This window comes from Triticum aestivum, chromosome 1B, assembly GCF_018294505.1.
Source record: "Triticum aestivum cultivar Chinese Spring chromosome 1B, IWGSC CS RefSeq v2.1, whole genome shotgun sequence".
Classification (NCBI taxonomy): Eukaryota; Viridiplantae; Streptophyta; class Magnoliopsida; order Poales; family Poaceae; genus Triticum; species Triticum aestivum.
This window is the reverse complement of record NC_057795.1, coordinates 222,448,946-222,593,124: the sequence shown is the minus strand read 5'-3', so window position 1 is coordinate 222,593,124 and position 144,179 is coordinate 222,448,946.

The following is a 144,179-nucleotide window of genomic DNA, read 5'->3' as shown; positions in this document are numbered from 1 at the left end:
ACCACTCCTCAGTCCAGGTTTGATGGAATATTCGTCACCTCTTCTCTTCTTGTACGTACTCCATTTGTATCTCACTTCCTGGGGCTTCACACTCGCACGATTTTCCTATTCTATGAACCTGTGTGTGTGTGCATGTGTGTGTGTCTGTTTAACGGCACGTGTGTGTTAGAGAGAGCGACACATCGACCTACTCCTACAGAGAGATGGTGTGTAGTGTACGATTTAGCCGCGAGAGTCGGTGCATCCTCTTGTTTCCTGGCGTTCGGTCGGGACAGGCGGACAGCTGCCATGCTCGCTCCTGACCACCCTGGCCCACCCAAAGCCCCTCCATCGCCCGCGCGCGCTTCCCGCCCGAAACGGTCAGCGCCGCTCCAAAGAATCGATGCCGCATTCATGCCTGGGCAAAGCTGACACGACCTCTCACTGGCGCCTGCTTTGAAGGGAGAAGCGGATTCAAGAGTGATGGTTGCTTCGTCCGTCCAACTTACTGTTGGGTCTATGTGATTTGGCGGCTCATTGGTCATTATTACTGAGGTGGTAGGACTGCTAGATGTCCTACGCTTTCGGCGAAAGGAGGTACTACTAGATTACATTTTTCTCCATTCTTACAGCGAAGGAGTGCGAGAGCAGTGAAAGCACACAAGGTCAGTGATTACATGGCCCACCTCACACTATCACCATATTTTCTGGACATCGTGTGACACCTAACTCTTTACATAGTACTAGTATAGTACGTACTGTAATTTATCAGCGAGATAAATTTGTGCAATGCTATGAAGCTTCCAGCTTCTGTTTCATGTATCTTGCGTCCAAGGTTGCCCGTTGCAACATTTCATCAAATACAAAGGAGAATAGCATGCATGCTATTGCATCTCAATGATTGATAGATCATAGCCAATATGTACTCCCTCCGTTCCAAAATAAGTGTCTCAACTTTATGCAAACTTTAGTACAAAGTTGTACTACTACTCAAGTTGACACTTATTTTGGAACAGAGATAGCTAAAGAAAAAAACGATCCATGCAGTTCCTAGCCCTTGAACCATAAACCCTAATCAGGCTTTAATTTGCTGGCAACGTTGGAGCTTCCCAAGAAATGAAGTTTGCATCCCTTTGACCATCGGGTCATTTTGTGCAGTTTCACCAAAATCGAGATGAGCATCCCTGTGGCAAAGAAGTTGAAGAAGCGTGATTAGAATAAGATTACTGGGACTAGTTGATGAGGCATAAACTCATCACAAATACAGTACTTAGAAGCCGGTAGAGGTATGTGCGAGGCAAAGAAGTAGAGAAATATCCACATGGAGTGATGTGGGTAGCTGGAGTAGTGGTGCAAGCCAGCTGTAAAGGGATTTGTACCTAAGGGATGTCAGGACGTAGCTCAACCTAGAGGAGGGCGGCAGGAGGCGGCAACTGCCCACGTCGCGGCAGTGAGCATGGGACGAAGGCTACCTCACCAGCTTTGTGAGAGAGAACGGAGGGGATCCCTGATCGGGACGTGCCGACAGTGGGTTTTCACCGTCGGCGATGGAGACCGCATCTACACTAAGCATCCACCCCTTCCCCCTGCGGACGTGATCCACCAGGATGTTAGAGATGTGGCCATAGTCATTTTTTGCGAGAGAGTGTGAAGAGAGGAACCCTAGCAATCAACCGTGTAGGCTGGCCCGTCCTGACTATGTATATAGTGGAGCCGTTTCCTTTTCTCTCCATATGAACCTATTATATTGCGTACGTGCCAAGGAAAAAAATACTTTATTTATAAATGATGTGGCACCTACTACTCATTCTCCTATAAACCTTTCACTTGGCATCTCCAAAATATTAACCTTGCGATTGGCTCTTCGCCACTTCGGGATGTCAAGCAATAATGGTACTGCAGTATATATCGTTCTGGCTATATGAGACTGAATGAATTGCTGCACGTCCACCACGTGGGCGAGGGTCGAGGGGCAAGGGAGAGTGCGTACAATTACATCCATTTCAATATGGACTACGTACGGAGCAAAATGAGTGAATCTACACTCTAAAATACGTCTATATACATCAGTGTTTGGAGTATGTACTAGTAGTTCATATTGAAATCTACTAAAGGACATATATATTCCAAACAATATGATAATCTCTCTAACCAAGGTAGTGACAAGGAGTAGACGGAGGTAGTAGTAAAATTTTCTCCTCGTCCTGCGAGCCACCGCGCGCGTGGGCGAGGGAGCGGGCGTAAGGCGTACAGTACTAGTAAGCAAGATTCACCTCATCCTGCGAGCCACCGCGCCTGTGGGCGGGCGAACATCTGGGAAAGTATCCCCGGTGTTTTGCATTTTTGGAAAGGTGAACCGGAGGGGGAAAGTTGCGTGTTCGCTATGCTAGGGATGTGTGGCGGACGAATGGGCTACTTATCCGGATTCGTATCGTTGTTCTGAGCATGTGCATGCATTACGGGGACAAGGGAGAGAAGAGGAGGGGCGGAGGCTCACAGGGGGCCGTAGGGTTCGGGGCAATGGGGCGTGGGGAGGGCGACGGGGACGAGGACGACGAGTCGGCGATGAAGCAAGGCCGATTGGCTCCGGCGAGCACGCACATGCGCTGACATGCGCCGGCCACGGTCATGCGCGGCCAAGGAAGGCGCGCAGCAAGGACGGCGCCGGCGGCATCGACGGCTAGCAACGGTGGGGGTGTGCGGAGGACGAGCCGACCGACAAGGGAGAGGCGGGGACGGGGCGGTCCGAGGGGAGGGCGGCGGCAGCGGGGACGCGGGTGCCCGGATCGGGGGGGGGAGGAATGGGGAATCGTGGGAAGTGGGGAGGGAGTTAGGTTAGGGTTCCTGGGGGTGGGGGCCATATAGGCCAGGCGCCGGGTGGGTCGGCTAGCTGTAGGCCAGATGGGCCAAAGGCCCTAGGGGAGGGGGGTTCGACCTTTCTTTTATTTTTATATTTTGCTCTGTTTTTTCTCTTTTCTTTTATTTTGTTTTATCTTTTTTTAGTTTTTGTAAAATATATACCTGGCACCTAATTTAGTATTTCAATTTAGTCCACTGTCACAAAAAGTCTAGTCCCCAAATAATTTAGTTTGATATATTATTAATTAGTAAAGGCACTTAAATAATTAGGTTTGCTACTACTTCAATCATTTTATTGCAGTTAAGCATTTCATAAAAGTTTGGTTTCACCACCATAATCACCTATGGCTTATCTGGCATGACCTGAACATTTTAGTTTCATTGTTAGAAAAGTTTCTTGTTTGTCTGGTTTTTAATTTGATCCGAATCGGTTTCGAACTAATGCGAGATTAGCAACAATAATCGAGGTGATGTGGCATCATTAGCAGAGGTTCACTGTAGCTTAAGTATCCGGGCGTCACACCTCCACAGCAGCCCGCTAGCCCATCAAACACCCCTTCATACTCTCCGTCGTTGGATCACGATCGTGTCAGCGAAAACCGCACCTCAATAGCCCTCTGCTAGCTCCCAGAATCTATATAAATGCCCTCTCTGTCCAAATCTCAGTCCAAACCCTAGCCTTCTTCCTCCTCCTGCCGTGGGACCTGTCCCCCCGCTGATGGACATGTCCGCCGCCCGCAGCCAATCTAGGCGTGCCACCTAGCCTCCGCCCGCCTCCCGCCGCCGCGGCCCGTGGAAACCCACGCGGGGCCTGCCCGGGCCCGAGTCTCCGCCGCCGTGAGCCGCTCGCCTGAGCCCCGCGCCCCGCCGCCGCACCTCCTCGCCTCTGGCCTCGCTCCACCGTCCCGCGTCGCGCCGCCTCGCCGCTGCCCGGGCCAGGCGCCGTCGCCGCCAACCTGCGCCGCACCGCGTCGCCTCCTCCCGTCGCCCGTGCCCACGCCTCCACGTCACCGTCCCTGCCGCCTAGCGCCGCTACCGCGCCAGAGCCACGCCATCTGCGGCCGGATCCGGCCGAAGCGCCCCGTTCCCGACCCCGGCGGCGCCCTATCCTCGATATCCCCGGCCTCCTCCGCCCGTCCTCGACCCTCCTACGTCGCGCCGCCATGCCGTTGACCGTCGCCGCCATGGCTCCGCTCGGGATCGACCTGGGGTGCTCGTCCCGCTCGGCCTCGCCCGCGTGGGCCATGAGCTTGCCCAGGCCCAGCTCCGCTGAGGCCCAGCCGCCGACCCGACCTCCTCCGCAAATTGGGCCGAAGCCCATGGTGAGCGCCCCTATAACACGCACGTGCGTAGTTTTAGCTATCACCCGCTCACTTTGTTTTTTTGGTTATGAAAATCTGCCAAGTCCCTAAGATTCAGCAGCATGTGTGCATCTTCATCATGGTGTAACTTTGTGCTCGTTTCTCCGTTTGGAGTGCATGGTATGTCAAAGTGTTCATCCCTTGATTCTCTACATGATGGGGTAATTTGCATTCATGGTACTGTTCATATTGATGTCTTAATCTTCGTTTCAAAACTACTAAGTGAGATAACTGCTGAAATCTGCTGCCTGTTAACATCATGTATGCATCTTGTGAGTGGTGTAACTTTCTCCCTGTTGATCCTATGGTGATGATTCTAATAAAAAAATGTTCATCTCAGAGTGCTTTTCACGTTGGTATGCTTTGCATTCATGTTAGGATGCATCTTGACATGTTTATCTATGTTGTAAAAGTGCTTGCTAATGCTAGATGCTGAAAACTGCTATAACTTGCCTATTTATCTTTTTATATCTTTTTGTGTGATTTTCTTTTGAGAATCATGTCAACATGTTTTAGGAGCATAATTGTGCCATATTTACAGTGGTTCAGTCTATTTATTTTTATATTCCATGTTGTGAGTGCATCAAGCTTGTGAAGTGGGCTACTTGTTGTTAATGTTCTATCAAGCCTGAATCTGTTATATCATGTTGCTATGTTTACTTGAAGCTACCATCAAATCCATGCATAATTTGGAGATGCTTAGTTGACATGTTTTGATGTCCATGTTATGTTCTATCATTCCAAGCCTTTGGATGCCTTATATATTTCACGTAGCATAAGTTTTCAATGCTATGAACTTGCCTATATGATGTTCCAGTTTTCTGTTAACTTCATGTGCCATGTTGTGAGCTTGATATTACTTAGTCTATGCCTCCTTTGGATATGATCCAATTACATGAATTCATATGCTATGAGTAATTTTTACACATTCCATGTTTGAAAATTGTGGACTTCATATGAACTTTGTTACATGCTTGCAAACGTGCTATCATAATGTTCCTGTTCTACACTTGATGAAACTGTTACATTATTCAAACTTGTCTTCTTGGTTCCCACTAGCAATGAGTCACATGCATATTATGCCTTGATGTTATTTTCTCTTTGTTATGTGCAATTTGATGCCATGCCCTTGCTTGCTATGTATAGTTGCTTTAGCATCTTTGTTTCTTGCCTCCAACATGTCATCATATCAACTCTGCTCATGTATATGCCCCTGTGTTATGAAGTTGTTGTTTGCATTGATCATCTTGGATTAATATTGATTCCTATGAACCCAAACCTTACTGCTATTTTAAGCATGTTATATGTACTTTGAGTGCATATCAAGTTTGTGTTCATATGGTTCTTGTAGCATGTTGTTTCGATAGTTGTAAAGTGCCTAGTTGCTATTTTTGGGTAGATTGTTGTTCTAACTTGTTTGGAGTGCATGTGTTGCACCTTTGCTCCGTTTTGAGCATGCTCTATGTGAAACTTTCTTAGAATTGCATGTAGTTTCATATTATCTTGTTGGATCCTTGTTTTGAGCATGTGTGGTTGATGTTTGTATGCTTTTTGTATCAATGCCGTGTTTAACTTGTTTTGCTCATATCTTCTAGGCCATAGCTTCAAATTAAGTGAATTTTATATGTAACTTGACTAGAATTTCGTGTAGATCATTATGGTGCATCTTAACGTCCTGTTTAACAACTTGAACCTAATGTGTTATTCAGTTCTGGACCAATTTCGAAATTTGCATATGAGGACTTACCAGAATTGTTATATGTTGTTTCCGGCCTCAGTTAAACTTGCCTTGGTGTGTGTTCTTGTATGCATCATCTCTTGCCATGAGTAGCATCATGTAGCCTTGTCATGCATCATCCTTGGTTGAGTGTCATGTCATGTTTATGTGTTGTGTGTTTACCATGTTGTTTGCTTCTTTTCGGTTGTGCTTCTTCTCGATAGTTCCTGTTTCGTTGTGATTGTGAGGATTCGTTCGGCTACGCTTGGTTCGTCTACGCCCGTTCATCTTCTGCATGGACTTGATCTTCTTCCTAGCAGGATTTCAGGCAAGATGACCGTTACCCTGGATCTCACTACTATCATTGCTATGCTAGTTGTCTCGATGCTATCGCTACGTCGCGCTTCCTACCATTTGTTTATCGAGCCTCCCAAATGCCATGAAACGGCCTCTAACATTTTCCACCATCCTAGCAAACCGTTGTTTGACTATGTTACTGCTTTGCTCAGCCCCTCTTATAGCGTTGCTAGTTGCAGGTGCAGATGCAGGTTGTTCCATGTTGGGACATGGATATCATGGGATATCACAATATCCCTTATTTAATTAATGCTCATATATATTTGATAAAGGGTGGAAGGCTCGGCCTTATGCCTGGTGTTTTGTTCCACTCTTGCCGCCCTAGTTTCCGTCATACCAGTGTTATGTTCCTTGATTTTGCGTCCCTAACAGGATGAGGGTTTATAGGCCCCTCTTCACAGTTCGCTTTGAATAAAACTCTTCCAGCAAGGCCCAACATTGGTTTTACCATTTGCCAAACATAATAACTAAACTTGATATTAAATTCGACGAATAGGGAGTTAGCGCTACCCGAGGAGTAATTCTACATAATACAGGGGGCCAGTGCTGATGGTGTTGGTCCCAAACAGAGCCACTTGCGGTGCCACCACTTCACCAGGGGTTTTCGGTTGTCGTATGTAGTGTTTATCCGGTCATGGCCTGAGACAAGATATACACGGCTACTATTAGGGTGTTGGCACGCCGGGAGGTCTTGCTGGACTTGTTTTACCATGGTCGAAATGTCTTGTGCACCGGGATCCCGAGTCTGATCAGATGTCCCGCGATGGAGGATTTTCTCCGCGGATCGTGAGCTTGTCATGGGCTAAGTTGGGCAATTGATAGAAAAGCGCATAGTTATGACTATATCCAAGGCAATGATCATGTATATAGGCATCACGTCCTAGACAAGTAGACCGACTACTACCTGCATCTACCACTATTACTCCACCAATCAACTGGTATTAAGTTCACGAAAATGGACTAATGCCTTAAACAAGATGACATGATGTAGACAAAGTAAACCCCATCATTTTACCCTTAATGGAAACAATGCAAATATGTTTCTTGTCCCCTTCTGTCACTGGGATATAAGCACCGCAAGATTGAGCCCATCACAAAGCACCACTCCCACTGAAAATAAATCAATCTAGTTGGCAAAACCAAACAGATAGATCAGAGAGAAATAAAAAGCTATAACAATCATGCATAATAAAGTTTACAAAAGATTCAATTACTTCTCATGAATATTTAGATCGTAAACCAACAATTCAACGGATCCCAAGAAACACACTGCAAAAGAAGATTACATCGGATAGAACTCCAAGAACATTGAGGAGAACATGGTACTGAAGATCAAAGCGAGAGAAGAAGCTATCTAGCTACTAGCTATGGACCCATAGGTCTGTGGTGAACTACTCACGCATCATCGGAAGGCAGCAAGGATGATGTAGAATCCCTCCGTGATCAATTCCCCTTCCGACAGAGTACCGGAAAAGGCCTCCAGATGGGATCGCGGAAGAACAGAAGCTTGCAGCGGCAGCAAAAGTGTTTCGGGTGGTTTTGTGTTAATTTGGGAATTTATAGAAGCAGAATTAGGTCAGAGGGAGCTGTGTGGGGCCCACAAACTCAGGGGGCGCGCCTACCCCCTAGAGCGCGCCCCTAGAGCTTGTGATTCTCTCGTATCTCTTGTAACATCCCAAATTTTTAATTTGGAATGTTATACATTAATTCATCATTGCATATCATATTTTATTGCATTTTGGTTTGATCCTAGAAATCCCACGCAACTCAAGGACCCACGGAGTGAGTTGGGAATTTCGTTATTTTCATATTTGAGTTTTCTCAAATGCTGAAAATAGGATCGTTTGATTTTAATTATTTTATCTTTGAATATTTCAATTATAAAAATAAGAGAGAGGGAATAAAATGACTTTCGCAAAATAAAGAAATATTAAGGATTTAATAATAAAATCAAATAAGATTTTATTTCGGAGTTTTATCGCTATTTTATTTGAATTAGGAAAAATACGCGTTTTTCAAAATTGCATTTTAGGCCCAAATAAATGTTCATCTTGTCCGGCTTATTTTTAGAGGACGGGGAAAATTTATTTCGGGATTTCTGGAGTCTGTTTATTATTTCTTTTCTTTCTCTTTCTGCATGTTTGATTTATTTAAAAAAAAAACGAAACCGACCTCGGGCGGTATTCCACCAGGACTCGCCTGGCCGGCCCCTTTAAATAGTGCGCCCCCGAGCCGCACCAGCATAGCCCACCCCGCCACCAAACCCTAGCCGACAGCCCCGCCGCCGCCGCCAGCCGCCACCGCTATCCGCTGCCGCCGCCGTCCGTTGACCCGCCGCCGCCGCCGTTGACCCGCCGGAGGTAGTCGCCGCCGCCGCCGCCGCGGTTTTCGAGAGAAAACCGTCGGTTTTTTAGGTATCCAGTTTATTTTTTTATTAATAGATCGGTTTTATTTTTTTTCTCGGTTTAGTTATTTAGCGGACGTTCGTTCGTACGTTTCGTTTTAACGAACGGTTTTTGCTGTTTAGCCGCAGAAAGCGAATGTTCGTTCGTTAGCCTGTTCATCTGTTTTTCTTTTTCTCGGATTTTCCACGATTATTTTTTATCGCGATTTTTGATCCGATTTTCGTTCTAGTATAACTTTTCGCTCATTTATCGGAATCAGGCGATTCAAGCGCCTGGAGTTTTGTCTCGAAACCATCTTTCCATTTAACCAACTCAAACAAGTTTTTGCTACTGTTAAATTTGACTTAGGTCCAGATTAGTAAACGAAGCTTGTTTCTTTCGCCGTTTGACTTTCGTTGCTTCGTTTTATTTGATTCTTTTTGCAAAGCGGAGTTCTTAAGTTGAACTTTCTGGTTAGATCTCTTATTTGAGTTTTACCCGTGCATTAGTTGAGTGCTTCTTGTATGCTTGTTTGTTTGCGATAGAGTACCCGGAGTGCGTCGCGTGCTACTACGAGTCTCTAGGTTTCACGGATCATCCGCAAGCCAAGTAACATTTTGATCATACCTCTTTACTACCCAGTTTTATTGCATTCGATCAACCCTCAAACAATTGCATGATTAGCATCTGATTAAAATGTGGGTTTTGGGAAGTAGATGAGGTAGGACCTATTACCAGTTTATTATCAACCCCTTTGGGAGTTACTTCTACATTTGCTTATATTGGTATGCTATGCTAGTAGACGTGGATTGGGTGAGTGTATCCGTGACAGATGTGAGATTGTTAATTAATGGTTTACTTAAGGTGGCAACTTTAATACACATCTGGGTGGATTAAGGCACCTAGGGAACCCAGTGTTGGCTGTATTTTTTGAAATCCCGGGGTACCGTGTGATTCTCCTATGACCGCCACCCAGGATCAAAGGGATCATGAGATTATTCATGCTAGAAACTTCTGTGTGCAGCTGCAAGCTACTATGGGCTCTAGCATAGTTGTATGTTGTGTGACCTCTTTCAGTGGTAGACTAGCAGATGTAGGGGATGTAGGTTGGTACTGTCTACCCAGAGTAAAGAGTTAATGCTTCTGAAAGACTGTGTCTCGGTCATCCATTTCTCAAACACCATGTAGTGCGAGAAATCCAACGGAGCAGATCGAGTCTTGCAGGGAAAAGTGCGCAAACCTCTGTAGAGTGTATAAACTAATCATGGTTAGCTGTGTCCCCGGTTATGGACGTTTTGAGTATCTAGTACTTGGATTATCATGTGAATCTCATCATGTTACTTAATTAATTCTATTTGGGTTTAATGATGATGTTTAATTGGGATTGAGTTGGGTGAACCTTCTCAATGTTTAACAACCACCATGATAGTTAAATGAAATCTATTCCTTTGTTGTAGGGAAAAATTGGCTTTATGCAAAACTGTAACCATAGAGCTTTCCACCAGCCATATATGCATGTAGTGATAGCATTATTCTGTTCATTACTCTCTATGTGTTACATTGCCAGCATATTCCATGTGCTGACCCATTTTCGGGCTGCAACATTCATGTTGCGGACTTTTCAGACGACGAGTAAGGTGCCTTAGGTCGTGGTCTTATACTAAGTGATGACGTTGGAGTTGATGGACTCGCTTTATCTTCCAAGCCTTCCGCTGTTATCGTTATTAGATGGCCTTAAGCCATATTTTATTGTAATAAGTTCTCTTTTGAGACATTCAATGTAATAAGTGTGTGATTGCTACTCTGTTATAAATCCTTCAAGTACTATGTGTGTCAGCATTACCGATCCAGGGATGACACTGATGCACAGAGATCAGACTGTTTGAGGTTCGGTCGCTACATCTCTAGTCCCCTCCTGAAGCTTCGAGGGTCCCTTCTGGTCCAGAAAAAATGAATCTGAAGATACTTTTTTGTTTTGACTTTGTTTGATATTGATTTTCAGAAAAGTCAAAAACAAGTAAAAAAACAACAACTGGCACTGGGCACTAGGTTAATAGGTTAGTCCCAAAAAACTATATAAATAGCATATAAATGCATATAAAACATCCAAAATTGATAGTATAATAGCATGGAACAATGAAAAAGTATACATAAGTTGGAGACGTATCAGTTGTTTAGGTGGACAAGGCACCTCAGAATTCACGCCATATGACCGCTCATATGGGTGCTTGCGGTCGTATGGAACACCGTCTTTTGTGTTGTTTTTGCTGGTGCACCTCCTCATGATTTCTGCTATCTCCATGTCCACTCCTTTCCCTGTTCGCATGCGATTTCTTCCCTTTTTGGTCCATTTCCTATGGAAACACGTCAAAGAGAGGATTTGTGGAATCCTTTGCATTCATTAGTCATTAGTGGCAATATCAAAGCGAATATGTCGGTATTACTGAAATATATCGGTTTAAACAAAGGGTGAATGAGTGTAAATATATTACTCATCATTCATAGGCAAAATATATTATCGGTCTTGTACGTGATCAGCTACTAGCAATCCACATCAAAGATCCCTTCTCAACATTTTTAGTAATATAACTCGAGTGGGGTTGGTCGTACAATGGTTGACGCAATGCAACTGCAGTGCATGTGTCAATCAAACAATGTGGTCTGAGCTGGAGCATCTACATCATGGAAGATTGATAAACTCCCGAGCTCCTAAAACACAATGAGACATTCCTCTATAAGAAATACCGCTAGCGAGTTAACTAATAAGATATTCAACCCCACAAATGACGTGCATTTCATAATCATACACACCTTATGCACATCACATTTTGATAACACAAACACTAGGACTTAAAGCGTGTATTCAAAGGGTCTGTTGAGCAAAATATAGAAAAGCTATTACAGAAAGAGGTCACATAACCCAACACTCGGCTACAAGCAATAACGAAAGAGAATTATGTCATAGTAAAGAACAAGTTCAACAAACGGCTTAAGAAGCCTTGAAATAAACAAACGACCCTGCCTAGGCACCGAATTGCCATCTGGCACCCCCAAGCTACTCGGTGATGTCAACGTCAAAGTAGAAACCTCCAAGGGGATCATCGTTCTCTTCTATGACGGGTGCATACAAGTGTACTGATGAAGACTTGCATCAGAACTATCTACACATGCTCAAGTATCAAAGAAGATGATTGTGGACTTAATTGCAGAAATGTCAGCTTTGACCTTTGGCTGACCTGAACTATGACTAACTAGTAGTTTTATTAAGGTAAGAGAGCACACACGATTCAAGTATCTAGCTAGTCTCTGCATCAAACACTACCATGGATCCTTCCTCGACTTCCCTAGAGACAGCAACCCAAGGCATTCACACTTATCTGGATGGTTTAGTGTAACCATTAAAGTTGTCTGTGAACAGTATAAGTTCCCTGGTAGTCCATAACCATAGGCATGGCTATTCGAATAGATTATTGACCCTGCAGGGGAGTATTTCTTTACACATGCATTCACCACTTACCACAATGTACTCGGCAAACCTCAAGCGAAAGCCAGCGAGGGTGTTAACCACAATCGTTGACTTACAACGACTCTAGCCCAAGGAAGTTGCCTATCTAAATTGGAACCCACGATTGGAAGTCTGGACAAATTTTCTAATATGGAGTCAAACGTTCTGTATAGGGCCCCAAGCCGATTCCGATTGGGTCATTCACACACTTCGCAGGCTCGAACACATCTTACTAATGGTTTATCTCGGAAAAAAGACACATTACTCAGTTCCTAAGTGTGGTGTTAATGCGGCAACCCACCATGTGCTCCCGCATAGCCTCTCATGTCTACCTTCACTGATCCAATTCACACTCTTAAAGCTAAAATACAAGAACAAGATCACTACTGCTTCCAATTCATCACCCATGATGTATCAAACATTGCACAACTCTAAGAATCTTAAGCAAGCATGGAGAAGGCCACATTATGGTATCAAGAAACTCCTAATCATGCTAGGATCATGGTAAGCTTTTTAACATGATAAGGTTAGGTCATGCAAAGGAATGGGTTACATATAACGAAAGAAGTGATAGTTGAACCTATAACATCCTAGATGCATTGAATAAGCGTAAGAATAAGACAATATGCTTTATCGACATGGTCAAGGGATTTTGCTTGCCTTGCAGATTAGTAGCGGGGTATTTCTCTTCAGGAGCATATTCGTACTCGGCTTCGGGATCAGCTCCTAACATGAAGAAGCAAACACCAAAACGGAAAGGACTACGCAATACATAGCAATGCTTAATCAAATGAATGTCATGACATGTTAATGAACGTGTTTGAGCTAATGCAACTAACCACATATTAACTGAAGTTTACTTGAAATATATATAGTAACTCCAAACTTCAATATAAACATGTAAATACCTTTAAAAGATTTAACCTAAACATCAGGGTTAAGTTGTATAAACAATCATGAAGGTGGCAGCAAAAGATAAAATGCATGTTTATGATTATTTTGCATATATAACTTATTTCATTTGGAGCTATGGTTTGAAATTTACAAATTTCTAAGTTTGCAAGTACTTTATGAATTTTTTAAAATTCAAAAATTCTAGAACTCCTTTTGTTACTCAGAACTTAGTTAGCCACACTCACTGGTTGGCCGGGTTAGGTCAAAGCTGACTCAACTAGTCAAACCCAACATGTGGGGCCTACATGTCATGTACACATGAGCTAAACATGATTTAAACTAAGGGATTTCTATTTTGTGCCCCTACTTCCTTTGTTCTACTCAGTTTCTCACTGCCCATCTAACCGTGCTCACTTTTGCCCTCCTCCACTTGCCCGCGCCTCACAAAAGGCCAAATGGTGCCAGGACGTCTGGTCAAAGCTTTTGACCGATACTTCACCAGTGCTGGCACGTGGAGCCGTCCAGAGATGCTGACATGTGGGATCGGTTCGTGGCTAGGTCATTTGTCTAAAAAGGGGGACGAAATATCTCTCTCTCTCTCATTTCGCATCCCGAGCAGTCCACCTCCACCTTCCTCACCCCCAATCTTGCGGTCGCCGTTGATGATGATGACACCGTTGAAGGTGTTCTGTGCTTGTGACAATGTCTTACTAGAGAAGTGCAAGGAAATCATCTCTTGGTTTCCTAGCATGCAAGCTCTGACGGGGCATGCGTTGCAATTGTTAGATGCGAGGCTGGATGAGATCGAGCGGATAATTTCAGATCGAGTCAATGGGGTGACTTGTATGGGGGTTTTCGTCTAGGCAATGCGTGAGGCAATGGAGTCGTCAGATCCTCGTCAGCCAGCTCGCTGGTATTCATATGGGCCTCGACATGACCAGCCAGATCTAAAGGTCAAATAAGAGCTCGCAGCTATTCCAGGGGTGAGATACATGTAACCTCCTCCTGGTATGTCTCTACGCATAATTATGCCTGATAATTTGGAGGTGTTTATGAGTACCATCGAAAGGCATGTTCCTAGAGATGAGCAAATGGTAGTTGAGGATGAGGAGGAAGAGGATTCGTTGTCAAAGCCTGCTCCGGCCACTGTCGAGGAGGATGAATATGCAAAGGAGGATAGGTATTCATACATCACAAATCGTATGAGCGAAGTCGACGATATTTTAGGGGTTGTCATGTACAAAGCAAAGCTGGAGGATGAGTGGTCGCTCGTAGTTGTGTAATTGGGGTTGTGATGTACTTCTATTTTGTTTGTCGCTATGTACTGGAGTTTGCTATATTCATCGTTGATGTTCCAATGTTGTTGATCCAATATGTTTATGCTACCTTATCTACTCAAGTTGGTTTATGTATCTTTGATTTTTTTCCAATGTTGTGGATCTGAAATATGTATGCAACCTTATGTACTGAAATGTCTCATCCTTCCTTCACAAGAAATTCATCATCGGCGCAAGGAAATGGAAGAAAGATCTTTTTTACCCAACTCATGGTCCCATGCCAAAGAATTTCAATTGTTCAGCCTTTTTTTCATTTTCTGTATTTCTTTCAGAATATTGTCAAAACTGCATGGATGAGTCATTAATCTATTGCACATAAGAGGTCAGTTTGTGAAGGGTTTTTTCGAGTTTGCGGTATTGTCAGTTTATCATTTTTTCCATAAGCCATTACACATGAGAGGCCTACATGCAAAAGGATTTCAAATTTTTAGCATTTTTTTCATTTTCCATCATTTATTTCAATGTGTTGTCAAAACTGCCTGGATGACTAATCATATAAACTGGTTGGGAATTTGATTTTTCTTTGTGGATACTGCCTGCATTCCTAATGTGGTAGGTGAAAATTATTTATAAGAGTTTATTGGACCTAACTAGAGCACACTTGCGGTTCACATTTGAATTACTTGATGTAAATCGCAGGAAATTCAATAAATCGATGAAAAATGGAAATATCACTCAGAAATTCATGAAAAATTGGCAGTTGGAATCCCATGTCGTATACTTTAGGCGAAAATTGTAAGGGCACAATTTACAATATTATTTATGGCACTTGCTTCACAAAAAAGTCGTGTATGGAACTAGAAAATGGAAAATAAATTTTGATTAATCAAATCTTCAATCTTTTTGTGGAATTATTGCTCACAATGGTAACACCATTGTTAGTTCCAAAAATGGTCATGTTATCATCTACTATGCCATGAAAATATTAATTATGGCACCTTCTTCACAAAAAAAGTCATGTATGGCAGTAATAAAATGGAAAATTAACTTTTATTTGTGGGATTGTCAGTTTACCGTTTTTCCCACAAGTCGTTGCACATAAGAGGCCCCCATGCAAAAGGATTTCAATTTTTGATCCCTTTTTCATTTCCTATAATTTTTCTCAGATATTTGCCGAAATTGCATGGATGGCTAATCATATAAAATGGTTGAGAATTTAAGTTTTCTTTGTGGATACTGCCTACAGTCGTAATGTGGAAGGTGAAAATGATTTTTTAGAATTTATTGGGCCAAACTAGAGCACAATTCTAGTTCAAATTTGAATTAATTAATGTAAATCGCAGTAAATTCAATAAATCAATCAAAAATGGCAATATCACTCAAAAATTCATGAAAAATTCGTAGTCGGAATACTATGTTGTATACTTTAGGTGAAAATTGTAAGGGCTTAAAATATTATTTATGACACTTGCTTCACACAAAAGTCATGTATGGCACTAGAAAAATAGAAAAATAACTTTTTACTTGTGGTATTGTCACTTTACCTTTTTTCCACTAGCCATTGCACATAAGAGGCCTCCATGCAAAAGGATTTCAATAATTTTCTCAGAAACCACAAGTCATTCCAAGTGCATGCAAACAACTCGAAATGCAATCATTCCAAATGATTTGCGCACATAAATCACGAGTCATTACAAGTTCATGTAAACAACTTGGAATACAATCATTCCAAATGATTTGTGCACATAATTAATACGAATTCATACATATTTTATTCAAATAACATGACAACATCAGCGTGGCCCTACACCCAAATCTGAAACTAATCTTCTTCGTAAACCTGCAAGTGCCACGCGACAATGACCTCGTCGAAGCTAAGGCCATCCCAGAAGGCACGTCGCCCAAAAATGTTTAAGTGCGGCATCGAGTTGGGGTTGTTGAAGTGTTGGATCTAAGCACGCCATCCTGGCAGGGATCTATGGCTAGAATGGGTCGTTAGGCTCAAAGGCTGTCTCGAATTCAGGGCTCCGCAGACCCAAGGAAGGTTCAAACTCTGGGGTGTGTGCAAAGAAATCAACCTCTCTAGCCAGACAACTCGCTGCTCTCATGGCCTAGCTCAATGTACAGGAAAGGAAATGGACACGGCAGTTTACCCGGGTTCGGGCCACCTTGCGGTGTAAAACCCTACTCCTACTTTGTGGTCGATTAGCCTCGCGGGGGGCTGAGGATGAACTAGTACAAGGAAGAACAGCCTCATGAGGTATGCTCTAGGGGTGGAGATGAGCTCAAGGGATTCGACCGTCCAGGGACTCGATCGACCCCTTCCTATGGTGGTGGCTTGGCTATACTTATAGAGGCATCGGTCCTCTTCCCCAATACTTAGGCAGGAAGGGATCCCAAAGTGGCCAATTTTGAAGGGGGACAAGTAGCACATCTTATCCTGATGAAAGATGGTCTTCGCCTGCAAAGCATCTGGTCGTGATGTCGTGGTGGGCTCGGTGATGACATCCATCCTGCCGTCCTGGCGGTCTTGGTCTTGTTGCACGCAAACAGTAACCTTTGCTTGATTCCTCGAGACTCTGCGCCTGCGCTTGCCTCCTTAGCACCAAAGAGTAAACCTGCCACTCCGCGCCTGCTGGCGCGTGCCTGGCTGTGGTCGTCATGGCTGGCGTCACCTCCACCTCATGAGGTGAATGCTTGCATAGGAATCTCCGCTCCTCAAAAGGCCGCCTGGGGAAGCCGCTCCTTACAGAGGTCTCGGTGTCATCCGCCTCACGAGGCTTGGCCCCTCGCGAGGGTCTTGTCTTGCCGATGCTGAAGATGAGTTGTACCAGGCCGCTGATGGAGTCACACCATGGGCCGCAGGCAGGCAAGTCTGGGTACCTTGGTTCCCAGAACGCCGACAGTAGCCCTGAGCCCAAGGCGTGCTCATACTTGGCTTCGAGGCGAAGCCAAAGGGCAAGTGCGAAGCACCACGGACCCCAATCGCCTGCGGACCGTGGCGACGCGTGGCTCTTGATGGGACATGGGCGTCTCCACTTCCCCATGCTGCCTCAGCAACCATCGCAGGCTGACAACAAGGCTTGCGCCTGCAGCCGAACCTTCATTGCCTTCCCTTCATGTAACACCCACGATGCGGCTATATCTCCCACGTGTCGAAGCACGACTTAGAGGCATAACCGCATTGTGGTTTTGTCGCAAGAAGGGTCATCTTCACACAATCCCATGTAATGAATAAGAATGGGATAAAGAGTTGGCTTACAATCGCCACTTCACACAATGAACAAATAATAAATCATACATCATTCAGAGTACACACATAGTCTGACTACGGACGAAGCCAAAAGAAAAGAAGATAACCCAACTACTAGATCCCTGATTGTCCCAACTGGGCTCCACTACTGATCAACATGAAATGAAACATAGCAACACTAAGATCTTCGTTGAGCTCCCATCTGAGCTCGGTTGCATCACCTGCACTGGTATCATCGGGACCTGCAACTGATGGTAGTATCTGGTGAGTCACGAGGACTCAGCAATCTCAAAACCCGCGAGATCAAGACTATTTAAGCTTATGGGAAAGGAAGGGGTAAAGTGGGGAGGTTGCAGCAGCGAGTAAGCATATATGGTGGCTGACATATGCAAATAAGAGCGAGAAGAGAGCAAACTGAACGGTCGTGAAGCTAGCAATGATCAAGAAGTGATCCTGAACTCCTACTTACGTCAAACATAACCCAAAACCGTGTTCACTTCTCGGACTCCACCGAAAAGAGACCATCATGGCTACACACGCGGTTGATGTGTTTTAATGAGGTCAAGTGTCAAGTTATCTACAACCGAACATTAACAAATTCCCATCCGCCTATAACCGCAAGCACGGCTTTCGAAAGATTATACCCTGCAGGGGTGTCCCAACTTAGCCCATGACAAGCTCTCGCGATCAATGAAGGAATAGACCTTCTCCCAGGAAGACCCGATCAGACTCGGAATCCCGGTTTACAAGACATTTTGACAATGGTAAAACAAGACCAGCAAAGCCGCCCGATGCGCCGACAAATCCCGATAGGAGCTGCACATATCTCGTTCTCAGGGCAACACCGGATGAGACTAGCTATGAGTAAAACCAGCCCTCAAGTTTCCCCGAGGTGGCCCCGCAGGCAGCTCAGTTCGGACCATCACTCGAAGGAGCACTGGCCCGGGGGGGGGGGGGGTTAAAATAAAGATGACCCTTGAGTCTGCAGAACCCAAGGGAAAAAGGCTTAGGTGGCAAATGGTAAAACCAAGGTTGGGCCTTGCTGGAGGAGTTTTATTCAAAGCAAACTGTCAAGGGGGTCCCATAAATCACCCAACCGCGTAAGGAACGCAAAATCCGGGAACATAATACCGATATGACGGAAACTAAGGCGGCAAGAGTGGAACAAAACACCAGGCATAAGGCCGAGTCTTCCACCCTTTACCAAGTATATAGATGCATTAATAATATAAGAGATATTGTGATATTCCAATCATAATCCTGTCCATCATGGAGCAATCTTCAACTTCACCTGCAACTAACAATGCTATAAGAGGGGCTGAGCAAAAGCGGTAACATAGCCAAACAACGGTTTGCATAGGAAAGGTCTCAAAGGTTAGAGGCTGACATGGCAATATGGGAGGCATGGTAAACAAGTGATAGGTAACGCAGCACAGCGATAGAACGAAGCAACTAGCAAGCAAAGATAGAAGTGATATCAAGGGTAATGGTCATCTTGCCTGAAATCCCGCAAGGAAGAAGAACGAGTCCATGAAGAAGACAAACGAACGTAGACGAACGAATCCTCTCAACTCCGGAACAGAACCGAAGCTAACGAGAGAAGCAATCCGGAAAGAAAGAAACAACATGGTAAGCACACAAGCATAGTCATGGCATGCTGCACAATCAATACTACAAGTTAAGTGGAGCTCAATATGCAACGAGTTGCATATTGACAGAACACCACATTCAAATATTTAGTTCTCTCTTGTTTAGGCTAACCAACAATATTAAATGTTATTAAACATGGCAAAAGGGGTGAAGCATAACTGAACTAACTATTTAGGCAAGTTTAAGTGAGGCCGGAAACAACAAACAACAATTCTGGAAAATCCCCATATCATTTAGCAATTTTTAAGCAAACAACAATTTTAACCATTTAAATGTTGTTAACATGATGCGGATGACATATACAAGTTTTATGCAATTTTAAGAAAATGTTAACAGGAGCATGTTACAAGGCATTAGTCGCCATGGCAGAAGGAAAAAGGTGCCACGGCGGCGAAACAGAAATGGTGCCACGGCAACATTCCGAAAATGATGCCACGGCAGCATATCCGAAAATGGTGCCACGGCAACATATCGGTTCCGGTAACTCGATTGAGATACCGATGCAAGAGAGAAGTGTGCGGATGAGTGTGTCATGCAAAAGGTGGTGGGGTGCTCCCGACTTCCGGGTTCCCACGGGACGGTGGCATGGCAAACGAGTGATAATCGGACACGGTGCAAACATATGGTACATCTCATACAACACACAAACATTCGTTCATGGGCGGTCGTCTCAGGTTATACCTTTGAAGCGTGCGTTTCGGAGCAGTTCAAAAACGTCGAGGGAAGTAGTCGTTCACAATTCGTAGGGGAAGTAGTCGTTCTCGCGGCGGCGGTAGTGGAAGTAGTTGTACACGTTTTAAGACGATCGAGTCATCTGTAGAGGAACTTGGCGGTCCATGGGGTCAATGGTAGTGGAACTTGACGCATCGCCGTGTGTAGTCGTACTCGGTGTCCTCGGGGCATTGGCTGTAGTCGAAGAACTTGGCGTGCATCAACTGTTGACCAATAGTGTATAGGAGGCAGCAAGGCATGGCCGACTTGGTGTGCAACCAAAGATGGACTCCGGGCGTCTGGGTTGACTTGTCCACGACAAAGGCAGCAAGGCCAACGCAAAAGGGGCTGGCGCAAGCAAGGCAAGGCAGCAGCATGGGCGTGGCTGCTACCTGAGTCCAAGGCAGAGGGCGGCCGGGGCTGGGAACGGGCGCCGGAGCGACGACGAGTCAAAGGACGGCGAGGAAGAGGGAGCTCCTCTCCCTGGCACGAGGAGGGAGACATGAGGCAGGGGCGCCGGAGTTGAGCAACGCCAGCAGGGGTGGATGGGCGCGAGGAGGCCAGGAGGAGGAGCGCCACTCCCTGGCTCGATGCGGAGGAGGCGACGGCGCGGACCTGCGGGACTCTGGTGGCTGGCTTGACCAGGAGTCGAGGCGGCGCAGCTCCTGCTCGGTGTGGAGGACGACGACTGCGGGCGCCATGGTGGGCTCATGGTGGAGGAAGGGAAGGAGCCGCGCGAGGGAGGAGGTTGGGCGCGCGGCGCTCGCGCGCAGAGGCGACGGGCTAGGGTTAGAGGGGGGCGCGGCTGGGCCTGCTTAGATTGTGGGCTGCGGCTGGCTGCGGCTGGAGAGGAAGCAGGCCGGCCCGGCCTGGTTTGCTGGTTAGGCTGGGCGCTCTCTCACTGCTAAAAGAAAAGAAAAAAACAGAGATGAGAAAGAAAAGAAAAAGAGGTTAGAGGTGGAGCTTGAGCAGGAGGGTATTTTCCCCGGACTCATAAAAATGAGCTTGATCCAAGAAAATTAGAAAAGAGGCATGAATGCAAGATTTAAATTCAAACTCATTTGAAATTCAAATGGGTTTGAACTAGGACTTGATGAAAGGAAGGTCCAAAAATGTTCGGATTTTTGGTGGAGCTCCGGAAAATGGAAAAAGAATTATTGGCAAGGTTAGAGAGACCAAACTTGAAGCAGAAAAGGAACGAAATTATTTTGCAAGTGTGTTTTGGTGATTTCCGGAATAAAGAAATATTTAATATAGCTCCCTAATATTGGAGGATATGTTATAAAGAGAAGTCACCATGTGAGTTCCCTCAGTTTAAATAGATCAAAAGATCTATGCAATTTATTTAGTTGAGTTTTAAAAATTAAATGGCATGATGGCATGATGACATGATGCAATGCAAAAATAAAAGAGCAAGCACAAAAGAAACACACGGCGAAACTCAGAATAGCTGGAAGTCTTCTGAACGTCGGTCTCGGGGCGTTACACTTCACCTTGCTCCGGATCTCATCCCCTTCTCACCAAGAGCGCTTCCAGATCCGCCGAACCCATTCCCCCGGGATCTTCATCGATGACGATCAAGAAAGCGAAGCCTACCGTCCCAGTCGCACACTCCACCTCTTCGCGCACACCGGCCCTCAGACCGTCCTCCATCACCGAGGCGGGGCACCTCGCCACCGTGCTCCCGCTGACGGCGAGCAATGACAACGACGGGAGGGAGACCGAGCTTCGGGTCGGCTCCGCCAAGCGGGAAACCTTAGCAGGTACATTATACCCCTTCTTCCTCCATAGTGTCTTCGCGGGCGTCGTTCGCCCTTCTCCAAGTTCTTCCTCACCGTCCTTGATCATTATCAGATCCATGCTCTTCACCTCCATCCCAACTCCATCCTCCTTTTGTCAATCTTCAGCTTCTACTACCAGGCCTTCGTGGGGGTGACGCCCTCCGTTGTGCTGCCCCGCCACTTCTTCTCCCTCCAGATGCATGGTTCAAACCAGTGCTCCAGATGTGTCTCCTTTGTCGTGCTACTCGGAAACGCACTCCCGGGGGCCGGGAAGAAGGTGGACGACTTCCGGCGCAAGTGGATTTACCTGGACGCCCGGAGCCCCCACGCTCGGCTAGAGATGCCAACCCGGCCGCCAGAGAAGCTGGACAAGTGGGCTCACGAGAAGCTCACTGACCCCTGGGCGGTGCCCGTCCTGAGGACGATGCAGGCAGACATGGATTCTGAGGCACTGTCGGGGGCCATGATTATCAGGGAGTTCCTGACGCAGCACCTAGCCCCTCTCCAAGCTCATCCGTGCCCCATGTGGGACCTCAAGGGCGCAGATGACGACCTCCGGCTGCATAGAGGGAGCCTGACCAGAGAGGAGCTGGGCAAGGTCGTGCGTACCTTGCTTGAGAAGGATCCAGGTGGCCTCCCAGCGGCCTACCTTCGCTGTATCGCCGCGGCGACGGGGCGGTTCTAGCCGCCGCTATACCATCCTTCAACGAGTAAGGGCTCATGCCGTCCAAGCTCCCCCAGCTCCCCAGTGCTAGTGTCCTTTGGCGAGGGCTCCGAAGAGGAGGGGGAGGAGGACTCGGAGGCAACCCTGGAAGGGGTGGGGGAGACTTCTCCTCCATTGTAGATCGAGCCAGTGATGCCAGTGAGGACTTGGTCGAGGGATCCCCGCGCTCCTCCGTGGTCGCCATGATGTCTGGGGGCACCCCCTTGCAGAGGCTGAGCCGCCGAACCCCAAAGATGGGCAAGGTGGCGGCGCTCCCTCGGGGCGACACCCTCGCCTTGCCGCCCGTCGCTGCCACTCTGGAGCTATCTTATAGAGCTTGCGTTAGTTTTTCCCTTGAAGAGGAAAGGGTGATGCAAAAAAGTGGAGATAAGTATTTCCCACAGTTTGAGGACCAAGGTATCAATCCAGTAATAGAAAATGCACAAATCACTGAATATCTGCACAAACAATCAAACAAACTTGCACCCAACGCGATAAAGGGGTTGTCAATCCCTTCACGGTTACTTGCATAAGTGAGATCTGATAGAGATAGATAAACGATAAAGTAAATATCTTGGTGTTTTTGGTTTATAGATCGGAAAGTAAAAGATTGCAAGAATAGTAGATCAGAAACTAAAATTGTAGATCGGAAACTTGTATGATTGAAAGGAGACCCGAGGGCCATAGGTTTCACTAGAGGCTTCTCTCAAGATAGAAAATAATTTGGTGGGTGAACAAATTACTGCCAAGCAATTGATAGAAAAGCGCAAAGTTATGACGATATCTAAGGCAATGATCATGAATATAGGCATGATGTCCATGTCAAGTAGACCGAAACGATTCTGCAGCTACTACTATTACTCCACTAATCGACCGCTATCCAGCATGCATCTAGAGTATTAAGTTCATATAGAATGGAGTAACGCATTAAGTAAGATGACATGATGTGGAGGAATTAACTCAAGCAATATGATAAAAACCCCATCTTTTTATCCTCGATGGCAACAATACAATATGTGCCTTGCTGTCCCTACTGTCACTGGGAAAGGACACCGCAAGGTTGAACCCAAAGCTAAGCACTTCCCCCATTGCAAGAAAAACCAATCTAGTTGGCCAAACCAAACTGATAATTCAAAGAGACTTGCAAAGACATCAAATCATGCATATAAGAATTCAGAGAACATTCAAATAATATTCATAGATAAACTAATCATAAATCCACAATTCATCGGATGTAGCAACCACGATCCTGATGGATGGAAGTCTCTGTGTTTGAGTGTCATCCCTGGATCAGTAATGCTGACACACACAGTACTCGAGGAATTATAACAGAGTTCAATCACACCCTTATTACATCATGTCCTCATAAAGAGTATGATTACAAAAATATCATGGTTGAAGGCTATTTAAACTAAATAACCGTGGAAGCTTCGAAGGTAAATGAGTCCATCAACTCCAACGGCATAGCTGAGTGCAAAACAACGACCTATCGCACCTTATTCGTCGGCTGAGTAGTCTGCAACATGAGACGTTGCAGCCGTGTAGGTCAGCACATTGAATATGCTGGCGGAGTTACAATATAAAGCAATGAATGCAAGAACTATATATACATGCAATATTTAGCTGGTGGAGGCTCTAAGTTTAAGATTTTGCATAAAGCTAGATTTTCCCTACAACAAAGGAATAAATTTATTTAACTACTCCCAAGTTGTTCCAATATTTGAGAAGGTTCCCCCAACTCAAATCCCAATTAAACATGTATCATCATTAAACACAATTCAGTTAATTAAAGAGTGATGAGATCAACAATAATATCCAATTACAGATACTCAAGATGTCCATAACAGGGGACACGGCTAACCATGATTAGTTTATACACTCTGCAAAGGTTGCGCACTTTTCCCCACAAGACTCGACCGCATCCATGATCGGAAGATCAAGACATAGTCTTTCTAAAGCATTAACTCTCTACTCCGGGCAGACCGGTACACCTACTTTCCCTCTACATCTGCTAGTCCGCCTCTTCGAGAGCTCATACAACTTACTCAACTATGCCAGAGCCCATAATGGCTTGTGGCTGCACACAGAAGTTTCTAGTCATGAAATATCATATGATCCCTTTGAGCCTGGTGGTGAACCGAGGAAAAATCACACGGATACCCCAGGATTTCCCTTAATGGACAACACTTGGTTCCCCAGGTGCCCCAACCAATCCACCCAGATGTGTATTAAAGTTGCCACCTTAATGTTATCCAAGATTAATAACTCTGATAACTTCCATGTGAATCATGATCCAATCCCCATCTATGAGCATGGCTAAGCAATAATGAAGCATAACGTATATTCCTGGGGTGATCAAAAGGTATTAGGTTCCTACCTCAAGTACTAGAACCAAACCACATGTTCCGAGTCCTACTCATGCAAATGTTTGAGGGGCAATACTAATGCATAGTAAAAACTGGGTATAGAAGAGTATGATCAGAGTGTAACTTGCCTTGCTGATGAACTGCAAACTCTAGAGATTCGTAGTAACAAGCTTCGCACTCCGGGTAATCTAGCGTAGACAAACAGTACCATACATAATCAATCACTTAAACAAAAACAACGAGAAAACGAGAAAAGATCCAAACCAAACACGAAACAATAAAATGGCTAAACTAAACAGAAAACAAAACCTAACAGCATTATTATGATGTGGATTAGATCTTAACAGTAGGTACAAGTGATTAGCTATGATTTCGAAAAAGGAACAATTCAAACGGAGAAACGAAACTCGAGATACGAACAAAACAAGATCGTTTACTAATCTAAACTAAAGTCAAATTTTAAAGTGTCAAAATCATGTTCAAGTTGGTTAACTAGAAAGAAGAGATTGTTACGAAGATTTAGGCGCTAGTTTCATCTAACTTGGAAAAACAAGCAAAACGTTACGCTAGTTTTAAGATGAGGGGCTAAATCGCGATAAAACTTATTCGTGGATAAGTCCCTAGCCGAAAATAAAACTAAAAAGAAAAATCCACCGCGCGAACATTCGTTAACAGAACTAAATGAACAAAAATCATTTGTTAAACAATCTAAATGAACGAACGTTCATTAAATAACTAAACCGGTCTAAAAAAATAAACAAAGAAAACCTAAAAAAAACGGGATGGGTTTCGGTGGTTATACCGGTTCTTGAAAAAACTGGCGGCGGCGTATCTGACGGAGGCGACAGTGAGGCGGCGACGTCGGGCGAGGCGGCGGCAGCTCCGAGCGGCGTGGGTGGCAGCGGCGCAGCGCGAGGCGGCAGCGGTGGCTAACAGCAGCGGCGGCGCGATACCAGGCGGCATGGGCGGCGGCGTGCTACGGCGGCGGCAACTCGGGCGGCGGTGGCGGCGGGTGCTGTGGTGGCGGGATTGGCGACAAGGGGAAGAGGCGGGCTGGGGGTCGTCTTATAAGGAGGCCCCCGGGCTCTCCGACTTGGAGAAGGGGTTGATGATGATATATACCTAGGGTATGGTCATAGGCCTGACCTATACGCCCTACCCAAGGTCACTACACTAGAAGCAAAGACACCCAAGAGACAACAGGGAGTACCTATTGAAGGCGTCGAGTGCAATCTACTCGACCAGTCATATCACTCGGGTACCCCTCCCTCCTGATATCACTCGACCATACAAGAAACCACTCGACCTACTGAAGACGAGGAGTCGCTCAGGACAGCAAAGGTCAGGCATTCACTCCATAGTCTTTAGGATCATTAATAGCACTTTATAGCTGGCGTTATCAGTAATGCCCTATCTTTATGTACATTGAACTCCTTGTAACGGGGGATGGCTGGGGTCCTGGCGCACTCTATATAAGCCACCCCCCTCCTCTGGCACAATGGTTCGCACCCCCTATAACACACACTCCCATATTCCAGTCGACCGCCTCAGGGCACCGAGACATAGGGCTTTTACCTCCTTTGAGAGGGGCCTGAACTCGTAAACACTTGCGTACAATCTCACCATAGCTAGGACCTTGCCTCCTTATATGTACCCCCTATACTTACTGTCAGATTTAGTACCACGACAGTTGGCGCCCACCATGGGGCAAAGCATCTTAGCGACTTGCGGCGAGGCTGCATTTTATTCAATCTTCATTAGCATGGTTTCCGGCCACGAGTTTCGACTCGGCGCATTCACTTTCATCGCTGATGACTCAGCCTGGCTCTAAGAGGCCCTCCTCGACCTCGAGGCTCTCCCGATTCATGGCTCGTCACACTTCCGCGCGAGTTCCTACGGCGTCCTTCTTCGGCAGCTGTCGACCCCATACCAGTCGGTCCTCGCGTCGTCGTCTCACTCTATTGGACGCCGCTGCAAGTGGTCTGGTCGTTCGTGGCTCCAGTGGTGGGTGAGACACGCGGTGGCTCGTCAGGCGTTCACCCCCCAAGTCATGGCGATCGAGCCCAACGTATTTCCATGTGGATCAGTCGACCTGTCGATTGATTTCGCAAACACCTTTTTCGAGAGCGGGAGTTGTGACCCCGCGGCGGAAGTCCTCATGGTCGACTCCCATCGTGGCCCACCTAGTTTTCATCACAATGGCGGCGGCGGTGGCAGCGACAGCTCGTCATTCTTCCATGAGGAATATCAGCCCCAGCCTCTCAGCTCGCATCAGAGGGAGGAGCTGCATCACCGCAACATGGAGGCTCTGCAGGCCCCCATCATAGGGGAAACCACCGAGGCCCGGGCCTTGGAGGTAGTGCGCCTTGCCACGCTAGCTGAGCGCACTCGTCTGTAGAATCTCCAACATTCCCTCAACGAGCGTGCCCATCGACTGATCCCTGAGTCTAGTCGACGTCCACGGCAATTGTTTCCCCTAGAAACTCGGGTATTCCGCACACCGATTCAGAATCTTGCAGCTGCTGCGTGTATCATAGTGTCCATTCAGCCGTCCCGTTCAGAGGCTGGAAGAGGCTTGGAGCAGATCAGGGCGCTACTCCGAGCGGCAGGAGACCAGAACTCAGTTGTGTCCCAGTCGCGGAACAGAATCCACAGCAGATTAGTAAAGGCCGAAACTATTTAGTTGGCACATAGTCCTAGGTCGCCTTTGCAGCGGGGAGATCGTGACCACCGCCAGGATCGGCACCTGGGAAGAGCTCATGGAGAGTATGATCGTGAGTACGCCCGCGACAACCACCGTCGAGCGCCTTCGCCCCTTCCAAGGGACAGGTCATATGCGCCCCGGCGATATGATGACAGGCGTCCGTATGGAAATGACCACAGAGTTCCAGTCGACCCCAGAGAGCCCAGCTTCGATGCAAGGTCTATCCTTGTGTAGGGTTTGGTCGACCAGAACAGAGCGTACAGAGAAGGGCTGGATGGAGACAGGCCTAGTGGAAGCAGGGTCCACGTTTCCGGCCCAGAGTGTTTTAGAAGAGCCATCAGAGCCACTGAGATCCCTCATAACTTCAGATTGGCAACTGGCGCCAGTAAGTTCACGGGAGAGTCGAAGCCCGACACTTGGCTTGAAGACTACTGAGTGGCTGTGCACATTGGTGGCGGCAGCGATGAGGTGGCCATGAAGCACCTCCCTCCGATGCTTGAAGGTTCTGCCAGGGCTTGGCTGAATCAGTTGGCCCTTGGGAGCATTTTGAGTTGGGATGAGTTAGCCTGAGTGTTTACCAGAACATTTGAGGGCACCTGCAAGAGACCTGCTAGTGTACCATAGTTGTAGCATTGCATGCAGAAACCAAATGAAACATTGAGAGCTATATCCAGAGATGGATCACTCTACACCACACAGTGGAGAATGTGTCAGATCAGCAAGCAGTCTGTGCCTTTAAAGAAGGCGTTTGCTACAGAGAGCTCAATCTAAAGTTCGGTCGGACCGGAGATATGTCCCTGACTCAGATGACGGAGATTGCCACCAAGTATGCTAATGTCAAAGAGGAGGATCGACTCCGGAGTGGTAAGCACTAAACAGTCGCCCAGGACATCGGAGGAGGAAATTCCAGTCGGAAGCAGAAGCGAAAGGCTGAGGCAGCAGGTCCTGCCGAGGCAGCAGTGTTGAATCAAGGAAAGTTCAAAGGGAAGCCCAAAGGGCCTTGGATCCCTAAGAAAGTGAAGGACCAAGAAGTAAACGAGGTGATGGATTTACCGTGTCATATTCACACCAAGAAGGATGAGGAGGGGAACCTAATTCTCCCCAAGCATACAACTCGACAATGTCGACTCCTAATCCAGAGCTTCTGAGAAAGCAAACCCAGTGAAAAGGACAAAGAGTCCGATAAGGAAGAAGAAGATAAGGATGATGATGGAGGTTACCCCAATGTCAATGCCACCTTGGTGATTTTTGCCAATCTCGAGAGCAAAAGTCGACTGAAGGTCATTAACAGAGAGGTGAACATGGTTGCTCCGGCAACACCAAAGTATATGAAGTGGTCAAAAAAACCAATTACATTCGACCAGTCCGACCACCCTCCACGCGTAGCTACCCCTGGGCGGCAAGCGCTGGTGGTCAACCCAGTCGTGGGAGGCACCCGACTGACCAAGGTTTTGATGGATGGTGGCAGTGGTCTGAATATCCTGTATGATGAGGCCCTCAAAGGAATGGGCATCTCGATGTCCAAACTCAGCGAGAGCAACATGCGATTCCATGGAGTCATCCCAGGAAAGAAAGCCGACTCACTCAGCCAGATCACTCTTGACGTGGTTTTCGGCGATGAGAAGAATTACCGCAAGGAGAAGTTGACGTTTGAAGTTGTGGATTTCCAGAGTGCCTATCATGCCATTCTGGGCAGACCTGCGTATGCTAGCTTTATGGCTCGACCGTGTTACGTATACCTCAAGATGAAGATGCCTAGCCCTAGAGGCGTGATAACGGTTTCTGGTAACCGTCAAAGGGGAGAAGACTGTCTTTAGGACAGTGCAAAGATAGCAGATGAGCAGATGGCAGCAGTAGAGTTTCAAGAGTACCAGAAAACTGCAGATCCGAGTGATTTGCTGCATGCTAAGAGGCCTGCCTCGAAGTCTGCATTTTAGTTAGCCAGCGAGACCAAGCCACTCCATGTTCACCCGATCGACCCCAATGCTCCTCTGACCCATATCTCAACGACACTCGACAGCAAATAGGAAGAAACGCTCATCCAGGTCCTCCGTGAGAACTGGGACATCTTTGCATGGAAGCCATCTGACATGCCAGGTGTACCCAGCGGACTGGCTGAGCAGCGTTTGCGAGTCGATCCAAAGGTAAAACCCATTAAGGAGCATCTCCGTCGGTCCGCCACGGAGAAGAGAAAGGCTATTGGTGAAGAGGTGGCTCGGCTCCTGGCTGCTGAGTTCATCCGCGAGATATACCACTTCGAGTGGCTCACCAATGTTGTTATGGTTCTCAAGAAAGATAAATCACTTTGAATGTGTATTGACTTGAAGCACATCAATCGGGCCTTCCTGAAAGATCATTTTCCTCTACCTCGCATCGACCAGATAGTCGATTCAACTGCAGGATGTGAGCAACTGTCCTTCCTGAACGCTTATTCCAGGTACCATCAGATCCAATTGTATGGACCCTAAGAGATAAAGACGACTTTCATCACCCCGTTTGGGTGTTTTTGCTATGTTACAATGCCCTTTGGCCTCAAGAATGCTGGTGCCACATTCATGCACATGATTCAGAAGTGCCTGCTCACTCAAATCAGTCGGAATGTGGAAGCATACATGGATGACATAGTGGTTAAGTCACACAAAGGTTCGGACCTATTGACTAATCTTGCTGAAACCTTTGCCAACCTAAGAAGGTATGATATCAAGCTCAATCCATCAAAATGCACATACGGAGTCCCCGACAGAAAGTTGCTCCGTTTTCTCGTTTCCGAACGAGGAATTGACGTGAATCCAGAGAAGATTGGCACAATCCTCCGAATGAAATGCTCAGTGCGTGTGCATGATGTTCAGAAGCTTACTGGTTGTTTGGCTGCATTGAGCCGATTCATCTCACGCCTCTGTGAAAAGGCACTGCCTCTTTACCGACTGATGAAGAAGTCTAACAAGTTCGAGTCAAATGACGAAGCTGAAGCAGCGTTTGAAGAGCGCAAAGCCCTGCTTTCCACCCAGCCGGTGCTTGCTGCTCCGGTTAGCAAGGAGCCTTTACTGCTTTACATCGCTGCCATGAGACAAGTTGTTAGCACAGTGCTCACAGTCGAGCAGGAAGAAGAAGGCAAGGCCTTCAAAGTTCAGTGCCCCGTGTATTACATTTCATAAGTCGTAACCCCGTCCAAGCAGAGATACCCTCATTATCAAAAGCTTGTTTGTGGGATTTACATGACCATGAGGAAGGTTGCACACTATTTCTCTGATCACTCAGTTTCAGTCGTCAGCGATGCTCCATTGTCAGAAATTCTGAATAACAGAGATGCAACTGGTCGAGTGGCAAAGTGGGCGATTGAACTTCTTCCTTTAGATATCAAGTTTGAGGCAAAGAAGGCCATTAAGTCTCAAGCAATTTCAGATTTCCTCGCAGAGTGGACAGAACAACAACAGCCGACTCAAATTCAGTCGGAACATTGGACCATGTTCTTTGATGGATCCAAGATGTTGAATGGCTCTGGTCCAGGAGTGGTTTTAGTGTCCCCACGAGGAGACAAGCTCAGTTATGTCCTCCAGATTCACTTTGATTCTTCGAACAATGAAGCTGAGTGTGAGGCACTATTGTATGGGTTGCGTATGGCCATTTCACTCGGCATCTGGCGCTTGATGATATATGGCAACTCAGACTCAGTGGTTAACCAAGTAATGAAGGAATAGGACATCAGGAGTCCCGCAATGACCGGTTATTGCAATGTAGTGAGAAAGCTAGAGAAGAAGTTTGAGGGGTTAGAGCTCCACCAGATACCACGAATCAAGAATCAAGCTGCTGATGATCTGGCAAAGATAGGTTCCACTCGGAAGCCTATTCCCTGTAATGTGTTCTTGGAGCATCTCCATACCCCGACAGTGCAAGAAGATGCCTTCAAGGAAGAGCCCCCGCAACCATAACTTCAACCGACCCGACTTAGATCGAGGTTCCAGCTATGGTCGACTTGATCATGGAAGTCTTGCTGGTCACGCAGTGCCGTACATCGCATACATTCTCGGGAAGGAGCTCCTAGAGGATGAAGATGAAGCTCGCCACATAGTCCGTCGATCCAAAGCCTTCACAGTGATGAAAGGATAGTTATACAGAGAAAGTGTCACAGGAGTGGCTTGATACGTCTCCAACGTATCTATAATTTTTTATTGTTCCATGCTATTATATTATCTATTTTGAATGTTTAATGGGATTTATTATACACTTTTATATTATTTTTTGGACTAACCTATTAACCGGAGGCCCAGTCCAAATTGCTGTTTTTTTGCCTATTTCAGTGTTCCGCAGAAAAGGAATATCAAACAGAGTCCAAAAGGAATGAATCCTTTGGGAGAGTTATTTTTGGAACAAACGCAATCCAGGAGACTTGGAGTGGACATCAAGAAAGAAACAAGGAGGCCACGAGGCAGGAGGGCGCGCCCAGGGGGGTAGGCGCGCCCCCCACCCTCGTGGCTCCCCTGACCGATTTCTTTCGCCTATATATACTCATATACCCTGAAAACATCCGAGAGCACCACTAAACCCTATTTACACTACCGCAACCTTCTGTACCCGTGAGATCCCATCTTGGGGCCTTTTTCGGTGCTCCGTCGGAGGGGGAATCGATAATGGAGGGCTTCTACATCAACACCATAGCCTCTCTGATGAAGTGTGAGTAGTTTACCTCAGACCTTCGGGTCCATAGTTATTAGCTAGATGGCTTCTTCTATCTCTTTGGATCTCAATACAAAGTTCTCCTCGATCTTCTTGGACATCTATTCGATGTTATTCTTTTTGCGGTGTGTTTGTCGAGATCCGATGAATTGTGGGTTTATGATCAAGATTATCTATGAACAATATTTGAATCTCCTCTGAATTCTTTTATGTATGATTTGTTATCTTTGCAAATCTCTTCGAATTATCAGTTTGGTTTGCCCTACTAGATTGACCTTTCTTGCAATGGGAGAAGTGCTTAGCTTTGGGTTCAATCTTGCAGTGTCCTTTCCCAGTGACAGAAGGGGCAGCAAGGCACGTATTGTATTGTTGCCATCGAGGATAAAAAGATGGGGTTTATATCATATTGCTTGAGTTTATCCCTCTACATCATGTCATCTTGCCTAATGCGCTACTTTGTTCTTATGAACTTAATACTCTAGATGCATGCTGGATAGCGGTCGATGTGTGGAGTAATAGTAGTAGATGCAGAATCGTTTCGATCTACTTGTCGTGGACGTGATGCCTATATAAATGATCATGCCTAGATATTATCATAACTATGCACTTTTCTATCAATTGCTCGACAGTAATTTGTTTACCCACCGCAATACTTATGCTATCTTGAGAGAAGCCACTAGTGAAACCTATGGCCCCCGGGTCTATTATCCATCATATAAGTTTCCGATCTATTTTATTTTGCAATCTTTACTTTCCAATCTATATAATAAAAATACTAAAAATATTTATCTTATTATCTCTATCAGATCTCACTTTTGCAAGTGGCCGTGAAGGGATTGACAACCCCTTTATCGCATTGGTTGCAAGGTTCTTATTTGTTTGTGCAGGTATGAGGGATTTGAGTGTAGCCTCCTACTGGATTGATACCTTGGATCTCAAAAACTAAGGGAAATACTTATGCTACTTTGCTGCATCACCCTTTCCTCTTCAAGGGAAAACCAACGCATGCTCAAGAGGTAGCAAGAAGGATTTCCGGCGCCGTTGCCGGGGAGTCTACGCACAAGTCAAGACATACCAAGTACCCATCACAAACTCTTATCCCTCGCATTACATTATTTGCCTTTTGCCTCTCATTTTCCTCTCCCCCACTTTATTCGCCCTCTTTTTTCCCGTTCGCTTTTTTTGCTTGCCTCTTGTGTGCTTGTGTGCTGGATTGTTTGTCACGATGGCTCAGGATAATACAAAGTTGTGTGTTTTTTCCAATACCAACAACAATGATTTTCTTAGCACTCCGATTGCCCCTCTTATCGTTGCTGAATCTTGTGAAATTAATGCTGCTTTGTTGAATCTTGTCATGAAAGATCAATTCTCTGGCCTTCCTAGTGAAGATGCCGCTACACATCTAAACAACTTTGTTGATTTGTGTGATATGCAAAAGAAGAAAGACATGGATAATGATATTGTTAAATTGAAGCTATTTCCGTTTTCACTAGAGATCGTGCTAAAACTTGGTTTTCGTCTTTGCCTAAAAATAGTATTGATTCATGGAATAAGTGCAAAGATGCTTTTATCTCTAAGTATTTTCCTCCCGCTAAGATCATCTCTCTTAGAAACGATATTTGAATTTTAAGCAACTTCATCATGAACATGTTGCACAATCTTGGGAGAGGATGAAATTGATGATTCACAATTGCCCTACACATGGATTGAATTTATGGATGATCATACAAAAAATTTATGTCGGATTGAATTTTGCTTCTAGAAACCTTTTAGATTCGGCCGCGGGAGGCACTTTTATGGAAATCACTTTAGGCGAAGCTACTAAACTCCTAGATAATATTATGGTTAATTATTCTCAATGGCACACCGAAAGATCTACTAGTAAAAAGGTTCATGCGATAGAAGAGATTAATGTTTTGAGAGGAAAGATGGATCAACTTATGAAATTGTTTGCTAATAAGAGTGCTCCTATTGATCCTAATGATATGCCTTTGTCTACTTTGATTGATAATAATAATGAATTTATGGATGTGAATTTTGTTGGTAGGAATAATTTTGCTAACAACGCGTATAGAGGAAACTTTAGTCCTAGTGTAGGACCTTGAAGTATGTCTAGAAGGGGGGGGTGATTAGACTACTTGACCAATAAAAACTTAACCTTTTCCCAATTTTAGAGTTTGGCAGATTTTAGCTACTTTAGGACAAGTCAAGCAATCATCACACAATTCAAGCAAGCATGCAAAGAGTATATAGGCATCGGAAATTAAAGCATGCAACTTGCAAGAAAGTAAAGGGAAGGGTTTGGAGGATTCAAACGCAATTGGAGACACAGATGTTTTTGGCGTGGTTCTGATAGGTGGTGCTATCGTACATCCACGTTGATGGAGACTTCAACCCACGAAGGGTAACGGCTGCACGAGTCCACGGAGGGCTCCACCCATGAAGGGTCCACGATGTAGCAACCTTGTCTATCCCACCATGGCCATCGCCCACAAAGGACTTGCCTCACTAGAGGTAGATCTTCACGAAGTAGGCGATCTCCTTTCCCTTACAAACTCCTTGGTTCAACTCCACAATCTTGTCGGAGGCTCCCAAGTGACACCTAGCCAATCTAGGAGACACCACCCTCCAAGAAGTAACAAATGGTGCGTTGATGATGAACTCCTTGCTCTTGTGCTTCAAATGATAGTCTACCCAACACTCAACTCTCTCTTATAGGTTTTGGATCTGGTGGAAAGAATATTTGAGTGGAAAGCAACTTGGGGAAGGCTAGAGATCAAGATTCATATGGTAGGAATAGAATATCTTGGTCTCAACACATGAGTAGGTGGTTCTCTCTCGGAAATGGCAAGTTGGAAGTGTAGGTTCATTCTGATGGCTCTCTCCACGAATGAAGAGGAGGTGGAGGGGTATATATAGCCTCCACACAAAATCTAACCATTACACACAATTTACCAAACTCGGTGGGACCGAATCGTTAAACTCGGTCGGACCGATTTAGTAAACCTAGTGACCGTTAGTGATTTTCGGTGGGACTGACATGCATCTCGGTGAGACCGATTCAGTTAGGGTTAGGGCATAACGTAACCTCGGTAAGACTGATTACACAAACTCGGTGAGACCGATTTGGTAATAAGCTTTCCAGAGAGTTGGTCAGGTAAACTCGGTGGGACCGATTTGCTCTTTTCGGTGAGATCGAAATGTTACAAAAAGGAATTAGAGAGTTTACATTGCAATCTCGGTGGGACCGATCGCTCATTTCGGTTAGACCGAAACGTTACGAAGGGAAACAGAGAGATTACAACCGCATCTCGGTCAGACCGAGATCCCTATCGGTAAGACCGATTTGCTTAGGGTTTGTGGCAGTGGCTATGACTTTTGGAATCGCCGGCGCAGAATAGGAAGAATCGGTGTGACCGATTTTGGCTTTGGGTTTAGGTCATTTGTGGATGTGGGAAAGTAGTTGAGGGTTTTGGAGCATATCACAAAGCACATGAAGCAAGAGGCTCATTAAGCAACAGCTCATCCCTCCTTGATAGTATTGGCTTTTCCTATAGACTCAATGTGATCTTGGATCACTAAAATATAAAATGAAGAGTCTTGAGCTTTTGAGCTTGAGCCAATCCTTTGTCCTTAGTATTTTGAGGGATCCACTTTCATCATCCATGCCATGCCATTCATTGAGCTTCCCTGAAATAATAGTCTTGGAATAGCATTACCTCAGTGAGCTATATGTTGTTATGAATTACCAAAACCACCTAGGGATAGTTGCACTTTCACCTAGGCCGTTTCCTAGTAATTCCTCTAATAATTATGGTAATTCTACAACAACTCTTATGGAAATTTTAATAAGATGGCCTCTGATTTTGAGATTAGTGTTAAATAATTTATGATTTCCCAAAAGAATTTCAACGCTTTGCTTGAAGAAAAATTGCCTAAGATTAATTTGTTGGCTAGGAACATGGATAGAATTTCTCTTGATGTTGATTCTTTGAAACATAGTTCTATTCCACCTAATCATGAGATCAATGAGTCTCTCAAATCTATGAGAATTTCCATTGATGAGTGCCAAGAAAGTACCGCTAGGATGCGTGCTAAAAAGGATTGCTTTGTAAAAGCGAGTTCTTCTAGTTTTCATGATAATAGGGATGAAGATCTAAAAGTGATTGATGTCTCTCCTATTAAATCTTTGTTTTGCAATATGAATCTTTATAATGATGTGACTAGAGATGAGTCAACTTTAGTTAAAAGGCATCCCAATGATTCAGAGTTTTTAGATCTTGATGCAAAAATTGGTAAAAGTGGGATTGAAGAGGTCAAAACTTTACATAGCAATGAACCCACTGTGACGCCCCCGTTTCAATCGTACACTAATCATACACGCAAATGTGTACGATCAAGATCAGGGACTCACGGGAAGATATCACAACACAACTCTAGACACAAATAAAATAATACAAGCGTTATATTACAAGCCAGGGTCCTCGAGGGCTCGAATAAAAGCTCGATACACAAGAGTCAGCGGAAGCAACAACATCTGAGTACAGACACCAGTTAAACAAGGATGCCTTAAGAAGACTAGCACAAAAGCAACAATGATCGAAGAGGCAAGGCCTCCTGCCTGGGACTTCCTAACTACTCCTGGTCATCGGCGATCTTCACGTAGCAGAATCCATTGGGGGTGGCATCTGGCTCCAAAGATCCACCATCTAGTTACATCAACGGGAAAGAAGAAAGAAGGGAGGAAGGGGTAGCAAAGCAACCGTGAGTACTCATCCAAAGTACTCGCAAGCATCAGATCTATACTAAGTATGCATTGGTATCAAATGGAAGGGTTGTATCTGTGAACTGAACTGCAGAATGCCAGAATAGAGGGGGAAGGACTAGCCTAATGAAGACTAGCATCTTCAAGCAGCTCCGAGCATCTTGCAGCATGTATAAGAGTAAAGAAACAAGCATGTTGTAACATCAACGCCCAGAGATCCTTCCCCGACTCCCTGCGGGAAAGCAATCTCGGAGCCACATATCCATCACATGTCTCAAGTATCCATTTCTAGTTATATAAGATCAGGATACAAGTCTGAACGTCCATTACTGCGGACATGGTATTTGAATATATATCTTCCCTATAGGGGTGCACCACGTTACCCAACACGCTCGATCACTCTGGCCGGACACACCTTTCTAGGGTCAATGCCCGGCCTCGGAAGATCAACACGTCACAGCCCTACCTAGGCTCAGCAGAGAGGTCCCCGCCGGTCTACATCCTAAGCGCTCCGGGTTCTTGGGCCCATCGCCCGCAGCACTCCGGGTCATTGCGCGCAGGGTGAATAATAGCACCGCCTCGGATGGCCAGCACGATCCGACCGTGCCGCACTGCTGAACTGGACGTCTGACAAAGCTTCGGCTGATACTGCGACATCGAGGCCCATATCTATTCTCGCATGGTGGTTAGTGCGTAAAGGCCAGAGGCCAACTTGGAACAAATACCCAAACCATAGTGTATTATTAGCTTGCGGAGACGAGCAGAGACTCACGATCGAAAGTGACCCCATCGCCACGTAACCATCTTGCGGGTGCTCTCCGGGCCCGCCCGACTTCCACCAAGGTCTCAAGTAAAGTCAAGGAAACTGTGTGTCCATACATCAAGGGGAAAACCTGAGGAATCACCCCTAGTGGATTCCACTCAATGTAATCATCAAGGTGAACATAAGAGGGACCACCCTCGAGGTTCACACTTGAGGTGTTGAATGACAGGGCTGTATCGGGAATGGTGAAAGAGGAAATCACCCTCGATGACCACGACTGAATAGCTACACTACAGAATTATCATCAGGAGTGCGTTATGAGGGATCACCCTCGACACTCGATAGTAGCTCTACAGAGTCGAGCAACTAAAGGGGCGTGATGTGATGTGAGGTGTCGGGCTCTAGTCGTTGATCACGTCGATCGAGGCGTCGATGATGAAGCAGGGGCAACAAGGATAAGTGGGGGTCACTGATGGATCATTAGCCAACCTATACTAAGCAGTTTAGGATAACCAGGTAGGTAACAATAAGCAGGTACAAAAGCAGGCTATGCATCAGAATAGGAGCAAACAATAACAGTAGCAAAATCTAATGCATGCATGAGATTATAGAATGGGCGATATCGGGATGATCAAAGGGGGCTTGCCTGGTTGCTCAGACAAGAAGAAGGGGTCATCGTCGACGTAGTCAACCACAGCGGCATCGGTAGCTGTCACGGGGTCTACCGGAGAGAAGAGGGGGAAGAAACGGTAAATACATGCAAACATATGCATAACATGACAAAAAGCGAAGCTAGATGTGTTCTAACGCAGCGCTAGGCGATACTGACGAACGGGGAGACATCCGGGAAAGTTTTCCTAGTTCCGGACGTTTGTCAGACAAATGAACCGGAGGGGAAAAGTTCATCGTTTGATATGTTAGGGATGTGTGGCGGGCGAACGGACCGCGCGTTCGGATTTGTCTTGTCGTTCTGAGGAACTTAGTTGTAGAAAACTTTTTCATCCGAGTTACGGTTTATTTTATATGATTTTTCAAAGTTTTAATAATATTCTGAAATTAATTTTAAATAAATGCTAAAAAGCTAGGCGCACCCAGCACAATGTACACAAATGTGTACCCAATGGCTGACGGGTGGACCAGGGGGTCCCAGTTGACCAGTCAACATTTGACTGGTCAACAAGGGGTGGGCCCCCCCTGTCATAGACTCATCTGACTAATTGCAAATTAGGTACTTTAATTAGAAGTTTAAGTTAACTAAACAAACTTTAAGTAAGTTAATTAATTGATTAATTAATTAATTGGTCATAATTATGTTTAATATACTTTTTGTGTATCTTTTTTTAGAAAAAGGGTCGTGGAGCCCCTTGATTAGTGGCCCTGGTCGGCCTAGCGGGCACTGGGCGAGAGGGTTAGTGGGCGGGCGCCCGTGGAGGCTGGACTTGGGCACGTACGGCACTAGGGGCTCGGGCTCCGCTGCTGGGCGCGGCCTCCGGCGAGGCCACCGGCCAGCGCAGAGTGGAGGGGGGACCGCGGCCAGCGGCAGGAGCCCCGGACACCATGGAGCGACAAGGGCGGCGTCAGGGCGTGGCCAGGACGAAGTGGGGTAGCGGCACCACCAGCAGCACGCAGCTGCGGGGCGAGCGAAGAGGCGCAGTGAGGTGCCGCCGGCAGGGGCTTCCAGCAGGCGGCGCGAGTAGCAGCGGTTCAGTAGGGGCGGCAGCAGAACGATGGGCTCGGCGGGGGGCACAGCCACGCGTGGGCAAGCACGCACGGGGGCGCGGCGACAGGTCAGTGAGCGCGTCGACCGGGGCTACATCTGGCGGCGACTATGGTGATGATTGGCAACGAGAGCAGAGGAGAAAAGGGGGAGGGAACGCGTGGCTCACCGGGAGCCTGTAGGGGACGGTAGTGGGCTCGGTGAGGGTCGATGGCGACGGAATCGGCGACGGCATGCGGTTGCCGTGGTTGAAGATGGCAACATAGGGGACAATATAGAGGCGCTCCTGCTCAAGTGATTCGTTGGGGAGGAAGACGAGGTCGAGGCGGTCCTTCTTGGCGCGGAGGCGAGGCGAGGTGGTGACGGGGGCCGCGTGCATTATGGCGACGGTGCCATGGCGGCGCTTGGGCGAGGGGAAAGCAGAGAGGGAGCGAGGGGAGAGAGATGTGAGGTCCAGGGGGTCAGGCTCGATCTAGGGTTCGTCAAGGGAGAGAGGAGGGCGTCGGGGCTGCCTTATAGCCCCGGGGGAGACGGCAGATGACCGGCACGTGTGCATCGCCGGCAATGGCGCAGGTGGATGAGCGCCGCGCCCACCCTTGCTTCTATAGCTGGAGATGGGCGGTCGCAAGTGGGGTGTGGGTTGGGCCAAAACTGCTCTGTGGTCACTAGGGCCCAGATGCACGGTAATTTCCTATTTTCCCTTTTATGTATTTAAGTTAGCTACTGTTTCATATTAAATCGAGTGACGAAAATGAATTTAGTCAAACATGAAAACTAGCACACAATTCAAGAACAACATTGTGGTGTTGCATAAAAAGTTTTAGAGCCAAAGGAATTGTTCAACCATTTTTAGAAAATGAAAAGGCCATTTAAAATGCTGCTGGACCAGAGAATAAATTCCCAGGGGCAAATTGGGAGTTGCAAAAATGTTGGTTTCAACATGACAAATATCCAGGGATTATTTGCCACACTTTGAATTTTTTATTTTGCATGTCTGAGAATTTGAATTTGGAGCTTTAATTTGAATTTGAGTTTGAACTAAGATTTGGATCAAGCAAGAATTAGCAACAGTAATATGATGACATGGCATCATTAGCAGGGGATTACTGTAGCTTAATTATCCGGGCATCACAATTCTCCTCCACTACAAGAAATCTCGTCCCAAGATTTAAGGGTTGCGGTAAGGGGGAAAGACTCGAGAAGGACGGAGCTCAACACAAGATAGGTACCTGGGGGATGTTTCAATGAACGTGACAGAGAGACATCTCTCGAGTTGAAATTCAAGAAAGTCATTGAGAGAAAGGTAAGGAGGAGCAACAAGAAGCTTTAACCTGGTAGGCAATCGTTCGATGTCTGAAACACAGTGTGAAAGGGGTTCAGTGCATCAAAATAAGTATTGCATCTGATAGCAGAACAGATCACAAGAAGGTGGCATCGCGAATTACATACAAAGCCAAGTGTGAGGAACAATTTTGGAAGACAGAGATGTACAGGAGAGTCAGGTTTCGATCCTGTGGAACTGTGGGTTATGGGCCCACCATGTGGGTTAATACCAGGAAGGCCCTAATCATTTTGCACGATCATGATAGCAAGGCAGGTCAGAGGATAGCCTGTCAATTATGTTGGCAACAACATTGGTACCAAGGGCGAGGGACGAAGAGAACCATTTTCCTGCTCATTAAGACGAGGCGGACCAATAGGAAAAGTTGTTGTCCATCAGTGGCTACCGGAATGTCATCAACAATAGTGACAAGGTCTTACTGATAGAGTTGTACATCGAGGCATTTACATAAGCAGCGAATTATCACTGCTCAGATATGTTAGGTTACCAAAAAGGTTAAATGAAACAATGGAAGGGAAAAGTGTAGACTCAAATCAGTTATCGGTGTTCTCGAGTGTCTAACAACTCAGAACCTGTGTAAAATTAGAATCCGCGAGAAATAATAGTTGATGAAAAACTCATAATAAGTTATGTAGTTCCGTGATATTCTCGAGATACCAGAGGGTAACACTCGAGGGTATAGCAGAACAGAGGTTGGACGGGTGAAATGATCTACAAAAGACTAGTACTTCCACTTGTCCGGGAAATGAAATCAAAGAAGAACAATCATGGTTGGAACCACGGTTGCAAAGGACCAAATATAGATAACAGATGAACTTATCACAAGGGGATTATTATTATAACAAGAAGCTTCCATGATAAGTTCCACATCAGGTCCATGGGCATGAACACAAGGTTCAAGGTCGACTCCCATTTCTCTAATGCATAACTTTTCATTCACTTCTCGCTTTCGGTGAAGCTGTAGTGTTGATATTTTATTTGGCAAAACACCAGAAGAGTAAGACTCATGAAGACTCTCGGGTTCAAACAGGTTAGGGAAGGCGTAGGTTCAACCCATAGAGGCATCTTAGGAACCTTTCCCACAAACTTCAGGGGTAAAATATCAATCCCGAGAGTAGAGCATGGTTGAGGAAGCAGAAGATACAATTTACCAAAGGCATTATGTATCCGAGGAAAAGCTCACAAGGTTACTCTATATGAAAGACGCGGTTGGATAGAACCCCACAAAGGATCTGGTGGTTCACACGGGATCTGATGTGAGCATCATTAATCAACCAGAAGTAGAAAGAATGCAAGGATATCAGATTATAGAAGCAACTGACTAATTCAGAGTTGAAATGCAAAGGAATTACGATTTCCAAAATCAAGGGATCAGAAGCAAACGCTCTGACCAAGGATGGTAAAGTTGAATAGATTTAGGGCTCAATCAATGGCAATCTGATTGGCCGAGAACCAGCTCATGTTCGGGAAGACGTCTGAGCTGGAAAGATAATCTATAAGGATCAACTAATGATTGCGACACAGACATATCAAATGAAAAGACTCAAGAAGATAATGACAAAGGACGTAAATGGATACTGCTAGGCATATGGAATTAATCAGAGTGTAGGCAGGTAAGACTTTCTAGAGCAATAGGCGACAGAGGTCATCAAAAGCTCGGATTGTATTACCAAGTACCTTATGAAACATAAGAATAACTGGGGTGAATGGATACTTGATAAGAGCGAGTAATTATCTGAAGGGGTATTCATGCGGCAAGGACTGCAGGGCAGTAAGCATAAAGGATCCTTGGAACACTGAAGAGTATTTCAGGACATCTTAATAACAAGAGCAACTGGGGTTGAAGGTATGAACGACATCGTAGGTAGTTATGCATAAGGATTTTTCGGTGGTAGGGATTGCAACGACGAAGACACAAACGTCTCGGGAAAACTTCGGAGACTATCTTCAGGATCTTTTGGTGCACCAAGCAATCGTCTGGAGTGAGGGGCTCTCCGGGAGAAAGTGTTTACGAGAACCTAGAGTTATAGTTAACAAAATCGTTTAACCCGAAATAGAAGAGAGATCAGAATGCCAGAGTATAGACGATGAGTAAAAGATCCTAATACCACCCAGTTGGTGACGTGGGCCCATAAGCCACACAGCCATGTTAGTAAAACCGTTTTTCAAAGATTAGACTCAACTTCAGACAAGAAGTTGGAAAGGGGGATCCTACAGGCAGTCGGCTCTGATACCAACTTGTGACGCCCCCGTTTCAATCGTACACTAATCATACACGCAAATGTGTACGATCAAGATCAGGGACTCACGAGAAGATATCACAACACAACTCTAGACACAAATAAAATAATACAAGCGTTATATTAGAAGCCAGGGGCCTCGAGGGCTCGAATACAAGCTCGATACACAAGAGTCAGCGGAAGCAACAACATCTGAGTACAGACACCAGTGAAACAAGGATGCCTTAAGAAGGCTAGCACAAAAGCAACAACGATCGAAGAGGCAAGGCCTCCTGCCTGGGACCTCCTAACTACTCCTGGTCATCAGCGATCTTCACGTAGCAAAATCCATCGGCGGTGGCATCTGGCTCCAAAGATCCACCATCTGGTTGCATCAACCGGAAAGAAGAAAGAAGGGGGAAAGGGGTAGCAAAGCAACCGTGAGTACTCCACAAAGTACTCGCAAGCATCAGATCTATACTAAGTATGCGTTGGTATCAAATGAAAGGGTTGTGTCTATGGACTGACCTGTAGAATGCCAGAATAGAGGGGGAACGCCTAGCCTAACGAAGACTAGCATCTTCAAGCAGCTCCGAGCATCTTGCAGCATGTAGAAGAGTAAAGAATAGTAGTTCAATATTTAACAAGCATGTTGTAACATCAACGCCCAGAGATCCTTCCCCGACTCCCTGCGGGAAAGCAATCTCGGAGCCACATATCCATCACATGTCTCAAGTATCCATTTCTAGTTATATAAGATCAGGATACAAGTCTGAACATCCATTACCGCGGACACGGTATTAGAATATATATCTTCCCTGCAGGGGTGCACCACGTTACCCAACACGCTCGATCACTCTGGCCGGACACACCTTTCTAGGGTCAATCCCCGGCCTCGGAAGATCAACACGTCGCAGCCCTACCTAGGCTCAGCAGAGAGGTCCCCGCCGGTCTACATCCTAAGCGCTCCGGGTTCTTAGGCCCATCGCCCGCAGCACTCCGGGTCATTGCGCGCAGGGTGAATAATAGCACCGCCTAGGATGGCCAGCACGATCCGACCGTGCCGCACTGCTGAACTGGATGTCTGACAAAGCTTCATCTGATACTGCGACGTCGAGGCCCATATCTATCTCGCGTGGTGATTAGTGCGTAATGTCCAGAGGCCAACTCAGAACAAATACCCAAACCATAGTGTATTATTAGCTTGCGAAGACGAGCATAGACTCTCGATCGAAAGTGACCCCGTCGCCCTGTCTCGTGGACTTACGACAAGGGCCTAGAATGCCCGGCTGTGCCACGTAACCATCTTGCGGGTGCTCTCCGGGCCCGCCCGACTTCCACCAAGGTCTCAAGTAAAGTCAAGGTAACTATGTGTCCATACATCAGGGGGAAAACCCGAGGAATCCCCCCTGGTGGATTCCACTCAATGTAATCATCAAGGTGAACATAAGAGGGACCACCCTCAAGGTTCACACTTGAGGTGTTGAACGACAGAGCCGTATCGGGAATGGTGAAAGAGGAAATCACCCTCGATGACCACGACCGAATAGCTACACTACATAATTATCATTAGGAGTGCGTTATGAGGGATCACCCTCGGCACTCGATAGTACCTCTACAGAGTTGAGCAACTAAAGGGGTGTGATGTGATTTGAGGTGTCGGGCTCTAGTCATCGATCACGTCGATCGAGGCCTAGATGATGAAGCAGGGGCAACAAGGATAAGTGGGGGTCACTGATGGATCACTAGCCAACCTATACTAAGAAGTTTAGGATAACCAGGTTGATAACAATAAGCAGGTACAAATGCAGGCTATGCATCAGAATAGGAGCAAATAATAACAGTAGCAAAATCTAATGCAAGCATGAGATAAAAGAATGGGCGATATCGGGATGATCAAAGGGGGGGCTTGCCTGGTTGCTCAGACAAGAAGAAGGGGTCGTCGTCGACGTAGTTGACCACAGCGGCATCGGCAGCCATCATCGGGTCTACCGGAGAGAAGAGAGGGAAGAAACGGTAAATACACGCAAACATATGCATAACATGAGAAAAAGCGAAGCTAGATGTGTTCTAACGCAGCTCTAGGCGATACTGACGAAGGGGGAGACATCCGGGAAAGTTTTCCCAGTTCCAGATGTCTGTCAAACAAATGAACCGGAGGCGAAAAGTTCATCGTTTGATATGTTAGGGACGTGTGGCGGGCGAACGGACTACGTGTTCGGATTCGTCTTGTCGTTCTGAGCAACTTTCATGTAGAAAACTTTTTCATCCGAGTTATGGTTTATTTTGTATGATTTTTCAAAGTTTTAATAATATTCTGAAATTAATTTTAATACGAAAATAAATGCTAAAAAGCTAGGTGCACCCAACACAGTGTACGCAAAAGTGTACCCAGTAGCTGACCGGTGGACCACGGGGTCCCGGTTGACCAGTCAACATTTGACTGATCAACAGGGGGTGGGGGCCCCCTGTCATAGACTCATTTGACTAATTACAAATTAGGTAGTTTAATTAGCAGGTTAAGTTAACTAAACAAACTTTAATTAAGTTAATTAATTGATTAATTAATTAATTAGTCATAATTAATTTTAATATAATTTTTTTGGTATCTTTTTTTTGAAAAGGGTCGTCGAGCCCCTTGATTAGTGGCCCTGGCTGGCCTAGCGGGCGCTGGGCGAGAGGGTTAGTGGGCGGGCGCCCATGGAGGCCAGAACTGGGCACGCACGGCACCAGGGGGCTCGGGCTCCGCGGCCGGGCATGGCCTCCGGTGAGGCCACCGGCCAGCGTAGAGTGGAGGGGGGACCGCGGCCAGCGGCAGGAGCCCCGGACGCCGTGGAGCGACAAGGGTGGTGTCAGGGCGTGGCCGGGTGGAGGCGGGGTAGCGGCACCACCAGCAGCACGCAGCTGCGGGGCGAGCGGGGAGGCGCAGTGAGGCGCGGCCGGCAAGGGCTTCCGGCAGGCGGCGCGAGTAGCAGTGGTTCAACAGGGGCGGCGGCAGAATGATGGGCAAGCACGCACGGGGGCGCGGTGACGGGTCAGTGAGCGCGTCGGCCGGGGCTACGTCTGGCGACGACTACGGTGATGATTGGCAACGAGAGTAGAGGAGAAGAGGGGGAGGGAACGCACGGCTCACCTTGAGCCTGTATGGGACGGTAGAGGGCTCGGTGAGGGTCGATGGCCACGGAATTAGCGACGGCAGGCGGTGGCCGTGGTTGAAGATGGCGACATAGGGGACGATGCAGAGGCGCTCCTGCTCGGGTGATTTGTCTGGGAGGAAGATGAGGTCGAGGCGGTCCTTCTTGGCGCGGAGGCGAGGCGAGGTGGTGACGGGGGCCGCATGCATTACAGCAGCGGTGCCATGGCGGTGCTTGGGCGAGGGGAAAGCAGAGAGGGAGCAAGGGGAGAGAGAGATGTGAGGTCCAGGGGGGTCAGGCTCGATCTAGGGTACGTCGAGGGAGAGAGGAGGGCGTCGGGGCTGCCTTATAGCCCCGAGGGAGACGGCAGATGGCCGGCGTGTGTGCATCGCCGGCAATGGCGCTGGTGGATGAGCGCCATGCCCACCCCTGCTTCTATAGCTGGAGATGGTGGGGCAAGTGGGGTGTGGGTTGGGTCGAAACTGCTCTGTGGTCACTGGGGCCCAGATGCACAGTAATTTCCTATTTTCCCTTTTATGTATTTAAGTTAGCTACTATTTCATATTAACTCAAGTGACGGAAATAAATTTAGTCAAACATGAAAACTAGCACACAATTCAAGAACAACATTGTGGTGTTGCATAAAAAGTTTTAGAGCCAAAGGAATTGTTCAAGCATTTTTAGAAAATGAAAAGGCCATTTAAAATGCTGCTGGACCAGAGAATAAATTCCCAGGGGCAAATTGGGAGCTGCAAAAATGTTGGTTTCAACATGACAAATATCCAGGGATTATTTGCCACACTTTGAACTTTTTATTTTGCATGTTTGAGAATTTTGAATTTGGAGCTTTAATTTGAATTTGAGTTTGAACTAAGATTTGGATCAAGCGAGAATTAGCAACAGTAATATGATGACATGGCATCATTAGCAGGGGATTACTGTAGCTCTAATTATCCGGGCGTCACACCCACTATTTTGGATTTCAAGGAATTTAATTATGATAATGGTTCTTTAATAGATTGTATTTCCTTGTTGCAATCCATGTTAAATTCAACTCATGCTTATAGTCAAAATAAAGCTTTTACTAAACATATCGTTGATGCTCTAATGCAATCTTATGAAGAAAAACTTGAATTAGAAGTTTCTATCCCTAGAAAACTTTATGATGAGTGGGAACCTACTAATAAAATTAAAATTAAATATCATGAATGTTATGCTTTGTGTGATTTGGGTGCTAGTGTTTCCACGATTCCAAAAACTTTGTGTGATGTGTTAGGTTTCTGTGAATTTGATGATTGCTCTTTAAACTTGCACCTTGCGGATTCCACCATTAAGAAACCTATGGGAAGGATTAATGATGTTCTTATTGTTGCAAATAGTAATTATGTTCCCATAGATTTTATTGTTCTTAACATAGATTGCAATCTTTCATGTCTTATTATTCTTGGTAGACCTTTCCTTAAAACGATGGTGCAATTATTGATATGAAAGAAAGAAAATATTAGATTCCAATTTCCATTAAGGAAAGGCATGGAACACTTTCCTAGGAATAAAATCAAATTACCTTATGAATCTATTATGAGAGCCAATTATGAATTGAATACCAAAGATGGTAATACTTAGATCTATTCTTGTTTTTATGCCTAGCTAGGGGTGTTAAACGATAGCGCTTGTTGGGAGGCAACCCAATTTTACTTTTGTTCTTTGCTTTTGTTCCTGTTTAGTAATAAATAATTCATCTATCCTCTTGTTAGATGTGGTTCTATGTTTTAATTAGTGTTTGTGCCAACTAAAACCTATAGGATTATCTTGGGTGATAATTAATTTAATCTTGCTGAAAAACAGAAACTTTTGAACGCACGAGAATAATTTTCATAAATCACAGAAACGTGATTTTCAGTTGATTCGTTTTGCAGAAGATTAATAGACAAATTATCTAGGACTTCCTATTTTGGTAGAATATTTGGGGTTCCAGAAGTATTCGAAAGTTACAGATTACTACAGACTATTCTGTTTTTGACAGATTCTGTTTTTCGTGTGTTGTTTGCTTATTTTGATGAATCTATGGCTAGTATTGGGGGGTATGAACCATAGAGAAGTTGGAATACAGTAGGTTTAACACCAATATAAATAAAGAATGATTTCATTACAGTACCTTAAAGTGGTGGTTTGTTTTCTTGCACTAACGGAGCTCATGAGATTTTCTGTTGAGTTTTGTGTTGTGAAGTTTTCAAGATTTGGGTAAAGATTTGATGGATTATGAAATAAGGAGTGGCAAGAGCCTAAGCTTGGGGATGACCAAGGCACCCCAAGGTAAAATTCAAGGACAACCAAAAGCCTAAGCTTGGGGATGCCCCGGAAAGGCATCCCCTCTTTCGTCTTCGTCCATGGGTAACTTTAGTTGATGCTATATTTTTATTCACCACATGATACGTGTTTTGCTTGGAGCATCTTGTATGATTTGATTATTTCCTTTTTAGTTTATCACAATCATCCTTTCTGTACACACCTTTTGGGAGAGACACGCATGAATCGGAATTTACTAGAATACTCTATCTGCTTCACTTATATCTGTTGAGCTAGATAATTTTGCTCTAGTGCTTCACTAATATCTTTTTAGAGCACCGCGGTGGTTTTATTTTATAGAAATTATTGATCTCTCATGATTCATTTATATTATTTTGAGAGTCCTTTAAAACAGCATGATATTTGCTTTGGTTTTAAAATTAGTCCTAATATGATGGGCATCCAAGTTGGGTAAAATAAAAACTTTCATATAGAGTGCATTAAACACTATGATAAATTTGATACTCGATAATTGTTTTGAGATATAAAGGTGGTAATATTAGAGTCATGCTAGTTGGGTAATTATGAAATTGAGAAATACTTGTGTTAAAGTTGGCAAGTCCCGTAGCATGCACGTATGGTGAACATTGTGTGACAAATTCGAAGCATGGGGTGTTCTTTGATTGCCTTCCTTATGAGTGGAGGTCGGGATCACGTGATGGTTAACTCCTACCAACCCTTCCCCTAAGAGCATGTGTAGTAGTACTTTGCTTCGAGGGCTAATAAACTTTTGCAATAAGTATATGAGTCCTTTATGACTAATGTGAGTCTATGGATTATATGCACTCTTACCTTTCCGCAATTTGCTAGCCTCTACGGTACCGTGCATTGCCCTTTCTCACCTTGAGAGTTGGTGCAAACTTCGCCGGTGCATCCAAACCCCGCGATACGATACACTCTATCACACATAAACCTCCTTATATCTTCCTCAAAACAGCCACCATACCTACCTATTATGGCATTCCCATAGCCATTCTGAGATATATTGCCATGCAACTTTCCACCGTTCCATTTATTATGACACGCTCCATCATTGTCATATTGCCTTGCATGATCATGTAGTTGACATCGTATTTGTGGCAAAGCCACCTTTATAATTCTTTCATTCATGTCGCTCTTGACTCATTGCATATCCCAGTACACCACCGGAGGCATTCATATAGAGTCATATTTTGTTCTTAGTATGGAGTTGTAATTCTTGAGCTGTAAATAAATAGAAGTGTGATGATTTCCGTTATTAGAGCATTGTCACATGTGAGCAAAGGATGATGGAAGCAATGATTCCCCCACAAGTCGGGAGGAGACTCCGGACTTTATGAAAAATAAAAGAGGCCAAAGAAGCCCAAATAAAATAAAAGAGGCCAAAGAAGCCCAAATAAGAAAAAGAGGCCAAAGAATCCCACCAAATAAAAAAATAAAAAAATGAGAGAAAAAGAGAGAAGGGGACAATGTTAATATCCTTTTACCACACTTGGGCTTCAAAGTAGCACCATGATCTTCATGATAGAGAGTCTCTTATTTTGTCACTTTCATATACTAGTCGGAAATTTTCATTATAGAACTTGGCTTGTATATTCCAATGATGGGCTTCCTCAAATTGCCCTAGGTCTTTGTGAGCAAGCAAGTTGGATGCACACCCACTTAGTTTCTTTATGATGAGCTTTCGTACATTTATAGCTCTAGTGCATCCGTTGCATGGCAATCCCTACTCCTCGTATTGACATCAACTGATGGGCATCTCCATAGCCCGTTGATTAGCTGCGTCAATATGAGACTTTCTCCTTTTTCATTTTCTCACATAATCCCTATCATTATACTCTACTCCACCCATAGTGCTATGTCCATGGCTTACGCTCATGTATTGTGTGAGGGTTGAAAAGGCTGAAGCGCGTTAAAAAGTTTGAACCAATTGCTTCGCTGAAACCGGGGTTGTGCATGATGGGAGCATTTTGTGTGACGAAAATGAAGCATGGCCAAACTATATGATTTTGTAGGGATAAGCTTTCTTTGGCTATGTTATTTTGATAAGACATAAACTGCTTGGTTAGCATGCTTGAAGTATTACTACTTTTCTGTCAATATTAAACTTTTATCTTGAATCTTTTGGATCTGAACATTCATGCCATGGTAAAGAGAATTACATAGAGAATTATGCTAGGTAGCATTCCACATCAAAAATTCTGTTTTTATCATTTACCTACTCGAGGACGAGCAGGAATTAAGATTGGGGATACTTGATACGTTTCCAACGTATCTATAATTTTTGATTGCTCCATGCTATTATATTATCTGTTTTGGATGTTTAATGGCCTTTATTATACAATTTTATATTATTTTTGGGACTAATCTATTAACCGGAGGCCCAGTCCAAATTGCCATTTTTTTTGCCTATTTTAGTGTTTCGCAGAAAAGGAATATCAAACAGAGTCCAAAAGGAATGAAACGTTCGGGAGAGTTATTTTCAGAACAAATGCAATCCAGGAGACTTGGAGTGGACGTCAAGAAAGAAACAAGGAGGCCACGAGGCAGGAGGGCACGCCCAGGGGTAGGCGCGCCCCCTACCCTCGTGGGCTCCTCGTGGCTCCCTTGACCGACTTCTTTTGCTAATATATACTCATATACCCTGAAAACATCCGAGAGCACCACAAAACCCTATTTCCACCGCCACAACCTTCTGTACCTGTGAGATCCCATCTTGGGGCCTTTTCCGGCGCTCCACCAGAGGGGGAATCGATCACGGAGGGCTTCTACATCAACACCATAGCCTCTCCAATGAAGTGCGAGTAGTTTACCTCAAACCTTTGGGTCCATAGTTATTAGTTAGATGGCTTGTTCTCTCTCTTTGGATCTCAAAGTTCTCCTCGATCTTCTTGGAGATCTATTCGATGTAAATCTTTTTGCGGTGTTTGTCAAGATCCGATGAATTGTGGGTTTATGATCAAGTTTATCTATGAGAAATATTTGAATCTCCTATGAATTCTTCTATGTGTGATTAAGTTATCCTTGCAAGTCTCTTCGAATTATCAGTTTGGTTTGGCCTACTAGATTGATCTTTCTTGCAATGGGAGAAGTTCTTAGCTTTGGGTCCAATCTTGTGGTGTCCTTTCCCAGTGACAGTAGGGTCAGCAAGGCACATATTGTATTGTTGCCATCGAGGATAAAAAGATGGGGTTTATATCATTATTGCATGAGTTTATCCCTCTGCATCATGTCATCTTTCTTAATGTGTTACTCTGTTCTTTATGAACTTAATACTCTAGATGCATGCTGGATAGCGGTCGATGTGTGGAGTAACAGTAGTAGATGCAAGCAGGAGTCGGTCTACTTGTCAAGGACGTGATGCCTATATACATGATCATGCCTATATAATCTCATAATTATTTGCTTTTCTATCAATTGCTCGACAGTAATTTGTTCACCCACCGTAATACTTATGCTATCTTGAGAGAAGCCACTAGTGAAACCTATGGCCCCTGGGTCTATCTTTTCTCATATAAGCTTTCAATTTACTTTTATTTGCATCTTTACTTTTCCTATATATATTATAAAATACCAAAAATATATTTATGTTATCATACTATCTCTATCAGATCACACTTTCGCAAGTGGCCGTGAAGGGATTGACAACCCCTTTATTGCATTGGTTGCGAGTTCTTGTTTGTTTGTGTAGGTGCGTGGGACTTTTGAGGAGCCTCCTACTGGATTGATACCTTGGTTCTCAAAAACTGAGGGAATTACTTATGCTACTATTGCTGCATAGCCCTTTTCTATTCAAGGAAGACCAACGCAAGCTCAAGACATAGCAAGAAGGATTTCTGGCGCCGTTGCCAGGGAGGTCTTTGAGGGATTCCCAGATTAGGGGGTCCTCGGATAGCCGGACTATGTACTTTGGCTGGACTATTGGACTATGAAGATACAAGATTGAAGACTCCGTCCCGTGTCCGGGTGGGACTCTCCTTTGCGTGGAAGGCAGGCTTGGCAATCCAGATATGTAGATCTCCTTCTCTGTAACCGACTCTGCGTAATCCTAGCCCCCTCCGGTGTCTATATAAACCAGAGGGTTTAGTCCGTAGGGCAGGAACAATCATAATCATAGGCTAGCTTCTAGGGTTTAGCCTCTACGATCTCGTGGTAGATCAACTCTTGTAATACTCATATCATCAAGATCAATCAAGCAGGAAGTAGGGTATTACCTCCATCGAGAGGGCCCGAACCTGGGTAAACATTGTGTCCCCTGCCTCATGTTACCATTAGCCTTAGACGCATAGTTTGGGACCCCCTACCCGAGATCTGCCGGTTTTGACACCGACATTGGTGCTTTCATTGAGAGTTCCACTGTGTCTTCACGGTAAGGCTTGATGGCTCCTTCAATCATCTACAACGATGCAATCCAGGGTGAGGTTTTCCTTCCCGGACAGATCTTCATATTCGGCAGCTTCGTACTGTAGGCCAACTCGCTTGGCCATCTAGAGCAGATTGATAGCTATGCCCTTGGCCATCAGGTCAGGTTTGGAAGCTTGAACTACACTGCCGACATCCGCGGAAACTTGATCTTCGACGGATTCGAGCCCATGACAGGTGCGCTATACAGTCACGATGAGCATGATTTAGATCTGCCATCAGATGGTGTTCAGGAGAACGCACCTACAGCTGCCATGGCCTTAGATCCCGAGCATATCGCGCCATCCGAGGACGGGTGGATAGACCACGCCATGGAGGCCGCACACTCATCGGCGCTAGAGCCGAACACAGACTTCACCTCCAAAGAGATCTGTGTCATCGGACCCTCGGACTTGTCTCCGATCATAGGTTCCAAACCACACGCATCCGTGCCTATCGAATCTGATTGGGCATCGATCATGGAGTTTACCTCCGCTGATATCTTTCAGCACTCACCCTTGGGTGATGTGCTAAATTCACTGAAATCTCTACTTGTCAGGAGACTCTTGGACGGACTATGTCCAGCTCGAGTGGGAAGTAGACGAATAAGAAATTCATTCCCCACCCTCCACCCACTTAATAGCCACTATCGACGACTTAACCGACATGCTTGATTTCGACTCCGAAGACATCGACGGTATGGACGACGATGCCAGAGAGGAACAAGAACCACCGCCCACAGGGCGCTGGACAGCCACCTCATCATATGATATATATATATATATGGTGGACACCCCCAAAGAAAGCAATGGCGATGAGGCAACGGAGGATAGCCCCCTTGAGAAGCAATCTAAGCACCAGCGTCATCGGCGCTGCTCTAAGCCTCGCCATAGCAAAAATAGCGATAATGGCACAAGAGACAATAACGCTCCGGATAATGCCGAGGACGAAAACAATCCCGCCCAGCCAGGCTTCGAGTAGGCTGAACGGGAGGATGGGCAAGCTAGACCCAAGGAACAGGCAATGGATGGAGAATCAGAGGGCGACAATTACATGCCCCTCTCCGAAGACGAGGTGAGCCTCGGCGACGAAGAATTCATCGTGCTTGAGGATCCCGTCGAGCAGGAGCGCTTCAAGCGCCGACTTATAGCCACTGCAAAAAGCCTGATGAAAAAGCAGCAACAGCTTCAAGCTGATCAAGATCTGCTAACTGATAGATGGACTGAGGTCCTGGCAGCCAAGGAATACGGACTCGAGCGCCCAACCAAAAGTTACGCAAAGCGCAGGTTGCTACCTCAACTCGAGGAGGAGGCATTAAAGCCTACAATACCAGCATAGGATGCGGCTGACCGGCCACCTCGTGGCCGAGACAAAGCGGCATATCAGCGTGAACACCAGCCCACACCCTGTCCCAATTCAAACAAAAACACTAAGGCCCGGGGCTACATGCAGGACCTGCAAGATGTATTGGAAAACAAAGCAGGACAATCAAGATCGATCTACAGATCACGGAGGCACGCCCAACACGAGACGATGACCGTCACGCCGGATATACTAAAAACAAATCTGGCCGGGCCGAATACAACAAATCAGAATCATTTGAACTACGTCATGATGTAGCCCGGCATAGAGGCGCCGCACACCCCCTATGCTTCATTGACAAAGTAATGGATCATGAATTCCCAGAAGGGTTTAAACCCGTGAATATTGAATCATATGATGGTACAACAGACCCCGCGGTATGGATTGAAGACTTCCTTCTCCACATTCACATGGCCCATGGCGATGATCTACACGCCATCAAGTACCTCCCACTAAAACTCAAGGGACCTGCTTGGCATTGGCTGAACAGCCTGCCGGCAAACTCCATTGGCAGTTGGGAGAACCTAGAAGATGCATTCCTTGACAACTTCCAGGGCACTTATGTGCGACCACCGGATGCTGATGACTTAAGTCACATAACCCAATAGATGGAGAGTCAACCAGGAAATTCTGGGCTCGGTTCCTAACTAAAAAGAACCAAATTATCGACTGTCTGGACACCGAAGCCCTAGCGGCCTTTAAGCATAACATCCGCGACGAGTGGCTCGCCCGACACCTCGGCCAAGAGAAGCCGAAGTCCATGGCAGCCCCCATGACATTCATGACCCACTTTTGTGTGGGCGAGGACAGCTGGCTGGCTTGCAGCAACTGCACATGAAGAAATCCTGGCACTTCAGATGCTAGAGACAACAACGGCAAGCCCCGACGCAACAGACACAAGCGTCGCAACAATGGCGACAACGCCGAAGACACAACAGTCAATGCCGGATTCAGCGGCTCTAAATCCGGACAGCAGAAAAAGCCATTCAAAAGAAACAATCCGGGCCAGTCTAGTCTGGACCGCATACTCGACCGCTCGTGTCAAATTCACGGTACCCCCGATAAACCAGCCAACCACACCAATAGAGAATGTTGGGTGTTTAAACAGGCCGGCAAGTTGAATGCCGAAAACAAGGAAAAAGGGCCACACAGTGATGACGACAAGGAGCCCTGGCTGCCGACCACAGGAGGACAAAAGAAATTTCCTCCCCAAGTGAAAACGGTAAATATGATATACTCCACCCATATTGCCAAGCGGGAGCGGAAGCGCGCACTAAGGGACGTCTACGCGATGGAGCCAGTCGCCCCAAAGTTCAATCCATGGTCTTCCTGTCTGATCACTTTCGATCGCAGGGACCATCCTACCAGTATCCGTCATGGCGGTTCGGCCGCATTGGTCCTTGACCCCATCATTGACGGATTCCACCTCACACGAGTCCTTATGGACGGTGGCAGCAGCCTGAACCTTCTTTATCAGGATACAGTGCGCAAAATGGGCATCGATCCCTCAAGGATCAAACCCACCAAAACCACCTTTAAAGGTGTCATACCAGATGTAGAGGTCTGTTGTACGGGCTCTATCACACTGGAAGTAGTCTTCGGATCTCTGGACAACTTCCGAAGCGAGAAGTTAATCTTCGATATCGTTCCCTTCCGTAGTGGCTATCACGCACTGCTCGGACGAATCGCATTCTCTAGATTCAATGCGGTACCGCATTATGCATACCTAGAGCTCAAGATGCCAGGACCCCGCGGGGTTCTAACAGTCAATGGAAACACAGAGCGCTCCCTCCGTACAGAGGAGCACACTGCGGCCCTCGCGGCAGAAGTACAGAGCAACCTTCTCAGGCAGATCTCCAATTCAGCAATAAAGCCGCCGGACACCGCCAATCGAGTCTGAAGTGCTCTGCAACAGGATCGTCTGGCACGTCCAGAGCTCGCCTAACAATTCGGCCTCTGTCATAGTCCCGGTCAAGCGGTCAAATTTGTGCCGCACGTACATAATTACGCACTTAAAATACCATGGGCATAGGCAGAGGAATGGTCACAACGCGGTCCAAAATACGGCCCAACCGTCACAAGACCCGTACACCTTCACCCTTTTCTTTGTTTCAGGTCCTTCTCTTTTCGAGGCTCTTCCGATAATCTAATTATCGGACCCATTACAGGACGGAAAAACCAAGGAGGCAAGAAGCTTTGACGTACAAGGGAATCCCCATGTGGTCTATGATAACGATCGCTATACCTGTTCATACCCACACGCAGCTCGCTCTTGGTTAGGACATGTCAAATAGTCCTATTTTGCTTGTCGCACTACTTGTATACATACGCCTTGACTTATTATTATAACAATGGAAAATAATGTACAACATCAGCTTATTATTACATTTCTCTATCTTTTCCTTGACTGTTTATTTATTACAAATAGCTCCCGTACATATTGGTACGATCAGCTCGCCAGGGGCTTCAGTGTACCCCATAACACGACAAGAAAAGTCCGAATACTTACGACAGTGCGGCACCCCGAACTTAAATGCATTTGGGCATTTAAATGCTATGAAATAATCTAAATGCTATGAAATAATCTAAATGCCCAAATAATTCTAGAAATAAGTGAGGGCTATTGGAATAATCTAAACAGAGCCCACAACTATTTTCAGGATTTTTGGAAATGTTTTGGTATTTTTATTAAAGCTTAGAAGTTGCAGAAAAATAGAAAATAGAAAGAAATAGGGAAGCAGAAAAGGAGAAGACCTACCTGGGCCAACTTACCTGGCGCCCAGCCGGCCCAACGCTGTGCAGCCCAGCCAGCGCAGCGCTTTCTTCAACTTTCTGCCAGAAGGAGAGGCAGCTGCGTGGAGAGTGCACAGCCGAGCTGCGCCAGCTCCTGCTTGCCACCTCCCGTTTCCCCCTCGCGTCTAGTGATGCCACGCGACCCCCTAGATCTATCACATTCCCCCTACCTCATTCCCCTCCTCTGCTCTCCCTCCCTCTCGTAACCGAACGCACCTGCCACCGCCGACTTGCACCACCGCGGCCATGGCCTCTCCCTCGTCCCCTTGAGCAGTCCAGAGGCTCCGCCTCAACGCCCTCGCCCTCTCCACCGAGTCACGCCACGCAAGGTACCCGGGAACGCCGCCACCACCATTATCTTCAAGCTCGGCGGGGCGAGATCGCCGCCGCCGTTCCATCATCACCAAGCCATCCCCGAGCCCACTTAGCGTCTCGTCCGACTCCCCGTGAGCTCCTCTTCTTTTCCCCTCACTCCATGCACTCGATTTCATCCCCTAGCTAGTAGCACCGCTGGACCCGAGAACTCACCACTGCCGGACCTCATGCCGTCGAGGCCAGAGCCCGTTTCCACCACTCGTGAGCACGGGGACGTGCTCCTAGCATATTCAGGGAGCTAACCCGGAGCCCATCCTGCTCCCTAGCACACTGCAGCGCCGCGCCGCACGCACCCGGGCTCCAGCCGCCGCCCAACTTGCCTGCGCCACCGCTACAGATCACCCTGCGACTAGCCGGTGCCTCCCCTGGATGCGGGCGAGCGAGGGCAACCCACTGGTGCCCTTGGCTTGACCCACTGCCACATGTAGCCCCGCTCCGGTGACCTTCCGTCGCGACTTGAGGTCATCGGCATCTAACCCCGGTGGCTGGTGACGTGGCACCGTCATTAGTCGCTAATGAACCTGCTAATTAACCCCCTCTCTCACTGGCATATGGGCCCCACACCTTAATTAACCCTGGGTTTATTTCCTGCTTAGATTAGTTTATAACCCAGCGAGACCCACGTGTCAAAACTGACCCTGCTGACGTGGCCGTTGACCAGGCCCACGTGTCAGTGACACTAACCAGCCCTGTGTCACTGACGTGTGGACCCCAACGCCAGGTTTGACCTGGACCGGCCCATGTTGACTCTCGGATGTCATGCTGATGTAATGCTGATGTAGTAATCACTTTTCTGGATTTTAAATAAATCTAAACGATTTATTTATTTTCAAAAAATGTCCTAAACTTCTAAAAATCATAGAAATTCAACTATAGCTCAGAATGAAATAAATTGTATATGAAAAATTATCAGTAAAATATGAAGAATCTATTTATGGCATACTCATGCATGTTTGATCAACTTACAGCCATTGTATATGAAAATTTGAATAATTGGCATTTGAATATCCACATATGGAGTTTGAATTTGAATCTTGGATTCAAACCAACTCCATCTAACCTGTTGCTAGTTGCATTAGCTCAAATCACAGCATATTGACATGTCATGATCATGCATCATATTGTTGCATTGCATTGATTGTGTTTCTTCTATGTTGCCGGTATTTATTCTCCCTCAGTAGACGTGGTTCCGACTATGAGATTGATGACACCGATGAAGAGCTATATTATCTTCAGAAGTTCTAGGCAAGCAAAACCCCCCTTGTTCATTCCGATACAATCCCACTCTCTTGCTCCTGCTCTCTTTTACTGCATTAGGACAACAACGATTCATCTGTTACTTGCTGCGGTAGTTGAACCCCTTTCCTCTACATGACCTGTCATTACCACAGTAAATAGATGAAACCCACTAGCATGAGTAGGTTTCATCTATTTACTGTGGCAATGACAGGTCATGCAGAGGAAAGGGGTTCAACTACCGCAGCAAGTAACAGATGAATCTTGTTGTCCTAATGCAGTAAAAGAGAGCAGGAGCAAGAGAGTGGGATTGTATCAGAATGAACAAGGGGGTTTTGCTTGCCTGGCACTTCTGAAGATAATATAGCTCTTCATCGGTGTCATCAATCTCATAGTCGGAACCACGTCTACTGAGGGAGAACAAATACCGGCAACATAGAAGAAACACAATCAATGCAATGCAACAATATGATGCATGATCATGACATGTCAATATGCTGTGATTTGAGCTAATGCAACTAGCAACAGGTTACATGGAGTTGGTTTGAATCCAAGATTCAAATTCAAATTCCATATGTGGATATTCAAATGCCATTTATTCAAATTTTCATATACAGTGGCTGTAAGTTGATCAAACATGCATGAGAATGCCATAAACAGATTCTTCATAATTTTCTGATAAATTTTCATATATAATTTATTTCATTCTGAGCTACGGTTGAATTTCTATGATTTTTAGAAGTTTAGGACATTTTTTGAAAATAAATAAATCGTTTAGATTTATTTAAAATCCAGAAAAGTGATTACTGCATCAGCATTACATCAGCGTGATGTCAACGAGTCAACGGGGGCCGGTCCAGGTCAAAACTGACATGTGGGGTCCACACGTCAGTGACACAGGGCTGGTTAGTGTCGCTGACAGGTGGGCCTGGTCAATGGCCACGTCAGCAGGGTCAGTTCTGACGCGTGGGTCCCACTGGGTTATAAACTAATCTAAGCAGGAAATAAACCCAGGGTTAATGAAGTCATGGGGCCCATATGCCAGTGAGAGAGGGGGTTAATTAGTGGGTTCATTAGCGGCTAATGATGGTGCCACGTCACCAGCCACCGGGGTTAGACGCCGGCGACCTCAAGTCGCAGCGGAAGGTCGCCGGAGTGGTGCTACGGGCGACAGTAGGTCAAGCCAAGGGCACTAGTGGGTTGCCCTCGCTCACCCGCATCCAGGGGAGGCACCGGCTATTCGCGTGGCGATCTGTAGTGGCAGCGGCGACAAGTTGGGCGGCGGCCGGAGCTCGGGTGCGTGCGGCACGGCGCTTCAGTGCGCTAGGGAGCAGGATGGGCTACGGGTTAGCTCCCTCAAGATGCTAGGAGCACGTCCGTGTGCTCACGAGCGGTGGAAACGGGCTCTGGCCTCGACGGCGTGAGGTCCGGCGGCGGTGAGCTCTCGTGTCCGGCGGGGCTGCTAGCTAGGGGACGGAATCGAGTGCATGGAGTGAGGGAAAAAGAAGAGGAGCTCACGGGGAGTCGGACGAGACATTAAGTGGGCTCGGGGATGGCTTGGTGACGACGGAACGGCGGCGGTGATCTCGCCCCGCCGAGCTTGAAGACGACGATGGTGTCGGTGTTCCCGCATACCTGGCGTGGCGTGACTCGATGGAGAGGGCAAGGGCGTCAACGCGGAGCCTCTGGACTACTCAAGGGGACGAGGGAGAGGCCATGGCCGCGGTGGCGCAAGTCGGCGGCGGCAGGTGCGTTCGATGACGAGAGGGAGGGAGAGCACAGGAGGGGAATGAGCTCGGGGGGGGGGGAGTGTGAGAGATCCAGGGGGTCGCGTGGCGTCACCGGACGCGAGGGTGAAACGGGAGGTGGCAAGCAGGAGCTGGCGCAGCTCGGCTGTGCGCTCTCCACGCAGCTGCCTCGCCTTCTGGCAGAAGGTTGAAGAAGGCGCTGCGCTGGCTGGGCAGCACAACGTTTGGCCGGCTGGGCGCCAGGTAAGTTGGCCCAGGTAGGTCTTCTCCTTTTCTGCTTCCCTATTTCTTTCTATTTTCTATTTTTCTGTAACTTCTGAGCTTTAATAAATATACCAAAACGTTTCCAAAAATCCTGAAAATAGTTGTGGGCTCTGTTTAGATTATTCCCAACAGCCCTCACTCATTTCCAGAATTATTTGTGCATTTAGATTATTTCATAGCATTTAAATGCCCAAATGCAAATAGGTAATGATTTAATCCAATGACCTTATGTGTCCTAGAAAAATGTGAACCAATTTTTGGCAGAGGTTCTAACCCATGGAAAAAATGATGGACATTTTAGAAGGCATTTCAGGTTCATTGAAAATGATTTTATGTTGAACCTATTTGATTTGATCTGGTGTTAGGGTTTGATCAATCCCTATTTCAAATTCAAAAGAATTTCAACATGATGCAACACATGACTAGTTAGTCTAGGTCAAACCAGAACTAGGGATGTGACACGACTAAGGTAGCACAGGGAGAACTACTGCGATTGTGTCCCGATTCTTCCAGATGAGCACCTCAGTAGAGAAAGCCGAAAACTGACTGTCATGATGCGGCGAGAGCTAGTCGCTGTTCGAGAGGTCTCAAATCCTTAAATATTTTTCCTGCTTTGGGCAAGGAATCGGCCTTGTCCGATTTAGGCGTGTATAGCGCCCCAAGTTTGGCTTTCCGACTACGAGGGGCTACACCAAATTTTAAAATTATAGACTTCTATGGCTAAGTGAGAGTGATAAAGTTGTATAGTCCGATTGCCTTGTTCGTTGCGCTAAACACCTCCTTAAAGGACCAAAAATTTGGATAAAGAGTGTTTAGATTTATCCCGAACACCCCAGTACTAGTTACATGGGGGCAGAAGCCGACGACTGGCCAACTCTCAGATTTTATAAACGGCCGCACAGAAGGTAATATTTTAAATCAACAAGCGTTATATAGCGCACATGAACTCGTTTTCATACTACAGGATCAAATGAGTACATTCATTCAAATATTACATCCTTAGCACATTCCTCTTCCACAAGGCGGGCGCCCTTCATGACACCGTCATAATACTTTTCGGTGTGGCGGTGCTCCTTGCCCTTCAGCGGCCCCTCTATGACCAGCTTCTCGACATCCATCTTCGCCCAGTGCACTTTCGCACGGGCGAAGGCCCGGCGCGCACCTTCAATGCAGACTGACCTCTTTATGACTTCTAGCCGTGGGCAGGCATTTACAAGCCACTTCACGAGGCCGAAGTAGCTGTTTGGCAAGGGCTCGGCAGGCCACATCCGGACTATAAGATCCTTCATGGCCAGTTCGGCTTCCTTGTGCAATTTGACCGGTTGCTTCAACTGGTCGCTCAAGGGCATCGGATGTTCGGTCCTAGTATATTGAGACCAAAACAACTTCTCCGTCGAGCTCCCTTCTTCGGCCCGGTAGAACTTCGCGGAATCCGATATGCTACACGGCAGATCTGCGAACGCTCCTAGAGAGCTCCGAATTCGGGTAAGTAAAAGGAAAGTCTCCTTCACATGCTTGCTTTGCATAATGAATGCCCTACCCGCCGCTATCTTCTTGGCCGCCTGAATCTCCTGGAGGGCCTTTTGAGCTTCGGTGTCACATCCCTAGCTCTAACCATGCCTAGTGCTAGCATCTGGTGTTGCATCATGTTTACTTTTCACAGAAAGTTGTAATGGGGATGACAGAACCCCCAGCACCCCCCTGAAGACAACTAGGGTTTACTAAAATCTTTTTCAATGAACCTGAAATACCGTTCTAAAATGTCACATCATTTTTGTCCTAGGTTAGAACCTCTGGAAAAATTGGTTCACATTTTTCTAGGACAACATTGGGTCACTGAAATAAATCATACTCTAATTGCATTTGGGCATTTAAATGCTATATAATATTTTAAACGTCCAATAATCCCAAACTGAAATGTTCCATGTTGGATATGTTCTAAACAATGGGCATGTGCAGTTTGGTGATTTTTGCAAATGCCTAAGTATTTTTAGAAAAGCCACAAAGTTACAAAAAAATAGAAAACAGAAACAAATGAGAGAAAGAGAGCAGAAACTCACCTAGCCTACCTGTAGCCCAACACTGTCCTGGCCCAACTCCAGCTGGCGGCCCAGCCCATCAGGTGAAGCGGCTGTCTTCGACCTCTGCCAGTAGGCAGAGGCGTGTCGCCGCGCGCGCGATCGCCATGGCCTCCTCCCTGCCTGCCTCACGCCCTCCAGGCCCTTCCAGCGCCACGGAGACAGCCACGCACCCCCCTGGACCTCTCTCACTCTCCCCCGTGCTTTCCCCCTCCTCTGTCTCACTCTCCTTCCCACAGCCGAGCGCTGCCGTCACCACCGACGCCGTTCGCCGTAGCTGCAACCACCGCCTCCCCCTCGCTTCTCTGACCGGCCCAGAGGCTCCGCCTCGACACCCTCTTTCTTCCACCCCGAGCCACGCCACCGCGGGAGCCCCACATCGCCGCCACGAGTCGTCTTCCCCGAGCACGGCCGCCGGACTCCATCGACAGATTCGTCGCCTTCCGGTCGTCCCCGAGCCAGCTGAGCCTGTCTTCGGCCTCAACGTGAGCTCCCGGTCCTTTCCCCCTTAACCATGTCATCGTTTTCGTCCCGTAGCCACTGCCCGCGAGTAACTGGAGCCGCCGTCCGCCATGGCCGATGAGGTCCTCGCTCCTAAGCACCTCAGCTCCGACCAGTTGCACCACTGTGCACCACTGTGTTCCTGGAACGCCAGAGATGCCGCCCACCTACCTCGCTCGCTCGCCCGCAAGCCGCAGTGCCCCGCCCGTGCCCCACCGAACTCCGGCTGCCGCCTTTGAGCTCGTGGCCGTCGACTCCGGCCAACCCAGGCCCGGCTACTGCCACCAGCCGACGCGCTGCAACACCAGCCACGTGTAGAGCCCCTCAGTTGCTGATTTGGTCGCCGGAGGAGTGTTTCCGACGCCCTTCGCCGTCGCTGGCGTCGCCGGTGACGAGCCGTGGGTCAATTCCGGCGGGTTTGACCCGGGTTTGACCGCACTTTGACCCGCTCTGGCTCACTGACGTGTGGGCCAGGCACTGTTTATTTAGGTGTTAGATTAGTTAACACTAATTAATTTAGTTAATTAACTAAGCACTGACATGTGGGCCCATGCTCCCACTGACACTTTTAGTTAGGATTAAATTAGCACTAACACTCCCTGTTAATTAGCCTAGTCACTCACTAGTGGGTCCCAGCGTCAGGTTTGACCTGGTCGACACCTGTTGACCTGCTGAGGTCAGCATGACCTAATGCTGACGCAGTAAACATTTTCTGGAACTAAAATAAATGAGAAATGATTTATAAATTCCAGAAAATGATCTAAACTTCTAAAAATCATAGAAATTCAACCGTAATCCAAATTAAATAATTTATATATGAAAAATTATCAGAAAAATCCAATCTATCCATCTGTATCATTTTCATGCATGTTAGAACAACTTATGGCTGATGTTTAGGACAAATCATATAAATGACATTTGAATTTCACATATGGAGTTTGGATTTGAACTTAGGGTTCAAACCAACTTCATTTAACTTTGTTGCTAGCTGCATTAGCTCAAAACACCAGCATGTTGCCATGTCATGATCATGCATCATAATGTTGCATTGCATTGATTGTGTTTCCTCTCTGTTGCCGGTAATTGTTCCCTCTCAGTAGACGTGGTTCCGACGATGAGATCAATGACACCGATGAAGAGCTATATTATCTTCAGAATTGCCAGGCAAGCAAAACCCGCTTGTTCATTCCGATAAAATCCCACTCTCTCGCTCCTGCTCTCTTTTACTGCATTAGGACAACAATGATACAACTATTACTTGCTACGGTAGTTGAACCCCTTTATCCTCTGCATGACCTGTCATTGCCACAGTAAATAGATGAAACCCCCTAGCATGAGTAGGAGTTGTTTGAGCCCTATTGTGCCTACTCATTCATGCTTGTTTGTCATGCTTGCTATTGCTTAGAGTTGTGTCAGGTCTGATTCATCAGGGATGAATTGGAGGTGTGTGAACATGTCCTACTATGTGTGAGCTAAGTGTGTGAACACGATTTGGTAAAGGTAGCGGTGAGAGGCCATGTAGGAGTACATGGTGGGTTGTCTCATTGCAGCCATCCTCAGGAACTGAGTTCTGTGTTTGTGATCCAGGAACAGCTACTACCACACATTGGGTTCCGGTAACTCGGCCCCTCTCGGCTTATTAATCAACTTGATCTCTGTCCAGGAGTTGCAACTAGTTTCTGGTGTTTGTAGGTAGTGTTAGTAGTCTACCAAGTGGCACCCAGTACAGGTGGGCTTGGGACAGACTAGGCACAGTGGCACGGTGTACCAAGTGTAGATCCACCCGTCGAGGTGGGCTTGGGAACCCTGCACACAACGTTTGGGGCTGTGAGCGACACCCCGGCCGGATCTCCTTGCGGATGGAACCCGAATAGGCGATAAACCTGGACGAGAGACTTGTGTGGTTAGTCAGGTCGTGGCCGACACCCTCGCTGGGCTTCCGCTTGAAGGTTGCCGAGTACATGTCATGTAAACGGCGGTAATTGGTGAGAGCGTGTGTGAAGAAGTACACCCATGCAGGGTTAATATGATCTATTCGAATAGCCGTGTCCGCGGAAAAGGACTTCTGGATTGCCTGTACAGTTCATAGACAAGTGAACGTGGATACTCTAAAATACGCAAGATAAGCGTGAGTGCTATGGATGGCGTTCTCGTAGGGAGACGGGAGCGGATCCATAGTGGTGTATTGATATGGTGAATATGTGGACTCGTGTGCGCCACCTCAAAAGAGTTACTTGCAGTCGTAGTTCAGGATAGCCACCGAGTCAAAGCTGGCTTGCTGGAGTTAAACCCCACCATCCCCTTTGTTGATAATGATGCATATGTAGTTAGTTCTGATGTAAATCTTGCTGGGTACATTTGTACTCACGTTGCTTAATTTATGTTTTTGCAGAGAGACTTCAGTCTCGCTAGTAGTACCGCGTGGACTTCGACGTTTAGCTTGTTACCTCAGCTACGATCTTGTGCCCTCGGCAGGATCGGGTAGATAGTCAGGCTTCTCAGCCTTTTTCTTTTGTAGATGTCTGTACTCAGACATGTTAAGCTTCCGCATGTGCTTTGACTTGTATGCTCTGAATGTTGGGTCATGAGACCCATGATTGTAATATCTCGCTCCTCGGAGCCTATTGAATAAATACTTGAGTTGTAGAGTCATGTTGTGATGCCATGTTGTATTTGCACATATCGAGCATACTGTGTGTATGTTATTGAAATGCTTGGTATGTGTGGGATCTGACTATCTAGTTGTTTATCATTAGTAGCCTCTCTTACCGGGAAATGTCTCCTAGTGTTTCCACTGAGCCATGGTAGCTTGCTACTGCTCCGGAACACTTAGGCTGGCCGGCATGTGTCCTTCTTCGTTCTTGTGTCTGTCCCTTCGGGGAAATGTCACGCGATGAATACCGGAGTCCTGTTAGCCCTCTACAGCCCGGTTCACCGGAGTCCTGCTAGCCCAGTGCTACAGCCTGGATTCACTTGCTGATGACCGACACGTTCGATGCTGGGTCATGGATGCCTGTCCCTGTAAGTTTGTGCCACTTTGGGTTTACGACTAGCCATGTCAGCCCGGGCACCTTATCATATGGATGCTAGCGACACTATCATATACGTGTGCCAAAAGGCGCAAACGGTCCCGGGCAAAGGTAAGGCGACACTCGTGGGGATACCGTGTGTGAGGCCGCAAAGTGATATGAGGTGTTACATGCTAGATCGATGTGGCATTGAGTCGGGGTCCTGACAGCTTTGGTATCAGAGCTTGACTGCCTATAGGATTACCAAGCCAAACTAGTCGAAGTTGAGTCTAGAAATTCTTTAGTTATATGAGGGAATTGATTGTGGGATGGAACATAAGGCTCTTTTTACTCCTTATACCTTATGCCCTTCTAATCTGAGTCATCTTACCTTTCCTACGGGGTTAAGGAACTAGGCTATCTCTTCTTTCTATCAGGATCACGTGTTACTAATCCATAGACATATAGGATTGATGGTTCTAAGCTTGAGTTCAGTTCCTACTATCTTCTGTATGTTAACTGTTGATCTCGAAACCTTGATATTGTGCTTCTGAGTGGCTATGCCACCATTTTTGTAGCATGTCTTCAATCTTTTGAGCATTACAGCCGTTATGCTGTCCGAGTCATCCCAGGTCTCTAAATAGTCTGATGCATTTGCAAATCCTTTCTTTCTGTTCCCGATGTCCTTTTTGGTCAGAATAAGCACACTAATTGCTGAGTTGAGGTATTCTATTACCTCGACATATATGTTGGAGTTATTATTATGACAGTAGGTTTCTTAGGGGATCACCTAGAAATCTAGCCATGTTCTGTGTCCCAGTGTGATGATTCTGGCTATCATTCTCGAAAGCATCCCGTGATGCCATTTAGTTGGTAGGTATTCTATTCCTGGGCTCTTGAACCCGAGATTCTCCCTACTTACCTCATGTTGTTAGTGTTTGCTAGCTCCTTTAGGTTATTAGTAACCTTTGCATTAGTCCTCGATGTTCGTGGTATTTCCTTCTTCCAAATACTATGAACCGCTTATGGCAGAAGTTCTTTGAACCAAAAGGTCACAACCAGAGTGCTTTTGACTGGTTCTCGATTCTATGTTGTTGTTCTGCCACTCCTACCTTTCTGCATGGGTTATCCGGAAGAAACCTGTTGAACTTGGTTCAACATACTAATCTATGCATCCACAACTCAGAAAGTTACATGTTCCTTGAGTTGTCCCCTTTAGTTGTATTCTGATCCTCGTCTATCAATTGATAGTAAGGAGTAGTTGTGAAATCGTGTTTATCGATGCCTATTACTCTTGTGGTCCGTCAAGCCATTCTATTCCAGAGTGACTAGGAGAAACAAACTCCAGTACCCTTTTCCATTTCCAGGATTGGGTCAAAGTAGTTGTATCCCGCAGATCAAATGCAATCCAGCTTCTGGTCTGTTCTACCTTGAAGTATTACCTTCTTTATGTCAGGATTGTCATGAGAATTGCACCACCTCTTGTGAATTCTTGACATAGTGATACTTCCTGCCATCCTTTTTCATTCCTCGGTTCCGTGTTGTTGCAAACGGAATGCCGACATGTGAACTATGATGCGTGAATCGATACTCCTAGCAACCTTGTTGCTTGGTAGTTGAAGGACAATAATTTCGTTCTTAGCGTGTGGGTTATTGAATCATCATCCTAAGGCTAATTGCGCTACCTAGTCCATTTTCCTGGTGCACCTCTTCGATCAATGAGTTAGGATTTTGCCAATCCTTGCTTATCTGAGCACATCATCCTGCCTCGAAAGCAAGATTGTTCTCGAGCTTAGTAACGTATCGGTGGTTCGTGATGTTCCGAATATCTTCTCGGAAGTATTACACGGTTGTCACGTGACTGCTATGTTGAGTTCGTGATCATGTTGGTTTTCCTCCAAGCCACCCAGTCTCCAAGAATCTGTGTTGGATACCCTAAACTAGTTGGCTAAGCTAAAATGACAACTTGGAGAGTTGGAAGATAAAAGCTTGTCCGACTCAGTTCATTCCAAAGGGATATCCTTGTGCGTGAGTGTTGAAGAAAGATGATATCTTCATTGATTGATCCTTGTGATCAATTGCTGGATCTATTGTCTTACCAAACCTTTGATTTGCATATGGGCTATCATCAAATCAAGTCAGAACCAACGATATTCGTAATGTTGTCTTACTCGTGGTTGTTTCCTCGAGCATACACCATTATATCTTTTGGGTCTGACCAATGCTATCACTTGTTCACATAATTATGGAATTCCATCTTCATGGAAACCTGGATGAATTGTTGTTGAGCCCATCAACAACATTGTTATCTTCTCCATGATTTGTGTTGAACATCCAGCTAGTATTGGAAACTTTATAAGCAGTATCTTCATGTTCCGTTCATGAAGAATATGCTTGGACGGAAGAAGTGAGTCCCTCTAATTCATGTGCACTTGATGCAAGTTGCCGCCATGAATTTGAGAAGGCTTATTTTACCTCCTCTGGAATCATCCCAAGTCAGTCATGCACGTGCGAAGTATTCTATGGTCTGATAGACTGATCATCTTCATTCCATACGTATCCCTAGCACACCAAGCCACTGATTGATTTGCTCAAGGATGAGAAGTTCATCGATAAGTGCACAAGGACTTTGATATCCTCAATGATGGTTCCCTACCTGAACTCGGTAGTGTTTTATTGTAAGACTACCATGTGGTCATGCTTGTCTCGGACAACGTGTTCACATGTTGTAGCAGAACCAGCTCATGTTTTGGAGCTTGCTATTGTAGTTCATTTCCCAAGAATCTCGCAACGTCATCTCGTCGATTTGTGTTGCAAACTTTCATTTTTCTTCCTAGACTTGATGAGTCTGTATTATCCTGATGCCAACCAGATCTGAATCTCAGGCAGATACGATGGTTGGGACGTTTCCCAAGAACTATAATAATGGTCTCACCGTAACCGGTAAAGTGGATGTCGTGGCTGACACACTCAGTCGGAAGACCTATTATTGTAGTATCTTGATTGAGGAAGTTGGCCACCTCCCCATAAGGATTTCGTAGGATTTACCCCCTAGTTGTGCCTTATGATTTTTGTGTTCCCGAAGTCCGACCTTTTACTTGATGTTCTAGATATCAAACCATATCTATGAATGGGTTACACTAGCACATCAGGGAGAACATCAGAAGCGGAGTGCTAAATGTCTCTCGGTCGATCATCCAGCTTTCGTTCTCTTGGCCTCGCTAAGGGGAAGTCTGAGAAGGTGTTATCTTCCTTTGTATCTGCATCGTCCATCGCTATTCATCATGGTAGTACGTTATGTTGCTAGGACCCTTGACACAGATGTTGGTAAGACCTTGATGAATATGGAAATGCTCAAATTCTGGAGAGCACGCGCAAGCGAAATCATCCCTTGCGTTGTCTTCTACAAGGTAATCCACATCATCCATCCTAGTTTGGGTATGCCATTCTAATGAACCCTTTCAAACGATCGTTTGAGAATCTCCTTAGGCTGGTATAGAGAGTTTCAATGGTCTCTGAATCAAAGGTAATTCTTTTTGCAACTTAAGGGGATATATCTACGAGTCACGGTCCCTCAGGTGTCTCGTTGTGGTATCATGGCAACTCAACTCCTCGCTACGTTGACAACCGTTCACCACCCTCTTAAGTGTGGAATTGGTTTCTACCTAGTGAACCTTTGTCATCTGTCTCACTCCATCCCTTCAGATGTATGCTTCGTGTCTCAGCTCGAGAGATGTTGCTATGTCTCATTCCATGAGTTGATCCTAAGTTGTTCGACCTTTGATAAGATCGATCCTTCTAGAGTCTTTCTTTCCCTCTCATAGTCATGTTAGTTGGAGTTCTCAGAGCAAGACGACGAGACAAGAGATGGTGATCGAATTAACGCTCTTATGAAGTGCACCCTGGATCGTGAAGATTATACTAGTTTGCGTTTCCCCTTCATCTTACCCTACGCTTGAATCTCGAGACGAGATTCTTGTTAGTGGGGGTGAGCTGTCACATCCCTAGCTCTAACCATGCCTAGTGCTAGCATCTGGTGTTGCATCATGTTTACTTTTCACAAAAAGTTGTAATGGGGATGACAGAACCCCTAGCACCCCCCTGAAGACAACTAGGGTTTACTAAAATCTTTTTCAATGAACCTGAAATACCCTTCAAAAATGTCCATCATTCTTGTCCTGGGTTAGAACCTCTGGAAAAATTGGTTCACATTTTTCTAGGACAACATTGGGTCACTGAATTAAATCATACTCTAATTGCATTTGGGCATTTAAATGCTATATAATATTTTAAACGTCCACATAATCCCAAACTGAAATGTTCCATGTTGGATATGTTCTAAACAATGGGCATGTGCAGTTTGGTGATTTTTGCAAATGCCTAAGTATTTTTAGAAAAGCCACAAAGTTACACAAACAGAAACAAATGAGAGAAAGAGAGCACAAACTCACCTGGCCTACCTGTAGCCCAACACTATCCTGGCCCAACTCCAACTGGCGGCCCAGCCCATCAGGTGAAGCGGCTATCTTCAACCTCTGCTAGTAGGCAGAGGCGTGTCGCCGCGCGCGCGATCGCCGTGGCCTCCTCCCTGCCTGCCTCACGCCCTCCAGGCCCTTCCAGCGCCACGGAGACGGCCACGCACCCCCTGGACCTCTATCACTCTCCCCTGTGCTTTCCCCCTCCTCTGTCTCGCTCTCCTTCCCATAGCCGAGCGCTGCCGTTGCCACCGACGCCGTTCGCCGTAGCTGCAACCACCGCCTCCCCTCGCTTCTCTGACCGGCCCAGAGGCTCCGACTCGACCCCCTCTTTCTTCCACCCCGAGCCATGCCACCGCGGGAGCCCCACATCGCCGCCACGAGTCGTCTTCCCCGAGCACGGCCGTCGGACTCCATCGACGGATTCGTCGCCTTCCGGTCGTCCCCGAGCCAGCTGAGCCTGTCTTCGGCCTCAACATGAGCTCCCGGTCCTTTCCCCCTTAACCACGTCGTCGTTTTCGTCCCGTAGACACTGCCCGCGAGTAACCAGAGGCGCCGTCCGCCATGCCCGATGAGGTCCTCGCTCCTAAGCACCTCAGCTCCGACCAGTTGCACCACTGTGTTCCTGGAACGCCAGAGATGCCGCCCACCTACCTCGCTCGCTCGCCCGCAAGCCGCAGTGCCCCGCCCGTGCCCCACCGAACTCCGGCTGCCGCGTTTGAGCTCGTGGCCATCGACTCCGGCCACCCCAGGCCCGGCTACTGCCACCAGCCAACGCGCTGCAACGCCAGCCACGCGTAGAGCCCCTCAGTCGCCGATTTGGTCGCCGGAGGAGCGTTTCCGACGCCCTCCACCATCGCTGGCGTCGCCGGCGACGAGCCGCGGGTCAACTCCGGCAGGTTTGACCCGGGTTTGACCGCACTTTGACCTGCTCTGGCTCACTGACGTGTGGGCCAGGCACTATTTTTTTAAGTGTTAGATTAGTTAACACTAATTTAATTAGTTAATTAACTAAGCACTGACATGTGGGCCCATGCCCCCACTGACACTTTTAGTTAGGATTAAATTAGCACTAACACTCCCTGTTAATTAGCCTAGTCACTCACTAGTGGGTCCCAGCGTCAGGTTTGACCTGGTCGACACCTGTTGACCTGCTGAGGTCAGCATGACCTAATGCTGACGCAGTAAACATTTTCTGGAACTAAAATAAATGAGAAATGATTTATAAATTCCAGAAAATGATCTAAACTTCTAAAAATCATAGAAATTCAACCGTAACTCGAAATTAAATAATTTATATATGAAAAATTATCAGAAAAATCTAATCTATCCATCTGTATCATTTTCATGCATGTTAGAACAACTTATGGCTGATGTTTAGGACAAATCATATAAATGACATTTGAATTTCACATATGGAGTTTGGATTTTAACTTAGGGTTCAAACCAACTTCATTTAACTTTGTTACTAGCTGCATTAGCTCAAAACACCAGCATGTTGCCATGTCATGATCATGCATCATAATGTTGCATTGCATTGATTGTGTTTCCTCTCTGTTGCCGGTAATTGTTCCCTCTCAGTAGACGTGGTTCCGACGATGAGATCAATGACACCGATGAAGAGCTATATTATCTTCAGAAGTGCCAGGCAAGCAAAACCCCCTTGTTCATTCCGATAAAATCCCACTCTCTCGCTCCTGCTCTCTTTTACTGCATTAGGACAACAACGATACAACTATTACTTGCTAGGGTAGTTGAACCCCTTTATCCTCTGCATGACCTGTCATTGCCACAGTAAATAGATGAAACCCACTAGCATGAGTAGGAGTTGTTTGAGCCCTATTATGCCTACTCATTCATGCTTGTTTGTCATGCTTGCTATTGCTTAGAGTTGTGTCAGGTCTGATTCATCAGGGATGAATTGGAGGTGTGTGAACATGTCCTACTATGTGTGAGCTAAGTGTGTGAACACGATTTGGTAAAGGTAGCGGCGAGAGGCCATGTAGGAGTTCATGGTGGGTTGTCTCATTGCAGCCGTCTTCAGGAACTGAGTTCAGTGTTTGTGATCCATGAACAGCTACTACCACACATTGGGTTCCGGTAACTCGGCCCCTCTCGGCTTATTAATCAACTTGATCTCTGTCCAGGAGTTGCAACTAGTTTCTGGTGTTTGTAGGTAGTGTTAGTAGTCTACCAAGTGGCACCCGGTACAGGTGGGCTTGGGACAGACTAGGCACAGTGGCATGGTGTACCAAGCGTAGATCCACCCGTCGAGGTGGGCTTGGGAACCCTGCACACATCGTTTGGGGCCGTGAGCGACACCCCGGCCAGATCTCCTTGCGGATGGAACCCGAATAGGCGATAAACCTGGACGAGAGACTTGTGTGGTTAGTCAGGTCGTGGCCGACACCCTCGCTGGGCTTCCGCTTGAAGGTTGCCGAGTACATGTCGTGTAAACGGCGGTAAGTGGTGAGAGCGTGTGTGAAGAAGTACACCCCTGCGGGGTTAATATGATCTATTCGAATAGCCGTGTCCGCAGAAAAGGACTTCTGGATTGCCTGTACAGTTCATAGACAAGTGAAAGTGGATACTCTAAAATACGCAAGATAAGCGTGAGTGCTATGGATGGCGTTCTCGTAGGGAGACGGGAGCGGAGCCATAGTGGTGTATTGATATGGTGAATATGTGGACTCGTGTGCGCCACCTCAAAAGAGTTACTTGCAGTCGTAGTTCAGGATAGCCACCGAGTCAAAGCTAGCTTGCTGCAGTTAAACCCCACCATCCCCTTTGTTGATAATGATGCATATGTAGTTAGTTCTGATGTAAGTCTTGTTGGGTACATTTGTACTCACGTTGCTTAATTTATGTTTTTGCAGAGAGACTTCAGTCTCGCTAGTAGTACCGCGTGGACTTCGACGTTTAGCTTGTTACCTCAACTACGATCTTGTGCCCTCGGCAGGATCTGGTAGATAGTCAGGCTTCTCAGCCTTTTTCTTTTGTAGATGTCTGTACTCAGACATGTTAAGCTTCCGCATGGGCTTTGACTTGTATGCTCTGAATGTTGGGTCATGAGACCCATGATTGTAATATCTCGCTCCTCGGAGCCTATTGAATAAATACTTGAGTTGTAGAGTCATGTTGTGATGCCATGTTGTATTTGCACATATCGAGCATACTGTGTATGTTATTGAAATGCTTGGTATGTGTGGGATCTGACTATCTAGTTGTTTATCCTTAGTAGCCTCTCTTACCGGGAAATGTCTCCTAGTGTTTCCACTGAGCCATGGTAGCTTGCTACTTCTCCGGAACACTTAGGCTGGCCCGCATGTGTCCTTCTTCGTTCCTGTGTCTGTCCCTTCGGGGAAATGTCACGCGATGAATACCGGAGTCCTGTTAGCCCGCTATAGCCCGGTTCACCGGAGTCCTGCTAGCCCAGTGCTACAGCCTGGATTCACTTGCTGATAACCGACACGTTCGATGCTGGGTCATGGATGCCTGTCCCTGTAAGTTTGTGCCACTTTGGGTTTACGACTAGCCATGTCAGCCCGGGCTCCTTATCATATGGATGCTAGCGACACTATCATATACGTGTGCCAAAAGGCGCAAACGGTCCCGGGCAAAGGTAAGGCGACACCCGTGTGGATACCGTGCGTGAGGCCGCAAAGTGATATGAGGTGTTACATGCTAGATCGATGTGGCATTGAGTCGGGGTCCTGACATTCGGCGTTGGTATCTTGTGCGCTCTGGATGGCCTTCGCAAGCTCGGACTCTTGTGTCTTAGAGTCACGCTCCAAGGACTCGTATTTTTGACGAAATCCTGGAGCTCTTGCTAGACCTCGTCGACTCGGGCCTCTTGTTTCTCGCGCTCGGCGTGTTCCTTGGCCGCTTTGTCTTCGGCCTTGGTCAGCTCCTTCTTCAGGGCCGCCGCTTCGGTCGTGGCCCCTATTCAAATTCATGACGCTCCTATTAGCGTCAGCAATTTTTTATTTATAAATGTACAGACGGGGTATTGTGTACCTTTGTTATCCTCGAGCTGCCACTTCACGAGGCTGAGCTCTCCCTCGGTCCGCTCCAGGTCCTGCTTCAGTCCAGATACCTTCGCAGTACGAGCGGCAGCGGCCAGCAGCGATGCCTGCTTATTCACATAGACATATTCTAATTAGACTCATGTAGATGTTTTTTGATCCTCTATTCGGCCTTTCTTTCCGAACACCAAACAGAGCATCAGGGGCTACTATCTATGCTATGATATTTCCTCATAATTTGGTTACTTACCTCAAAGCCTGTTAGGAGGCTGGCGCAGGCTTTGGTCAATCCGCTTTTGGCGGACCAAACCTTCTCAATCACCGCACTCATGATGGTGCGGTGCTCTTCGTCATTGTAAGCGCCATGAAGCACTTCCAGCAAGTTGACCGATGCCTTCGGATGGACAGAGGTCATCGGCACGGGCGGCTCGCCCCCCTTAGAGAGAGGCTGCCTGCCCAAATCCGGAACCACTGCGGGTTCCGATGCAGTATCCGGCTGGGGGCCAGACTTGTTGCGGCCCCCGTTCTTAGCATCCATGGGGGTCTTCCCTCCCATGTGCCCGGCGTCTGGGATTTCGGCTTGGGGTGTCCCCAGAACCGTCTCCCCCTAGACCGATATCCTCTGAGACAACACCTCGGTGTCGTCCGCGGGCCGGGGGGAGGTGGCCATTGGGAGTGAATCGCTGTTCATTGCAAACTGGCCCAAAGACCCATTCAAGGAGGATACATCGATGTGGGCTTCGGATGGACTGCACGATCACATTTGACATGATAAGAAGCAAGAAAGCAAAGCATACCCGAAGTATTATAGTGTCCGGATACTTATGACTTTGCCAGCGGCTTGTCTCTGGGCAACCACTCCTCATCACTATAGGCAGCTGTTGTGGAGTCGTCTAGAGGGCGGGTCTTTCCCTTCTTGGACCCTTCGGCCTCCCCAGATGGGGAGACCTTCCTTTTCTCCCCCCCCCCCTTGGTTGGGGGGGAGGACTTTCCTCTTCCTCCTCCTCGTTTTTGTTGGAGGAGCGCACCATGGTGTCTTCGGATGATGAGTCCAATAGAACCTTGCGCCGGAGACCTTTCCTGGTCCCCACGGCCTTCTTCTTGGCCTTCTTCTCTGGCACCTCATAGGGCGCCAGAAACAGCATCTCCGTTAAGAGAGCTGTTGCTAGATCTTCAGTTAGTGGAGCTGGATAGTTGATCCGCTCCGCTGTCGCTACCCAGTCCTATTAAATTGGCGTGGAGGCTTAGATTCCTCCCACAAATATACTGGGGAAAGGAACATCTTGAAAAATATAAAGAGCTTACCGGATTGGCAGGGCGCTTTGCGCTGAGTCCGTGATTCTCGGTAATGAGAGGAGGTACCTCGGCGGCCTTGAATAGCAGCTTCCAGACGTCTTTGTGCGTCGTGTGGAAGAGCTCTCGCAGCATCTGGTGTTCGGCCGGGTTGAACTCCCACATATTGAAAATCCGTCTTTGACACGGAAGGATCCGGCAGAAGCGCATGACCTGGACCACGTTGACAAGCTTGATTTTCTTGCTTATCACATTTTTGACACATGTCTGGAGTCCGATCAGCTCCACCGGCGAACCCCAGGCTAAGACCTTCTCTTTCCAGGAGGTGAGACGCATGGGGATACCAGATCGAAATTCGGGGGTCGCCGCCCAGTTGGCGTCGCGCGGCACGGTGATATAGAACCACCCCGATTGCCACCCCTTCACGGTCTACACATAGGAGCCTTCGAGCCAGGTAATGTTGGGCATCTTGCCCACCATGGCGCCTCCACACTCCGCTTGTTGGCCGTCCACCACCTTCGGCTTCACATTGAAGGTCTTCAGCCACAGGCCGAAGTGGGGCTTGATGCGGAGGGCGGCCTCGCAAACGACGATAAACGCCGACATGTTGAGGATGAAATTGGGGGCCAGATCATGGAAGTCCAGCCCATAGTAAAACTTGAGCCCGCGGACAAATGGGTGGAGGGGGAATCCCAGTCCACAGACAAAGTGAGGAAGGAATACAACCCTCTCATGGGGTTCCGGAGTAGGGACGATCTGCCCTGCCTCCGGGAGCCGGTGCGCGATGTTTGCGGCCAAGTATCCGGCTTCCCGGAGCTTCGTAATGTCCTCCTCCTAAACAGAGGATACCATCCACTTGCCTCCTGCTCCGGACATGTTTGGAATGGCTTTATGGAGAAGGTGAGAACTTGGGCGCTGGAGTTCGGGCGTGCGAGAATGGATGAGCAGGGGGAGAAGAAAGCGTGGGTGAAAAAGAGGAATCGTTATCTCTTTATAAAGGCGGTAGAAACTGTGCGCCTCCCCACTTGCCCCGTAAAATCGCTTATTCCCCAAGCATCGCGATTGATGGCGCAGTTGGGTTACCGACACCCATATTGATGAGAATCCCATGATAAGGGGCCACGATCTCTGCTTCGACAAGACGTGCCAAGGAAACCGCCTCGCAATATGTGCAGCAGCTGGTTGAGAAAAACAGTTCGAATAATAACTGGGCCGTGGCGTGATGTCACGCTACGAAAATTGTCAGCAGGTTAGATTTGTGGAATATTGTGCTCTCTACGGCGGTAGGTGGAATTTTTTTTGTAGAGCCGGACACGAGCCTTGTGTTCCAAATCTTCTATAGAGTATTCGGAGAAGGAACCCGCCTTTCAATGCCGAAGACAATCTACGGGCCGGACTCATCGTGATTGAAGCCTGGTTCAGGGGCTACTGAGGGACTCCCGAATTAGGGGGTCCTCGGACAGCCGGACTATGTACTTTGGCCGGACTGTTGGAGTATGAAGATACAAGATTGAAGACTTCATCCTGTGTCCGGGTGGGACTCTCCTTTGCGTGGAAGGCAAGGTTGGCAATCCAGATATGTAGATCTCCTTCTCTGTAACCGACTCTGTGTAACCCTATCCCCCTCTGGTGTCTATATAAACCAGAGGGTTTAGTCCATAGGGCAGGAACAATCGTAATCATAGGCTAGCTTCTAGGGTTTAGCCTCTACGACCTCGTGGTAGATCAACTCTTGTAATACTCATATCATCAAGATCAATCAAGCAGGAAGTAGGGTATTACCTCCATCGAGAGGGCCCGAACCTGGGTAAACATTGTGTCCCCTGCCTCCTATTACCATTAGCCTTAGACGCACAGTTCGGGACCCCCTACCCGAGATCCGCCGATTTTGACACCGACAGTCTTCGCTCAAGTCAAGACATACCAAGTACCAATCACAAACTCATCTCCCTCGCATTTACATTATTTGCCATTTGCCTCTCGTTTTCCTCTCCCCCACTTCACCCTTGCCATTTTATTCGCCCTCTCTTTCCCAATCTCCTCTATCTTTCACTTGTCTTTTTGTTTCTTGTGTGTTGGATTACTTGTCGCTATGGCGCAAGATAATACCAAATTGTGTGACTTTTCCAATACCAGTAATAATGATTTCCTTAGTACTCCGATTGCTCCTCCTAATGATGGTGAGTCTTGCGAAATCAATGTTGCTTTGCTGAATCTTGTTATGAAAGATCAATTCTCTGGCCTTCCTAGTGAAGATGCTGCTACCCATCTGAACAACTTTGTTGATTTGTGTGAGATGCAAAAGAAGAAAGATACAGATAATGATATTGTTAAATTGAAGTTATTTCCGTTTTCACTTAGAGATCGCGCTAAAGTTTGGTTTTCGTCTTTGCCTAAGAATATTATTGATTCATGGAAGAAGTGCAAAGGTGCTTTTATCTCTAAGTATTTTCCTCCCACTAAGATCATATCTCTTAGGAACGATATATGAATTTTAAACAACTTGATCATGAGCATGTTGCCCAATCTTGGGAAAGAATGAAATTGATGATTCGCAATTTCCCTACTCATGGTTTGAATTTATGGATGATCATATAAAATTTTTATGCCGGATTGAATTTTGCTTCTAGAAATCTTTTAGATTCGGCCACGGAAGGCACGTGTATGGAAATCACCTTAGGAGAAGCTACAAAACTCCTTGATAATATTATGGCTAATTATTCTCAATGGCACACCGAAAGATCTACTAGTAAGAAAGTGCATGTTATAGAAGAAATTAACGTTTTGAGTGGAAAGATGGATGAACTTATGAAATTGTTTGCTACTAAGAGTGCTTCTATTGATCCCAATGATATGCCTTTGTCTACTTTGATTGAGAATAATAATGAATCTATGGATGTGAATTCTGTTGGTAGGAATAATTTTGGTAACAATGCTTATAGAGGAAACTTTAATCCTAGACAGTTCCCTAGTAATTCCTCTAATAATTATGGAAATTACTACAATAATTCTTATGGTAATTATAATAAGATGCCCTCTGATTTTAAGAATAGTGTGAAAGAATTTATGATCTCTCAAAAGAATTTTAATGCCATGCTGGAAGAAAAATTGCTAAAAGTTGATGATTTGGCTAGGAACGTTGATAGACTTTTGCTTGATGTTGATTCTTTGAAACTTAGATCTACTCCTCCTAATCATGATATCAATGAGTCTCCCAAAGCTATGAGAATTTCCATTGATTAGTCACGCCACGCAAGGTACCCGGGAACACCGCCACCACCGTCGTCTTCAAGCTCGGCAGGGCGAGATCGCCGCCGCCGTTCCGTCGTCACCAAGCCATCCCCGAGCCCACTTAGCGTCTCGTCCGACACCCCGTGAGCTCCTCTTCTTTTCCCCTCACTCCATGCACTCAATTTTGTCCCCTAGCTAGTAGCACCGCTGGACCCGAGAGCTCACCACTGCTGGACCTCATGCCGTCGAGGCCAAAGCCCGTTTCCACCACTCGTGAGCACGGGGACGTGCTCCTAGCATATTCAGGGAGCTAACCCGGCGCCCATCCTGCTCCCTAGCACACTGCAGCACCGGGCCGCACGCACCCTGGCTCCAGCCGCCGCCCAACTTGCCTGCGCCGCCGCTACAGATTGCCCTGCGACCAGCCGGTGCCTCCCCTGGATGCGGGCGAGCGAGGGCAACCCACTGGTGCCCTTGGCTTGACCCACTGCCGCCCGTAGCGCCACTCCGGTGACCTTCCGTCGCGACCTGAGTTCATCGGCATCTAACCCCGGTGGCTGGTGACGTGGCACCGTCATTAGCCGCTAATGAACCCGCTAATTAACCCCCTCTCTCACTGGCATATGGGCCCCACACCTTAATTAACCCTGGGTTTATTTCCTGCTTAGATTAGTTTATAACCCAGCGGGACCCACGCGTCAAAACTGACCCTGCTGACGTGGCCGTTGACCAGGCCCACGTGTCAGTGACACTAACCAGCCCTGTGTCACTGACGTGTGGACCCCACACGTCAGGTTTGACCTGGACCGGCCCATGTTGACTCTCCGATGTCATGCTGATGTAATGCTGATGTAGTAATCACTTTTCTGGATTTTAAATAAATCTAAACGATTTATTTATTTTCAAAAAATGTCCTAAACTTCTAAAAATCATAGAAATTCAACTGTAGCTCAGAATGAAATAAATTGTATATGAAAAATTATCAGTAAAATATGAAGAACCTATTTATGGCATACTCATGCATGTTTGATCAACTTACAACCATTGTATATGACAATTTGAATAAATGGCATTTGAATATCCACATATGGAGTTTGAATTTGAATCTTGGATTCAAACCAACTCCATCTAACCTGTTGCTAGTTGCATTAGCTCAAATCACAGCATATTGACATGTCATGATCATGCATCATATTGTTGCATTGCATTGATTGTGTTTCTTTTATGTTGCTGGTATTTGTTCTCCCTCAGTAGACGTGGTTCCGACTATGAGATTGATGACACCGATGAAGAGCTATATTATCTTCAGAAGTTCTAGGGAAGCAAAACCCCCCTTGTTCATTCTGATACAATCCCACTCTCTTGCTCCTGCTCTCTTTTACTGCATTAGGACAACAACGATTCATCTGTTACTTGCTGCAGTAGTTGAACCCCTTTCCTCTACATGACCTATCATTGCCACAGTAAATAGATGAAACCCACTAGCATGAGTAGGAGTTGTTTGAGCCCTGATGTGCCTACTCATTCATGCTTGTTTGTCACGGCTGCTAATGCTTAGAGTTGAGTCAGTCTGACTCATCAGGGATGAAACAGAATGGTGATGAACATGTCGTACTGTGTGTGAGCTAAGTGTGTGAACATGATTTGGTAAAGGTAGAGGTGAGAGGCCACGTAGGAGTACATGGTGGGTTGTCTCATTGAAGCCGTCCTCAGGAACTGAGTTCTGTGTTTGTGATCCATGAAACTTAACATGTCAAAGCATGGTGGGTCGACCCAACATTCAGAGCATACAAGTCAAAGCACATGCGGAAGCTTAACATGTCTGAGTACATACATCTATAAATGAAAAAGGCTGAGAAGCCTGACTATCTACCAGATCCCGCCGAGGGCATAAGATCGTAGCTGAGGTAACAAGCTAAACGTCGAAGTCCACATGGAACTACTAGCGAGACTGAAGTCTCTCTGCAAAACATAAATTAAGCAAACGTGAGTACAAATGTACCCAGCGAGACTTACATCAGAACTAGCTACACATGCATCATTATCAACAAAGGGGTTGGTGGAGTTTAACTGCAGCAAGCCAGCTTTGACTCAGTGGCTATCCTGAACTACGATTGTAAGTAACTCTTTTGACGTGCCGCACACGAGTCCACATATTCACCATATCAATAGACTACTATGGATCCGCTCCCGTCTCCCTACGAGAACGCCATCCATAGCACTCACGCTTATCTTGCGTATTTTAAAGTATCCACTTTCACTTGTCCATAAACTGTATAGGCAACCCAGAGGTCCTTTACCATGGACGCGGCTATTCGAATAGATTGTTTATAACCCTGCATGGGTGTACTTCTTCATACATGTTTCCACCACTTAGTGTCCGCACACGACATGTGCTCGACAGACTTCAAGCGAAAGCCGACGTGGGTGTAGACCACGACCTACCTAAACACTCAAGTCTCTAGTCCAGGTTTATCGCCTATTCAGGTTCCATCCGCAGGGAGTCCGGCCAAGGTTTCCACATACGGCCCCGAACGATGTGTACAGGGTTCGGCGACACCAACCGGGTTCCCGGCATACCCGGCCACATGCCTACCGCATCATAGCCCACCCCTCAGGTTAGCGCTGAGCATGGCCTCGGCATACTACAAACACCAGAAACTACTTGCAACTCCTGGACAGAGGACTAGGGTGGTTAAGAAGTCGAGCGGGGTCATATTTCAGGGCCTAATGCATGGTAGTAGCTGTTTCATGGATCACAAACACAGAACTCAGTTCCTGAGGACGGCTTCAATGAGACAACCCACCATGTACTCCTACATGGCCTCTCACCGCTACCTTTACCAAATCGTGTTCACACACTTAGCTCACACACAGTAGGACATGTTCATCACCATTCTGATTCACCCCGATGAATCAGACCTGACTCAACTCTAAGCAGTAGCAGGCATGACAAACAAGAATGAATGAGTAGGCCCATCAAGGCTCAAACAACTCCTACTCATGCTAGTGGGTTTCATCTATTTACTGTGGCAATGACATGTTATGCAGAGGAAAGGGGTTCAACTACCGCAGCAAGTAACAGATGAATCGTTGTTGTCCTAATGCAGTAAAAGAGAGCAGGAGCGAGAGAGTGGGATTGTATCGGAATGAACAAGGGGGTTTTGCTTGCCTCGCACTTCTGAAGATAATATAGCTCTTCATCGGTGTCATCAATCTCATAGTCGGAACCACGTCTACTGAGGGAGAACAAATACCGGCAACATAGAAGAAACACAATCAATGCAATGCAACAATATGATGCATGATCATGACATGTCAATATGCTGTGATTTGAGCTAATGCAACTAGCAACAGGTTACATGGAGTTGCTTTGAATCCAAGATTCAAATTCAAACTCCATATGTGGATATTCAAATGCCATTTATTCAAATTTTCATATATAGTGTCTGTAAGTTGATCAAACATGAGAATGCCATAAACAGATTCTTCATATTTTTCTGATAAATTTTCATATATAATTTATTTCATTCTGAGCTACGGTTGAATTTCTATGATTTTTAGAAGTTTAGGACATTTTCTGAAAATAAATAAATCATTTAGATTTATTTAAAATCCAGAAAAGTGATTACTGCATCAGCATTACATCAGCGTGATGTCAACGAGTCAACGGGGGCCGTTCCAGGTCAAACCTGACGTGTGGGGTCCACACGTCAGTGACACAGGGCTGGTTAGTGTCGCTGACAGGTGGGCCTGGTCAATGGCCACGTCAGCAGGGTCAGTTCTGACGTGTGGGTCCCGCTGGGTTATAAACTAATCTAAGCAGGAAATAAACCCAGGGTTAATGAAGTCATGGGGCCCATATGCCAGTGAGAGAGGGGGTTAATTAGTGGGTTCATTAGCGGCTAATGATTGTGCCACGTCACCAGCCACCGGGGTTAGACGCCGGCGACCTCAAGTCGCAGCGGAAGGTCGCCGGAGTGGTGCTACGGGCAATAGTAGGTCAAGCCAAGGGCACAAGTGGGTTTCCCTCGCTCGCCCGCATCCAGGGGAGGCACCGGCTGTTCGCGGGGCGATCTGTAGTGGCAGCAGCGACAAGTTGGGCGGCGGCCGGAGCTCGGGTGCATGCGGCACGGCGCTTCAGTGCGCTAGGGAGCAGGATGGGCTACGGGTTAGCTCCCTGAAGATGCTAGGAGCACGTGCGCGTGCTCACGAGCGGTGGAAACGGGCTCTGGCCTCGACGGCGTGAGGTCCGGCGGCGGTGAGCTCTCGTTTCTGGCGGGGCTGCTAGCTAGGGGACGGAATCGAGTGCATGGACTGAGGGAAAAAGAAGAGGAGCTCACGGGGAGTCGGACGAGACACTAAGTGGGCTCAGGGACGACTTGGTGACGACGGAACGGCGGCGGTGATCTCGCCCCGCCGAGCTTGAAGACGACGATGGTGGCGGCGTTCCCGCGTACCTGGTGTGGCGTGACTCGGTGGAGAGGGAAAGGGCGTCAACGCGGAGCCTCTGGACTACTCAAGGGGACGAGGGAGAGGCCATGGCCACGGTGGCACAAGTCGGCGGCGGCAGGTGTGTTCGGTGACGAGAGGGAGGGAGAGCAAAGAGGGGAATGAGCTCGGGGGGGAGTGTGAGAGATCCAGGGGGTCGCGTGGCGTCGCCGGACGCGAGGGGGAAACTGGAGGTGGCAAGCAGGAGCTGGCGCAGCTCGGTTGTGCGCTCTCCACGCAGCTGCCTCGCCTTCTGGTAGAAGGTTGAAGAAGGCGCTGCGCTGGCTGGGCAGCACAGCGTTTGGCCGGCTGGGCGCCAGGTAAGTTGGCCCAGGTAGGTCTTCTCCTTTTTTGCTTCCCTATTTCTTTCTATTTTCTATTTTTCTGTAACTTCTGATCTTTAATAAATATACCAAAACGTTTCCAAAAATCCTGAAAATAGTTGTGGGCTCTGTTTAGATTATTCCCAACATCCCTCACTCATTTCCAGAATTATTTGTGCATTTAGATTAATTCATAGCATTTAAATGCCCAAATGCAAATAGGTAATGATTTAATCCAATGACCTTATGTGTCCTAGAAAAATGTGAACCAATTTTTGGCAGAGGTTCTAACCCATGGAAAAAATGATGGACATTTTAGAAGGCATTTCAGGTTCATTGAAAATGATTTTATGTTGAACCTATTTGATTTGATCTGGTGTTAGGGTTTGATCAATCCCTATTTCAAATTCAAAAGAATTTCAACATGATGCAACACATGACTAGTTAGTCTAGGTCAAACCAGAACTAGGGATGTGACACGACTAAGGTATCACAGGGAGAACTACTGCGATTGTGTCGCGATTCTTCCAGACGAGCACCTCAGTAGAGAAAGCCGAAAACTGACAGTCATGATGCCGCGAGAGCTAGTCGCTGTTCGAGAGGTCTCAAATCCTTAAAAAAATTCCTACTTTGGGCGAGGAACCGGCCTTGTCCGATTTAGGCGTGTATAGCGCCCCAAGTTCGGCTTTCCGAATACGAGGGGCTACGCCAAATTTTAAAATTATAGATTTCTATGGCTAAGTGAGAGTGATAAAGTTGTATAGTCCGGTTGCCTTGTTCGTTGCGCTAAACACCTCCTTAAAGGACCAAAAATTTGGATAAAGAGTGTTTAGATTTATCCCGAACACCCCAGTACTAGTTACATGGGGGCAGAAGCCGACGACTGGCCAACTCTCAGATTTTATAAACGGCCGCACAGAAGGTAATATTTTAAATCAACAAGCATTATATAGCGCACATGAACTCGTTTTCATACTACAGGATCAAATGAGTACATTCATTCAAATATTACATCCTTAGCACATTCCTCTGCCACAAGGCGGGCGCCCTTCAAGACATCGTCATAATACTTTTCAGGGTGGCGGTGCTCCTTGCCTTTCAGTGGCCCCTCTATGACCAGCTTCTCGACATCCATCTTCGCCCAGTGCACTTTCGCACGGGCGAAGGCCCGGCGCGCACCTTTAATGCAGACTGACCTCTTTATGACTTCTAGCCACGGGCAGGCATTTACAAGCCGCTTCACGAGGCCGAAGTAGTTGTTGGGCAAGGGCTCGACAGGCCACATCCGGACTATAAGATCCTTCATGGCCAGTTCGGCTTCCTTGTGCAATTCGACCAGTTGCTTCAGCTGGTCGCTCAAGGGCATCGGATGTTCGGTCCTAGTATATTGAGACCAAAACAACTTCTCCGTCGAGCTCCCTTCTTCGGCCCGGTAGAACTCCACGGAACCCAATATGCTGCACGGCAGATCTGCAAACGCTCCTAGAGAGCTCGGAATTCGGGTAAGTAAAAGGAAAGTCTCCTTCACATGCTTGCTTTGCATAATTAATGCCCTACCCACCGCTATCTTCTTGGCCGCCTGAATCTCCTGGAGGGCGTTTTGAGCTTCGGCCTTGGCATCTTGTGCGCTCTGGACGGCCTTCGCAAGCTCGGACTCTTTTGTCTTAGAGTCACGCTCCAAGGACTCGTATTTTTGACGAAATCCTGGAGCTCTTGCTAGACCTCGTCGACTCGGGCCTCTTGTTTCTCGCGCTCGGCGTGTTCCTTGGCCGCTTTGTCTTCGGCCTCGGTCAGCGCCTTCTTCAGGGCCGCCGCTTCGGTCGTGGCCCCTATTCAAATTTATGACGCTCCTATTAGTGTCAACAATTTTTTATTTATAAATGTACACACGGGGTATTGTGTACCTTTGTTATCCTCGAGCTGCCACTTCACGAGGCTGAGCTCTCCCTCGGTCCGCTCCAGGTCCTGCTTCAGTCCAGATACCTTCGCAGTACAAGCGGCAGCGGCCAACAGCGACGCCTGCTTATTCACATAGACATATTCTAATTAGACTCATGTAGATGTTTTTTGATCCTCTATTGGGCCTTTCTTTCCGAACACCAAACAGAGCATCAGGGGCTACTATCTATGCTATGATATTTCCTCATAATTTGATTACTTACCTCAAAGCCTGTTAGGAGGCTGGCGCAGGCTTCGGTCAATCCGCTTTTGGCGGACGAAACCTTCTCAATCACCGCACTCATGATGGTACGGTGCTCTTCGTCAATGTAAGAGTCGCTAAGCACTTCCAGCAAGTTGTCCGATGCCTTTGGATGGACAGAGGTCATCGGCATGGGCGGCTCGCCCCCCTTAGAGAGAGGCTGCCTGCCCAAATCCAGAACCACTGTGGGTTCCGGTGCAGTATCCGGCTAGGGGCCAGACTTGTTGCGGCCCCCGTTCTCAGCATCCATGGGGGTCTTCCCTCCCATGTGCTCGACGTCTGGGATTTCGCCTTGGGGTGTCCCCAGAACCGTCTCCCCCTAGACCGATATCCTCTGAGACAACACCTCGGTGTCGTCCGCGGGCCGGGGGGAGGTGGCCATTGGGAGTGAATCGCTGTTCATTGCAAACTGGCCCAAAGACCCATTCAAGGAGGATACGTCGATGTGGGCTTCGGACGGACTGCACGATCACATTTGACATGATAAGAAGCAAGAAAGCAAAGCATACTCGAAGTATTATAGTGTCCGTATACTTATGACTTTGCCAGCGGCTTGTCTCTGGGCAACCACTCCTCATCACTATAGGCAGCTGTTGTGGAGTGGTCTAGAGGGCGGGTCTTTCCCTTCTTGGACCCTTCGGCCTCCCCAGACGGGGCAGCCTTCCTTTTCTCCCCCCCCCCCCTCGGTTGGGGGGAGGACTTTCCTCTTCCTCCTCCTCGTTTTTGTTGGAGGAGCGCGCCATGGTGTCTTCGGATGATGAGTCCGATAGAACCTTGCGCCGAAGACCTTTCCTGGTCCCCACGGCCTTCTTCTTGGCCTTCTTCTCCGGCACCTCATAGGGCGCCGGAAACACCATCTCCGTTAAGAGAGCTATTGTTGGATCTTCAGTTAGTGGAGCTGGATAGTTGATCCGCTCCGCTGTCGCTACCCAGTCCTGTTAAATTGGCGTGGAGGCTTAGATTCCTCCCACGAATATACTGGGGAAAGGAACATCTTGTAAAATATAAAGAGCTTACCGGATTTGCGGGGCGCTTTGCGCTGAGTCCGTGATCCTCGGTAATGGGAGGAGGTACCTCGGCGGCCTTGAATAGCAGCTTCCAGACGTCTTTGTGTGTTGTGTTGAAGAGCTCTCGCAGCGTCTGGTGTTCGGTCGGGTTGAACTCCCACATATTGAAAATCCGTCTTTGACACGGAAGGATCCGGCAGAAGCGCATGACCTGGGCCACGTTGACAAGCTTGATTTTCTTGCTTATCACATTTTTGACATAGGTCTGGAGTCCGGTCAGCTCCACCGGCGAACCCCAGGCTAAGCCCTTCTCTTTCTAGGAGGTGAGCCGCATGGGGATGCCAGATCAAAATTCGGGGGTCGCCGCCCAGTTGGCGTCGCGCGGCACGGTGATATAGAACCACCCCGATTGCCACCCCTTCACGGTCTCCACATAGGAGCCTTCGAGCCAGGTAACGTTGGGCATCATGCCCACCATGGCGCCTCCGCAGTCCGCTTGTTGGCCGACCACCACCTTCGGCTTCACATTGAAGGTCTTCAGCCACAGGCCGAAGTGGGGCTTGATGCGGAGGAAGGCCTCGCACACGACGATAAACGCCGACATGTTGAGGATGAAATTGGGGGCCAGATCATGGAAGTCCAGCCCGTAGTAAAACTTGAGCCCGCAGACAAATGGGTGGAGGGGGAATCCCAGTCTGCGGACAAAGTGAGGAAGGAATACAACCCTCTCGTGGGGTTCCGGAGTAGGGACGATCTGCCCTGCCTCCGGGAGCCGGTGCGCGATGTTTGCGGCCAAGTATCCGGCTTCCCGGAGCTTCGTAATGTCCTCCTCCTAAACAGAGGAGACCATCCACTTGCCCCCTGCTCTGGACATGTTTGGAATGGCTTTATGGAGAAGGTGAGAACTTGGGCGCTGGAGCTCGGGCGTGCGAGAATGGATGAGCAGGGGGAGAAGAAGGCGTGGGTGAAAAAGAGGAATCATTATCTCTTTATAAAGGCGGTAGAAACGGTGCGCCTCCCCACTTGCCTCATAAAATCGCTTATTCCCCAAGCGTCGCGATTGATGGCGCAGTTGGGTTACCGACACCCGTATTGATGAGAATCCCATGATAAGGGGACACGATCTCTGCTTCGACAAGACGTGCCAAGGAAACCGCCTCGCAACAGCAGCTGGTTGAGAAAAACGGTTCGAATAATAACTGGGCCGTGGCGTGATGTCATGCTACGAAAATTGTCAGCAGGTTAGATTTGTGGAATATTGTGCTCTCTACGGAGGTAGGTGGAATTTTTTTTGTAGAGCCGGACACGAGCCTTGTGTTCCAAATCTTCTATAGAGTATTCGGAGAAGGAACCCGCCTTTCAATGCCGAAGACAATCTACGGGCCGAACTCATCATGATTGAAGCCTGGTTCAGGGGCTACTGAGGGAGTCCCGAATTAGGGGGTCCTCGGACAGCCGGACTATGTACTTTGGTCGGACTATTGGACTATGAAGATACAAGATTGAAGACTTCGTCCCGTGTCCGGGTGGGACTCTCCTTTGCGTGGAAGGCAAGCTTGGCAATCCAGATATGTAGATCTCCTTCTCTGTAACCGACTCTATGTAACCCTAGCCCCCTCCGGTGTCTATATAAACCAGAGGGTTTAGTCCATAGGGCAGGAACAATCATAATCATAGCTTAGCTTCTAGGGTTTAGCCTCTATGACCTCGTGGTAGATCAACTCTTGTAATACTCATATCGTCAAGATCAATCAAGCAGGAAGTAGGGTATTACCTCCATCAAGAGGGCCCAAACCTGGGTAAACATTGTGTCCCCTGCCTCCTATTACCATTAGCCTTAGACGCACAGTTCGGGACCCCCTACCCGAGATCCGCCGGTTTTGACACCGACAGTCTTCGCTCAAGTCAAGACATACCAAGTACCAATCACAAACTCATCTCCCTCGCATTTACATTATTTGCCATTTGCCTCTCGTTTTCCTCTCCCCCACTTCACCCTTGCCGTTTTATTCGCCCTCTCTTTCCCAATCTCCTCTATCTTTCACTTGCCTTTTTGTTTCTTGTGTGTTGGATTACTTGTCGCTATGGCGCAAGATAATACCAAATTGTGTGACTTTTCCAATACCAGTAATAATGATTTCCTTAGTACTCCGATTGCTCCTCCTAATGATGGTGAGTCTTGTGAAATCAATGTTGCTTTGCTGAATCTTGTTATGAAAGATCAATTCTCTGGCCTTCCTAGTGAAGATGCTGCTACCCATCTGAACAACTTTGTTGATTTGTGTGAGATGCAAAAGAAGAAAGATACGGATAATGATATTGTTAAATTGAAGTTATTTCCGTTTTCACTTAGAGATCGCGCTAAAGTTTGGTTTTCGTCTTTGCCTAAGAATATTATTGATTCATGGAAGAAGTGCAAAGGTGCTTTTATCTCTAAGTATTTTCCTCCCACTAAGATCATATCTCTTAGGAACGATATATGAATTTTAAACAACTTGATCATGAGCATGTTGCCCAATCTTGGGAAAGAATGAAATTGATGATTCGCAATTGCCCTACTCATGGTTTGAATTTATGGATGATCATATAAAATTTTTATGCCGGATTGAATTTTGCTTCTAGAAATCTTTTAGATTCGGCCACGAAAGGCACGTTTATGGAAATCACCTTAGGAGAAGCTACAAAACTCCTTGATAATATTATGGCTAATTATTCTCAATGGCACACCGAAAGATCTACTAGTAAGAAAGTGCATGTTATAGAAGAAATTAACGTTTTGAGTGGAAAGATGGATGAACTTATGAAATTGTTTGCTACTAAGAGTGCTTCTATTGATCCCAATGATATGCCTTTGTCTACTTTGATTGAGAATAATAATGAATCTATGGATGTGAATTCTGTTGGTAGGAATAATTTTGGTAACAATGCTTATAGAGGAAACTTTAATCCTAGACAGTTCCCTAGTAATTCCTCTAATAATTATGGAAATTACTACAATAATTCTTATGGTAATTATAATAAGATGCCCTCTGATTTTAAGAATAGTGTGAAAGAATTTATGATCTCTCAAAAGAATTTTAATGCCATGCTGGAAGAAAAATTGCTAAAAGTTGATGATTTGGCTAGGAACGTTGATAGACTTTTGCTTGATGTTGATTCTTTGAAACTTAGATCTACTCCTCCTAATCATGATATCAATGAGTCTCCCAAAGCTATGAGAATTTCCATTGATTAGTCACGCCACGCAAGGTACCCGCGAACTTTGCGCGCAAGAAAATAATTTTAGTAATTCGCAGAAAAGTGCTTTTTGCGTTGATTCTTTTTTCTGTAGATAAATAGACAAATTTCCCAGGACTTCCTATTTTGGTAGGATTTTTAGAGTTCCAGAAGTATTCGAGAGTTATAGATTGCTACAGACTGTTCTATTTTTGACAGATTCTGTCTGTCGTGTGTTGTTTGCTTATTTTGATGCATCTATGGCTAGTATGTAAGGGTATGAACCATAGAGAACTTGGAATACAGTAGGTTTAACACCAATATAAATAAAGAATGAGTTAATTACAGTACCTTATGTGGTGGTTTTTCTTTCTTGCACTAACGGAGCTTATGAGATTTCCTGTTGAGTTTTGTGTTGTGATGTTTCCAAGTTTTGGGTAAAGATTTGATGACTATGGAATAAGAAGTGGCAAGAGCCTAAGCTTGGGGATGCCCATGGCACCCCAAGATATTCAAGAATAGCCAAAAGCCTAAGCTTGGGGATGCCCCGGAAGGCATCCCCTCTTTCGTCTTTGTTTATCGGTAACTTTACTTGGAGCTATATTTTTATTCGCCACGTGATATGTGTTTTGCTTGGAGCATCTTGTTTGATATTAGTCTTTGCTTTTTAGTTTACCACAATCATCCTTGATGTACACACCTTTTGGGAAGAAGCCCACTTGATTAGAATTTATTAGAATACTCTATGTGCTTCACTTATATCTTTTGAGCTAGATAGTTTTGCTCTAGTGATTCACTTAAATCTTTTAGAGCACGGCGGTGGCTTAATTTTGTAGAAATTGTTAGTCTCTCATGCCTCACTTATATCATTTTGAGAGTCTCTTAGAACAGCATGGTATTTTCTATGGTTATAAAATTGGTCCTAGAATGGTGGGCATCCAAGTTGGGTATAATAAAAACTATCATAGGAAGTGAATTGGATTCTATGATCAATTTGATACTTGATAATTGTTTTGAGATATGGAGGTAGTGATATTAGAGTCATGCTAGTTGGGTGATTATGAATTTAAAGAATGCTTGTGTTGAAGTTAGCAAGTCCCTTAGCATGCACGTATGGTGAAAGTTGTGTAACAAATTTGAAACATGAGGTGTTCTTAGATTGTGCATCCTTATGAGTGGCGGTCGGGGACGAGCGATGGTCTTTTCCTACCAGTCTATCCCCCTAGGAGCATGCGCGTAGTGCTTGGTTTTTGATGACTTGTAGTTTTTTGCAATAAGTATATGAGTTCTTTTTTTGACTAATGTTGAGTCCATGGATTATACGCACTCGCACCCTTCCATCATTGCTAGCCTCTTCGGTACTGTGCATTGCCCTTTCTCGCCTTGAGAGTTGGTGCAAACTTCGCCGGTGCATCCAAACCCCGTGATACGATACGCTCTATCACACATAAACCTCCTTATATCTTCCTCAAAACAGCCACCATACCTACCTATTATGGCATTTCCATAGCCATTCCAAGATATATTGCCATGCAACTTTCCACCGTTCCGTTTATCATCATGACACGCATCATCATTGTCACATTGCCTTGCATGATCATGTAGTTGACATTGTATTTGTGGCAAAGCTACCATGCATAATTTTCATACATGTCACTCTTGATTCATTGCCCATCCCGGTACACCGCCAGAGGCATTCATACAGAGTCATATCTTGTTCTAGTTTTGGGTTGTAATTCATGAGTTGTAAATAAATAAAAGTGCGATGATCATCATTATTAGAGCATTGTCCCCAAATAAAAAAAGGGAAAGGCCAAAAAAAAAGGCCCAAAAAAAGGGGGCAATGTTACTATCCTTTTCCACACTTGTGCTTTAAAGTAGCACCATGTTCTTCATATAGCGAGTCTCATATGTTGTCACTTTCATATACTAGTGGGATTTTTTCATTATAGAACTTGGCTTGTATATACCTACGATGGGCTTCCTCAAAATGCCCTAGGTCTTTGTGAGCAAGCAAGTTGGATGCACACCCACTAGTTTATTTTGTTGAGCTTTCATACATTATAGCTCTAGTGCATCCATTGCATGGCAATCCCTACTCCTCGTGTTGACATCAATTGATGGGCATCTCCATAGCCCGTTGATTATCCTCGTCAATGTGAGACTTTCTCCTTTTTTGTCTTCTCCACACAGTCCCCATCATCATATTCTATTCCACCCATAGTGCTATATCCATGGCTCATGCTCATGTATTGAGTGAAAGTTGAAAAAGTTTGAGATTATTTAAGTACGAAACAATTGCTTGGCTTGTCATCAAGGGTGTACAAGATGGGAGCATTTTTGTGTGACGAAAATGAAGCATGACCTAACTATATGATTTTGTAGGGATGAACTTTCTTTAGCCATGTTATTTTGAGAAGACATGATTGCATTGATTAGTATGCTTGAAGTATAACTATTTGTTATGTCAATATAAACTTTTAGTTTGAATCATTTGGATCTGAACATTCATGCCACAATAAATAAAATTACATTGAGAATTATGCTAGGTAGTATTCCACATCAAAAATTCTGTTTTTATCATTTACCTACTCGAGGACGAGCAGGAATTAAGCTTGGGGATGCTTGATACGTCTCCAACGTATCTATAATTTTTGATTGTTCCATGCTATTATATTACCCGTTTTGGATGTTTATGGGCTTACTTTACACATTTATATCATTTTTGGGACTAACCTACTAACCGGAGGCCCAGCCCGTATTGCTGTTTTTTTGCCTATTTCAGTGTTTCGAAGAAAAGGAATATCAAACGGAGTCCAAACGGAATTAAACCTTCGGGAGCATGATTTTTGGAATAAACGTGATCCAGAGGACTTGGAGTGGAAGTCAAGCAACAGCCGAGGCGGCCACGAGGGTGGAGGGCGTGCCCCCCTACTAGGCGTGCCCCCTATCTCCTGGGCCCCTCGGGCGTCCATCGACCTACTTCTTCCTCCTATATATACCCACGTACCCCGAGAACGTCAGAACAGACCATGAAAACCTAATTCCACCGCCGTAACCTTCTGTATCCGCGAGATCCCATCTTGGAGCCTTCGTCGGTGCTCCGCCGGAGGGGGAATCGATCGCGGTGGGCCTCTACATCATCTCCAAGGCCTCTCCGATGAGTTGTGAGTAGTTTACCACAGACCTTCGGGTCCATAGTTATTAGCTAGATGGCTTCTTCTCTCTCTTTGAATCTCAATACCATGTTCTCCTCGATCTTCTTGGAGATCTATTCGATGTAACTCTTTATGCGGTGTGTTTGTCGAGATCCGATGAATTGTGGGTTTATGATCAAGTTTATCTATGAGAAATATTTGAATCTTCTCTGAATTCTTTTATGTATGATTAAGTTATCTTTGCAAGTCTCTTCGAATTATCAGTTTGGTTTGGCCTACTAGATTGATATTTCTTGCAATGGGATAAGTGCTTGGCTTTGGGTTCAATCTTGTGGTGTCCTTTCCCAGTGACAACAGGGGCAGGAAGGAACGTATTGTATTGTTGCCATCGAGGATAAAAGATGGGGTTTATATCATATTGCATGAGTTTATCCCTCTACATCATGTCATCTTTCTTAATGCGTTACTCTATTCTTTATGAACTTAATACTCTAGATGCACGCTGGATAGCGGTCGATGTGTGGAGTAATAGTACTAGATGCAGGCGGGAGTCGGTCTACTTGTCACGGACGTGATGCCTATATACATGATCATGCCTAGATAATCTCATAATTATTCACTTTTCTGTCAATTGCTCGACAGTAATTTGTTCACCTACCATAATACTTATTCTATCCTGAGAGAAGCCACTAGTGAAACCTATTGCCCCTGGGTCTATATTTTATCATATAAGCTTTCAATTTACTTTAATTTGCATCTTTACTTTTCCTATCTATATTATAAAATACCAAAAATATATTTATCTTATCATACTATCTCTATCAGATCTCAGTTTCACAAGTGGCCGTGAAGGGATTGACAACCCCTTTATTGTGTTGGTTGCGAGTTCTTGTTTGTTTGTGTAGGTGCGTGGGACTTTAGAGGAGACTCCTACTGGATTGATACCTTGGTTCTCAAAAACTGAGGGAAATACTTACGCTACTATTGCTGCATCACCCTTTCCTCTTCAAGTAAAACCAACTCAAGCTCAAGACGTAGCACTATGCACTTTTCTATCAATTGCTCGACAGTAATTTGTTTACCCACCGTAATACTTATGCTATCTTGAGAGAAGCCACTAGTGAAACCTATGGCCCCCGGGTCTATTTTCCATCATATAAGTTTTTGATCTATTTTATTTTGCAATCTTTACTTTCCAATCTATATCATAAAAATACCAAAAACATTTATCTTATTATCTCTATCAGATCTCACTTTTTCAAGTGGCCATGAAGGGATTGACAACCCCTTTATCGCGTTGGTTGCAAGGTTCTTATTTGTTTGTGTAGGTACGAGGGATTTGCGTGTAGCCTCCTACTAGATTGATACCTTGGTTCTCAAAAACTGAGGGAAATACTTATGCTACTTTGTTGCGTCACCCTTTCCTCTTCAAGGGAAAACCAATGCATGCTCAAGAGGTAGCATGGTTCAGCACTACATCACCCCGGAAGAAGGCCGAATGATCCTAAACGATATCCACTCAGGAACCTATGGTCACCATGCGACCTCTCGGACAATCGTGGCCAAAGCATACCGAGCGGGATTCTATTGGCCTAGAGCAAATGAGATGGCAAAGGATATAGTCAACAAGTGCGCAGGTTGCCAAAAATGTTCCAACATGTCACACAAGCCTGCATCTGCCTTGAAGGCTATTCCACTCATATGGCTGTTTGCGGTCTCGGGATTGGATATGGTTGGGCCCTTCAAGACCGGCACAAGTGGTTTCACCCATTTGCTTGTAGCAGTCGACAAGTTCACCAAGTGGATCAAAGCCAAGCCAATCAGAAACCTCGGCATAGGCACTGCCATTAGTTTCATCAAGGAGTTGATATTCAGATATGGAGTTCCTCACAACATTATCACAGATAATGGCTCCAACTTTGATTCTGATAAGTTTAAGAAGTTCTGTGTGTCCCAAGGCACTCGGGTCAACTATGCATCCGTTGCACACCTGCAGTCGAATGGACAAGCAGAAAGGGTGAATGGTTTGATCCTTCAAGGGTTAAAACCCCGGCTAATGCGCGACCTGAAACACGCTGCTCGAGCTTGGGTGACTGAATTACCATCCGTCCTATGGGGGCTGAGAACGACGCCGAACCGGTCGACTGACCGAACCCCTTTGTTCCTTGTGTACGAAGCCGAGGTTGTGCTACCGAGTGACTTGCTACACAATGCCCCTCGAGTGGAACTCTTCTCAGAAGCTAAAGCTGAGCAGGCACACAAAGACGCAGTTCATATCCTGGAGGAAGAGCGCGAGATGGATTAGGTTCAGATGACCATCTATCAGCAAGATCTACGTCGATTCCATGCTCGCAATATCAGAGGTCGAGCATTTCAGGAAGGAGACCTTGTGCTCCGAGTGGATCAGAAACGACCTCACAAGCTCGCTCCGGCCTGGGAAGGTCCCTTCATCATCACCAAGGTGCTTCACAATGGAGTGTACCACATTTACAATGTAGCCAAGAACATGGATGAGCCACGCGCATGGAACACAGAGCTGCTTCGTCCTTTCTATACCTAAAATCACTCGACCCAACAAGTTGTAATAAAAGTACTTCAGTTTGCTTTCCAAAGACAAGATTTTTACAGTATCTTAATGACTGGTTCCCCATAATCACTTGTGTCCAAATCCCCTAGTGGGTGGCTTAGCCGCGAACCTGATTCGCCTAAGTTAAAAACATTCCGAGTGGAGAGCAATCCTCCCACTCGGGGGGCTTAGCTGCGACCCCATACTCGCCTAAGTCACAAATACCCTTTGAGCTATGCCACAAATACAACATACGCTCCATCCCAATCCGCAAGGACGATGAGGTGTCGACTGAACACCACGTCTGAGCTGCACCAAAAATACAACGTATGCTCCATCCTGATCCGCACGGATGACGAAGTATCGACTGAACACCACATCTGATCTGCGCCACAAGTACAATGTACCATCCCGATCCGCAAGGACGGCGAGGTGTCGACTGAACACCACGTCTGAGCTGCGTCACAAGTACAATGTACGCTCCTTCCCGATCCGCAAAGACGACAAGGTGTCGATTGAACACATCGTCAGATCGACTCGATGAAAGATGAAAAGATCAAGTTCACTCAGAATCGAAAGACAGTCATAAACAGTTTAGAACCAAAACAAAAGCCATGATATTCAAGGAAATTCAAGTTCCGATAAATCCCGCAAAAGTTCAGGACCGCAACAGGCAGAAGTGCTCACGCATCAAGCCTGAAAGAGTTTAATGGTTACATAATCACTCGGCATTCTGAGGCAAATAAAAGTGGGGCATAATGTTTTGTTCACTCGTTGGGAGAAGGACTTGCTGGATCGCAGAAACTACCAAGGTCGATGCTGCATGTGATGCGAGTGGCGGCGTCAAGGAAAGTGTCCATGAAGGACTGGAAACTAAGCTTTTTGTGTTCGCAACCTTGAGGGCCGCCAGCTTGTCTTCCCTGACATCCTTGTAGTGCACTCGGACCAATGATAGGGCAACATCGATGCCACAACGAGCAGATGGTTTCTTCCATTCCTGCACTTGACCAGGTATTTGATTCAGTCGAGTCATCATAGACTCGAGATCCTATGAGAGTTCCGCCTGAGGCCAGAGTTCAGCATCAATCCGCGTCATTGTCGCCTTCAGTCGAGCGAGATAATCCATAGCACTGTCCATGCGTTACTCCAACCGCAGCACATTCATTGCAACGTCATCTTTGACAGGAGAGTTTATGGGGTCGAGACCCGTCTCGACCCGCCCAGTTTCTACTTCGAAATCTTGACAAAGTTCTACACAATTGGAAAAGCAGTGAGTCGATAGTTTAGCAAGACGTGTCAGTCGACATCAACAAATCAGTCGAACAAGATAAAATACCTTCAAGCTTCAAGACCAAGTTCATGGCAAGCTGCCCCAGATAAGACTCTAATTCCCCCTTCTTGGCCTTGAGGTTCCCAACTTTGTCGGTCAAGCTTTCCTTGTCTTTCTTCAGTTGCGCGACCTCCTGGTTGGCTTCAGAAACGGCGGTCTTCAACTTGGAGTTCTCCTCTTCCAACTTGCTGACTGAGGCCAACTTCTTGTCCGCAAGCGTTGTTTTCTCTTGCGCCTCCTTCCGGGCCACGGCAAGATCCTGATCTTTCTTCTCCAGAGCCTGCTTCATTTTCTCTAAAGAAATAACATTCTTCAGACGAGCTTGAAGTTGACGGTTTTCACTACGCACATCTGTTCGAGTGAAATCACTCGGTTCAAAGAGACTAGAGAGAGAGAGAGAGAGAGAGAGGTAACCTCCCATGATAGTTGCTTCGTCCTGAGCATTCTTGAGGTTCTTCTTGGCTAGTTCCAGATCAAGGTTGAAGCTGGTCTCCTTCTTATCCAGTTCAGAAAGTTGGGCTCCCAGATCACAAGACTTCTGCAGTCAGCAAATAAGATATGTCAGTCGATGGAAACAAAAGTCAATCACAGTGAAAGTTGCTCTAAGACTACCGCTGAATCAAACATTCAATAGTAGTCTCGGGGACTACACCCAGTGGATGCACTTACCGTGCCCCCCTGGTTTGGTTTTACACTCGGCATGGTCTGCCCAGCATGAGTAAAAAAAGAGGAGATTCTCAGACCCCAGCCGACTACCAGCAGTCGACCGCGGTCTCGGGGACTACACCCAGTGGGTGCACTCTGCGTGCCCCCACTGGTTCAGAAAAACACTTGACTCAACCTAGTCGATTCAAGTGGAGGAACTATTCAGCTCTAAGACAGAAACACCCCAGTGGTTGATTGGATGTGAAATACAAACCCATGATAGATGCACATAATAGGTTCCAAAACGCTCATCCAAGAACACCATATGGGCAGTGAAGAAACAGTGGCAACTATCATTACTCAAGAGACCAGTCGGAAATCAACTAACCTTGATGTTGGCTTGAAGAGCGGTGCTGGCATTGTAAGCAACCTGACTAGCCTCATGCACCACCTTCATCTGCTCCATAACGAGATTTACCTGGAGAAGAGCCTCCCTGGCGGCACTCGGTGGGTCGTCTGGAGTCTGGTATGCAGCGAAGAGCAATGACGGTAGTGCAGTCGGAGCAGTCATAGGGCCGGATGCGTGGAGTTGCACTGGAGCGGTAGAGGTCTGACCAATCGACCCCGATGGACGGTCAGTCAGCAGTGGATTGGCAAAGGTTACATTGATTCGAGCCAGATCTCCAGATCGTTGGACCCCTGTCTCAAGCACCGATGTCGACTAAAGCACCACACCCTCGGCTGCTTTCCCGCTTGACGCCCTTCCCCTCCTCCTTCTCTCTCTTAGAGGAGCTTCTTCTTCATCATCCGAAAGCTCAATAACGTCCTGTGGAGCTGCAACAAAAAACAACCTTAAGAGTTCAATCGACCAACAATCCAGTCGGCAGAATAAATTCAAGTTGGATAGAGCGTACTAGCTTTGGAGGTGGCAGCGTCATCGGTCTCCTCATCACCTGGGGCCTTGTCAATGTCCATATCAGTTGAAGAAGTTGCAAGGCTGGAAAAGTTCATAATCCACTCGGTCAGAACAGAAGTATCAGTCGGTGGAAGAAAACGCAAAAAGATAGAGCACTCACCTAGAGGCAATAGGAACGTCCATCTTGATCTTGGGCAAGGTCTTCCGAGCCTTCGAGGGGGCGACCTTCTCCATCGGCTCCGGAGTCGAAGTCTGAGTGCGCTTCTGTGCTTGAGTACTCGGAACCACGGTCTTGCCACACCCGCCCGCTGGATCCTAGAGTTGCTTGGATCGATGCTCTGTGCAAGGTGGTGAGTCTACGATCTCGTCTTTGTCCGACTCATAACTTTCCTCCTCCTCGTCGTTTTCTGGAGATTGCCAGTCGCTGCTTTCTTCCAGGCTATCCTCTCCCTCCTGGTCTTGCTCCAGAGATTGTTCACCGTTGGGCATCAAGTACATCTCAGTATAAACCTACAAGACAAGAAGTCAAACAAATATCAGTTGGATTTAGAGACAGTTGCAAAACATATTGAAGTACAGTCGGTAGCAGAGATCAAACCTTATTTGGCTGGTTGTTGGCGCTGAATGGGTCGACTCTCATGGCTCCCTTGGGGTTATCCTTGTTTCCTGTAATACCCTTCAGCCACAGGGCCACTATCTTGGCCGTAACCTCCTCTGGATGAACCCGAGCGGTGTCATTGGCTCCAGAGTACATCCACATCGAGTGGTCACGAGCCTGGAGTGGCTGGATGCATCGACTGAGAAACACCTCCAGTAAGTCCATGCCGGTTACACCCTGATTGATCAACTGGACCACTCTCTCGACCAACATGTTCGTTTTAACCCTCTCTGCAGTGGTCACTTTCAGTGAGGAATGTTGTTGGGCACGATCTAAAGAGAAAGGGGGAAGACCGGTCGACTGACCGGGAGTCGCAATATCCTGGCAGTAGAACCAGGTCGACTACCAGCCCCTGACCGACTCAGGAAGTGTCGTGGAAGGGAAAGCACTCCTTTTCCTCTTCTGGATCCCCAAACCCCCGCACATTTGGATCACGTGTGTCCTCTCGTCACTCAAATTTGCTTTCTTCACTGACTGGGAGTGGATTGTGAAGATGTGCTTGAAAAGACCCCTGTGTAGTCGACAACCCAGGAAGTTTTCACACATGGACACAAACGCGGCGAGGTATGTAATGGTGTTGGGAGAGAAGTGATGGAGCTGAGCTCCGAAAAATTTCAAGAAACCCCGGGAAAAAGGATGCGGGGGAAGGGAGAAACCACTGTCGACATGGGTGGCGAGCAGGACGCACTCATCTGGCCGTGGCTGAGGCTCCGTCTCCCCCTTCGGCAGCCTCGCAGCTCCGTCGACGATCAGACCGAAGTTAGCTAGCTCCTCCAAATCCTCTGGCCGAAGTGAAGATCGGATCCAATCGCCCTGGATCCAACCCGGTGGCAGCGCGGACCTCGACGACGACCCCCGATTTGTCTTCTTGCCTTTTGCAGCCACCGTCGCCTTCTTCGCGCGCTCCAGCGCCGCCGTCTTGTCCTTCACCATGGTGGCGGCACGCGGCGTCGACAGCAGAGGAGAAAGATGCAATGGGGAAGCGGAGAAGGAAGAGGAAGATTGGACGTGCACAGTGCAGACGCCTCGGCCCTGTCGCCTTTTAAGGACCCACTTTCGAGTGGCTGACGGGTGGGCCTGGGCAATCCTCTCAAATCCTGCAATAGTCACGCGTTGGGTACGTGGCGAAAAAGGTGGCGTGGAAACCGAGGCGCCCTTGTCTATCCATCCCGTTTACTACGGCGCGCTCCGCCTCGCGCGCTTCCCCAAAATTTCGAATCTCGCGAGATCCGGGATACGCTGTAACCAATCACGCCAAAGATTTCCGGCAGAGTAACACTCGATGAGTACCCGTATAAATCTACTCAACAACTTCTGAATCGATCAAGGCGACTGAAATGAAGCCGAAGTTCCAACATGGGTACTTGTGCTCAAGAGTCGAAGCAAGACTAACTTCGGCTTTCTTTTCACTCGGATCTCAATCCATTTGGGGGCTAATGATGATGATATAGACCTAGGGTAGGGTCATAGGCCTGACCTATACGTCCTACCCAAGGTCACTACCCTAGAAGCAAAGACACCCAAGAGACAACAAGGAGTACCAATTGAAGGCATCGAGTGCAATCCACTCGACCAGTCATATCACTCGGGTACCCCTTCCTCCTGATATCACTCGACCATACAAGAAACCACTCGACCTACTGAAGACCAGGAGTCGCTCAGGACAGCAACGGTCAGGCGTTCACTCCGTAGTCTTTACGATCATTAATAGCACTTTATAGCTAGCGTTATCAATAATGCCCTATCTTTATGTACATTGAACTCCTTGTCACGGGGGATGGCTGGGGTCCTGGTGCACTCTATATAAGCCCACCTCCTCCTCTGGCAAAAGGGTTCGCACCCCCTGTAACACACACTCCCATATTCCAGTCGACCGCCTCAGGGCACCGAGATGTAGGGCTTTTACCTCGTCCGAGAGGGGCCTGAACTCGTAAACACTTGCGTACAATCTCACCGTAGCTTGGACCTCGCCTCCTCATACGTACGCCCTATACTTACTCAGACTTAGTACCATGATCGGGGTCGCCGGGGCGGGGCGGCTCCAGACTCCGGCGGAGTCCGTCTCCCGCACGGTGGGGCGGTTGCGGCGGCGCGGACCAGCTGGGCTTAGGCCCAGTTCGGTCTGGAAGACTTTTTTAAAAATAATTTCGCCACGAAAGAAAAATCCTAATAAAATATAAAAAAAATCTAAAAATTCCAGAAAAAATTTTCACCATCCAAACCTAATATGTAGGACAAGATGAACAATTTTTTTTGGACTAAAATGCAAGTTTTCTCTAATTCAAATAATATACAAATAAAATAAAATTTTGATTTTAAAATTTCTTCTCCAATATTTCTCTTAGGTTGAAGAAGTCATATTATCTTCTCTCGTTTATTTTTATTACTGGAAAAAATTGGAGAGAAAATAACAAAATCAAATTGATCCTCTTTTCAAATTTGAAACAAATTCGAATATGAATTTTGTGAAACCTCCAACTCTCTCCTTAGGTCCTTGAGTTGCTAAAGATTTCTAGGATCACAACCAAAATGCAAAATAAATATGATATGCATATGATGATCTTTGTATAACATCCAAATTGAATATTGGTACGTTACAAACCTACCCCCTTAAGATGAATCTCGCCCTCGAGATTTGGGTTGGTCAGCAAAAAGGTTTGGGTGGTCCTTGCGAAGATCTTCTTCTCGCTCCCATGTGGCTTCCTCCTCGGTAGGGTGACTCCACTGTACTTTGCAAAACTTGATAACCTTTCTGCGAGTAACTCAACTAGAAAACTCGAGAATCTTGACTGGCTTTTCTTCATAGGTCAGATCACTATCCAACTGAATTGCTTCCAGTGGCACTATATCTCTCAGAGGAATATCGGCCATCTCTGCGTGGCACCTCTTTATCTGGGAAACGTGAAACACTTCATGAACTCCTAACAATCCTTCGGGCAATTCCAACTTGTATGCAACTTCTCCCATGCATTCCAAAACTCTGTATGGTCCCACAAAACGTGGTGCTAGCTTTCCCTTGACTCCAAAACGTTTAACTCCTCGAAGTGGGGACACACAAAGATATGCTATGTCTCCGACTTCATAGACTATCTCCATTCATTTAGTATCTGCATAACTCTTCTGCCTGGACTGGGCTACCTTGAGTATGTCTCGAATCAGCTTAACCTTCTCCTTAGAGTCTCTGGTTAAGTCTGGTCCAAAAAACTATCGATCTCCAACTTCATCCTATGATAATGGTGTCCGGCACCTCCTTCCGTGCAAAGCTTCGAAAGGGGCCATCTTCAAACTGGCTTGATAACTGTTGTTATAAGAGAACTCTGCATAGGGGAAATTTTCATCCCAACTAGATCCATAATCTAGTGCACAAGCTCTCAACATGTCCTCCAGAATTTGATTGAGTCTCTCGGTATGTCCATCTATCTTTGGATGAAAGGCTGTACTGAACTCTAGCCTGGTACCCAAAGTTTTATGCAAGTGATTCCAAAACTTTGAAGTAAACAGTGTTCCTCTATCTGATACAATGGTCCTTGGGACTCCATGCAGACATATGATCCTGGTCATGTATATCTTCGCCAACTTAGCACTCGTATAATTTGTCTTTACCGGGATGAAATGGGCTACTTTCATCAAACGGTCTACTACAACCCAGATAGAGCCACATCCTGATTGAGTCATGGGTAATCCAGTGATAAAATCCATTCCAAGTTTATCCCACTTCAATTCGGGTATCGGCAATGGCTGTAACAATCCTGCTGGCTTCTGATGCTCTGCCTTAACTCTCTGACATACATCACATACTGCTACATACTCAGCAATATCCTTCTTCATTCCTGTCCACCAGAAACTTTCCTTCAAATCCACATACATCTTGGTGTTGCCTGGGTGAATCGAGTAAGGCGAATCATGGGCCTCATGAAGAATCAACTTCCTGATCTCAGGGTCATTGGGCGCATAAATATGATCCTCAAACCATAAAGTGTCATGCTCATCCTCACGAAATCCTTTAGCCTTTCCTTTACTCATCCTTTCCTTTATCTCAGCAATCTCCTTGTCCATCTGCTGGGCTTCTCTGATCTTACCCAACAAAGTGGACTGAATTTCCAATGATGCAACATAACCTCTCGGAACTATCTCCAAGCATAGCTCTCTAAGGTCATCTGCTAACTCCTTAGGTAATCCTCCGGTTATAAGCGTGTTAGCATAACTCTTGCGGCTCAACGCATCTGCTATGACATTGGACTTTCCTGGATGATAATGCAATCTCATGTCATAATCCTTTATGAGCTCCAACCATCTCCTTTGCCCGAGGTTTAACTCCTTCTACGTGAAGATGTTTTTCAAACTCTTATGATCCATGTATACATCACAACGGTTTCCAATGAGAAAGTGTCTCCATGTCTTGAGTGCATGCACTATGGCTGCTAAATCCAAATCATGCGTAGCATAATTCAACTCATGAGGTCGAAGCTATCGTGAGGCATATGAAACAACTCTTCCTTCCTGCATAAGCACACCTCCAAGTCCTCGACGTGAAGCATCGCAATACACTAGGAAATCCTTATGTTGGTCTGGGAGAATCAGCACTGGGGTTGTAACCAAATGCTTCTTCAACTCCTGTAAACTTGCCTCACAATCCTTAGTCCATTTGAACTTGATGTCCTTCTTTAGTAACTCTATCATGGGCTTTGCAATCTTGGAGAAATTCTCAATAAATCTCCAGTAATAACCTGCGAGTCCAAGAAAACTTATGATCTCTCCCACTGAGGTGGGTGCCAACCATTTAGTGATAGAAAGAACCTTGGTCGGGTATACTGCTATTCCTTCTCCGGATATAACATGTCCGAGAAATCCAACTTCCTTCAACCAAAACTCATATTTGCTGAACTTGGCATACAACTGATGTTCTCTAAGCTTCTCAAGAACCAAACGCAAATGCTCCTTATGCTCTTCATTCTTTGAGTAGACCAAAATGTCATCAATGAACACCACGATGAATTTATCCAAAAACTCCATGAACACCTTGTTCACAATATTGATGAAATAGGCAGGGCATTAGTCAATCCAAATGACATAAGTGTATACTCATATAGCCCATAGCTCATGGTAAAGGTTGTCTTAGGTATATCCCGCTCTCGGATCTTCAACTAGTGATAACCTGATCGAAGATCGATCTTGGAGAAAACCTTAGCTCCCCGTAGCTGGTCAAACAAATCATTGATCATCGGCAGAGGGTATTTGTTCTTGATCGTCACCTCATTCAGCACAGGATAATGGACAACCATCCTCAAAGATCCATCCTTCTTCTCCACTAGAAGCACTTGGGCTCCCCAAGGTGATGAACTTGGTTGAATGTAACCTTTCTCCATTAACTCCTTAATTTGCTTCCTAATTTCCTCCAGATCCTTTGCGGGCATCCGATACAGTATCTTTGGTATTGTTCCGGTGCCTAGCAATAGCTCAATCAAAAACTCAGTGTCTCGATCTGGTGGCATGCCTGGTAACTCTTCCAGAAATACATTGGGATAATCCTTCACCACTAGTACTTCCTTCTAAACAACTCCTGATAAGGAATTCACCTGAGTCCTCCTCAGCGCATGCTTGGATACATACTTGATCCTCTTTCCTTCCGAGGTGGTGAGTAGAATTGATTTACTGACGCAATCGATGTTTCCTGCAAACTTGGATAGCCAATCCATGCCTAGTATCACATCCAATCCTTGTGACTCTAGAACAATCAGGTCGGTGGGGAAAACATGTCAACCTATGGTTACTGGCAACCGATAGCATCCCCTACTAGCCATATACTCCGCTCTTGGGGAACTTACTAATATAGGTGACTTAAGGGCTACTATTGGCAACTTATACTTATCCACAAATCCCCTTGATATGAAAGAATGCGATGCACTAGTATCGAAAAGAACAAGTACGGTAAATGCATTAATCAAAAACTTACCGACAACTGCGTCGGGTTGATCCTCAATTTCCTCCACACTAACGTGGTTCACATGACCTTTGGTGAAGGGTTTGGGCTTCTTTGCAGAACCTCCATTGCCATTTCCATTATTGGCTTCAGGACAATCATTGGCATAATGTCCAGTCTTCTGGCACTTGAAACATGTAATGTGGCTTAGATCCCTCTTGGCTGGTATTGCGGGGTTGGAACGGTTCTGACTGCTGCTTCCTCCATTCCCATTGCCATTCCTGGGGCCACTGTGGTTGTGTGAACTTGCTCCATTGTGTGTATGTCCTCCATGGTTATGACCTCCATGGTTGTGGGTATGTCCTCCCGAGTACGGGGTATAGTGGGGCTTTTGCTGAGCTCCAGAGGTATTCCTCCCATGTCCATACTTCCTCTTGCGATTGTCAATCTGATGTTGCTTGCCTTCTATCATGAGAGCCCTGTCTACTAACTCCTGGTAGTTGTTGAATGTTTCCACCATCAACTGCATACTCAGATCATCATTGAGTCCCTCAAGAAACTTCTCCTGCTTTGTGGCATCCGTGGCTACGTCATCTGGGGCATAGCGTGCTAACTTGCTAAAATCATCCACATATTGTCCCACCGTACGACCTCCTTGGCGCAAGTTGCGAAACTCACGCTTCTTCATGCTCATAGCTCCTGCTGAAACATGGGCGGTGCGGAAAGCCTGCTGAAACTGATCCCATGTAACTATATCAATGGGATAAGTGGCGGCAAAATTCTCCCACCAAGATGTTGCGGGTCCATCAAGCTGATGTGCAGCAAAGCACACTCTCTCCGCATTAGTGCAACCTGCAGCGGTCAGCTCTCTTCCAATCTTGCGAAGCCAATCATCTGAAACAATCGGCTCAGTGCTACTAGAGAACACCGGCGGATTCAACCTCAGAAAACGGGCTAGGTTGTCAAGAGGGGGGGTGGTGGTGGGTTGTTGTTGTTGTTGTTGCCTTGGTTCTGGTTCTGAACTAACATCTACATCAGGGCATTCTGCTGCTGGATCAACTGAGTGAGCTCCGGTGGGAACATGAATCCATTTTCATGTCTCGGAGGCATCTAATGGATTACAAGGGGTGAGAAAACAAAATAGAATAAGGTCTAAGAGAGATTCACTACCCATATGCTCATGAGACAAACACAATCAACTCACTTCATTCAATAGCACACAAGGTTCACACAATGATCTAAACTATGATTACAAACTCGATCGATGCTAACTACTTGGAAGAATACTACTAGTAACATGGTGGACGAATAGAAATTTTGATCAGAGGAACACTCCATGATATCGGCTCCAGCTTCGTCAACGTAGTCATCATCACTGTCATCATTTGCATCATTGTCTGTGTTGGTGCCATCAAAGATGATGTAGTCCTTCGAGAGGATCTCCTTTGCAGGTTCTCGCTTATGGTTCTCCACGGGTAGTCCTAGCTTCCTCTTCAAATCTTCATGCTTCTCCAGTAGTACGGCAATTTCTTCCTCATATCCATCGCGTGTAAACTTGAGTTCCTCTTCTAGCTCGTTATTCTTTTTCATCAGCTTCTTGATCTTCTTCATGTTGAAGCACAGTTGATTCTCTTGTCAACGAATGTGATCACCCATCTCCTGAACGTAAGCTGCAATTGATCCATCCTTCCTGGTACGAATCATCTCCCATTATTCATCTTAGCGACCACATATTTGATGTATGGTGTTTACCAGCTCCTTATGATACACCTCACATATGCGTCCAAAAGTGATGTGGGATGCGATGCTCTTTCCCAAACTCCAGCTTGGTGCATCTAGGTAGAAGTCAATGGGCTCCGTTGTTGGTGCAAACGTCCTCCCAGGTACCTAGACTTTGATCTTCCGGTGCTCCTCTTCCCGTAAAGTTGTAGAGAAAGTCTCAGTGAAGCTTGGTAGTCCGATGTTCAAGTATTTAGTGACTTCCTTCAAGTGTCGTCCGAAAGGGATGTCGTCATCCGGTTGAGTGAACTTGTTCCGGGGGTCCCCCATCTATATAGTAGAAATAGAGGAGAATTAGAAATGAGCAGAGAAGAGAAATAATGTGCCTTATTCTAGTGGTCGCATCCTACAGTCAGCGTGTGCTCTGATACCATCTTGTAAGGACCACGATCGCAATGGACCAAAGTCTCTGTTTTTGAGTGTCATCCCTGGATCGGTAATGCTGACACACACAGTACTCGAGGAATCATAACAGAGTTCAATCACACACTTATTACATCGAGTCCTCATAAAGAGTATGATTACAGAAATATCATGGCTGAAGGCCATCTAAACTAAATAACTGCGGAAGCTTCAAAGGTAAATGAGTCCATAAACTCCAACGGCATAGCTGAGTGCAAAACAATGACCTATCGCACCTTATTCGTCGTCTGAGTAGTCTGCAACATGACACGTTGCAGCCGTGTAGGTCAGCACATTCAATATGCTGGCAGAGTTACACTATAAAGCAATGAATGCAAGAACTATATCTACACGCAATATTTGGCTAGTGGAGGCTCTAAGTTTAAGATTTTGCATAAAGCTAGTTTTTCCCTACAACAAAGGAATAAATTTATTCAACTACTCCCAAGTTGTTCCAATATATGAGAAGGTTCCCCCAACTCAAATCCCAATTAAACATGTATCATCATTAAACCCAATTCAATTAATTAAAGAGTGATGAGATCAACAATAATATCCAATTCCAGATACTCAAGATGTCCATAACCGGGGACACGGCTAACCATGATTAGTTTATACACTCTACAGAGGTTGCGCACTTTTCCCCACAAGACTCGACCGCATCCATGATCGGAAGATCGAGACATAGTCTTTCTGAAGCATTAACTCTCTACTCCGGGCAGACCGGTACACCTACTTTCCCTCTACATCTGCTAGTCCACCTTTTCGAGAGCTCATACTACTTACTCAACTATGCCAGAGCCCATAATGGCTTGTGGCTGCACACAGAAGTTTCTAGTCATGAAATATCATATCATCCCTTTGAGCCTGGGTGGCGAACCAAGGAAAAAATCACACATATACCCTGGGATTTCCCTTAATGAACAACAGTGGGTTCCCCAGGTACCCCAACCAATCCACCCGTATGTGTATTAAAGTTGCCACCTTAATGTTATCCAAGATTAATAACTCTCATAACTTCCATGTGAATCACAATCCAATCCCCGTCTACGAGCATGGCTAAGCAATAATGAAGCATAACGTATATTCCCGGGGTGATCAAAAGGTATTAGGTTCCTACCTCAAGTACTACAACCAAACCACATGTTCCCAATCCAACTCATGCAAATATTTGAGGGGTAATACTAATGCATAGTAAAAACTGGGTATAGAAGAGTATGATCAAAGTGTAACTTGCCTTGCTGACAAACTGCAAACTCTAGAGATTCATAGTAACCAGCTTTGCACTCCGGGTAATCTAGCATAGACAAAGAGTAACATACATAAACAATCACTCAAACAAAGACAACGAGAAAAGAGAAAAGATCCAAACCAAACATGAAACAAGAAAACAGCTAAACTAAACAGAAAACAAAACCTAACAGCATTATTATGATGTGGATTAGATCTTAACAATAGGTACAAGTGATTAGCTACGATTTACAAAAAGAAACAACTCAAATGGAGAAACGGAACTCGATATACGAACGAAAGAAGATCGTTTACTAATCTGAACTAAAGTCAAATTTTAAAGTGTCCAAATCATGTTCAAGTTTGTTAACTGGGAAGAAGAGATTGTTACGAAGAATTAGGCGCTGGTTTCTTCTAATATGGACAAACGAGCAAAAAGTTACACCAGTTTTAAGATCAAGGGCTAAATCATGATAAGATAGGTCCCTGGCCGAAACTAAAACTAAAAAGAAAAATCTACCGCGCGAACGTTTGTTAACAGAACTAAACGAACGAAATTTGTTTTTTAAATGATCTAAATGAACAAACGTTCTCTAAATAACTAAACCGGTCTAAAAAAATAAACTGAGAAAACCTAAAAACAATAGGTTGGGTTTTGGTGGTTTTACCGGTTCTCGAAAAAAACGGCGGCGGCGGCGGCGGATCTGAAGGATGCGATAGCGAAGCGGCGACATCGGGCAAGGCGGTGGAGGCTCCGGGCATTGCGGGTGGCAGCGAAGCGGCACGGGTGGCAGCGGCGCGGCACGGGGCGTTGGCGGCGTCTAACAGCAGCAGCGACGCGGCAGCATCCGATGTAGGTGGCGGCGTGCTACGGCGGCGGCAGCAACTCGGGCGGCGGCGGCGGGGTTGGCGACGAGGGGAAGAGGTGGGCTGGGGGTCGGCTTATAGGAGGCCTCCCGGGCTCTCCGACTTGGAGAAGGGGTCACCAGGGCTGGGCGGCTCAGGACTCCAGCGGAGTCCGTCTCGCACACGGCGGTGAAGGCGGTTGCGGCGGCGCGGGCCGGCTGGGCTTCGGCATAGTTCGGTCCGGAAGACTTTTTCTTTAAATAATTTCTCCTAGAAAGAAAAATCCTATATAAAAAAATCTAAAAATTGTGAAACAATTTTCACCGTCCAAACCTAATATTTAGGACAAGATGAACATTTTTCTGGACTTAGATGCAATTTTCAAAAACGCAAGTTTTCTCTAATTCAAATAAAATAGCAAATAAAATAAAAATTTTGATTTTAAAATTTCTTCTCCAATATTTCTCTTAGGTTGAAGAAGTCATATTATCTTCTCTCATTTATTTTTATTACTGGAAATAATTGGAGAGAAAATAATAAAATCAAATTGATCCTCTTTTCAAATTTGAAACAATTTCAAATATGAATTTTGTGAAACCTCCAACTCTCTCCTTAAGTCCTTGAGTTGCTAAAGATTTCCAGGATCACAACCAAAATGCAAAATAAATATGATATGCATATGATGATCTATGTATAACATCCAAACTGAAAATTGGGATGTTACATCGGATCTCAGCAAACACACCGCAAAAAGTTATTACATCGAATAGATCTCCAAGAACATCGAGGAGAACATGGTATTGAGAATCAAAGAGAGAGAAGAAGCTATCTAGCTACTAGCTATGGACCCGTAGGTCTGAGGTAAAATACTTGCGCTTCATCGGAAGGGCAATGGTGTTGATGTAGAAGCCCTCTGTGATCAAATCCCCCTCCGGTAGGACGCCGGAAAAGGCCCATAGATGGGATCTCATGGGTACAGAAGGTTGCGGCGGTGGAAAAGTGTTTTCGTGGATGCCCTGTTGGTTTGGGGATATATGGGAATATATAGGCGAAAGAATTAGGTCAGGAGACCCACGAGGGGCCCACAAGACAGGGGACGCGCCCTACACCCAGGGCACGCCCTACACCCTTGTGGCCGCCTCGTGGCTCCTCCGACTTCATCTCCAAGTCTCTTGTTTTGCTTCTAGTCCAGGAAAGATCATCACAAAAGTTTAATTCCGTTTGGACTCCATTTTGTATTCCTTTTCTATGAAACTCTAAAACAGGGGAAAACAGGAACTGGGCTCTAGGTTAATAGGTTAGTCCCAAAAATAATATAAAATAGCATAATAATAAATATAAAACATGCAAAACAGATTATACAATAGCATGGCACAATCGAAAATTATAGATACGTTGGAGACGTATCAAGCAGCGAAATGGGACGGGGGCTGCATATATGGCACGGGAAGGGGTGGGTTGCGGTGTTAAGCTACCATTAATCAGCATGGAGGCATGACTCACTGTGTGTGAAAACATGAGCAGTAGCTTCTGTGGAAACAATAGGCGACGCTAATTCAGTTTTGCATTCCGATGGGTCCCACGCATCAGTCGCAAACTGTGGAGAATCAGCGACATCACTAACACATACGACCAAAATTTGGGTCCCATCCGAATGCATCCGGCCTTACATGTCGGCCCCACGCGAATGCATGCGACCTTACATGTCCGCCCCACGTGAATTCATGTGGACTTATATGTCGGCCCCATGTGAATGAATGGGACCCACGCGTCAGCACCGGCGTAGTGACGGTCAAAGCCTTTGACCGGACGGCAAGGCACCTTTTGGCCTATTCTGAGGCGTAGGTGAGTGGAGGAGGGCAAAAGTGAGCAAAGTTAGATTGGTGGGGTAAAACTAAGCACAAATAAGGAAGGAGGGGCACAAAAATAGAAACCCCTCAAACTAATCCTTATCACACCATTAACAGTGATGGGCCCCTCACGTCACAGGCTGGAGCTAATCTTCATTAGCCTAACCTGATTGTGCCATGACGGCTAACTGAAGATTATCCATCAACGATGTTGAAGGCCCTACTAACCCTAAGTGATTTATCAAAATTCTTCTTTCTGGATGTACTCTTGTGCTTACACTCCTCAACTTGTGTGAGGCTTAGCTCAAACCTATACATGCACAAAGGAATATTATTAAGTAGTATACCATCCTCGAAGGAACCAAGTTGATACACGTAAAGAAGATTCAACTTTATATGAATATTGTGTATGATGCCGAAAGTACCTTTCTACACCTAGGCTCAAACGCTCCTCGTGGAACAGTAAAAAATTCAAAAAAATCTGTTTTTTTTGTGGTGTACATTAAAAAATGTTCATCACGAAATCGCATTGCTGGAAGTCATGGCAAAAAAATTAGAGCTCCAAAATGCATTTGAAAGTAACATTTTTGGAGCATCGATTTTGTTTTATTTTACCACACCTTCCACTAATGTGATTTCATGATGAATTTTGGCATGCACTCCAAATATTTCTTAAATGTTACATCCACAAAAATTTAGAATTTTTAATGTATTTCATATTTATTTGAATTTACTGTTCACCCAGGAGCATTTGAGCATGGGTGTAGAAACTCCACATCTAAATGCACGTGTCTCTTGATGATTGGGCACTTACCATGGATGTATGTGGGATGCTCCACATCATCATATCAGCTAGGTGAACTCCTCCTTCTACGTCATCTACCCTACTACATCAACCCCAATCCCCACTGTGGCGACATTGCCCTCCATGCCACCACTTTTCTTAACAAGGAAAAGCGCCAAAGGCCCATATATTCAGCTAAATATAGTTTACAGCATGGAGTATAAATCCCTGAAGATCAAAATGTTTAAGAGAATAAATTACAAGGCACTCCCTATTTCTATGAGCTGAGTTGATACAGCTAAAGACATGTTCCATAGAATGATTAAGAACCTGATGTGATACACTGTGAGCAATGTTGTTGAGATCCCTAGAGATATGAAACACCTTAGTATGGATGCCCTTAGTAGCAAGGATATAATCTGCTAAAGCTTTCCTGATCTCCCAGTGCACTTTATCTGAAACAAGTTCTCTTTTTGCTACGCTGGACTTGTAAATTGATGTGGAGCATCCCAAGGTCATCCACATGGACCTACCTACATCTCCCATGACACCACTTGGACCAATGACAAGAGCTCGAGCAAAGGCTATTGAAGATAAGGTGAACTCACTCCTCTCCAAACTAACCTTTCTACATATGAGACATGGCTACTACCTCAAGCGGACACCCTATGCATGATCAGGTACTTGGAGGAAGGCCACGGAACAGCTACACCCAACGAACAATGTGGCAAGGACACCAAGTACAAGGAGCGAGAAGAGAAGCAGCCTGGATATCTCTAGCCACCGGACGAAAGAGACTTGTCGGACGTCCAGCGCCTGGAGCATCAGCCAGCCCGACAATTCAGACGATCGGACGTCCGGCACCTCCCAGCGCCTGGACGACCGAGCCCCACCGGACGAGCGACACCACAATCACCGAGCCAAACATCGGAAGTATGGAAGCCTCCGGACAACTAACGGATCGGAGGTCCGACCCTGACCGAACATCCCACAAATTCTGACCAGAGCCAAAACATCGGACTTCCGACAACTACCGGACGTCCAGACCCTCACGAGCCATCGGACGACCGGTGACTGTCGAACGTCCGGTCCCTGTGTGTTGATAGCGTGTTGGGCCGAAGCCCATGTGCCCCTTTGTCCACTAGACTATAAATACTCCTTCTCCTCCCTCTTTCTAGGGTTAGCAAAGGATTAGCTCATTTGAGAGATAGAGCTTTCCTCATCCACTTGATACCCTTCTCCATTGGAGTTCACGTCCTCTACGGAGAAGATCCCCCAAGTGGATTCAAGACCCCATCATGGGAAGACCCCTCAAGACCTCCTCACGGAGAAGAACTACCACCACTTGTATCGTCCTTTGTTGGATTTGTGCCGTGTATCTCTTTGTGTTTCGAGGATCTAGCACATGTGTAATCGAATCTTGTTGGTTTGAGTGATTTCTCTCATGTTTCTCCTCGTGTTTTCCCCTCATGTTCTTCGTAGGATCTGCTCCAAGCGTGAAAGATCGGCCCTAGGGTTTCCACCCTACATGATAAGTATTGAGTTGTTGTTGCTGCCAAGAGAAATGCTACTGCTTTAGCCTGCAAAGCAATAGAAGTCGTGGGAGCAGAAGCTTGAATTTGAACCTCGGTGCAATGATTTCATTCCAATATCAGCATTAAAATGCCAATTCATGTAGTTGTAGTTCCTGCAACATGACCTGGAATTTTGGCATTTTTCCAGGATGCATTAGAGAAGATTTTGACTCCTGGGATGAAGAGATCTGTCTTGACTGAATCTCCCTGTTGAGTATATGAGCTCTTTGTCCAAACTATGTAATTTGTTTTTTGTGTTGGTCCTGCTATAAGTAATTCCCTAGTTCTTGGTTTGTTGCAATTGCTTGTGTCGTGTGATGAACTTTTCCAGGTGTACCTGCCTTCCAATCAAACCTGTTATCTTTCTAGATTTCCATAAACACCACATGAAAGTCAGAATGCTCTCTAGTGGGGCATGAGGGTGGTTTATGGAAAGAAGAGTTTGGTGGCTTCAACTTTGGAGCGATACATCTATTCTGATACACCAAGGCTGAGCAAACCAAGAAGCTTGAGCAAAGGTGCAATAGAAAAATAAATGTGAATCATCTTCTTCCTCTTCATTGCACCTGGAGCAATATTTATTTATGTGTTTAAAAAATCTATCAGCTCTTTTACCTGTCGGGACTACCCGTCTAATAATTCACCATCCAACAGTTTGAAATCTATGAGGCATGTGCTTGTTTTTTCAAATCTCTTGGAGAATCACCTTGATATGTGAGGGTACCTGTCTTGGTCTAGGTTTGCCTTGTTCGTGCATAACCCGAAGGCAAAGTCTATATGCTGATTTTGAATTGCATTTACCTGTTGGAGTTAGATCCCAGCAGAGGATATTATCATCTTCACATTGGATAATGGGAGTCTGTTTTATGATGTTGGCAGCAGGTTGTTCAAAGACTATATCTATGAGAGCACTATTCCAGATATTTTTTATTTGGGATTTAAAGATCTTTTACAAGGGCAGGATTAGGAAAACGGTCTTGAGAACTAAATCGTTAAGATAAAATATAACTAGATCTATCTCAGGGATGCAAATTGATGTATGGTTGAACTAGTTAGTGTCAGAGGGTAGGGTACCAATCGCCTACCTAATTCAGCCGGATCAATGGGACATCTGGTATTTTAGAGATTACTCTGGGCAGAATCCACTGACTTCAATAGCTAATTGGACCACTGCCTCCTTCAACAGGAATAATAAAAGAGCTTTCTACCATCGCCTACTTCTCCGGGAGACCAGTCTAAAACCAACCAAAAGGGACACCTAAGCAGAAAGCATAAGGATTGAGGAAGCAATGAAAGTTTTCACGAGCGGTGGATTAAGTGAAGTTAAGATATACCTCAATGGCAGAATCATCAGCGTGAGATCTTGAGGGATTAACAGTTGTGATTTAAAACATCATTTGAGAACACTACCAAAAGAGACTGTGCGATTGCAACGGAGAAAAAAATACCACACTTCCCTAACCAAACAATCATGACTCAAGATCTCAATGGGTCCACATCTTTTATTTCAACACATGGCATCCCATCTGTATGTTCGCTTACCTCCTTCTCACCCTCGCTGATGGTGGCCTCAGTGCATCTCGTCCTTTGCACCAGCGATAGACCAAATTTTAGGGCCAGAGCTTTAGCCATCAATACATCTGTGCACCAGTCAATCTTACCATTTCCCCAACAATAAATTTACCTTTGTCATCTCTTAAGACTGCCCCCATTGTACCCGGAGTAAGTCATGGTCAAAAGAAGTGTCGATGTTAAGTTTAACGAATCCCAGTGAAGGGAAAGACCATCCTCCTCTTTTCATGGAAACCTTTAGCGAGGAAGCAGTAACAAAATTGGTCGTAAGAGCCCGTATCCACATGGAAATTTGGTGTGCTTTTTGAGTTGTCTCCTTGTGAACCAATTTATGTCTTTCCCACCACAAGTAACAGGTTGATATGGCAAACATTTTGACATTCTGGTTAGACATAATACACAACTCCTAATTTGGCATTGATAGAAAATATTCCAAAACTGCCTCACCTACATTATCTACTTCACAAGCTTTGTCGATAATATCATCCATCCCCAGCCTTCTCCACACTTCTTTTGCTCTGTTTGCTTTGTGTCTTCTAATCCATATGAGTAGACAGGGCAATTGGGAGAAACTCCCACATGTCTATTAGCTAGCGCAACATGGCACGGAAGAGTGCCATGTAGGTATGCCAAATAAATATTTTAACCTTTGCCGAGAAAGAAAGTTTCCAAATCCTACACCAAATAGGATTAATTGTGGTATGTCCCATACCATTGGTATGTCGTACCTATGACAACTTACTTGAAGGATCTTACTCAATCCATAGGTAGATATAGTGGACTCTCATGGCAAAACTGGTTTAAGGGTATTTGGAAGCACAAGTAGTATTTCTACTTAGTGCTGAGAATTGGCTAGCATGAGGGGGAAAGGCAAACTCAACACGGTAGAGGAACCATGACAACATACTTTATCTCAGATGTAAGAAAACATAACTCATTATGTTGTCTTCCTTGTCCAACCTCGACTCTTTAGCATGTCATATTTTAATGAGTGCTCCCAATCATAAAAGATGTCAATGATAATATATCTATATGTGAAACCTCTCTTTCCTCATTACTTCCTATTAATTGCAACAACGACCAAAGCTATATTTGCCAACTCCCAACAACTTTTAATCATCATACTTTTTCTATGTGAAGCCATTACTTTCACTAAGATCAATACGAACTCTTTGATTATTTTTATTCTTTTTCTTCTAATCACCCAAGATCATGGCAAAATACTCAAGCCCTTGACTCAACACTAATCTTTATTATATAGCTCACGGACTCGATTACAAAGAAGGATCATAAAGCAAAACTCAAAACTAGATCATGCCATGACTTTATTCTACTAAATCAAGATACTACTAATAGGCTCGAACTAAGGAAAAACGGTAAAGATAGGAATTGTGATGGTGATACGATACCAGGGCACCTCCCCCAAGCTTGGCAGTTACCAAGGGGAGTGCCCATACCCAGGTGATTATTTCTCCTTCTTTGTTGTTGGCGTAATATTCTTAGCGATGATCCCCCTCAGAATACGGTTCTCCTCCTCGAGCTTATTGACCTGTTGCTTGAGGTCCATTATTTCCTTGTGAAGCTTTCCTGTAACGGCTAAAGCTCCTTGCACCCAAGGGTGTTGCGTAGCTGTGGGAGAACCAGAGATACTTCTCCTCATATTTTCATAGGAAAGAAATTTAACATTGGAAGGGATAACCGAGTTTGGAATAGTTGAGCTCTGTAGTTCCCCCATCGTAAACCCAGCTCGGAAGCGAGAGGTGACTTCTTGATCTTCCATGGCATCTACTCTCATCAGGTCAGCCTCCATCTCTTCCTCTGTTGCCGGCCCAAAGTGGTCAGTGTCGTTGTTTGACCTTGGTTCCGGTGCCGGGTTAGATACCTGGCTCTCCTTGACTGACTCTTGAGAAGACATCTTGCTCTTATCTGCAGCAACAACAGCTCAAAACAAAAACAGAGGGTATTTGCGTGATACGAGAGTCAAAACCTTCGGGAGTATATATAATGAATTTTTACCGACCAAAATACATATCGTGCAAGGAAACGGAGTCCGGAGGGCACACGAGGTGCTCACGAGGTAGGGGGGCGCGCCCAGGGGGGTAGGGCGTGCCCTCCACCCTCGTGGAGGCCTCGTGTCCTCCCCGGACTGCTACTTATTTTTCTATTTTTCTAAATATTCCAAAACGGAGAAATATTGCCTTAAAAATTGTTTTGGAGTCGGTTTACTTACCATACCAGATACCTATTCCTTTTTGAAGTCTGGAACATTCTGGAAAGTGTCCCTTATGTATTCCTCCGGGGTTACAGTTTCAATAATATTAGTTTCAACATTTATGGGATTACCTGAAATATAGTGTTTGATCCTTTGACCGTTTACCACCTTCGGATTTGTGCCTGTGAAGTTGTTGATTTTTATGGCACCGGAACGATAGACCTCCTCAATAATGTAAGGACCTTCCCATTTAGAGAGAAGTTTTCCTGCAAAAAATCTTAAACGAGAGTTGTATAGCAATACATAATCACCTAAATTAAACTCACGCTTTTGTATCCTTTTGTCATGCCATCTTTTAACTTTCTCTTTAAACAACTTGGCATTTTCATAAGCTTGGGTTCTCCATTCATCAAGTGAGCTAATATCAAATAACCTCTTCTCACCGGCAAGTTTGAAATCATAGTTGAGCTCTTTAATAGCCCAATATGCCTTATGTTCTAATTCGAGAGGTAAGTGACAAGCTTTTCCATAAATCATTTTATACGGAGACATACCCATAGGATTCTTATATGCAGTTCTATAGGCCCATAATGCGTCATTCAGTTTCTTGGACCAATTCTTTCTAGACCTATTGACAGTCTTTTGCAAGATTAATTTGAGCTCTCTATTGCTCAATTCTACCTGACCACTAGACTGCGGGTGATATGGAGATGCAATTCTATGATTAACGTCGTATTTAGCAAGCATCTTACGGAAAGCACCATGAATAAAGTGTGAACCACCATCATTCATTAAGTATCTAGGGACTCCAAACCTCGGAAAAATAACTTCCTTAAGCATTTTAATAGAAGTGTTATGATCAGCACTACTAGTTGGAATAGCTTCTACCCACTTAGTAACATAATCAACAGCAACTAAAATATGAGTGTATCCATTAGAAGCAGGAAAAGGTCCCATATAATCAAAGCCCCAAACATCAAACGGTTCAATAACAAGAGAATAATTCATAGGCATTTCTTGACGTCTACTAATGTTACCTATTCTTTGACATTCATCGCAAGACAAAACAAACTTACAGGCATCCTTGAAGAGAGTAGGCCAATAAAAACCGGATTGCAATACCTTATGTGTAGTTCTATCTCTAGCGTGGTGTCCTCCGTAAGCTTCGGAGTGACACTTGCGTAGGATCTGTTCCTGTTCATGCTCAGGTACACAATGTCTAATAACACCATCTACTCCTTCTTTATAAAGATGTGGGTCATCCCAAAAGTAATGTCGCAAGTCATAGAAAAACTTTTTCTTTTGTTGGTATGTGAAGCTAGGTGGTATAAATTTAGCAACAATATAATTAGCATAATCAGCATACCATGGAGTGATACGAGAAGTACTTATGACATTTAATTGCTCATCAGGAAAGCTATCATCAATAGGTAGTGGGTCATCAAGAATATTCTCTAGCCTAGACAAGTTGTCTGCAACGGGGTTCTCAGCTCCTTTTCTATCAACAATATGCAAATCAAATTCTTGAAGAAAGAGAACCCATCTAATGAGTCTAGGTTTTGCATCTTTCTTTTCCATAAGATATTTAATAGCAGCATGATCTATGTGAATAGTTACTCTAGAATCAACAATATAGGGTCTAAATTTATCACAAGCAAATACAACTGCTAAAAGTTCCTTTTCGGTAGTAGCATAATTTCTTTGAGCATTGTCTAGAGTCTTACTAGCATAATGGATAACATTCAACTTCTTATCAACTCTTTGCCCTAGAACAGCACCTACAGCATAATCACTAGCATCACACATAATTTCAAAGGGTAAATTCCAATCAGGTGGCTGAACAACAGGTGCAGAGACTAATGCTTTCTTAAGTATTTCAAATGCTTCTACACAATCGTCATCAAAGACAAATGGTACATCTTTTTGTAATAAATTAGTCAGAGGCCGAGTGATTTTTGAGAAGTCCTTAATGAACCTCCTATAAAATCCGGCGTGACCAAGGAAACTTCTTATACCTTTGATGTCCTTGGGACATGGCATCTTTTCAATAGCATCAACCTTGGATTTATCAACTTCAATACCTCTTTCAGAAACTTTGTGCCCCAAGACAATACCTTCATTCACCATAAAGTGGCACTTTTCCCAATTCAAGACAAGATTAGTTTCTTCACATATCTGCAAAACTCAAGCAAGATTGCTCAAGCAATCATCAAAAGAGGAACCATAGACGGAAAAGTCATCCATGAAGACCTCACAAATTTTCTCACAAAAGTCAGAGAATATAGCCATCATGCATCTTTGAAAGGTAGCAGGTGCATTACATAAACCAAAAGGCATACGTCTATAAGCAAAAGTACCAAAAGGGCATGTAAAAGTAGTCTTTGATTGATACTTAGCCAACACAGGTATTTGAGAAAAACCAGAATAACCATCTAGAAAGCAATAATGTGTATGTTTGCATAATCTTTCTAGCATTTGATCTATAAAAGGTAAGGGGTAATGATCTTTCTTAGTAGCCTTATTTAATTTGCGGAAATCAATTACCATCCTATAACCTGTGATAATTCTTTGCGGAATCAATTCATCTTTATCATTAGGAACAACGGTAATGCCTCCCTTCTTAGGGACACAATGGACAGGACTTACCCACTGACTATCAGCAACGGGATAAATTATACCTGCCTCCAGAAGCTTGAGTATTTCTTTTCTTACCACTTCTTTCATTTTAGGATTCAAACGTCGTTGAGGATCACGAACCGGTTTGGCATCCGCTTCCGAATTTATTTTATGTTGACATAGAGTGGGACTGATGCCCTTAAGATCATCCAGAGTATATCCAAGAGTGGCATGATGCTTCTTTAGAGTTTTCAATAATCTTTCTTCTCCATGCTCTGAAAGGTTAGTGCTAATAATGACAGGAAATATTTTCTTTTCATCAAGATAAGCATATTTAAGATTATCAGGCAACGGTTTAAGCTTAAACATGGGATCACCCTTGGGTGGAGGAGGATCCCCTAGGATTTCAACAGGAAAATTGTGTTGCAGAATAGGTTTCTGTTTAAAGAATACTTCATCTATTTCCCTTCTTTCATTCATGAACATGTCATTTTCATGGTCTAGCAAATAGTGTTCTAAAGGATCACTAGGAGGTACAGCAATAGAAGCAAGACCAATAATTTCATCCATACTAGGCAATTCTTCCTCACGATGTTGTTTACTAAATTTAGAGAAATTAAACTCATAAACATATCATCCAAGCCAACAGTAACAACATTCTTTTCGCAATCTATCGTAGCATTAACAGTACGCAAGAAGGGTCTACCAAATATAATGGGACAAAAGCTATCTTGTGGAGAACCAAGAACAAGAAAATCAGCGGGATATTTGGTTTTCCCACATAAGACTTCAACATCTCTAACAATTCCCATTGGAGATATGGTATCTCTATTGGCAAGTTTAATTGTAACATCAATTTCTTCTAACTCGGCAGGTGCAATCTCATGCATAATTTCTTTGTATAAGCCAATGGGTATAACACTAGCACTAGCACCCATATCACATAGGCCATGATAACAATGATCTCCTATTTTAACAGAAATAACAGGCACGCCTACCACAGGTCTATGTTTATCTCTATCACAGGGTTTAGCAATTCTAGCAGTTTCACCAATGAATTGAATAACATGCCCATCAATATTATCAGATAAGAGATCTTTAACAATAGCAATATTGGGTTCTATTTTGACTTGCTCAGGAGGTGTATAAGTCCTAGTATTGCTTTTACGAACAACAGTTGAAGCTTTAGCATGATCCTTCATTCTAATAGGGAAAGGGGGTTTCTCAACATAAGAAGTAGGAACAATAGGATCATTATAAGTGACTATCTTTTCTTCAACTTTAATAGGTGCAGCTACTTTTACTTCTATGGGAGGATGATATTTAAACCACTTCTCCTTGGGGAGATCAACATAAGTAGCAAAAGATTCACAAAAAGAAGCTACTATCTCAGAGTCAAGTCCATATTTAGTGCTAAACTTACGGAAAATATCGGTATCCATAAAAGATTTAACACAATCAAACTTAGGTGTCATACCTGACTCCTTACCTTCTTCGAGGTCCCAATCTTCAGAGTTGCGTTTAATTCTATCCAATAAATTCCATCCAAATTCAATAGACTTCATCATAAAAGAGCCAGCACAAGAAGTATCGAGCATGGTGCAATTATTATCAGAAAGCCGAGCATAAAAATTTTGGAGAATTGTCAATTTCGAGAGCTCATGATTGGGGCATGAATATAACATTGATTTAAGCCTCCCCCAAGCTTGAGCGATGCTTTCTCCTTCGCGAGGCCAAAAATTATATATATATTATTGCGATCACGATGAACAAGATGCATAGGGTAATACTTTTGATGAAATTCCAATTTCAATCTTTTATAGTTCCATGATCTCGTATCATCACATAGCCTATACCATGTCAATGCGTCTCCCTCCAAAGATAAAGGGAAAGCCTTCCTCTTAACAACATCATCGGGTATACCTACAAGCTTAAATAGTCCACAAATATCATCCACAAAGCATAGATGTTCATCAGGATGCTTTGTTCCATCTCCTGCAAAAGTGTTAGCTAGCAGTTTTTCCATCATACCCGAAGGAATCTGAAAAGCAGTTTCATTTTCAATAGATTTAGTAGGTTCAGTAGGTTGAGGAGCAACTCTTGGCTCAACCGGATGGGGTGAAGATACCCCAAACAAGCCCCTCAAACAATTACTTTCCATGGTAACAAGTGACAGAAAATTTCAGCACACTAAATAAATTTTTCCTTACCAAATTCCACCTACCAAAGGCGCTTCACTCCCCGGCAATGGTGCCAGAAAAGAGTCTTGATGACCCACAAGTATAGGGGATCTATCGTAGTCCTTCCGATAAGTAAGAGTGTCGAACCCAACGAGGAGCAGAAGGAAATGATAAGCGATTTTCAGCAAGGTATTCTCTGCAAGTACTGAAATAAGTGGTAACAGATAGTTTTGTGATAGGATAAATTGTAACGAGTAACAAGTAACAAAAGTAAATAAAGTGCAGCAAGGTGGCCCAATCCTTTTTGTAGCAAAGGACAAGCATGGACAAACTCTTATAATAGGAAAAGCGCTCCCGAGGACACATGGGAATATCGTCAAGCTAGTTTTCATCACGCTCATATGATTCGTGTTCGGTACTTTGATAATTTGATATGTGGGTGGACCGGTGCTTGGGTACTGCCATTACTTGGACAAGCATCCCACTTATGATTAACCTCTATTGCAAGCATCCGCAACTACAACAAAAGTATTAAGGTAAACCTAACCATAGCATGAAACATATGGATCCAAATCAGCCCCTTACGAAGCAACGCATAAACTAGGGTTTAAGCTTCTGTCACTCTAGCAACCCATCATCTACTTATTACTTCCCAATGCCTTCCTCTAGGCCCAAATAATGGTGAAGTGTTATGTAGTCGACGTTCACATAACACCACTAGAGGTTAGACAACATACATCATATCAAAATATCAAACGAATACCAAATTCACATGACTACTAATAGCAAGACTTCTCCCTTGTCCCCAGGAACAAACGTAACTACTCACAAAGCATATTCATGTTCATAATCAGAGGGGTAATAATGTGCATATAGGATCTGAACATATGATCTTCCACCAAATAAACCAACTAGCATCAACTACAAGGAGTAATCAACACTATTAGCAACCTACTAGCACCAATCCCGGACTTGGAGACAAGAATTGGATACAAGAGATGAACTAGGGTTTGGAGATGAGATGGTGCTGGTGAAGATGTTGATGGAGATTGCCCTCTCCCGATGAGAGGAGCGTTGGTGATGACGATGGTGATGATTTCCCCCACCCGAAGGGAAGTGTCCCCGGCAGAATAGCTCTGCCGGAGCCCTAGATTGGTTCCGCCAAGGTACCGCCTCGTGGCGCCGGAGTCTCGTCCCGAAAGGTTCTCTTCTATTTTTTTCTCATCGAAAGACTTCATATGGGAGAAGATGGGCGTCGGAGAGCCACCAGGGGCGCGCCCAGGGGGGCGCCCCCACCCTCGTGAGCAGGGTGTGGGCCCCCTGGCCTTCATCTTTGGCGACGATTTTTATTTATTTATTTTAAGGTGTTCCGTGGAGTTTCAGGACTTTTGGAGTTGCGCAGAATAGGCCTTCAATATTTGCTCATTTTCCAGCCCAGAATTCCAGCTGCCGACATTCTCCCCCTTCATGTAAACCTTGTAAAATAAGAGAGAATAGCCATAAGTATTGTGACATAACGTAAAATAACAGCCCATAGTGCAATAAATATCGATATAAAAGCATGATGCAAAATGGACGTATCTTCCATCAACCTCCTCGACAAGGAAAACGAGAAGGCGTCATGGCCCGTCGAGGCCGAGGTGCTCCCCGGCAACACGATGGACGATGCTGTGATGTGCGTCATCGCCAAGGTTGAGTAGACCCTTGGCACATGGCGCTTCAGCGCCGTGGATCAAGATAGGCATGTCAGCGCCGAGAGGCTGCAGCTCGCCGCACAACATGATCGATGGTGCACCGTAGAGCAAGCTAGGTGCATCCGCGCTGATAGGTTGCAGCTAGCCGCACGACGAGACCGTTGGAGTGCCGCAGAACGAGAGCCGCACAGCAAGAACAGATCCATCGGCTCTTGTTTGCTGTCGACAGGGCGTCACAGCTCGGTACACGTCCCGTCAGTACCCCCATTCCTCGCCAGGAGTGGGCAGAGGCCCTCTGCGCCATACTTGCACCAGAGGCCGGTTGCGCCCTACTTGCACGGGACGCCCGCCGTGTCGTTCACATGGGTCGCGTCATTCGTCTTGTCCGTGGCCCGATCGATGCCAATGTTCTAGTCGCTAGGCTCGATTGCCTCCTTGGCCCAGGTGTCCCCCTGGGCGCAGTAGAGGAACATGGTCGTCACACCCTCGAGCTGGTGATCTCCGATGAAATAGCCAACTTGGAGCTCGAGATCGCACTCCAGATGTACCACGAGCGTATCGACCGCTTGGACGAACGCCTGCACGAGTTCAGGCAGAGCCAAGAGATACCATAGGCAAGGGGTACTGGTCATGGTCTCATGGACGCGCTTTATTTTGTTGAGTCATTTCTACGTGGATCGCTATGTATTCACAGCAATCATAATATTGCTCTGTTTATTGCTCTGTTTCTATGTGTGTACTCTGTTTTCCGTTCTTATATGTTCTGTTTCAATGTGTGTGTGTGTGTGTGTGTATCGGCTTTCCATTCTGTATATGTGGATGATAACAGCTAGATACAAATTATTATACAAAAACAGATAGAAAATGGAATTCATAATATATATATTAATTGTTCATTAGTTCATCATAGAATATATATAATCTCATCACATGTACGTGATGATACTTAACTACTAGGTACAATGCATGAAATTGAAAACAAACAATACTAAAACTATTAATCTCTCCTAGGGGCAGTATTCCGGCAGCCCCTCGCCAGCAGATCCCTGGTGTGCGGTGTCTTCCCAGCGTGGAGGCAGTACTCCGCCTCCTCTGCCTCGCAATGCTTGACGTACCGATCTACCTCTTACTGGCGGACGAGCGGGAACGATCTTGCCATCTCGTTGGGTGCCCACCGGAGCTCCACGTTGGTGGCATGCTAGAGCTTATCGGCCCACCTCCACGCAGCGATGAGGCGCCTAGCACCTTTGACCTTCCTTGCTAAGTACCCGTCTTCGTACACCTCCTCCGCAGGACGACGCGCACGCCCCCAAAGCTCCACCGCCTCCTTTTTCCAGGCGGCATCACAGGCTTCACAGGCCGCCTGGTACCTGGCTTCCTTCTCCGCCATATCCTTCTTGAATGCCACTTTCCTACCTTTCTCATCCGGCGGTAGCGACTTCCACAGACAAAGATTGTACTGGCCCAAACCAATCCAAAGTTGGGGGGTCCGGTGCAACCTCGTCCGGTGGCGCGTAGGGGTCCTCCTCGTCACTGTTCTTCGATTGAGCATCCTCGGGAGGCGACGACTCCTCGTCGGTGTGTGGGCAGATCGGCGGCGCCATGGCAGAGATTTGAGAGAGAGGGGGAGAGAGAGATAGAGAGAGAGAGAGAGAGGGCGAGCGAGGGGAGGATGTAGATGAGAATGCAGGCGGGACGACGTGAGCAAGGTAGTATTTATTGGCGGCCTGAATCTAGATCGACAGGAACAGTACACACGCCGGTCGCCGAAATTTACGAGTCTTGTAGTTTGAATTACACACGATTTCTGCAGCCAAATCCGTGTGTGAACTTAATAGCTGACGATTTCCATTACAGAACTATGCCTGATTAATAACACGCGCCAGTCACCTTCCAAACCTCGAGGTGCGAAATAGAGTGTGAATCGTGTGGGGGCTAGTTGTCTTGCCAGATCTTTACATTTTCTTTTTTGAACACCACATATTTACATCGTCTGATGATTTTTTAACTCACACACAAGTACACAAAAATTTGATTTTTCAAACCGTTATGGTTAGCCATTGCTTGTACATGTCGTTCAAATTTGAATTATGGTCATTAAATGGCTAGAAAATCACTTAAAAGTCTTTATAAGGTCAAATGACCCCTAGAATTTTCCAAATTTTCACATGGCAGTTGTATTAGTGCATGTTAAATGTAGAAACAATTTGAAGGCCATAAGAGGAAGCTATCTCATGTTCGTCATCAAACATACATTGTTCCCTCTTGGAAGCACGAGCCTTCTAGTGAGTTGCTACGGTTTGTGAGGGGTGTGTGTCCAAACTTTCATCAAACAGGCCAATTTTTTACCACATCATCTTGGTGGCATGACATTACATCAAGCAAGGTTTCATGTTTTTCTAATCATTTTTTAAATTTTTGGAATTAAAATGCCATGGCACTCCATGCATGTGCCCATGCCGTGACAGCAATATGTTGTAAAATTCCTTCTAATTTACTACACATGGAATTAACTCGCACACAAGTACACAAATATGATTTTTCAAACTGTTATGGTTAGCCGTTGCATGTAGATGCAGTTCAAATTTGAATTACAATCACTAAATGGCTAGAAAATCACTTAAATGTCTTTAAAATGTCAAATGACCCCTAGAATTTTCCAAATGTTCACATGAGTGTTGTATTAGTGCAAGTTAAATGTAGAAAAAATTGAAGGCCGTAAGAGGAACTATCTCCCGTTCATCATCAAACATGCTTTGTTCCCTCTCGGAACCATGAGCCTTCTAGTGAGTTGCTCCGGTTTGTGAGGGGCGTGTGTCCAAACTTTCGTCAAACAGGCCAATTTTTTTACCACATCATCTTGGTGGCATGACATTACATCAAGCAAGGTTTAATGTTTTTCTAATCATTTTTTAATTTTTTGGAATTAAAATGCCATGGCACTCCATGCATGTGTCCATGCAGTGACACAAATATGTTTGAGAATTCCTTCTAATTTACTACACATGGAATTAACTCGCACACAAGTACACAAATATGATTTTTCAAACCATTATGGTTAGCCGTTGCATGTAGATGTAGTCCAAATTTGGATTACGGTCATTAATGGCTAGAAAATCACTTAAATGTCTTAAAAAGGTCAAATGACCCCTCAAATTTTCCAAATTTTGACACAGCAGTTGTATTAGTGCATGTTAACTGTAGAAAAAAATTGAAGCCCGTAAGAGGAAGTTATCGCCCGTTCGTCATCAAACATGCATTGTTCCCTCTCGGAACCACGAGCCTTCTAGTGAGTTGCTTTGGTTTGTGAGGGGTGTGTGTCCAAACTTTCGTCAAACATGCCTATTTTTTTACCACATCATCTTGGTGGCATGACATTACATCAAGCAAGGTTTCATGTGTTTCTGATCTTTTTTTAATTTCTTGGAATTTAAATGCCGAGGCACTCCATGCTTAATTGTGTCATAGCCGTGAGACCAATATGTTTGAAAATTCCTTCCAATTTACTGCACATGAAATTAACTCGCACACAAGTACACAAAATATGACTTTTCAAACCGTTATGGTTAGCTGTTGCATGTACATGTAGTTCAAATTTGAATTACGGTCATTAAATGGCTAGAAAATCACTTAAATGTCTTAAAAGGTCAAATGACCCCTGAAATTTTCCAAATTTTGACATGACAGTTGTATTAGTACTACAATTTTTCTCGTACATTTAAAACACCATCCGTTGCCACTTTACTCCAATTCGTCTTTAACAGCTAATAAAAAATATCAACAACATCACACACAGTTTTTTGTAGGAACAGTTTGCGATGAAAATTCCTGGGTCTATTTAAGTCTTCCTCCTTAAGATTCGCCGGTAACCTCCGAATCCACGAATCCTGATCCCCATTCCCGTGACCCCTTCTTGCAAGGATGACATTGTGGAAATGCTTCTTTAAGGCCCGTACGATGGTCGCGTCCTCCCCGAGCGCCGCCGCCTGCGCCAAGAGTGTCGCCGCATCTGCATTGAGCGTGCCCGCATCCGCCGAGAGGGCGTCTGCGGTAGCCGACGGGGCAACTGCAGCAGCCGAGACACTGCAGTTGCTGCTGTGATGGTGGCTACAAATGCCGAGAGAGCTCGAGCTGCCATCCGTGCCGCCGATATCGCACTGGCCTGGGTCGAGGCCATCCACACCAAGATCAAGGACGCACATGCCAAGATATTCCCGGCCACCTTGAAATCCAGCATGCAACGCACACCCGAAATGGCGGCAGTGGCCATGGAGCACCTGCTTCCTCATGAGACCGCCAAGCAGGAGCTAGAGATGCATGAGGTGGCAGAGATCAAGGAGCGCCGGCAGGAGGAGTTGCGTGTGGCCGAGGTCAAGGTAGAGAAGAGTCTGTCCATCGAGGATCGGCGGTGGAGTACCAACGCGAGCTCTAGCACAGCCACTACTACGAGTACTACAACCTTGAGGGCAGCACCAAGGACGAGGACAAGGACAAGGATGAGGATGCGGTCGACTTCAGCATGGGGGGACGCGGAGTCCACCAACGGTGGCATGACGTCAAGACAAGTCATCGACATCACATCTCACACCGGTGATGCATAGGCCAGCGTAGCGGCGGATTTGTTAAAATTATGCGTACTTAGGCTTTGTTTTTAATGCTGGACTTTTGTTAGAGCAATGTTTAGGTCAACTAGCTTTGTTTAATTACAAAAATTGCGCAATTCAGTAAGTGCGGTCTGTGTGTTGTACGCTCTTTTGTGTGCCCAGATTAGGAAGCAATGTTAAATTATGCAATGACGTGGATGAGGACAGTACCTGGGGAAACTTCCACCAAAAATTGAATTATCAAACTCATCCCATGCGCGTAAAGCAGACAAATCGTTTGTGATGCACACAATCATTCAAAGTGAATGGTGTCTGGCGGCACTGCGTGCAAAGTTTACCTCCACATTTTGAAATTATTGGCCTACCACCGAAATATCTACCCCCCTTCCCCTCCCCCTTTTCTCCCCGACCACAAGTCACATTTCCCCTTTTTCCTCTTTCCTTCCTTCCTTCCTTCCTAAGCTATAGTCGCTTCATCGCTTGCTTCCTCGCTCTCACCGTCTGGCATCCTACCGTCGGGGTCGCCATGGTCTTCTTCAATGACCTCTCGAGCGATTCCTCCTCCGACGATGACTCCTTCACCACCAGGGTATGCCTCTCTTCTCTCTCTTGGGCTATGACTTGGAATGAAGGATTTCAACCCGGCAGTCGATTTGAGTCATTTCTTCCTCTTGTAGCTCCCTAGGACCATAAGTTGCAACAAATGGAGCAGGGTGGGTGAAGATCTGTCTGCTTGTTGTCACCATCAATCTCCATGCATGAAGCTAGTTGCATTAAAATCTGTGGGCAGTGAGAGCAAGTTTCTTGCATGTGCAGAGAAGGTTAGCCCCTCTTTTGTTGTCACAAATAATTTGTTAGATGTGATTCAAACACTGTCACGGTCCCAACCCATTCATACCACACCTTCAACCAAACGCATCCTAAGACAGTGTCACAATTTGTACCTAGTATCTAAAAAGTTGCCATCTCATCAGTTGTGCCATTAGAAAATTATTTGGAACTGCTTCAGCATTTTGTGCAACCAACTTTGGTCCACACATCCGAGCAGCCAAGCAGTAAAATACTAAATCTGTATGGCACGAACGAACTGGGCATCGAAGGAACTAGGTGCTCACAGTCCGGGTCCCCGATTTTTTTCCCACTGCATCGGCTCGTCAGTGCAGGGCACTGGTGCAAAATGTAACAACAGTTGTCTTTACACTGGTTTTGGCATACATAGTGGACGACATTAGTGCTATTAATTCTATGTTACTAAATTTGTGCATGTACACACCTCTTAGTATCAATTTGTTGTCATCCAAACACTGTCGGTATGTTGTTGCAGTTATATTTAGCCTCCTCATAGAATGTTCAATTTGTTATTTATAGTACATGAGTAAGAACTTGTAGCATTGTGGTAGTTAATTATAGCTTCTGATGTTTTGGGATTTGGTTGTTGTCTCAGTAGCAATTAATTCATTTGCACATTGATCTTTTTGAGAAAATATGTCATAATTAACCTGTTTCTTCAGTTTTCCAAAATAATTATTAGTGACTTTCTATGTTTCTATAAACCCATTTCCCCTACAATTGTTACGGATCTAGTTTTAGATATTATAGGATGAACGAAAGTGTTCTTACTTGGAGTGGGTTGATCAAGAGTGGCCATAGTCTTTGAAGATGTGCCTAGCAAAGCTCTGGAGCATGTATGAGGAAGAGAATAGAGGTAGGCTTAGAGAAAGTGTTGTCAACGCTGAAGAATATTTGAAGATGCGGGATAAAAAGAGGAAGGTGGAGAATGAGCTCAGATTTTTAAATCATACTTTGCTAAGATGGGGTTGCGAAGGAGGAGGCACTTTCCCAGTTGGCCAGTGTAAAACAGGTTCTTACTGAACTGAAAGTAGAGGTGGATAAGACGAGCCTGGATGATCTCGATTAGGGAAATGAATATATTGTTCTAATACTGTTCTTATGAAGCTAAACTAGCTATATGTTGTAATGTGATGTTTTCAGGTAGCTATCGTACTGTGATGTTAAAATATATTTATGTGCCTGATATGAAATTGGCAAACAGTTGTTCGATATGAAATGTGAATTTGTGTAATACTGGAATTATTAATTGTAAACTAATAAACCTGCTAAATGGGTCATGGAACTTTGCAAACGGTTCTAGCAATAAAAGCGCTTGTGATGGATAGCCCAATGCCACATAGTTTTCTTCATCAAATCGTGTGTGATGTAGTTGAATAAAAGCAAACGGTTAACCGAGGTAGAGCATGTGTGATAGTTACACCTATCACACACGAGCCTATACATAAAACTGTGTGGGATGTACATACGAACGGAAACGTTTTCCCTGGATTGACTGTGTGGGATGTACATATGAACGGAAACTATTCCCCTAGATTGACTGTGTGGGATGTACATAAGAACGGAAACGTATTCCTTGGATTGACTGTGTGGAATGTACATAAAAATAGAAATGTTTCTTTGGGACTGACTATGTGGGATGTACTTATGGCCGGAACTGATTGGGCATGTATAATCGTATTTGATCGCTCGCCCGTCGCACACGACCTCATTTTCCCGAGCGTGTGTGCCAAGAGAGCCTATCATTGGTGATTTCTGGGTCGTGTGGGAAGGACCCCTCTATCGCCCACACTCACTAGGCAACGGTTTAAAATGTCGTCACAAAAAGGGGTTAAAAACCGTTTGTATAGCACCTCGATGTACCAGTGACCTTAGATAACAACGGACCTACCTTAGTGAAAGTGCTAGTTATCGACTAGAGGGGGGGTGAATAGGCGATTTTTATGAAAGTCTTCAAAACGTGGAAGTTTTGAAGACAAACAATAGAAATGACCTAATTGATATGCAGCGGAAGATAAACTAAAACAAGCAAACCATAGTCAAGTATGCAATGATGTGAAAGTACAAGACTAATAGCAGCTTAGTAGTAAGGATCAGGATGGAAGATAGTATGAATCCAATCAACGATAGTAGTCAAGCAATGAAGTCAAACAGGTACAACAGATAGGCAATGACTTCGTGAAGACAAACTCTAAGTAAAGGGAGGGAGAGGATAGAACCAGTCACTTGTTGAAGACACAGGATTTGTTGGACCAGTTCCAGTTGCTGTGACAACTGTACGTCTAGTTAGGGAGGCTGAGGTTCAACTCAGAAGACCGCGTCTTCACCTTATTCCCCTCGAGCTAAGGACACACAGTCCTCTCCCAATCACTCTGGTAAGTCTTCAAGGTAGACTTGCGAACCTTCACAGACTTCGTTCACCGGCAATCCACAATGAATCTTGGATGCTCAGAATGCGACGCCTAACCGGCTGGAGGATTCACAGTCCTCAAGTGTAATAAGTCTTCAGGTCACACAGACAGAAAGACTTCAGTGATGCCTAACACTCTTTGGCTCTGGGTGTTTGGGCTTGGTCCTTGCAAGGATTTCTCTCTCTCAAAGGCTTCATGGTGGGTTGCTCTCAAACGATAAAAGTCGTGCACTAACTCTGAGCAGCCACCAATTTATGGTGTAGGGGTGGGCTATTTATAGCCACTAGGCAACCCAACCTGATATGTCCGAAATGACCCTGGGTCACTAAGGAATTGACACGGGTTCCAACGGTCAGATTTCAAACACACATGGAAACTTTACTTGGGCTACAAGCAAAGCTGACTCATCCAGCTCTGGATAAGATTTGCTCTCATTGTCTTCGCTCGAAGACATAGGATTTGGGTTGAGCATCACTTCACTCATTCTGACTTTGTTCACTTGGACCCCACTTAACAGTACGGTGGTTCCTATGACTCAACAAAGAAGAAAAAGGAAACAACAAGACGACACAGTCTTCACGCTCCATAGTCTTCACTCAATGTCTTCTCATGTCATAGTCTTCAATATGAATATCTTCACGTACCACCATTGTCGTCAATGTCTTCATACATTTTTAGGGGTCATCTCCGGTAGGTAAACCGAATCAATGAGGGACACTACCTGTGTTATCCTGCAATTCTCACAAACGCATTAGTCCCTCAATCAACTTTGTCGTCAATACTCCAAAACCAACTAGGGGTGGCACTAGATGCACTTACAGTCTCTCCCTTTTTGGTGATTGATGACAAACTGGTTGAAGTTTTCAACGGGGATAAAGTATGTGAAATTGTAAAGGATAGGGTATTGTCTTCATAAGTAGCAAAGGCTCCCCCGTAAGATGTGCATATAAGTAATTTGCTTTCAGAATGCAAATGCACATGGCAGGTTGTACTTGTGGAGATCCTCTTCAACTTATGAAGATAATTCATCATGCATGAAATGATATAACAAAGAGAATTACATGCATAATGAAAAATGGACGTCTGCGGAATGATCTAAGTGCAGAAGTTATCATCGCACATGCAGAATTTATCATCGCATCACAGAAAAGCAAAATATAAAGCAACCGCCCAAATGAACCCGTTTGAAGACTATCAACTCATACGCTTCTCCCCATTTTGTTAGTAAGGACCAAAAAGGTTTGAAGACATAGAGCATCTACTCGTTCTCATGAGTAGGTGAAGCAACAGGGTTATCGTTGTTGTTTGGCGGCGCAGATGTACTTGGTGCAGTGTCGATGCGTGCAGAAGTAGGGGGCGGTGAAGTAGCATCGTCTTCATCATCGATCACTCTGGCATGCACAGTTGCCGCGGAGGAAGAATAGTCAGAGTCTTCAAGGGATGGAGTTCGACATAGGACAGCATTCCATGGAGGAGTGGAGTCAAACTTGAATCTTTCAGTGAAGCCATCGTCTTGAAGATCTGCTTCAGCACTAAGCAGCGTCAAACTCTTCCATGATCGTCGACAGGTCTCGTGAGTGACAAAATCATGCTTGGTGGCAAGATTTCGAATGCGATTGACGTCCACCAAGAGGCTTAGCATCTGTCGCTTAAGCCAAAAGTGATGAGTGTCTTGTTTCTGATGCAGTGCCATAGGAAGTTCTCGGTCATTTAGAACACGAGAGCGCTTCTTAGGCCTTTGGGCAATTGTGCTCTCAGTAGCTTCAGTTTGCGCACGATGAGGCAGACGAGTGTTCCCAGCCATTGGATAGGTATGAGTTACGGCTTGGACTCCTTCCATGGGCTGAGTGAAGCTTTGGTGATCAGCATTTTGAAGACAAAGAGGCTTCTTGGCAGGCTCAGGGTATATGGCTTCAACTGACATATCAACCTCTGGTAGAAAGATCAGATGATTGCGAGCAGAGGGCTGATAGTTGACAGTAGAGTGTAGCTTGATGAGGCGCATGACCCATGGAGCATAGAATTTCAGGCCAAAAAGGTCAGGTCCAGACGTAGCAAGTTGCCGGATGAAGAATTCTTGTGTATTGAAGCTGATGCCATTGAGGATGTAAAAGACCAATGTCTTCATGGCTCCTTCAAGTTTGGTCGCTGATGAATGCCCTTTGATAGGCCATAGAGTTCGCCTGATGATGTGATATATTGTGCGAGGCAGATACTCAAGGTCATCAACAAAGAAATCCTTTGGGTATTCAGCGTCAGATGGTAGAGGCTTCATCATGCTCAACATCTGGCTCATGTTGGGCTCTGGCTTATGGAAGATGCTCTCAAGTGCATTGCGGTGGAGTTGGCAATCAGGTTCGTACAACTCTCCGGGAGTGGGTAGGCCTGTAAGCTCAATGACGTCAAGAGCTTTGGCTTCATGATGAACATTTCCTGTCATCCACTCGAGAACCCATGTCTTTATATCCCTGTTGTAGCCGCAAATGTGGAGGGTAGCATAGAATGGAAGCAAAAGTTCCTCGTTCCAATGTTCTTTGTCTGTCACAAAGCTGAGCAGACCTCCATCACGAAAGCAGTCAAGTGCTTCTTCTAAGCATGGCAGTCCAGCAATGGCTTCAGTGTCGAGGCGCATATGAGGGAAAATGCGCCCGTGATCATACAGAACGCGGGAGTAATAGCTTCGCTGCTAATAGCTCCAGAAACGATCAGATGATATTCTTGGCCTTGAGTAGGGGTTCTTTGTGCTGTCAAAGAAGGTGTTGTGGCTTTTGAAGCCATTTGCATTGAAGGACCCTGTAGAGGGGGCAGTACCTGGGAACCTTGGCAGTCTTGGCTTCGGTTTCTGGACCTGAGGCATATGCTCAATATGATAATCAAACTGAGGACCAGAGGCAGTAGGTGGAGGGACCAGAACGGGCCATTTGACAGTGACTAGCTGACCATAGTTGTAAGCTTGCTCAATTGTATAGGGCCTTGGTGGCGGAACAGGAGCAGTGGCAACAATTGTGGCTTCAGGCTGCACAACAGATACTTCAGGAGCAGTTGCATCATTGGCTTCGGGCACATTGGTTGGTGCAGGCTCTACATTTACTTCAGCCATGACTACATCATTGGCTTCATTTGTGTTGGTGGTGGCAGCCTCAAGATTTTCAACCTCCACTTGACGAGCTGGAGGGTCGGGCACTGGCACGTTCACATCGGGAACAGCTTCTTCATTAATGGGGGGAGTAGGGACACATTCGTCTTCTTGTTTTTCATTGGCTGATGCAGCCGGATTGTCTTCAGCAGCTTGGGCTTCAGACACGGAGACATTCACAGTCGGAGTGGCTTATGGAAACACTTGACGTGCAACAGATGGGTGGTGCACTTCTCCTTCTGGAATGCTCGAAAGAGGGACCTGAGGCCTTGGTCCTTTGCGAAGCCTGTGTAATGTCGGCGACGCCTTTGGAGATGGAGTTGGCTGGGCCTCAAAGTCTTCTTGTTCTTCTTGCACAGGTGGTGTGACTTGTGGTTGTTGTTGGGGAGTACTCGGGGAGTCTTGTTGCTGTGGGTGATCAGCCCATGATGCATCCTGGGCAATTGGCGTCAGAGGACGACCAATGCTGATGAGTTCGTTGTTCATGAGAACAGGCGATGATACCAAGTTGTGTTCGATCTGAGGAAGAACTTCATCATCTTCAACATTGTCCTTGTGACCAATGCCTTCAGCAGCGGGGGGATCAACTGCTGGAATGTCTTCAGCTTCATGAGCCTCTGTGGTAGCAGGCTCATGAACAATCACCCGTCGTTCTTAGTGTTCAGATGCAGGGCGGACCATTGAGATAGGTTCAACAACTAAGGGCTCTATGGGAGCAGCCCGATTATTCTTGGTTTTGTGCTTCTTCTTGGAGGGAGCAGCATCAGAGGCTTCATTATTTTTCCTTTTCCTGGCTTCAGCCTTGGCAGCCCTCGTCTTCTTCAGTTCTGAAGCGGTTGACATGACATTTGGCTTCGAGCCAGTCATGCTGCTTGGGAAGACTATGCGACGTGCTTCCTGCCTTGAAGGTGCAGATTGGGCAGTTGATAGCTTCTTCTTCTTTGCAGCCATTCTAGGGTCAATGCCACGATGACCAAGAGACTTGCGCTTCTCAGCCTCATTGTAGGCTAGCACACACTTGTCAGCCAGACTCTTCATACGCTCACGAGAGCCTTGAGCTTCTTCGTGCTTCTTGAGAAAGGCTTCTTTAAGCTCGTGCAGCATGATCTTGAAGTTTCTGACATCTTGCGCGCTGAACTTTGCCACATGCTTCTTGAACTGAGCTTTCTCATAGTCGATCTTGTGATTCAGTTGAACGATGCGCTAAGCAAGAGCTAGCTCAGAAGTAATGGCGCCATTGAAGGAGACGATGAGGCCAATGGGAAGTTGCAGATCTTCAAAGCTAAGATTTGGGGTGTCAAACCACTCATCAATGAAGTTATGGATGATTGCCACATCGAAGAGAGGCAAATTATTGAAGATCTCTGCTTCTTCCTTGCTCTTGATCAGTTGCTCAAGGGCATCATCTGTAAGATCTTCATCGCTGGACAGATCAATGTGCTCTTCTCGCAGAATGGCAGCAGGAGTCAACGTCTGATTAGTATGTTTGACGATTTTCTTTTTCTTCTCCGTCCTCTTGGAGATACGTGATTGATCTTCAGACTGCACACTGTCTTCAGGAGGTGCAGTCACCAGTGGCTTCACACGTGAAGCTTTTGGAGGAGCAGCTGAACTTGAAGCCTTAGTCTTCTTTAGCTTCTGCAGCTTTGGAGGAGGAGCTAGGGCTTCATCAGTGTCAGCATCATTATCAGAATGATCCACTTTGGCACCTTGGACCAAGATGTAAGTGACGAGGCCATCAAGGTTGGAGAAGGGGCCGATGACATTGGGTTCTGCATCACGTGAGCCGTCAGCACGGGGAGCAGAGGGACTAGGGTTGAAGTCTAATCCCAATGACTTCTTGTTTTCCTTGGTTGATGCCTTTGCATGCTGGAAGTTGCGCTTGAAGAGAGTATCGTCATGACACCAGAGCAATGATGATGGGTCGGCATTTTCACGCTGAGGTCCACGGACCATACAAGGATAGAAACCATGTGCAATAGCTTCAGCTCTGTTCTTGGGTTGAAGGCCTCGATAGAGAATATCACCCCAAGGACTTTTGATAGCATTCTTCTCAGCATATTCCTGGGTCACGAACTTGTATTTGAACCATTTTTCAGCCCAATATCGTCGAATCCGTTGGATTCGTGTCTTGCGCTAATGATAATTCTCTTCAGTATCAGTCTTGTAAAGTTCTGTGAGGTCATCAGGAAAATATTTTGATGTTCCCCCACGACGCTATCTGCCACCCTTCCTTACTAATTTCTCAGCAGCCATGAACTTCAAACTGAATGGCTTCAATACGTTCAAAGGCTTCAAAGGCTTTCGCTTGCTGGACAAACAAGAACTGGCTTCGGGAGAATTAATGTGATGCTGTAAGAATTCTACAAACAAATGCAGACTATGAGAACCAAGGGATTCTCCCACGGACATGTACCTGTGACAGCATTAGAGATGCGAGGGAAGGGGAAGAGGTCATATGCATTCTCAGAAGATTTTGAAGATAAATCGGTTTGAAGACATTGACCTCATGATGCGAAGACATTCACTTATATGTTGAGAGTTGGTTCTAGATTTGTATGAATCCGTGAATAAGTACAAGTGAGGAATCAAACTAGGTATGAAGTTTAAGTGAATATACTAGGCAGTATGAGATGCAGAAAGAATAGATCTAACATTGTATAGACAGAAACCAATTTTGGTAAAAAGGATGAATCTTTGAGGATCAAAAAGATGGTAAAAGTAGAGTTATATTTACCACACGAAGAACTGCTAGATGGGATGAATAGGAGACCGAGCAGTTCCATCCACCGTGCCCTAACTTGGCGACGGAGGACACCTATGGCGGCGGCCGAGAGGATGATGTCCGCGGCTGGCGTGAGGACGACGTCGGAGAAGTCGCGGCAGCTAATCACTTCGTCGCCGGCGTCGTCGAGAGCTAGCGGTGGTGCTAGGGTTTTGACAAGGTGGAGAGGTGGAAGAAGGTTTTGTTTTACTGCAGGGGACATGTATTTATAAGGAAGTGTGCGGCACACCGCAATTACGCAGGTGCCCCTGGCGGTTCACATCTGAGAGGCACGTGGCAAGCATGCAACATACTCAGACTTGTCCCACGTTCCCACCCCCGCCAGGCATGTCGGATGGTTGTTCCGGCTTCTCCGTATTTCAAACAATAAGGATGAATCATTTAAAACAGACTTAATGTTTGTCTCTGTGTCTTCTACTGACTAGGACGCGGAGAAGACATTTGACAGTTTCAATAGAATGCATATGATTTGGACAGATAGAGTTTGAGATAGAAAGCATAGAGAGATTAGGGTCCAATCACATTCACTTAGTTCAAAAGATTCAACTAGGAAGACATAGCTATAAGTGAATGCTGTAGAGGACATAACACTAGTATATATCAGAAAGCAATCAAATCATCATAGTGAAGAAAATCATGAAGATAAATTGAAATTTGAAGACAAACGAAATGCAAAGACATTGCAAAAATAACGCCATGAGTGAAACACTTCAAATAGAGAAATTTGGTGGTGGCGTTACCCACCGTATAGGAAGTATTAGACCCAGACACAGCGCACAATTATCGTGGCGCTCAGAAGTCAAATTCCATGTTAATGTATTCACACTCGGAATGTAAGTCTTCATTGATTGAAGATATACTCTACTTCGTGTGTTGCACATCTAAGTCATCAACATGCATAAGTGTTAGGATGTGTGCCTGATCACAGGACATTTGAGGATTCCAAGATATTTAGCTCACACCATAACTTGCAAAACCTTTTCTCATCCAAGGGCTTTGTGAAGATATCTGCCAGTTCTTCAGTGTTGACGTGAATGATGTCAATATCTTTCTTCATGACATGATCTCTGAGAAAGTGATGACGAATTTCAATGTGCTTTGTCTTCGAGTGCTGAACTGGATTGTTGGCAATCTTGATGGCGCTTTCGTTGTCGCAGAAGAGAGGCACTTGTTTCAGATTGATGCCATAGTCCTTGAGAGTTTGCTTCATCCATAGAAGCTAAGCGCAACAAGATCCAGCAGCAATGTATTCAGATTCAGCAGTTAAGAGTGATACACAGTTCTGCTTCTTTGAAGACCAACAGACAAGTGATCGACCCAGAAAGTGACATGTGCCTGATGTAGACTTGCAATCCACCTTGTCACCAGCATAATCAGCATCCGAGAATCCAACCAAATCAAATTTTGAGCCCTTTGGATACCATAATCCGAGTGTTGGGGTGTAAGCCAAATATCGAAGAATTCGCTTCACAACTAAGTGATGTGATTCCTTTGGTGCCGCTTGGAATCGAGCACACATGCAAACACTAAGCATAATATCTGGCCTAGATGCACATAGGTAAAGTAAGGAACCAATCATGGAGCGGTATACCTTTCGATCGAACTCTTTACCATTGTCGTCGGGACCCAGATGGTGTTTGGCTGGCATTGGCGTCGTGTAACCTTTGCAATCTTCCATTCCAAACTTCTTCAGACAATCTTTGAGGTATTTTTCTTGAGATATGAAGATGACATTCCTTTGCTGACGAATTTGAAGACCAAGGAAGAATTTCAGCTCACCCATGATGGACATCTGATATTGCTCTTGCATCATGTATCCAAACTCATCACTATAATTCTGGTTGGTGCAGCCGAAGATAATGTCATCCACATATATTTGGCACACAAACAGTTCACCATCATATGTCTTCGTGAAGAGTGTGGGATTGATGGATCCAGGTTTGAAGCCTTTGCTCTTCAGGAAGTCTTTGATCGTATCATACCAAGCGCGAGGAGCTAGTTTGAGGCCATACAGTGCTTTGTTTAGCTTGTACACCATATCAGGATGTTTTGGATCTTCAAAGCTAGGTGGTTGAGCGACGTACACTTCTTCTTCAATCTTGCCGTTGAGAAATGCACTCTTCACATCCATTTGATATAGCAGAATGTTGTGGTGATTAGCGTAGGCTACCAGTATGCGAATAGCTTCAAGCCTAGCCACAGGAGCAAATGTTTCATCGAAGTCAATTCCTTCTACTTGAGTATATCCTTGAGCCACAAGACGTGCTTTGTTTCTAACGACTTGACCATGCTCATCTTGCTTGTTTTGATATATCCATTTTGTGCCAATAATGTTATGCTTGCGAGGGTCAGGGCGCTTGACAAGTTCCCAAACATTGTTTAGTTTGAACTGTTGAAGTTCTTCTTGCATAGCTTCTATCCATTCAGGTTCCATAAAGGCTTCAGCAACTTTCTTGGGTTCTGATATTGACACAAAAGAAAAGTGCCCACAGAAGTTTGCTAACTGTGTTGCTCTTGAGCGAGTAAGTGGACCAGGTGCATTGATGCTATCAATTATCTTCTCAATTTGTACTTCATTTGCAACTCGAGGATGAACTGGACGCAGACCTTGTTCTTGCTGATCATTGCCATCATTGGGAGGATTGTCTTCAGTCAGAGCATTGTATTCAGGTTGGTTAGGTGCAGAAATGATAAGTTCCTCTTCAGGCTGTGCTTCAGAAGGCATGATTTCACCAGTTCCCATCAGCTTGATAGATTCGCTGGGCAGAGCTTCGTCTAGTGTACTTGGCAGGAGCTCTCTTTGTGAAACATTGGTTTCATCAAACCGCACATCCACAGTTTCGACAATTTTGTAGAGATAGAGGTTGAAGACTCCGTAAGAGTGCGAGTCCTTTTCATAGCCAAGCATGAAGCCTTCGTGAGCTTTAGGTGCAAATTTTGACTTGTGATGGGGATCCTTGATCCAGCACCTAGCTCCAAATACTCTGAAGTAGCTGACATTTGGCTTCTTGCCAGCAAGGAGCTCATAGGATGTTTTGTTCAGAAGCTTGTGGATGTAAACACGGTTGATGATATGTAACACCCCGGATGTAACTTCCCATATTTGTAACTCCAACTCTTGCCATTTTCGGCTATGTGCTATGGTATTCCCTTAGTGGTTGGGTTTTGTTTTTCGTTTTGCATTTTGTTCATGTCATGCATCTCATATCATGTCATCATGTGCATCTCATTTGCATACGTGTTCGTCTCATGCATCCGAGCATTTTCCCCGTTGACCGTTTGGCAATCCGACACTCCCACGTGCACCGGCGCACCCCTCTTGTCCCTTTTCGTGCGCGGGTATTAAAACGTTCTCGGAATGGGACGAGGCTTGCCAAGTGGCCTTGGTACACCACCGTTAGACCACCTGTCAAGTTTTGTGTCATTTGGAGGTCGTTTGATACTCCAACGGTTAACCGCATAACCGCAAAGGCCTCTTTTGGGTTGCAGCCCAACACCCCTCCAAAACAGCCCAATAACCCATCTAAGTCACTTCCATGCTCTCCGTCGTCGGATCACGATCGTGTGGGAGAAAACCTCACTCCATTTGGAGCCTCCTAACTCCCTCTAGCTATAAAAACACATCTCCCGTCCAAATCCAGGCGAAACCCTAGCCACCACTCACCTCGCCCGCCGCCGCCCGACGAACCACACGCCGCCGCGTGGCGCCCGGCCGCCGCGCGCCGCCGCCGGCCCGCCGGGCCCGCGCGGGTCCCTCAAAGCCCGTCCGCCTCCGCCTTCGTCGCCCTGCGGCTCGCCCGCCCGCCGCCGCGGATCGCCGCCTTGGTCGCCGCCGGCCACCGCCAGGCCCTGCCTCCGCCGCGCCTGCCACCGCCCGACGCGCTCCGGCCGCCGCGCGCAGTCGCCTTGCCGCCCTCCGCCGCCCGGCGCCAGATCCGGTCAGATCCGGCCGGCCCGACCCCATCTCCGGCCATCCCCGTCCTCCTCCAGCCGTCTTCCTCCCCTCCGGCTCCATCTCCGGCGAGGAACTCCGACCGACCTCGATCCACGTGCCAGATCAAGATCGGGTCAAAACCTAGGTTGACCTCGTTTTTTTCCCAAGTCTTTAGTATTTTTATGACTTGTTCATCGCACCGTATCTTTGCACCCATGGCTCTGTTTTGGGCGTGTAGCATACCGAATTGTTCGCCCCGATGAGTAAATCATTTTATCTCATTGCGTCATTTTCATTTAAGCTCATCTTGATGCCCGAAATGCTGTTGGAAGAGGGCTATGTGATGTTAGTTTCAGATTCTTATGAGAACATGCACTTTTGTCATTTTTGCCATGATTGATGTGCACATCTTATGAACTTGAGCCCTACATATGTTTTTAACTATGCCATGCCATATTTACAGGGGTGTATGCCATGTATTTTTGTGATCAATGTGGTGACTAGCACAAGCATGTAAACTAGGCCTCGTGATGTTGCTGATTTCAGTCCCTGTTCTGTTGTTATTTTTATGTCATGTAAACTTGATGCTACAAAGAGATCCATGCTTATTTTGAGATACTTCAGTAAGGATGTTTTGAACATATGGTTATGATCTATCCATTCATGCCCCTGTTTGCAATTATGGAGTAGCCTAGCATGTCATTTTTGTGATTTACGTTTGCTACAAAATGTTTCCTCGCAGATTGTTTACATGTTATTCAATTTTGCCAAGGTTGTTGTAGTTGATCCTTGCATGCTATGAACTTGTTCTTGCCATGGATAGCTTCATAAACATGTCTTCTTGCTGACGCTATGCTTATCTTGCCATGCAATGACTTGTAGTGAGTGAATCGAGCTCACGAAGATGCCTTCATAATTCTGTCAATGCCATGCCTTGTTTGCTGAATCTATTAACGAATCTTGCTATGTTTACATGGATGCCATCATTTCTTCGGATCCTTTTTGGCTCATGGTCAGTAAGGGACTTTTGTTCTATGATTTGAGTAGAATCATGTCATGCCTTGTTTTGCTATTATAAGTTTCTGTAGCATGTTGATTGCTTGCTCTGAACATTGCTACCTGATGCTGTTTATGCCATGTCCAACCTGATATCTTTTGCACTTTTCCCATGCTTGTTTGAACCTGCTATGGTGTGATTTAGCCGTAGCTCAGTGTTACTCTTTTGTCAAGCATCTCCTTTAGATCACTGCCATATGCTTTGTTTTTATGTTGGGGTGTTGTAGCATAGTTTCTTGTGGCATGCTAAGTAGCATCGTGCTGTTAATCACAGAATTGCGTCATTCTTGTTTTGCTTGCCATTTGCAAACCGTGCATCCGTTCCCGGTGATCCTTATATCGATTTCAACCGAAATCATCTCTTCTTTCCAGCGACATACTTGATTTGCCAAGTTGATGCCTTGTTCATCATTTTCCCTTCCGGAGCCCGCATATGCATTGCATATCACATCTCGCATATGATGTCATGTATTGCATCATGTTGCTTGTGCATAGCTCCATGTTTGATTGTGGTTCCATTGCTTGTGTTCTTGCTTTGGGTAGAGCCGGGAGACGAGTACGTGCACGAGGAACCTGTTGAGTACGCTAACGAGGATCAAGCCTTCGACAACTCTAAGAACCTTGCAGGCAAGATGACCATACCTTCGATATCACTTCTATCTTTGCTTTGCTAGTTGCTCGCTCTATCATTATGCTAGCGCTACCTGCCATTGTTTATCATGCCTCCCATATTGCCATGTCAAGCCTCTAACCATCCTATCCTAGCAAACCGTTGTTTGGCTATGTCACCGCTTTTGCTCAGCCCCTCTTATAGCGTTGCTAGTTGCAGGTCAAGATGAAGTTTGTTCCTTGTTGGAACATGGATATTTTGGGATATCACAATATCTCTTGTTTAATTAATGCACCTATATACTTGGTAAAGGGTGGAAGGCTCGCCTTATGCCTGGTGTCTTGTTCCACTCTTTCCGCCCTAGTTTCCGTCATACCGGTGTTATGTTCCTTGAT